The 144,179-nt window shown below is 36.3% G+C and overlaps 1 long non-coding RNA gene across 5 annotated transcripts; it reads right to left on the minus strand.

Annotated features, from left to right (window-relative positions):
- Positions 1–19,008: 19,008 nt before the first annotated feature.
- On the minus strand, positions 19,009–117,631 carry LOC129143542 (uncharacterized). 5 transcript variants are annotated; one of them, XR_010155832.1, is made up of 6 exons: positions 117,453–117,631; positions 108,985–109,080; positions 108,348–108,429; positions 91,672–94,220; positions 72,430–72,603; positions 70,653–71,899 (listed from the first exon to the last, which is right to left on the minus strand). It is a non-coding gene; the product is annotated as an uncharacterized LOC129143542 (long non-coding RNA). The 5 variants fall into 5 exon arrangements; XR_008547136.2 differs by lacking the exon at positions 117,453–117,631 and having other exon boundaries at positions 108,985–109,162; XR_008547134.1 differs by lacking the exons at positions 70,653–71,899; positions 72,430–72,603; positions 91,672–94,220; positions 117,453–117,631 and adding an exon at positions 19,009–22,954 and having other exon boundaries at positions 108,985–109,162.
- Positions 117,632–144,179: the final 26,548 nt, after the last annotated feature.

The raw sequence follows: 144,179 nt of genomic DNA on the forward strand, positions 1-144,179 counted from the left end.
ACATTGAATAAAGCTTTTGATTTTGCTGAGCCTAAGTTTCCTATGCACAAAATGGATATGAACATCTCTATTTGTAGGGATTTTATAAAGATTTAATTAGATAATTAATCAAAACAGTTGTTCTCAACCTAATTAGAATCACCTTGGGAACTTTAGCAAGTAATGTTGGCTGGGTCCCTTCCCTAGAGATTCTGGATGTAATTGATCTGGAATATAACCTGGGCTTTCAACTTTTCAAAAGCTACACATATTATTGTAATGTTAAGCTAAAGTTGAGAAACACTGATCTAAACATATAGTCTAGTTTATTGCATAGTATATAGAAAGCATGACAAAATTGTTACTAGAAAGATGATGAGGAGGATAATGATGATGATGATGATGATGATGAAAAAGGTGATAAATTTCAGCTATAAATTTCTGGCATTGAAGTTGGCCTAGTGTGATTATTCTTCCACAGAACTCAAGAGAAAAAGAAGTGATCTGGTTTGAATCTGTGTCCCCACCCAAATCTCAAGTTCAATTGTAATCCCCTGTATTGGAATTTAGGCCTGGTGAGAGGTGATTAGATCATGGGGGTGGATCCTTCATTGAATGGTTGAGCACCATCCTTTTGGTGCTGTTCTCCTGATAGAGTTCTTATGAGATCTGGTTGTTTTCATGTGTAGCACCTTCCCCTTCTCTTTCTTCCTACTGTTCCAGCCATTTGAAGATGCCTGCTCTGGCTTTGCCTTCTGCCATGATTAAAAGCTCCCTGAGGCCTCCCCAAAAGCAGATGCTGCTATGCTTCCCATACAGCCTGTGGAATCATGAATCAATTAAACCTCTTTACTTATAGACTACCCAGTTTCATGTATTTTTATATAACAATGTGAGAATGGACTAATATAAGAAGTCACTTAATATGGAGATTGCCAGAAACTTCATAGTAATACATGTGTACTATTTTAATAGCTTTTAATTTCCAATCCTCTACAACCTATGAAATAAATATTACAATGTTTTTCAGAGTGAAAAACACTCATAGAGTTTAATTGTTTTACAAAAGATGATAGCTTAGGGAGCTAAACCAGAATGCAAATTTTAATCTATTTATCCCAAATTCAGTACTATTTCTATTATGTCACAGTTGTCCACAGTGGACAAAAGTAAACAGTTCAGCTTCTTCATAAACAGAATTTAGAAAAAATTTTCTAAGTCTGGAAAATACTCCAGAAATCACATGATGACTAGAGCAAAGGGTAAAATTGCTTCAGCCACTAAAGATCTCAGTGGGATATGAGTAGTTTGAAGCTAAAGACTATTTTTTATTTGTCATTATATCCCTAGTGACTTGCATAGTACTTGGCACTTAATAGGAGCTCAATAAATGTTTGTTGAGTGGATACTCCAAGGCTCTAAAATAAACCATTTTTAGCAATTTAATGAAAGTTTTTAAAAAAGGTGTTAATATCTGAAAATAAAAACTCTAAATTCTTACTTTCAGTGAAAATTAATGACCATAAGGATTTATTCCAAGTATATCAATCCAGGAAAGTACTTGGACCAGAAAACAGAAGTTACCATGCACCCTCTGTCTGTACATATATACACATACATATGCATATATATATAAACTAATTCAAAGAATATTATTTAATATATACAGACGTTACCTATATACTGATTTTTAAATTGCTTTACAAATTTTGTATTTTATCAGCAGAATAAGTCTATGATGCTTTCCTTCAGTTTCAACTAAGATTGATTGAAATTGGATACGTTAAGTATTTTTTTAACTTTGAATACCATAAGATTACCTAAGATTTTGCTTACAAATAGAAAGTAAAAATCATTACTACTGCTAACAAAGATGAAGTATAAAAATGTGAGATGGCTAAGATTAGAAAAAAACTTTTAATGAAAATGTAAGTAAGAAACATTATTCAGAAAATAATTTTCTATCTAATATAAATTATTAATAATGGTTCTTTGGCATATTATTGAGTCACCATAATATTAAATGTATAGTACAAGAGCTTACTGTGTAAATATTAAAATGTATAACATATATCACAATAATTATATATCATTGAGCTAGTGTCATTCTTTTATTTATCTTTTAGCTAGTGTTACTGATACAAAGAATTTAGGTGATGGCCATGTATGTCACTTTAAGATAGAAGAATGTACACATCATTTCCTGGTGAATAGTAAAATAAGAATTCAGATAGTTTTGAAATCATATTTCAGAATATAGTAATACTGTTTTCTGAGGGACATGGGCAGGGCAGGGGATATCATGTTTTATCCTCCACTTAGAGACAGGCATTTAGTAGTAACATGGAAAGTTCACATGATATCCCACAATTTAAAAGGTCACATGATTTCAAAATCTCTGGCCCTTAGGGTACTCAGGTAAGGCTTCATGTAAAAGCAGGATTAAGCTTGACTTGAAGGCAGTAAATAATTTAATTGGGAAACGAAAATGGGTTGGAAATTCCAAGCAGTAGAAAAACGTGCTCAAAAGTAACTCTGTTATAAGTTATAGAGAGAAACCACAAAGAGGTCTATTTAAGTAAAGAGTGGAAGATAGGCTTGGAAGTATTAGAACCAGAAAGGATTTTGAACAGAAACTTCAAAAGATTCAATTTTATCCCAATTGCTAATTAACAACCTGTATCACAGGGGATAGACTAAGTTATGAAGAGGTTTAAAACAAAAATGTTAGTTCCTTAAAATAAAAAGTTTTTGGCAGGTTCTTGCTACATGTTCATCTCAGATTGGTGAGGGGCCTGCTTCATGTTGTCCTCAATCAGGGATGCAGCCTGAACCATCAAAAACGTTTCCACCATCTAAAATGTCACCATGGAAGGGGGACAGGGAAGAGATATGCATACACAGGCTCTGCTGTGGTTTGAATGTTTTTGTTTCTCCCTAAATTGATGTTGAAACTTAATCCTCAATATGACAGCATTAAGAGGTGAAGCCTTTTGGGAGGTGATTAGGCCATGGCAGCTCCATCTTCATGAAGGGATCAGGGCTTGCAGGGGCTAGTCCATTCCCCTATTTTGCCATTCTGCCTTGCCCCATGTGAGGACACAAAGTTCACCCTTCCACCACATAAAGATATAGCAAGAAGTTCCTCCTCAGATATCAGACTTGCTGGTGCCTTGATCTTGGACTTTCCAGCCTCCAGAACTGTTTGAAAATATTTTCTGTTATTTATAAACTAACCAGTCTATGTTATATTGTTATAGTAACACCAAAGGTCTAAGGCTTTTCAAGGCTACTATCTAGAAGTGATATCTATTCTACTCACATTTCATTGACTAAAGCAAATTACATTATTATATCTAATTTCACAGAAGTAGGGAAAAGTAACCATACCATGTACCCAGAGGAAGGAGAACTGGAAATACTGATGGAGAGCACTAATGATCACTTAGAATGTCTGATGCTTTTGGTCAGGTACATATTATGTAATTAAAAATTTGTTCTGGAAAAACATTTGGTTGTAGAATGCAAAATAAAAGAAAGGGACACATCTGGAGATAGGGAAGCCTATTATTACAACTACCTAAGTGTAGCAATAAAAATCCAAACTGGGGAAAAGAAAGGAAGCGCCACAGTGAGAGATATTATGGAGGAATAAATGTGAAAAATCTGTTAATTGACAGGCATAAAGGAAAATAAAATTTTGAAGAAGATTAAGATATTTCAAGCCTAGATAAAAGATGTTTCTTTTTAAAATAAAGTTCAAGGAAGCCGCTTTGGGGAAAAGATGGTTTAGTTTCATACGTAAGTACTGTCAGATGGAAGAATAAGAACGAAGGAAGATTGGGCTGCTGGAGAATTTGAGGTGTAATGTGGTCTCATTGGAAGTGTCAGCTGATCCTGTGTGAAGTTCTGAATACCAGATGACTTTTCAGAGTGGTCCTGCTTTAGGGTGAGAAGGCTGGCCCTTTAAACCTGTGAGGGGGATGCCCATGGTCAAAGTGGCTGTCCTGGCTGAGACAATTCCTGAAGAGGGCTAACTGTTGGTGCACATCACAGCATCTGCTGCAATTACAGGTGCCTGCATTTAACATATGTGAAGATGAGAGAAAACTTCAGAAAAAGATGTTCAGAATACCTAAAGGAAATATAAATATTTTGTGAGGTAAACTATTTTCTTAGGATTGGTATTCCCATAGGTTAACCTTTCACTGATCTGAGCTGACCCTATGTATAATTCACAAGCATGATATTCCTTGGGGAAAAATCATAGACCATGGCCTCCATGTCAAGCAGCTTGAAAAGTACATGGGGATTCAAGCTATCAGACCTCTTGTTATCTTACTAGCTCATTCAGGTTTCACCTCTGAGATTTTAATCAAGCACCTGTGCTATGTGGAGAATAGCAAGCTGGTCATAGCAAAATCTGGAGTAGACAGTTTCATTTCTTGTGTGATTTAATTAGCATCTGGCATTTCACATTAATTGGAAGTTCAGACAATGAGGCATTGTTTAAAGCAGTGAGAAATCTTTGGTATAATTATTCAAATATTAGGTGTACTTATCATTGCACAAAGGTGGAGATCAAAAACACAAAGGCAAGAATTGTTTAAAGATTAAGGGAGAAGAAGTACAGCCTGGTGGCTATATTTCATAATAATGTATTGCATATTTAAGGTTTGCTAAGAGAGTAGATCTTAAGTATTTTCACCACACACAAAAAAGATAACTCTGTGAAATGATAGATTTATTAATTAGCTTGATTGCGCTAACAATTTCTCAATGCATATGTATATCAAAACACCACATTACACACCTTAAATATATTTTTTATTTTTCAATTATACCTCAATAAAGCTGGAAAATACAATAAAGAGAGAAGGATGTGTTAGGTAATTGCCATATTAGGAGACATAAATCTAAACAAAAAAGAAGAAAAGGGGGGTGGAGCCAAGATGGCCAAATAGGAACAGTTCCAGTCTGCAGCTCCCAGCATGTGTGACGCAGAAGACAGGTGATTTCTGCATTTCCAACTGAGGTACCGGGTTCATCTCACTGGGGAGTGCCAGACAGTGGGTGCAGGACAGTGGGTGCAGCGCACTGTGCATGAGCCAAAGCAGGGCGAGACATCGCCTCACCCGGGAAGCACAAGGGGTCAGGGAATTCCCTTTCCTAGTCAAAGAAAGGGGTGACAGACGGCACCTGGAAAATCAGGTCACTCCCACCCTAATACTGCGCTCTTCCAACGGGCTTAACAAACGGCACACCAGGAGATTATATCCCGCACATGGCTCGGAGGGTCCTACGCCCAGGGAGCCTCGCTCATTGCTAGCACAGCAGTCTGAGATCAAACTGCAAGGCGGCAGCGAGGCTGTGGGAGGGGTGCCCGCCATTGCCCAGGCTTGAGCAGGTAAACAAAGCAGCCAGGAAGCTCGAACTGGATGGAGCCCACCACAGCTCGAGGAGGCCTGCCTGCCTCTGTAGGCTCCACCTCTGGGGGCAGGGCACAGACAAACAAAAGACAGCAATAACCTCTGCAGACTTAAATGTCCCTGTCTGACAGCTTTGAGGAGAGTTGTGGTTCTCCCAGCACGCAGCTTGAGATCTGAGAACGGGCAGACTGCCTCCTCAAGTGGGTCCCTGACCCCCAAGTCACCTAACTGGGAGGCACCCCCCATTAGGGGTGGACTGACACCTCACACGGCCAGGTACTCCTCTGAGACAAAACTTCCAGAGGAACGATCAGGCAGCAGCATTTGCGGTTCACCAGTATCCGCTGTTCTGCAGCCACCGCTGCTGATACCCAGGCAAACAGGGTCTGGATTGGACCTCCAGTAAACTCCAACAGACCTGCAGCTGAGGGTTCTGACCGTTAGAAGGAAAACTAACAAACAGAAAGGACATCCACAGCAGAAACCCATCTGTATGTCACCATCATCAAAGACCAAAGGTAGATAAAACCACGAAGATGGGGAAAAAACAGAGCAGAAAAACCGGAAACTCTAAAATTCAGAGCACCTCTCCTCCTCCAAAGGAATGCAGCTCCTCACCAGCAACGGAACAAAGCTGGATGGAGAATGACTTTGACGAGTTGAGAGAGGAAGGCTTCAGAAGCTCAAACTACTCCGAGCTAAAGGAGGAAGTTCGAACCGATGGCAAAGAAGTTAAAAACTTTGAAAAAAAATTACAATAAGGGATAACTAGAATAACCAATGCAGAGGGGTCCTTAAAGGACCACATGGAGCTGAAAACCACGGCACGAGAACTACGTGACAAATGCACAAGCCTCAGTAACCGATGCGATCAACTGGAAGAAAGGGTATCAGCGATGGAAGATGAAATGAATTAAATGAAGCATGAAGAGAAGTTTAGAGAAAAAAGAATAAAAAGAAACAAACAAAGCCTCCAAGAAATATGGGACTATGTGAAAAGACTAAATCTACATCTAATTGGTGTACCTGAAAGTGACGGGGAGAATGGAACCAAGTTGGAAAACACTCTGCAGGATATTATGCAGGAGAACTTCCCCAATCTAGCAAGACAGGCCAACATTCAAATTAAGGAAATACAGAGAACGCCACAAAGATACTCCTCGAGAAGAGCAACTCCAAGACACATAATTGTCAGATTCACCAAAGTTGAAATGAAGGAAAAAATGTTAAGGGCACCAGAGAGAAAGGTCGGGTTACCCACAAAGGGAAGCCCATCAGACTAACAGCTGATCTCTTGGCAGAAACTCTACAAGCCAGAAGAGAGTGGGGGCCAATATTCAAGATTCTTAAAGAAAAGAATTTTCAACCCAGAATTTCATACCCAGCCAAACTAAGCTTCATAAGTGAAGGAGAAGTAAAATCCTTTACAGACAAGCAAATGCTGAGAGATTTTGTCACCACCAGGCCTGCCCTAAAAGAGCTCCTGAAGGAAACACTAAACATGGAAAGGAACAACTGGTACCAGCCACTACAAAAACATGCCAAATTGTAAAGACCATCAAGGCTAGGAAGAAACTGCATCAACTAACGAGCAAAATAACCAGCTAACATCATAATGACAGGATCAAATTCTCACATAACAATACTAACCTTAAATGTAAATGGGCTAAATGCTCCAATTAAATGGCACAGACTGGCAAACTGGATAAAGAGTCAAGACCCATCAGTGTGCTGTATTCAGGAAACCCATCTCACATGCAGAGACACACATAGGCTCAAAATAAAGGGATGGAGGAAGATATACCAAGCAAATGCAAAACAAAAAAAGGCAGAGGTTGCAATCCTAGTCTCGGATAAAACAGACTTTAAACCAACAAAGATCAAAAGAGACAAAGAAGGCCGTTACATAATGGTAAAGAGATCAATTCAACAAGAAGAGCTAACTATCCTAAATATATATGCACCCAATACAGGAGCACCCAGATTCATAAAGAAAGTCCTTAGTGACCTACAAAGAGACTTAGACTCCCACACAATAATAATGGGAGACTTTAACACCCCACTGTCAACATTAGACAGATCAATGAGACAGAAAGTTAACAAGGATATCCAGGAATTGAACTCAGCTCTGCACCAAGCAGACCTAATAGACATTTACAGAACTCTCCACCCCAAATCAACAGAATATACATTCTTCTTAGCACCACATCACACTTACTCCAAAATTGACCATGTAGTTGCAAGTAAAGCACTCCTCAGCAAATGTAAAAGAACAATAATTATAACAAACTGTCTCTCAGACCACAGTGCAATCAAACTAGAACTCAGGATTAAGAAACTCACTCAAAACCACTCAACTACATGGAAACTGAACAACCTGCTCCTGAATGACTACTGGGTACATGACGAAATGAAGGCAGAAATAAAGATGTTCTTTGAAACCAACGAGAACAAACACGCAACATACCAGAATCTCTGGGACACATTCAAAGCAGTGTGTAGATGGAAATTTATAACACTAAATGTCCACAAGAGAAAGCAGGAAAGATCCAAAATTGACACCCTAACATCACAATTAAAAGAACTAGAGAAGCAAGAGCAAACACATTCAAAAGCTAGCAGAAGGCAAGAAATAACTAAGATCAGAGCAGAACTGAAGGAAATAGAGACACAAAAAACCCTTCAAAAAATCAATGAATGCAGGAGCTGGTTTTTTGAAAAGATCAACAAAATTGATAGACCGCTAGCAAGACTAATAAAGAAGAAAAGCGAGAAGAATCAAATAGACGTGCAATAAAAAATGACAAAGGGGATATCATCACTGATCCCACAGAAATACAAACTACCATCAGAGAATACTATAAACACCTCTACACAAATAAACTAGAAAATCTAGAAGAAATGGATAAATTCCTCGACATATGCACTCTCCCAAGACTACACCAGGAAGAAGTTGAATCTCTGAATAGATCAATAACAGGCTCTGAAATTGAGGCAATAATTAATAGCTTACCAACCAAAAAAAGTCCAAGACCAGATGGATTCACAGCCAAATTCTACCAGAGGTACAAGGAGGAGCTGGTACTATTCCTTCTGAAACTATTCCAATCAATAGAAAAAGAGGGAATCATCCCTAACTCATTTTATGAGGCCAGCATCACCCTGATACCACAGCCTGGCAGAGACACAACAAAAAAAGAGAATTTTAGACCAATATCCTTGATGAACATTGATGCAAAAATCCTCAATAAAATACTGGCAAACCAAATCCAGCAACACATCAAAAAGCTTATCCACCATTATCAAGTGGGCTTCATCCCTGGGATGCAAGGCTGGTTCAACATACGAAAATCAATAAACGTAATCCAGCATATAAACAGAACCAAAGACAAAAACCACATGATTATCTCAATAGATGCAGAAAAGGCCTTTGACAAAGTTCAACAACCCTTCATGCTAAAAACTCTCAATAAATTAGGTATTGATGGGACATATCTCAAAATAATAAGAACTATCTATGACAAACCCACAGCCAATATCATACTGAATGGACAAAAACTGGAAGCATTCCCTTTGAAAACTGGCACAAGACAGGGATGCCCTCTCTCACCACTCCTATTCAACACAGTGTTGGAAGTTCTGGCCAGGGCAATCAGGCAGGAGAGGGAAATAAAGGGCATTCGATTAGGAAAAGAGGAAGTCAAATTGTCCGTTTGCAGATGACATGATTGTATATTTAGAAAACCCCATCGTCTCAGCCCAAAATCTCCTTAAGCTGATAAGCAACTTCAGCAATGTCTCAGGATACAAAATCAATGTACAAAAATCACAAGCATTCATATACACCAATAACAGACAAACAGAGAGCCAAATCATGAGTGAACTCCCATTCACAATTGCTTCAAAGAGAATAAAATACTTAGGAATCCAACTTACAAGGGAAGTGAAGGACCTCTTCAAGGAGAACTACAAACCACTGCTCAATGAAATAAAAGAGGATACAAACAAATGGAAGAACATTCCATGCTCATGGGTAGGAAGAATCAGTATCGCGAAAATGGCCATACTGCCCAGGGTAATTTATAGATTCAATGCCATCCCCATCAAGCTAACCAATGACTTTCTTCACAGAATTGGAAAAAAATACTTTAAAGTTCATATGGAATCAAAAAAGAGCCTGCATCGCCAAGTCAATCCTAAGCCAAAAGAACAAAGCTGGAGGCATCAAGCTACCTGACTTCAAACTATACTACAAGGCTACAGTAACCAAAACAGCATGGTACTGGTACCAAAACAGAGATATAGATCAATGGAACAGAACAGAGCCCTCAGAAATAATGCCGCATATCTACAACTATCTGATCTTTGACAAACCTGAGAAAAACAAGCAATGGGGAAAGGATTCCCTATTTAATAAATGGTGCTGGGAAAACTGGCTAGCCATATGTAGAAAGCTGAAACTGGATCCCTTCCTTACACCTTATACAAAAATTAATTCAAGATGGATTAAAGACTTACATGTTAGACCTAAAGCCATAAAAACCCTAGAAGAAAACCTAGGCAATACCATTCAGGACATAGGCATGGGCAAGGACTTCATGTCTAAAACGCCGAAAGCAATGGCAACAAAAGCCAAAATTGACAAATGGGATCTAATTAAACTAAAGAGCTTCTGCACAGCAAAAGAAACTACCATCAGAGTGAACAGGCAACCTGCAAAATGGGAGAAAATTTTCGCATCCTACTCATCTGACAAAGGGCTAATATCCAGAATCTACAATGAACTCAAATTTACAAGATAAAAACGACCCCATCAAAAAGTGGGCGAAGGATATGAACAGACACTTCTCAAAAGAAGACATTTATGCAGCCAAAAAACATGAAAAAACGCTCATCATCACTGGCCATCAGAGAAATGCAAATCAAAACCACAATGAGATACCATCTCACACCATTTAGAATGGAGACCATTAAAAAGTCAGGAAACAACAGGTGCTGGAGAGGATGTGGAGAAATAGGAACACTTTTACACTGTTGGTGGCACTGTAAACTAGTTCAACCATTGTGGAAGTCAGTGTGGCGATTCCTCAGGGATCTAGAACTAGAAATACCATTTGACCCAGCCATCCCATTACTGGGTATATACCCAAAGGATTATAAATCATGCTGCTATAAAGACACATGCACACATGTTTATTGTGGCACTGTTCACAATAGCAAAGACTTGGAACCAACCCAAATGTCCAACAATGATAGACTGGATTAAGAAAACTTGACACATATACACCATGGAATACTATGCAGCCATAAAAAATGATGAGTTCATGTCCTTTGTAGGGACATGGATGAAGCTGGAAATCATCATTCTCAGCAAACTATTGCAAGGACAAAAAACCAAACACCGCATGTTCTCACTCACAGGTGGGAATTGAACAATGAGAACACATGGACACAGGAAGGGGAACATCACATACCGGGGCCTGTTGTGGGGTGGGGGAAGGGGGAGGGATAGCATTAGGAGATATACCTAATGCTAAATGACGAGTTAATGGGTGCAGCACACCAACATGGCACATGTATACCTATGTAACAAAGCTGCACATTGTGCACCTGTACCCTAAAACTTAAAGTATAATAACAAAAAAAGAAGAAAAATGTTATTCCAAATAATATCAAACCAGCTTGTATTATTTGTTTCTATTTCTATAAAATTTTGTTTATATGCATGTATCAAAGTAAGAAAAACATATAGGAATATCTCCTGGCATACAGGGTTATCCATGATGTATGAAGTGAAGAAAAGCAAAAGCAAGCTGAAAGGAAATGTGTATATTATTCTACTATATGAAAATAAAATAACCAATCAACCAACCCAAAACTCCATTTTCTTTTTTTACTTATATGCCTTGTATTCATTTGTGTGAGTGTAGAAGAGTAAACTTGGTAATCTTATGAAAATGGGGGTGAAAAGGATGTGATAATTGGAATTTTAATCACATTGTTGTATGTTATTTCACCAGTTACAACACAGAAGTATATATTTTCTAATTTGAAAAAATCCTATAAAGAAATTCATGTAGATTTAAAAAAGATAGAATGATGCATGAAGCCTATTCTGAAAGCTGAATTTTAGAACAACTTTCTGAAAGCAAACCGGACAGCCATTTAGAAGAACCAAACACCTTGAAGGAGTTTGACATCCGGAAAGAAACAAGCATATATGGTACAGGAATAAATAAGGGTTCTTTTGTCTACAGCAAGGAAGTCAGTCTTGCTCTAAGGTAGCAATCTGAGCTAATCAGCCTGTCTATTCATATGGGGCCATTCAGAATAGATAGATTTGTTTTACCAAAAATGGTGAAATGAAAAGAGGAAATAAAGATTGATTTTATGAATTGCCAGGGTTAGTTTTGTTAGAATTTGTTTTAGATGTTGCCTTATCAAGTTATTTGGTTCAGTAAGTGTTGCTCCATAAGAGTTGCTTAAAATTTTTTGAAACAGTGTAAGGTTATTACAAAAATATAAAGCAGAAGCTTTTTCAGATTGGGAGCTATGACAGCAGAGGAAAATCATAATTGGAAGCAGAGAAAGGAAAGATACTGGATTAACTGTTGATTTACAGTAGACTAAATGATCCTAGAAGTCACTATTAAAATTCCACAAGTGGATCCCATTCTGGAAGTGGGAAAACTGAGCATTATAAAGGTGTCTGAATAATGAATTATAGCAAAATTGTAAAATAGAATAAATTAAAATCAAATAGGACACATACATAAAGATGCCACTAAATTTCTCTCAGTGTTCAGAAAATTTAAACTTTGTAATAATATTTTTAAATGTCCCCAGATGTTAGCTTTTATAGCTTACAGATTAATTGAAAGTTTTCTTTCAAAAATGAATTGTGCTTAATCATGTCCCTTAGAGCTTTCTGCATCAAAAATATCTACTAAATTCAGTGCTATCTTATTTATCTGGCTCCTACATAGCCAGGCCTCTAGTTTTTCTGGATGGATTTAGTGTACAAGTAAACCTATTTTCTTAAAAATGAGGCCAATACATAAGAAGAAAATTCTATTAGGGAAAAGCACCTATAATCTTAGCTGAATGATCTAAAAAAAATTACATCCACTTTTCATGAAATGAAAACCACAGGACTTCATACATTCTTTCTTTGTAGAGGACAACTTGGTGTATCTGAAAGCATGTTCTGTCTGTACAGTATATAAAAACAACTCAGAACAGCCTGGGCAACTCAGCCAAGGCGAGAAGAGATCCCACTGTGCAAACTTAACTCCTGTGCAGACAATTCCAAGATTATTTATTGCACCTTGGTGTTAAAGGGAATGAAAGCGACTAATTGTGCATAATCATTTTCAAATGTCTTCCACATCAAATATATCCACTAAATTCAGCACTACATGATTTTTTCTCGCTACCAACCTACCCAAGTGTCTAGATTATGTGGATTGATTGTGGGTGTAACCTTCTGAGTCCCGCACTGGGCCAAACACTATGCTAGGCACCTTCACACACAACATATAATTCAGTAGATAGCACAGTCCTCCCCCATAGGCTTCCGTCTCCCAATTTTATAGATGAACAAGCTGAAGGCAACAAATATTAAGCAACTTGTCCAAGGTCATACAATTGTTTAGTGACTAGATTAGGTTTTGAGTCTTAGTAAGTGTGCTTCCAATGCCCAGATTATTTCTACTGTATAATGCTGTCTCTAGGAGGTTATAATTCAAGGTGCCTCTTCTTTTTTGCATTAAAAAGATCAAAATGATTAGGCTGATCTCTTAGCTTTCTTTTATTCCTACTCAGGAGAAGGATGGACTAATGAGCTAGAGTGACCAGTTAATGAAACCACTGGTGATTTAATGAAGACACCGCTGAGACATTTTACAGAATGACCAAATTCACCATATTTCATTACATTTAAAAAACTCTATAAATATGCATGTGTACATAATTTTACATAATTATATAAATGGAATCCCCCTTCTCATCAGCCACTACCAGACACTCATCTTCACCTAGAAACCTCCTCCACGTTCACTCTACAACACTTGGACATTTGTTGTTGGTTTTTGAGCTACAACATTTTTTTTTATATTCCTCTCTGTTTTCCTTCTCACCTTCCCCTCAGGGAACAATGTCTATGTAAATAATCTACTACATATCCATTTATAGTTTTTCATATTCATATCATTATATGAAACATACATCTATGAATATTCATATCCAACATTAGTTATAATATCTATAAGAAATTATGTTCTTTTATAAATATTGGATCATATCATGCCTACTTTTCTTCATTCTACATTTTTTAATCAATAATACCTAGGACATGACTGGGCATGGTGGTTGATGCCTGTAATCTCAGCACTTTGGGAAGATGAGGTGGGAGGATGGCTGGAGGCCAGAAGTTTGAGACCAGCCTGAGCAACATAGCACGACTGTTTCTGTGAAAAATAAAAATTAGACAGGCATGGTGGCACGCGCATGTAGTCCTAGCTATTAAGGAGGCTAAAGTGGGGGTATCACTTGAGTCCAGAAGACCGAGGCTGCAGTGAGCCATGATCACACCACTGTACTCCAACCTGGGTGACAGAGGGATCCTGTCTCCAAACAAAACAAAATAATAATAAAAAATTGATAATAATATTTAGGGCAAACCCCTCTAAGTCAACTAGTATACTCTCTGAGTCATTATTTTTAGTGTTTTTATTATACTTACCAATGCAGCAACAAATATTCATGTATGTATATTTTTATTTGCTGATGTTTTTATTTCTATGAAAGAGATTCCCAGGAGTTCTAACCTGGAATATAGTATATGTAGTCTTGATTTTAACCAGCATTATCAAATATTTTACAAGAAGGCTGTAATTATTCACATTACCAGATAACATTTATGAAGAATATCCTTTTCTCTCAATATTCCTGGCAGCACTAGTTAAGTTTTGATGGGAATAAAATGATATAACACTGTTACTTTAATTTAAATATCCCTTGCTACTATAATATTTGGACATTTTTGACAAGGTTTATTCACATAGATTTAGTTTTTGTTTATTTTCTATGAAATTGTTTATTTTCTTATTTTATAAGTTTTAAAATATGGTTCGTAACCCTTTGTTCAAAAAAGATACGTGGAGCTGTTTTTTTGTGTGTGGTTTTATTACAAAAGCCTGTCATTTATTTACTATTTGGGGTGTCTGGCTGAAGTTTTAAATTCAATTTAGTCAAATAAGTCTATCTTTCCTTTTAAAAATGTTTGTATCTTCTGCCTTGGTTAAAACTTTCTCCTGATCCTATATTGTCAATATTATCACTTACATGTCTTCTAAGATAATTGTTGCCTTATTTTTCTCTACTTTGATACTTAATTTAATCAAGCATTTAAGAATTATATAGAAATTTTCTAGATAGATAACAATTTGCTGCTATCATTTATTAAATTCATCATCCTTTCCTGCTTAATTGAAATGTTCACCTTTGTTGTACATTAAATTCATAAACATTCTGGTGATGAGAATGCAGGAAAACACTACCCTGAAATATGATACCTCAGAAATTGAGAAAACAGCAGAAGTAGGAAGGCCGCTCTCATCTTCCCCTCGCCTTCCACACTGAAGCAAGCCAGAAAACCTAGGAAGGTCACTTTATGATCTTTTCCCTCCCTTCTCTCCAAAGACTCTCTTATGACAAGTGTCCTTTCTGATACCTGGAGAAGAGAAATGTCATACAGAGATGTCAAGAATCTGGACAAACTTTTGTTACTCCCAGTGTATTACCATCAGATCACACTCCCTTTTGTTCACACTTCTACACAACTGCCTGCTCTTCATCAAACTGAGCATAAAAATATGCCTTTTCTCTGTTTCTTTGGGTCTTCATTTCTGATGTCTCCAATGTCGCATGAAACTTACATTAAATAAATTTGTATACTTTTCATATCTATCCTTTATAATAGGGGTCTCAACCATGAACCTAGCAATGGGTGAGGAAGGAAATCTTTTCTCTCCTACACTGGCATCCCTTCCTGGAAACTTTACATCTTATAATTTAGAATTCCATATTATCCAAGAAGCACAAGTGGCACCAATTTTTTAATAAAAACTTTATTGCTTATCAAATGTAAATTGAGTATAAGATGGAATAAGAACTTTGAAAATACAAGAGTGTGGTAATTCCTATCCCAAAGGGACTTATCAGTTATTAGAGGGTAATAGGATGATACAGGATGTACACAAAAAGTGTTAATTAACAATGCCATGCAACAATACCATGTGAGATCTATGAGGTCTATTATGACAAGACAAAACTATGGGAGAAGCAGTTGATGATATGTGGTTTCATATCAGAAGGAATAAAAACAGCGTAGCCTGCAATGTGCAGAAAAAACTTTGGTGGAAGGGGGCAGACATAGCCCTTAAAATGAGACTAGATCATTAACACCAAAATTTAGAAGCTCTGAATATTTCAGCATCCAGAATTTCCAAATTTTGTTTATATAGAAAAAAAATATTTTGTTGATGACACCACACACAATAACTGATATCAACTACCAATGAAAAATGCACAATTTAAAAATAATATGCAACAATGATTGCTTAATTTTTCACATTTTGATCTTAAATATATTTTTCATACTTTTTTGAATTATGATATTGCCTTAAAATTCTATTTTATAACATTTAAAAACAATCAACTAAGGTAAGTGTAGGCATCTCTTTGAATAGTGAGATCCAGGTAGTTTCTATCCATTAATTCATGTAAAATTCCTGTAATATATGAAAATAGGAGACAGGACCCAAGTTTTGTATTTGTGTTTGTTTCTCTTTGCTTGTGATGTGTGAAGACTGCTGCCAATTGGTAGTAGGGGTACTCCATCATTACACCATTAATAGATCTCTCCAGAACAAGGTTTCATTACTGTGGATATTGGATAAGGCTGTGCCAGAAGGCTTTCAATACCCTAAGGATAAGATGTGCTAAGTCCCCAAATTAGGTGCAGCCGTCTTTGGGCAAGAATTTGAGGTTTGCAGGGATGTTTATGCTGGGATTTGAGGAACCTTGATCAAGATATTTCCCTAGGGTGACAAATCCATAATTGCACTTATCAGCTTTAGGCTGCCTTGATTAATGCAACCTTCTGTGATTTATCACCCAGAATATTTTTAAACAGGTGCTCTCTCTTCATTGTAATAGACTGGAGTTTTTCAGAAGTGACAACACAGGCTTGTTTTATTTATTTGTTTTGTGAAATTCAATGAGAATGCATTACAAGCAAAAATACCTAGTCATTTTGTAGAGACCTGAGGTTAGTGTAGTTAGTTTTTTAGAGGCCTGGGGTTAGAGGGTTAGTTGATGTCAGCCTGTCATGATTTCTACCTGACTTTCTTGACCCTTTAAAAAGAAATTGCTGCTTTTTTAAATGGTACTCCCTACCTCCAGACACCTAACACACAGTGTACTGTCTTGGATCCCAAATATTGCTATCCTTGGAGAATCTCGAAACTAGCTGCCTAGTATATAAGAATCAAATATAGCATACCAAAGAGCCTTGACAGAAAAATCACACACACACACACACACACACACACACACACACACACACACACACAACATTGGCCATACTTGATGAGAACTTTAAACTATGGAAAAATATGTTAGAAATCTAAAGTTAACTTCTGCAAGTGGTATACAGCCATGCACACCAATTTTACAATTTTAGCGTTTAGAGTAGTCTGGACCCAGCTGGAGTAACAAATTCTTTTCACTACTTTATAGTTGTGCCAAACATATTTCTATAGGGCAGCAGTACATCACAGTGGATCAGAAAGTAGTCCCTGAGTGTCAACATCCTGGAATGTAAACCTGGCCTCACCATTTATTAGCTGTATGATCTTGGAAAAATTAATTAACCTCTCTGTGCCCAAATCGTCTCATTTGTGAAGTGGAGTTGATAACTACCTACTTCACAGGACTATTCTGAGGATTAAATCAAATAAAATATGTGGAAAGCTTTGCTATTTTAATTTAAAAAAAAACACTATTTAACCTATCAAGGGACTACAGATTGTCTTAAGAGCACCTTCTATTTTCCTAAAATCAATTAAAGATCAGCTTACTTTGGTTCTTATCTATTTATTAAAACACATGAGATGGACAATACTTACCAGTACTTTGATGATCCCACAAACTGGGAGTAAATAAAATTTTTATTTTCAAACATCTGGTCTGTTTAACCCAGGCTGCTGTCTCATTAGGTTTCTCACTATGAAAGAGTAAGTTTAGAATGGGCTGGAAATTCACTATTTGAAAAATCTATATACCTCAACTTGTGTTTCCTTCCAGGAAACAGAAAAAAAAAGAGAGAGAGAGAGAGAGAATAAAGATAATGGGTGAGTAACACACGAAGCAAAATCCAAGACTTTCAGAAAGCCCTGTGAGCTAAGCAAAGATGAAATTATTTTCTGGTTGTGAGGAAAGAATGTGAGTGCTTAAAGGCTCAAGTTGCCCACAAATTCCTGGGATAGTGTGCAATCTACTTTGCTTAATTCTGTAGAACTGTTATTCCCAAACCCAGCAGCATGTCAGAATCTTTTTGAAGAGTGTCTTTAAAAAGTACAGCTTCTTGAACTCTGTCCAGGCCAACAGAATCAGTATCTCCAAGGATATAGCCCTGAAATACATGTTTTTAAAAAGTTTTTATAGTAGTTCTTATACACCACTATATTTGATAATCAAGAACCAGAGATTTTTTTTATTATACTTTAAGTTCTAGGGTACATGTGCATAACGTGCAGGTTAGTTACATATGTATACATGTGCCATGTTGGTGTGCTGCACCCATTAACTCGTCATTTGCATTAGGTATATCTCCTAATGCTATCCCTCCCCATTCCCCCCACCCCACGACAGGCCTCAGTATGTGATGTTCCCCATCCTATGTCCAAGTGTTCTCATTGTTCAATTCTCACCTATGAGTGAGAACATGCGGTCTTTGGTTTTCTGTCCTTGCGATAGTTTGCTCAGAATGATGTTTCCAGCTTCATCCATGTCCCTACAAAGGACATGAACTCATCCTTTTTTATGGTTGCATAGTATTCCATGGTGTATATATGCCACATTTTCTTAATCCAGTCTATCATTGATGGACATTTGGGTTGGTTCCAAGCCTTTGCTATTGTGAATAGCAAATAAACATACATGTGCATGTGTCTTTATAGCAGCATGATTTATAATCCTTTGGGTATATACCCAGTAATGGGATGACTGGGCCAAATGGTATTTCTATTTCTAGATCCTTGAGGAATCACCACACTGTCTTCCACAATGGTTGAACTAGTTTACAGTCCCACCAACAGTGTGAAAGTAAGAACCAGAGATTTTTTAAATAAACTTTTGTTTTTACATTGGAATAAGTTTGGATGACACTACCGAGTTCTCGTATACCTTGACTCATTTGCCCCTAATATTAACATTTCATATAATAATCATGGCACATATGTCAAAACCAGAAAATTAACACTGGCAAATTACTAATGTCTTTTTCATATTCCTGAATCCAATACAGGATGCTGTAACACTTTTAATCATCATGCCTCCTTAGTCTCCTCTGGCCTGTGGCAGTTTCTCAGGTTTTCAAAACTTTGAGAACTTTGAAGCATGTCTTCAGTGTAGAATTTCCTCTTTTTCAGACTGAGGTTGTGGGTTTTAGAGGCAAAGTGCCCTTCTCTTGCATCCTATTAGAGAGTACCTGATACCAACATAACATCACTGGTGGTATTAGCCTCCATCATTTGATTAAGGCAGTGTCTACCAGATCACTCCACTGTTAAGTTACTATTTTTCCATTCTCATACTCTGTTCATTAGAAATAAGTCTTTAAATCTAGTCAAGGGTTGGCTGTATGCGTGTTGAAGGGGTGGTATGGAGAGATGAATCAAGCTCCACTTCCTGGAGGAAGGAGTATAAGTGAAGGTTTATGATCAAAGTAGTACTTTCAGAAAACTGGGTTAACTAGGTACACTGGGGGAAGGAGACTATTGGCTGGGAAATCAGTTGCAAAATTCAAACCAGAGGAAATGAGGACCTGAACAAAAGCAAAGGCATTGGTGAAAAGGAACATATATCTAAAATATATTGTGGAAGTGAAAGAAACCATGGTTACTGATTAGACATGTGGGAGAGAGAGAAAAATATATATTTTCCAGATATATTGAGGTTTTGATCCTGAGTAACTTAGAAGAGGGTAATGCAATAAAGAACAGAGAAAGAGGATACCTTTGGTTGGGACATACAGAATTCAAAGGCTTGTGGGCATCAAGGTAGACATGTTGAACAAGCAGTTAGAAATTGAATCGCAAAACAATTTACCTCCTTGTGAATTATGCTATCTTCCAGGACCCATTATACAGGCTGCCTTTCCAGCTCTCCAATCATACTTCCAAGAAAACTGCTCACTCTCAGAACCAAGGTTCAAGTTGTACATTGGGATTTGGGTAGAGGTAAGAGGAAACACCCTCAAATAGATTTGGATCATTCCAGATGTCCTATAAATGAAGTTTGACATTTGCTCAAGTATCACCACCTCACTGTAAAAGCAACGAATCTACCTTCATTGTGAAGATTTGGGGACTAGAATTAATTAGTACAGTAACCTTATGGATAGAACCTTCAGAGTTTTTCATTATCTATGTGAAGAGATAATTCTAAATTATTTGAGATCTAGTATCTGTCAGCTTGGGAACTGGTGTCTAGTCCCAAGACTAGACAAAGGAAACCCGTATTAGTATTTTTATTTTCCATTTCAAATAAAAAGGGTATGTGTTAAAAAAAACTGAGCTGGTTCAAGCTGTAAAGCATTTCTTAATTATAGTTTGGTAATGCCTGAAAGCCAGAGGACTCCCAGACAAAAAAGAAAAAAGTATGTTGATTAAATATTTTCCCCTTTTGAGGGTAGATAGAAGGAATAAAAGGAATTTCAAAGTCTCAGGTTGTTAGGAACCTGCAAAGGGGATTTCTTTTTTTCTATTCCTTCACCTTGGCAAGGTGATAAGGCAGATGAGGAGAAGTAGGAGGCACAGGGTCATGAAAATGGACCCAAGGTGATGGGGCTCTGTTCTCTTGTAAATGGCCATCCTTCCAGGACAGCCTTTCTCACAGGCTGCTTCAGCATCTACTGACTGATCTCTGAAATTCGTTTCTCTCATTTCACCTTCATACCTCAGAGTTTGTAATCCATTCCTTTTGTGCTGTTAATGATAAACCACTTGTAAAGACCAGTTTAATTTCTAAAGAGGTGAAAATATTAATTACACAGACTTGAAGAAATTTTTTTAAATTTTTTCCCTCTCATTTTTTTTTTTTGTTGTTTAAAACAAACCTTTTTCACTTCTTCCTCTCTTTTCCTCATTTATCATCTTATTTCTTATTTACAGTTTACTTGTTTGTGTTAGTGGCAGGATGATATTAATTTCAAAACCCTTGGAGACATACTTTGTTGAATCTGAAAGTTAAAGGTGGCTTTGTGCTTAGCTTTTTCCTAGCAAGATCTAATATTAAAATGTAACTTGCTATTACAAAACTTTTCGTGTAAATTATGTGCTTTAAAAAGAAATGAGAAAGACTTCCTGAGAAAATGGTCTTTATCATGCTATATCCTATGAGCATCCTGTGGCCACTGAACACTCACATTCTCTTACTCTTACCAACCTATATCACTGTTTCCCATTCATTATTATGCTCTCACCTTCACTCTGCTCAATATTGCTTTCTTGTCCAATCACCAACAAACACTTATCTTTGCCTAGAAACCTCTTCCACATTTGGTTTTCAACACTTAGAACTTCACATTTTATGTTTTTCTCCTACCTCTCATTTTTATTTTTACTTACATTTCACCTTTTCCCTCCCCCTTTCTGGGATGATTATTAAAGCATGACTCTGCCCTTACTCAGCTGTTGAGCATAACCTAACACCCACTTTTCCTAAAACATTTAGTAGTGATTTAAAAAGAATAAAACAATAGGAAAAGAGATTGTCTGAGGATACATAGTTCTTTCAGTCTAGACCTGTGATTATCAACCATTTTGCAGTCATGGGCTGCTTTGAGAATCTGCTTAAAACTAGGAACATTTCTCCAGAAAGATTCACACAATTGCATAACACATACTGCTGTAGTCTGTTTTGTGTTGCTGTGAAAGAATACCAAAGACTGCATAATTTATAAACAATAGAGTTTATTTTGTTCACAGCTCTAGAGGCTGGAAAGTCCAAGAGCAGGGTGCTGGCATCTCTTGAGAGCCTTCATGCTGTGTCATCGCATGACTTAAGTCAGAAGGGCAAGAGAGGCAAGAGCAAGAGATAGAGAAGGCCAAATTCACTTTTATAACAACCCATTCTCACAATAACAAACCTACTCCTGTGATAATGACATTAATCCATTCATAAGGGCAGAGTCCTTCTGGCCTAATCACCTCTTAACAGTCCCATCTCTCAATATCATCACAATGGCAATTACATTTCAACATTAGTTTTGGAAGGGACTTTCAAGTCATAGCACATATCAGTCTAGGTACACGGATTCCCTGAAACAAGGTGAGTCACTGCTTTTCCAAGTAAGCTAAATTATATCTTATATGAAAATGGTCAATTAGAAATCATTGTCCCTGAACAGCATTATTTGGGTGATTCCAGAACTGTTTCTAAGGAACTGTTCCCTAATGTTAAGTCCGCAAAGCATAATGGGATACACTTCAAGAAGCACATCCAAGAAATTCATTATTTTATTAAAGGAAGAGATATTATTCAGCAGTTTGTTCTCTGATTCACATCACACTCAGCTTCAGAAATCTCTCTGTTTTACTACCAGGAAGCCTGTGCCAGGCACACTCCCACTTCCAGATTCTCCTACCTGACCTTGTCTTCTTTAGAGATGTTTAGGGTTGACACTCACCTCCTCCAGGTGTTTCCTCAACTACAACCTCATAGTTTCTAATATTCCAGTAAAGGTGCTCATCCAAAGGCTCCCCTTCTTTCTCATGTGACTCTGTGATGTTTGTTTCTAAAACATCTCTACCAAAGTGCCCATACTTGTAGAGACAGTGAGTGTATGGTGCAGGGGAGGAAAAATTTCTCCTCTACCTTGTTAGGGTTTCTGGCTGGGCCTAAAAATTAAACTGATATCAACAAATGAAGAGGAGAAAGCATACACATTTTATTCAGTAAAATTTTACATGTACATGTGCGTTCTAAGGATATATTAAAAACTGAAAGAAACAGAGCCAAACACTTACATACAGGGTTGAACAAAGAGTAGTAAATTACAAAAATGTAACAAGACAAAGGAGTTTGGGCTAAGACAGTTAATAGTGAAAAAGTAACTAGTAACTAGAAAGATAAAGGTTAATTTAAAAAGGTTTGTTTGTATACATTTTTCTTGGTCTCCACTCCCCATCTCTGGAGATGAACATGTCTTAGTTTCTCCAAGTGCAGGGAAGACATCTTTCACATGGAAGTTTTATTTCCTGCTTTCGGGAAGAAAAGAAGGAAGATCAGAGTGCCCTTTTGCATCTACTGTTTTTGAAATTCTTTTAATTCAAAATAATCAATATGCCAGAGTGGCACGTTTTGGAGTGGCATGTTCTGAGTTCTTTCAATGTCAACAGGGCTTTTAAAACTTCTGTTTTCGTGTAAAAATACACATGAAGTTGGTTTTCTACTCCATTTGATATAAAGATATTATTTTTAAATTACTTGCCATTGAGGGAAACAGATTGTCCATGAACATACGCTATGTAGATCTAGGACTTGCAATATTGGCTGAGCACTAGAGAAGAAGCCTAGGGTGTATGAATTCCGTGGAGATTGAGAAGCTCAGCAATAGAATATTCATTGCTTAGTCTAACTCTTGTTTTGTAAAGTATCTCTACTTGAACATTTTTTTGAAAAAGTTTTTTTGCCTGAAAAAATGCTTCTAGGTCCAGCACCAATTTTGCCTCTTCCATGATCATGACCTATTCTCTAATTCCCATAACAGGAATTAATTGCAACTTCTCCCGAAAAAGAAGTCAATTATATTCACAGAGATCATAAAATGTAAAAGAACTGACTGAGAAATGCGAAGTAAATGGACAGATATTTTTAGAATCCCTATAACGTGCCAGTATGTTCATAAATTATTTTATTTAATGTTGCATTAATTCCATGAGATTTCTACTGTTATTCTCAAATGAAGACACATAAGCCAGATGTTGAATAACCTGCCCTAACACACTGCCAGAAAGTGGCAAAGATAGTTAGAAATTTTTGTTTGTTTAGTTTTAAAATCCGTAATTTTTATTGCATCTAGTTTAGTTTTCTGGCCTCTATAGCAATTGCCTCTCAAAAATGGAGACAAACAAATGAACCTACTTAATTCTCAAAATAGAAATGCTAATGAGTACTGATAATGACTTTGTATTTTAGTATGTTTTTTCAATGAAGAAATTACTTTGTAAGACAGTATTTATTATTTACAACAAGTTTTCTTGACACTGTTTTTCATCCATCAAGAAGCGGCATATCACTGAATAAAACGGTAGAATAGAGGACGCTTTTGGTTTACAACTTTTATATACAGACCCCTGGGAAGTTACAGAGGTATTGCCAGAGTACCTAAATCTATATGTGCATTTTGAATTGTTTGCAAGTTGAATAATGTATCTCATGGAAACATTAATTTGCATCTAGTCTTTAGAATGTATAAAGAGAATATTCCCAGTTAAGAAATATTTTACCGAATTCAGTCATTTTTTACACTTTATTTTTTAACTAAATGAATACTTATATACCTGAAAGCACAGAGATAATCAATGATTTTATTTTATTTTAGAAAGTGGTTTTAGTGCTGATAAAGATTGAGAACTCCTAGAATTTCTTTTTTAAAGAAAAATTGCTCCATGTGGTTTTCGGAAGTAAACTAAATTTACTTTTGCACTGCACTGCACTTTATGTCTCTCTGGAAACATTTTGAAGTACATGGTGGATTTAATCCCATTAATCTTTGGAAATATGATGAGTGGTTCCGTTTCTGATTTTTCATAATCAGCTGGCCTAGCTATAAGATATTATTGCCTTATAGGGACATCTGCTGGTAGATAAATAAAGATCGGGAACAATAAAATACTGTCTTCTCAGTATTTCCCAGGGCATCCCTCTGAGACTGCAGGCTTGTGTGCATCTGCTTCAGATAGTGCATGGCTGTTCAAGTTCTGAATATTGTATCATTTCACAGTCCAATCCTGCTGAGGTCACATAAAACTTGCCTTCATTATATATATGCTTTGTTACCACAACAGATTCACACAGGTATTAACTTAAAAAAAAAAAAAAACTGACCACATATTATCCTGGAAACCTCAGGCTTTCTGGAAGCTTATGTAGTCTGGGGCAGATGGCATGAGAATTGCCGCACTTGGAGTACACAGACTCCCCACAATAAGTCGTCACGTGCTCTGTTACCTGCCTTGGCTTTTTCAGATACGCATTATCATCTGATACATGCAAAAAAAAAAAAAAAAAAAAAAAGCCGCTCTTTCTGTTCCCAAATTCCAAAAACAAAAGTAAAATAAATTTAATCATGTTACCAACTTCTTAACCTTAAGGCCTTTTTTTCACAAGGAAAAATATCCTAATAACTTTATCATTAAGTTGAAATGCTCCTCTTTCACTCAGCTACACAAGATTTTTCAGTAAGAATTAGCTGCACTAATTAATTACTACCTATTACTTCAAAAATAATTACTTGGTGAAAGTAAAGCAACTGGTAGTACTATTTCTACTAACCTTAACCATCACCAGAAGGATGAAATAATTGATTTTCTTTTGGTGTTTTATTGAACAAAGATTACCTTCATACTCTGTCTTTGGAAAAGCAGCACTGTATTAAATCACATATTGTAGACTTAAAATTAAATTGCCCATAAACGTCAATATTGCCAACAGTACAGAGTGGTAACTTATTCATGCCACTTCTTTAAACTCACCACACATTAATGTGCTAATGTGATGGAAAATAAAGAATCATCATGTGCCTTCCAAATGCTGCTTTCCCTATTGTTTATATATGTATTTTGTAAGTGACTAGAAGACTGTTTCATCAGCTAAGGGATGCCTTGCCAAAAGAAATGACATAATCATTAACTAATTACAACTAAATAATAGCATCACACATTTTGACAGGTTAACACACATTCTATTACAAGTTGGAAACTTGAGAAAGAGAATAATAAAGCTACTACTCTTGCAAAATCCTCAAATGCCAATAGGGAAAATAAACTCTTTAAGGATTTTCACCAACCATGTGTTTTTCTTTTTCTTCTTGCCCTCATTGTACAAAAGCAAACAATGTGAAGTTGAGTTAACATTCTAAACTAATTCAGTAATCAATTAACTTATTTTTACCAATTTTATCCAATTATAAATCAGAGTCTACCCACATTCACAGTTCAAACATGCTGAAATCATCATTTTGGGCCCTTTTCCCCTTTATCAGTGAAGCAGCAAGATACATGTGGGCTCAGATATAAAAAGAATGAGGAAAACCAGGAGAGGAAAATTGGCATTTTCAGATGTAATCTAGTTCTTTAAAAATCCAAAAGCAAAACACAAAGACGTGCCTGAAATGGCATATTACCAGAATTGTCTCTGAAGAGCTTCTCAGTTTAACTGAAAAAAAAATTTTTTAGAAGGATTAATAAAAAATTAAATCATCTATTTTATAATTTCTTACAAAATGACTCCAATACTATAAGTAGAGTGTCTCATTGTTCTCAATCACCCCCTACATATTACACCAAAATTCTTCAGAAAAGAAAAAAAAATAGAGAGTGCTTTCTAAGCCCTGTCCTTTAGAAAGTAAATAAGATGACAATTAAAGAATTGTTCTCCACCCTTGTAGGCACTGAAGTATATATAAGTAAGTACTACAGACTGTTAAACCCCATACAATGTGACCAGAGAATCATTACATGTCAAGTGGCATGCATTTAAGTATAGAATATCTAGTTGTTGGGTTTTTTCTTTTAGTTTACTTATTGTAGCTTGTAAAAAATTTTCCCTTAATTCTACTGTTATAAAATTTCACTAGCAAAGACATAAAGTTGGCCAGTTTGCTACTGCTAGGGTAATGAGTAAAGAGAGTTGGCATATCAAACTAAACACTGGGCAAACACAAAACATTGGAAATCAATTACAATATAATATAAGAAGTAAGTCATTTAAGATATTTTGTCCTTAAGACTTGATATGGAATGATAAAAATTTTAAATGACTATATATTTTCCTTGTGGGAGAAAACTGAATGATTACTTAGCATACAACAAAAGAGAATCTAAAAGGAAGGAATGTTAACATAAGAAGATGAAATGAGATCCATATATTAAAGGATGATATTAGTATTGCAAACCCCCAAAAAATTGTAGAAAAAATTAAATTACTTACCTTTCTAGTTCAGTACAAATGTCCTACAGCTAATTATCATGAAATATTGCCTGGAAATTAACCAGTCATGTTGTGTTTCTATCTCCAGATTTACAATTAGTAATGCTATTAATGTGGTTCCTGTGCTTAGCGTTACTAATTATATTGCTATGAACTAATGGTGTTAAAAATAGCAATAGCCATCAACTACCAATTAATGCTTAATGAGAGCATATAAACCCTGGCATTGTAATGAATTTCAAAATTATTGTTGCTTGTATTCCTTTTGCAATCGTGCAAAAATGGGTGTAACCAGTAACCACTGAAGTAGGGCATTGACTGAAAGCATAGTTACCACATCATTGCAGGAAAATCAAGAGAAGAAATAAATGGCTCCTTCAAGTAATATATATGTGTCCTTTTAATCTTACAATTCAACACACAGATTTTTGGAAAGATTCTTTTCTAGTTATGCATATAAAAACACAACTGAAGCATGATTTGTAAAGATGTTTCAAACCTATGAATAAAATAGGACTTTTTTAAAAAACTTTGGAAGATTAGTTTCTATAAAAGAACCAGTCAGCAAATCATTTTTCCTAGAATTTACATAGGATATAATATCTCAGAAGTTCAGACATAAGATAGGGATATTAGCTAGGTTAAGCTGGGTTATGCTACAGTAACAAATACCCACCAATGGCTTAACATTCAAAAATTTATTTCTTGCTTATGCTATATGTCCAGCATTGTCACTTAGGGACTAATGCTCACTAGTTACTCAGGAACCCAGGCTGAAAGAGATTCCATCTTGTCATGTGTTTTCATTACCTGCAGAGGGAACTGGGAAAATTGTCTTCTGTCTATTATTTCTATCCAAAAGTGACTTATATTACTTTAGATGACATTTCATTGGGAAAAAAAAAACAAGTCATATGCTTGTGTCTAATTTCAAACTGATGGAGAATGACAGCAAGAAAGAGAAAAACTAGAAAACCAAGAAACAACTATATATGTTTTAGTACTTTGGCACTGTTTTAATGACCAAAGCAAGAAGACTTTCTCTAAAATGGAAAACTTCACTGGGGAACTGTCTGGTGGTAAGGGAATATTGAATAAACACCAATACATCTCTCTGAGTCTCTGGAAATATGTTATTTGACCTTGTCACTAAAAAAGCCATTTCCTACAATGGGCTATGGGTATTTTCCTAGTAGTACACAGAACTGTGGTATTTATCTTTTCAACTTCAAAAATGTACTTTAATATTTTATCTTGACAGCAGCCTTTTCATCCCTTGGTCCCAGTCAAAACTATAGTGAATTTCAGGAATAGTAAAGAGTAGAAGTCACCATAGAATGAGGTAAACAAAGGAGGAGCTTAGCCAATAAAGTGGCTAATGATGTGAGCATATTATGTGTATGTGTTGGTGTATTGTCAAACCAGTACAAAAATATAATTAAGAAATCCACACTAATTATGCCAATTAGACACTAAAGAAGTGTTATAAATAAGACTATACCACCCCAAAATATGACAGTGACGTAGTTCACGAGATGGCACCCCAGAATATACCCAAAATATAAGTTTTGGTATATTGACTATTTTGAGATTGAGGCATTTTGAAAAACAGCAAATGAAAGGAGAATCTTTCTTTGAACTCCCTTTGCCTACCTAAAGACAAATCTCCCAAAATAAACTCCATTGTTATAAACCATCTCCCCATGAGTTTCATCAACTAGGAAGATGGACTCTTATTACAGGAGCAGAAACTAGAAGTTGACAACACCCTGACAAACTTTGTCTGAATCTATCATTATCTCCCATCTATTCTTCCTAAGGACCCATTCATCTTTCCTAAAAATCATTTATTCTCCCCTAAGTAACCAACATTTCTCTTCCCTTTCCCTATTAAGATGGTTTGTAACTCTCACATCTCATGGTTTTGTGGGGTATTAGTTTTTTCTTATAATTACCTTGTGGACATATTAAAAATTAATAAAGTTGTATGCTTTTTCTCTTGTTAATCTTCCTGTTCTCAGTTTTTCTTTGTTTTGTTTTGTTTTGTTTGTACACCCAGCTACCAACCCTAGGATGATAAAGTCTTTATTTCCCTGCAGAAGATTTAAAAAAGACACTAAAGAAGACTCTCAAGACTTAACCACAATTCTTACAAATCTACACTTTACTGAAGGAGAAGGATAAAATATAGCATCAGCATTTTAGTAAGAATATGCATCCCAGCCAAAGGCTGTCTTACAGCAAGGGGTCCAGAGTGGTCTGATGCAGGCTCCAATTGTCCTCCTTTTTGCGAGGCCATACTGGATGCACTTTCTCACTTGCATCAGTGACATCCAACATGTGCATGGAACACCTAGAAAACAGGGGCTCAAAATAAAGTCTTGGTTGAGTCTTCTCATACTCTGCTGATCTAAAGGGTCATCACTGTTATGTGACTTGCCATAATGGTGGAGTCCACTGGCATCACACCTGAACAGGGTATAAACTGTCAATCTTGCTGTTACTAATAGCCTATACTGACAAGCTGGAACAAACTGTCCTGAAAGTTGTCTGATAAGTATGGTTATACAATTATACTATTATGTTTTTTTCATCCCAAGGCCAAGGCTCAGCATCATTAAGTTATATCTCTTACAAAGCAGCTTAGGACAATCCCAAAATAGAAGTAGCACTCATAGCACAGCATCCAAATAGGTTTCACAAACTGCTAAGCATATGAACTTAGAAGGACACTTATAGTATTAATAGAGCAATTCAAAATACTGGGGTTTAAGGATGAGCATACTTCTTGGCAAGGGACATATCTGCATTGTCTGAAGTTATTTCCAAACTGCATCCCACCCCCCCGCCCCACTTCAGTGTCCTCCAAAACTTAAAGACTGTCGTTGTGCTGAGGCACCGAAACTGAGGCTGGTATGTTTTAGGAGTACTTGCTATTCTAGTTACTATTCTGTGTGTAACATATTGCCTCACAACTTAGAAACTTAAAACAACTATTTTATTAGACTTGCTGAATTTATGCTTCAAGAATCTGGAAAGAGTTCATCATGATGGAGTATCTACTCTGCTATGTCTGGGGCCTCAGCTGGAAGGACTTGAAGGCTAGGGGCTGGAATCTTCTCAAAGACTCCATCAGTCACATGTCTGATGGTTGATGCTGGTTGCCAGAAAAGACTTCAGCTGTGCTCAGCCAGAACACCTACACACAACATCAACATCCACCAGCACCTCTCTCTGGGGTCACGTCACAGCAGGTAGCCAAATATTTCTTACATGGTGCCTCAGGGCTCCAAAATTGAGTGCACAAAGAGAGAGGAAGTAGAAATGTCAGTTTTTGTTTTTGTTTTTTTTCCAAAGTTCTGGAAACTACTCCAGCATAACTTCCACTATGCTCCATTGGTCAAGCAGTCACAGGGCCCAAATTCCAGAGATGGTTCAGGATATAGATCCCACATCTCAATAGGGGGAGTATCAAAGAATTTGGGGGCTATGTTATAAAACTGTGACATCTGCCTACAATAAAATGATTTCATGTTTGGCTTCCAATCTTCAACTTATATTCTGTTTTGCCAGATACCTAGTATAAAACCAGAATTCTTGCTTTTTTGGAAGTTTACAATTAGAATTCACCGAAGCAGCCTTTTAAAAAAAATCTATTGAGTAGTAAGACTGGGCAGTCAACAGAGGGTACACTTATAGTGGCAAATTCCACTACAGGTTCTTGACAAAAGTTACTGAAAACTGATGCAACAAGATTGGAAACCTATTTTTGTAGTTCATAGGCAACCGTAACTACTGAAAACTATTATATAATTTATGTAAATTATCTTCTAGAGAAAGAACACAAAAGTTCAGTGATCATGAATTATATTCACCTATCTAATAGAGCACTCACGAACAAGGCTCAAAAAGATGATAGATACTCATTTTGTGATTAAGTTTATTAAAAGGAGCAAAAAAGTATCAGTGCTCATTATATTTTGTTAATGTATATGATCAAATGAATGGGTCCCATCATAAAATTTGCTAAAATAAAAATATTTTTATTTAATGTAGCTAAAGCTAGAGGTTAAAGCCTTTGATTACATTTTCAAAAATTTGCTGGCACTGAAATTTTTAACAGTTGGGAAAGAAGACATGGTAGTTTGAAAGAGAATGATAACATATGTATTGATTCCATCATTGTAAGCCATATATATCTAACTTGCTATAAAAGTCCATTTCAATTGAAGAATATAAAATAACAAATCTGATCGCCTTTATATCCAAAAGAACTTTAGTTTGAATTTCAACATTAAAAGTATATATCCAATATGATTACACTAATTGATATTCTGGACAAACTCCATTGAAAATAAGCACAGGAAATGATAATTGCATTTCTTTTGGTTCTTACATAGAACTAGCTTTAAAATGGATATTTGAGTTATTTTCCCCAAATAATATTTTCATGTGGAAGTCTTATTCCATATCCTGAATAAGATGAGAGTTTCTTGAGCATGATATTTGTCTCCTCATTCACTTCTAGGATTTAGTCCAATGAACTGAATGGTTAGGAGTTGTTCCCTTTATTTCCCCACATGTTTTGTTCATTATTTCCAACTTTTGGCAGTTGGTTGATGGGTTGATGAATTATTCTGCCCAGATAGGAATCTCTGCTTTGTAGACAAGGGTATATGTATAGCTTGCCTAGAGGTGTGTCTGTTTTTATTTTTTCTTAAATTTAATTGTGAATTATTCAAGACAAAAGAAAATGACATACTCTTATACAAAATATTGATAATTACACAATGGTATGCTAATTAGCTATGTGCCTTTAACTTAAAATAAAACACTGAATCTTGAAAATGAGAGAAAAAATCTACATAAGCAAACAAAAATATAAAAATCATCAGAGGAAACTTCACAAAGCAATGTATAGGATCTATTTTTCAAAGCTGTAAAATTTTATTAAAGAGCATAATCATGTTTCTTGAGAAGATTATATGTGTGTGTATATATATATATATATATTCCAAACAAAATTATATTGGAGTTGATAGAATTATATTAAAGCTCACATTGAAAAATAAAAGTACAGACAAATAAAAGACAGTTTTTGAAGACATACCTTACCAAATACCAAAACCTACCATGAGGCTATTGTAATAAAATAATAGTTATAAGCACCTAAATAGAAAAATAAACCACTAGAACAGATTCAAAGATCTCCAAACAGAAAAGAATGTTTAGAAAAACACTAAATAACATAGATGCTATTCTATTTCAAATTTGATATTGTTGTATATTAATATAAAATTAAAAATTAGAACCTCTACCAGAAACTATAAAAATAACTCCAAATAGAATAAAGTTCTAAACCTTAGAGAACAATTTAGAAAAATACTAGGAAATAATTTGATCTTAGAGTAAAGAGAATCTTCTTAAAGCAAATAATGAAACTCAATAAAATGAATCTCAAATAATGAAAAATGATCATAAAAAAGAAATGTATATAACTGCATAAGAATTAAACCACATATTACAACAAACTATAAGTAAAAATATCTGCAACACAAATGATAAAAGGTTAATATCTATAAGTTATTCAATGCCTACATACTGATAAGGAAACAATTCACAGAAGAAATACACATGGACAATAAGCATGAAATAAGGTACTCAACCTCACTAGTAGTCAGGAACAAAACAGATTTGAACAACACAAAGTACAAAGAAACACTGAATTAACAAAAATTAAAAGAACTATGATAACCAGTATTAGTGACTATAACTGGTAGGGGTTTAAATTCTTAAAACCTTTTTATAAATAATCTAGCATCATAAATGAAAGCAAGACATATACACATTAATTGTCCCAGCAGTATCACTTGTGGAAATCTACTCTGCAGAAATAAAAGTGCTGCCAGTATGTAAAGATACATGGAGGCAGGTGCTTATTGGAGCTTTCTTGGAACATCACAAATATTGGAAAATAACAATGACAAAGGCCATTATGTCCACTTATAGGAGAATGGTGAAATAGCTTCCAGGATGTCCACACTATGAAATATTATGTAGTTATATGAAAGAAAGAGCTCTGTATATTGACTGGCAAGGGCATCCATGATATATTAAATTAAAAAGTCAGCTTCACACTAGTTTTTCTACTGGAATCCTGTATCTGTTTAACCAGAGCGAGAGAAAGAGAGAGACAGAGAGGAGAGAGAGAGAGAGAGAGAGAGGTAAAATATGTAAGGATGAAGTTTGTATAAAAAGGATATGGAAAGATAGCATTAGGGTTAGTTATATTTGAGGGGTGGAAATTGGGGCTAACAGAACAGGAGGGAATAATTACAATTTTTTCATTATCTCTTGGTTATTTGTAATTTAAAAAAACTCAAAGGAGACAGATGGCCTTGAATTCGTTTTTAAAAGCAGGTCCCCACTTTGCCTATAAAGATACACATAACCTGAAAGTGAAGGGGCAGAAAAAGATATTTCATGCAACTGGAAACCAAAAAAGAGCAGGAGTAGCTATACTTGTATCAGATAAAATGAACTACATAGCAAAAACTGTAAAAAAGACACAAAGGAGGTCACTATATAGGGATAAAGGGATCAATTCAGCAAGAAAATATAATAATTATAAATATCTATGCACCCAATACTGGAACTCCCAAGTGTATAAAGCAAACATTGGTAGATCTAAAGGGGGAGATAGACAGCAATACTATAATAGTAGGGGACTTTAACACCCCACTTGCAGTAATAGATGATCCAAACAGAAAAACAACAAAGACACATTGGAGTTTACACACTAGACCTGATAGACCTTACTGATGTTTACAAAACATTTCATCCCACTGCTACAGAATTCACATTTTCTTCATCAGCACGTGAAAGAAGGATTCTCCAGGATTATCTCCAGATAATCTCTTAGGCCGCAAAAAAAGTCTGAACAAATTCAAAAAAGTAGCAATCATGTTAAGTATCTTTTATGCCCACAGTGAAATGAAACTAGAAATCCATAACAAAAGGAACCTCAAAAACTTGACAAACACATGAAAATTAATAACATGCTCCTGAGTGATCAATGGGTCAATTAAGAAAAGAAGGGCATTTAAAAATTTCTTGAAACAAATGAAAATGGAGAAAAAACTTAACAAAATCTATGGAATACAGCAAAAACAGTACAAAGAGGGAAGTTTATAGCAATAAATGCCTACATCAAAAAAGTAGAAAAACTTCAAATAAACCTAACAACATATCTCAAGAAACTAGAAAAGGAAGAACAAACCAAACCACAAATTAGTAGGGAAAAAGAAGAAATAAAGATCAGAGCAGAAATAAATGAAATCAAGAAAAAAAAAAAAAAACACTACAGACCGAAGGTCAACTGAATAAAAAGTTGTTTTATTGAAGACTTAAACAAAATCCACAAACCATTAGGTAAACTAACCAAGGAAAAAGAAGAGACAATTCAAGTAAATAAAATCAGAAATGAAAAAGGCGATATAACAACTGAGACCACAAAAATACAAATAATCATTGGAGACTATGATGAAAAACTATATGCAACAAATTGAAAAACCTAGTTGAAATGGATACATTCGTGGACACATACAACCAAGATTGAACCATAAAAAAAAAGAAAACCTCAACAAACTAATAAGTAACAAGATTGAAGCTATAATAGAACACCTTCTATCAAAGAGAAACCCAGCACCTAATGGTTTCACTGATAAATTCTACCAAACATTTAAAGAATTGATACCAATTGTACTCAAACTCCTAAACTGAAGAAATGGCCCAGGTGTGGTGGCTCATGCCTGTAATCTCAGCACTTTGGGAGGCTGAGGCAGGCAGATCACCTGAGGTCAGGAGTTCGAGACCAGCCTGGCCAACACGGTGAAACCCTGTTTCTACTAAAAATACAAAAATTAGCCAGGCGTGGTGGTGGGGGCCTGTAATCCCAGCTACTCAGGAGGCTGAGGCAGGAGAATCACTTGAACCCAGGAGGCAGAGGTATCATGAGCCAAAATCGCGCCACTGCACTCTAGCCTGAGTGAGAGTGAGACCCCGTCTTAAAAAAAAAAAAAAAAAGAAGAAGAAATGGGAATACTTTCAAACTCATTCTATAAGGTCAGCATTACCCTGATACCAAAGTCAGACAAAGACGAAAACAGGAAACTATAGGCCAATATCATAAATGAACACAGATGCAAAAAAAATCTTCAACAAAATACTAGCAAATCAAATTCAACAACACATTAAAAAGACTATTCATCATGATCAAGTGGGATTCATCCCAGGGAGGCAAGGATGTTCAACATACACAAATTAGCATAGCACATTAACAAAACTCAGAACAAAAATTATGACTATTTAAATAGATGCCAAAGAAAGTATTTGATAACATTTAACATCCCTTCATGATAAAAACTCTAAAAATACTTGGGTATAAAAGGAACATAACTCAAAATAATAAAGGCCATATATGACAAACCCATGGCTAACATTGTACTGAAGAGGGAAAAATTGAAGACCTTTCGTCTAAGATCTGGAGCAACATAAGGATGCCAAACTTCATTGCTTTTGTTCAACATACTATTATGATAAATGCATTCAGCAAAGTTGCAGTATACAAAATTAATATATGAAAATCAGTAGTATTTATATATAAAAAGAGAACAAACTGAAAAACAAATCAAGAAAGCGGAGTTCATTTAACCAAAGAAGTGAAAGATCTATCAAAGGAAAACTAAAACACTGACAGAAGTTGAAGAGGACATACAAAAAAAAGAAAAGATATTCCATGTTCATAGATTGGAGGAATTAATATTGTTAAAATGATAATACTCCTGAAAGCAATTTACATCATCAAAATAGATATTCCAAGCTAAGTGATAAAAAATTTCATCTAAATTCAGGAAAATTTCAGAGACCTGAGGCCTGAGCAAGTTGAGGGCAGCTCCTGAAAAATTGATCTCAGTTTCACACAGTGATAAATAAATGACAGAAATGTTGCTAAGGTTGCTTGGCTCTTGTACCTGGTGGCAGGCAAGCATGTTGCCAGCGTCCCTCTGCACTGGGAGGATTTCTCAGGAGGCCGTAACATCTGTAAAAGTGGAACAGGGAGCACTTCTAGCGCATGACAGCTTCCTCATTCCACACAGGTGGCTTCATGAACAGCTGACTGTGCTTGTGGGAAACTTTGAGACCTATAAGGCAGCTCCTCCCTCTGGGAGCATGCTGAGCTATCAACTGCTCTACTTATCTCTGCAAAGATATCTGCATCTTATATTATTTAAAAAATTGTATGTCTTTCGAAAGCATCTGTTGGTGCCTTTCTGTCAATCACAATACTGCCTTATTGTGACTATCATGCATTTATAAAGTGAACTTCTAAGAAAATATAAACAACATGGCTTTTAAAAATTTCCAACTTTTATTTTAAGTTCAGGGGTACATGTGCAGGATGTGCAGGTTTGTTACATAGTTAATCATGTAAACCTGGCTTCTTTTCTAAAGCTGACCTAATTTTTTAAAAATTGTTTGCTTTCTAACTGACAAAATTCTTGTTTTCACATGCATAATCCAGTAAAATTATATTTACAACGAGGATAATATTCAAAATATTTAACAGCTAGTGTGTGTTTGGCATGGACTCGTCAGAACAGATGCCATCCATAAACAACTAGTACTGGTAGATAGCAATAAAACACCAGTCTTGTTTTCAACTCTCTGTGAGTAACTAGTACAAAATAAAAAATAGAAAAGGGATCAATAAGTCACTGGCATATCTAAACTTCTCTGACAGATTTTTAAATGACCAAAAGGCATTCTTAAAATAAATAACATTGTGCGAAGGAACTTGTCTCCTCCCTGAGAGTTTTTCATACAAATAGAATTTACAGCGATAATACACTGGCAAGCAGCTGGTAGAAATATAGTAGCATTGATGCACTTAAAATTAAGAATTCCAACATTAGCAAGCCTATTTATTTGTCTGCTTATACATTTATTTATACCTCACTTTGTTTTATGTAAACTTTGAAAAGGCCTTATGATATAATGAATAAGAAGTTCACCGACTGCACTTAACAATTCTAGAAAATATATTGAGTAAAAGATGGCATAGCTTGGTACAAGTATATTTGAGTTATACTCAGAAATATACGCTATAAGTACAACACGGTTAAATGATTTAATTGTACTTATTAGTGCGCCTGTAAAGTTAATTCAAATGATGCTCAGCAAAGGCAATAAACATATAAAAAAATTCTATAACTTTCCCCATTCAGCTAAGCCATACCCTTTATTTTTGTCTATATTATTTTGCTGTACATCTATACAAAATTTTGAGCCTAAATTCATTTGAGTTTAATTTTTCAAAAGTAGTAAATAATATGATTTATTATGTTTTAATTTACATCTGTGCTTTCCCCAAAGGTAAAGGTAAAAGATCCAGTTTGATCTCTGTACTTATACAATCCTCAGCCTCTATTTATCATATAAACACTGGTGCTAATTAAAATAATGGATTCTTTTAGTAACACATTCCAGCTAAACCCAGAATCACAGAATAATAATTTTTACCATATAGGGGAGAGATTTCATCAAACAATGAGTATGTCTATATAGTTAGGCATTTTTACTGTATTTCTTTATATTTTGCATATTAGACATATTTTAAATCCCATGAGTCCTGCAGTAAATTTTATACATTGTAAATATTTTGTCCTTGACTGATTCTCAACTTTATCTAATACATTTTTATATTTGTAGTTCATTTTTGTTTTAATGTTGTTTCTTCATGTCTAAAACTATGACTTCTAATCAACCTATTGATATTTTTATTTCTATATTATTTTGCAATTCATTGTAATTCATCACAGAACTTGACATATTTATTAACTATAAATGGGTTGTGGCCAAATTAAGTCATTAAATATGCCGTGTGACTTTCCCTAAAATATGCATGGCTCTTCTAATTAAAACAAATATTTATTTATGAAATTACGTAGGTTGTCTAACTCCTTGAACATTAGGAGATATAAAAGATACACACCATTATATTGAATAACTCTGGCATGACAACTGTTTCAATTTAACCTTTGGATTTAAAGCTCTATTTTCATTATAATCCATATGTAGGGATGTGTCAGCAAATTTTCACGATCAAAGAGAATATTGTGTATACTATATTTGCATTGCACATTTATCTTTCCAATGGGTCTTGCATAAACGAGGAATAATAACATCAATAAACAAAACCTATACATAATAATATAAAATATTCATCTTTGCCAATAGTTTCAATCTCTATTCCACCAAATCATCCCAAAATTTGTTAATCAGCAGCAAAATGGACAGACACAAAGTTCACACCCTTGCCTTGTCCATGCTCTAGAGGAAGTGTTAATGAGCATAAAATTAGCCAAAAGTTGGCAGCAGTTAGATGAAAGAGAAGCAGGAGGTCTGTGGATAATTCACAAACTAATCACCTTCTGAGTAGTTGGAAATAGGCCACCATCATTTTAAACTTAGTTACAGTCCAGTATGCATTTTTCCCGTGAGCACCTTTGTTGCACATTGCATAATATCTATTTCCATTTCTGCCATGACTACAAACTAAACTTGAACGATTTTATAATGATTTAAAGAAAAGCCTATAAAAATTCAAAAGCACACTCCTAGAGCACCTTCTGTGTGCTCGGATATATCCAAGGCTCAAGGAATACTGGGATGAACAAGATACATTTTCTTTCTTCATGGCACTTAAATTCCAGTGGAGAAGACCTACAATAAATAAGTAAATGGTGCCTTGCAAATTATTCTATCGCTGAGCAATATTATTGGAAATAGGAGTTATGGAAGGCATATTGAGTCGGCTGAGGAGAAAGTGGGCGATGTCTAAAAAGAGTCAATACACTACTCATTCTAGAAGCTCAAAGTTTAGAAGAATAGGAAGAGGCTTCTTGTTCTAAGCCTGTGTCCAGGCAATATTTTCTCTACAATTTCTTTCAAATAAGTTGCTTTCCTGATTGCAACTATTCCCACTCATCCATCTTTGCTTTTCTAAAATGCCATTTAAATATGCAACTGCCCTGCTCCAAAATCTATTACAAAAAGAATCAGTTATTTAATGTGCATGACTTCCAAAATCTGTTTCCAGCCCACAGCCCTAATCATCTTAATCTATAAAACATACACCTGGCTCATCAGACAAGCATACTCATCTGCCATGTTCATTCACACACGAGGCTTCTATCGCTTAACCCTGCCCTTAACCCAACATGGTTTAGGAAATCCAGCATGAGTGCTACCTCCAGCTTTCTCTAAAATGGTGACACAACAGAAAAAAGATAAGCTTTGGAGTTAAATTCCCAGGTGAAAAGTCCCTGGGCCTCCCTGAAATCTAGTTTCCTTGTCTGCAGAATGAAATGAAATAATCAATACTGTCTCAAGAATATGGTAAAGAGAATACTGAACCCATACTAACCTTGCTTTATTTTAATTTCTCTTTCATTTATTGACATAATGCTATTTTTATCTTTGTTTTATCTAATAATATTGATGACATTTGTTAATTCTGTCACTCAAGCAAAATTGCAGTCCTATGAGGACATACACTGTATTTCTCTCTTCTGTGTTCCTTGCTACAGTGCTGGACATACTGAAAATGCTCAGAAATATGTACTACCAATTGATGAATGAGATACATGATTGCCAATAAGTTAAAAGAAATAATTGAATAATTAATGTTTTTGATGTAGTACAAAGGTGCTTCAAAGCATAACTGGTTAGCAATGAAATCCAGCTTTGTCAAATAATAAAAAAAGAGAAATAATGTGAATAAGGTAGAAATATTTTACCAAAAATTTTAATATTTCCTAAAATTTAATTTTGGGACATTCAGAAAGAAGAAAAGTATTTACATAAGAAAGATAGAAGGCTGGGTGCAGTGTCTCACGCCTGTAATCCCAGCACTTTGGGAGGCCCAGGCGGGCGGATCACAAGGTCAAGAGTTCGAGACCAGCCTGACCAATATGGTGAAACCCCATCTCTACTAAAAATACAAAATAAATAAATAAATAAATAAGCCGGGCGTGGTGGCATATGCCTGTAATCCCAGCTACTCGGGAGGCTGAGGCAGGAGAAACGCTAGAACCTGGGAGGCGGAGACTGCAGAGAGCTGAGATCACACCACTGCACTCCAGCCTGGGCAACAGAGCGAGACTGTCAAAGAAAGAAAGGAAAGAAAGAAAGAAAGAGAGAGAGAGAGAGAGGGAGAGAGAGAGAGAAAGAAAGAAAGAAGAAAGAAAGGAGAAATACGTTCAAAACAATAAAGATTAGCTATTTTGACATGAAGCTATACTGAATCTATTCTCAAATTCTCACATTTAACCTCAGAAATGTAGATTACATATGCTTGAAAATAATGTTTTTTTTTCTACAAAGCAAGGTCATCATCTCTACAACTGAAAAAAAAGGTAACAAAACTTTGTGTTTACACATAGAAAAAAACTAAAGGGAAAAAGTGCATTTTTAAAAATGCAGAATTTTCTAACTTTTAAAAGGTAAGTAATACGTGTTTCACATTAAATAAAATATTAAACATCCATATTTAAAGTAAAAGTTAGCATGATATTGCTTCCTATCCCCATTCTGCTGGGATAATACAAATGTGTTTCCCATTTCATATTTCATAATTAAGCACAAAACACCATCTAATGAAGTTTTTAGGATATCTTATTCAAATAGTGATTCAGAGAATCCTGTAGATGAATAAAAATACATGATCAGAAATGCCTGCACAGCAACAAAAACTCAACTACATAATTAGGGGATCTGTTTTGTGTCTAGCTCAAATTACATATTATTTGATAAATATGTGTTTATCTGGTTATGAGACAAAATTCTCCTTCCTTTATGTTTGAATCCACATCTCTGATAATCAAAAAAGTATATACTTGATATACTTGAATTCATGAGAAACATACTCACTGAGTTCTAGTAACATTTTCCACCAAACTCTTAACACATTCATAATGGTTTATTTAAAATAAGTATTTATTAAAAATGTAATAAAACATGATGGTTATCATTGTCTGACTTGCAAGTAACAGGACCTAAATTCGAATTCTGGCTTTTTCATTTGCCAGCTTTACAGTATTACTTTAAAGAAGTTACTTAACCTCTCCAAGGCTTACTTTTATCATTTATAAAATAAGGTTAATGATAACAACCACAGAGATCTTGAAAGAATTAAGTGTTCAATATATATTAATAACTGTTAAAACTAACTGCTTCCTGGCCCCAAAACTGAAAACCTTAAGGATGTATTATATAGAGAGTTTGCCTGTGTATCTCCCTCAGTACTTGGCTAAGTGACTGACATATAATATAGATATAATATTTTATGAGTAAATTAAATGAAAATAATTTGGGAGTTGAATGCAAAATATTTCTATATGCCTATACACTTGCAGGGTACCATCCAGAAAAGTTTTTCAGGATGTCATATTATTGTAAGCCATTGGTCAGGATGGAGGGAGAGAAGGACTTAACGAGATAAGGGGTTCCTCTGTGACTTTACTTTTGACATTTGAACAAGATAGTGCTGAAATTTAAATCTACTCACATAGATTTCAAGTTCACTTACATATATACTTAAAAACTCTCCTATGTTGTTCAAATAATTAAATTTATTGCTTTTCAGAATTTATGCAGAATTGTGAGGCAAAACTTAAAAAATTATATGAGAATAAAGGACAGAAGGTGAGTATAGGAAGGAAGCAAAACTATCTCAATAATTTAGGTTATAAAAAATTCTCATGTGAATGAGTTACAGAATTCTCAAGCTTTATTTGAGATAAGACACAAAACATGAAGCTGAGAATTGTAATTATTTCCTACAACAAAAAGTAGAAATAATTTAACACATAATGTTCTAATAATTTGACATTTATTCATTGAATATATATTTTTCTAAGGTATTTTTTAGGTCCATCTTGTCCATACAGTAGACACTAGACACATGAGACTATTTAAATTTAAATTTAAATTTAAATTTATATTAATTAATATTTAAAAATCACGCTAGGCACGGTGGCTCATACCTGTAATCCCACCACTTTGTGAGGCCAAGGCGGTCAGATCACTTGAGGCTAGGAGTTCAAGACCGGTCTGGCCAACATGGGGAAATCCTGTCTCTATTAAAAATACAAAAATTAGCCAGACGTGGTGGTGCATGCCTGTAGTTCCAGATACCCAGGAAGCTGAGAGATGAGAATCGCTTGAACTTGAGCATGGGAGGCAGAGGTTGCCATGGATCTGCAGTCTGGGAGTCGAGATCACACCACCGCACTCCCACCTGGGTGACAGAGCAAGACTGTGTCTCAAAAAAAATAAAATTAAAATTTGTCCCTCAGTCACACTAGCCACATTTCAATTGCTCTATAGCCACATGTGACCAGTGATTACCATATTGGATAGTTCAGAAAACATTTTTATCATCACAGAAAGTTTCATAGGACAATAACTCTTCTAGATAGTTTGGGGCCACAAAAAAGGCTGAGGGCAGTACATTATAGCCAAAGAGCTGAAGATATGCTAGAGGAGATGAAACATGAGCAAAAACCATTTTAATACAAAACAAGTTTTAATTTTACAAATCAAGTGCCACAAGAACACTAGTGACCACAGAAGACTGTTCGTTAAGATTTGAGTTTAATTTTGAAGAATGAACAAGATATTTACATTTGTTGCATGGCTTTAAATTTCTCTTTATGTAAAAGATAAAATTTCTAGGGCAGCAATTATAGGAAAGTGAAGATTTTTAATGCTATTCGACTAATGTTTCTTCTTACTTTATAAATGTTGTGTCTTTACTAGAAAAATCTAAGGGGATTTTACTTTCATCTTAAGATTTTTAGATCTTTCATCATTCCTTCACAATTATTTGTTGAAGACTCCAGAAATAATGCACTTCTAAATTATTTTAAATTCAAAATTGCTTCATTGAGATTTGGTACTTAACCTAGTTCATGTTAAGAAGCAATGAATATGATGTGTTAAATGCAAAAACAATGTGGTATCAGTGCTATGAATTTAGTTTATAAATTCCTTCCTGAGATAAAAGCATTCATATTAAAAATACAAAAAAGTATTTTTTGTTTTGTCCGATTCATCACCTCTCTACATCATTTTCTCTATATTCCTAGGAACACAAACACAGACACTACATAAGGCTTAGAGCGTAAAATGGTAGGAAGCTATGACACTTGCCTGTTGTACTCAAGAGCATTACTGACAGGCTCTCACTTAATACTATGGAAAGAACCTCCCTTAGGTGTCCCAAGGAGGTGTAATAACTTACTAACACAAGGTGGTGCTCTGTTCTTATGAAACAGCCTGTCTTTGCTTTGGTTCTAGGAAGCAGAGGTCAAACATTCTTATAGCTTGACCATTTTTCTTGAAGGTTTTAAAAACTGTTAATGTCTCATTCTCACTTGAAAACCTCATCCAACCCATTTAAAAATCATTCTTAGAAAGCTGTCCTAATCATAATTCCAACCACTCAGGGAGGATCCAATTTATCTCATTGTTCTCAACAGTAATTTTGATGGCAGTAGGCCTTGGATCTCTCACTGATTGCTTCTTTTCATTTTTCTCTGTTTGTGATCCTTTTGATCAGATAGTTCTTAACACTTTTCTTGGGGTTGTCTCAAGCCTATTGTTTCTGTGAACTGATCAGACTTTTTCCAGACAAAACTGCCAGATTGACCTCCAAATAAATGATTAGAACAACTTTGACTCTCCTTCAGCTAACCAGTCTATTATTATTTATTTATTTCATTTTGCTTCCTATGTATGAACATATATAATATAACATATCGTTGTATATTTATATTAATATGTTTACCTATTGGTAAATCTCTAATTTCATCCTTCCTGTAGAAAAACCTTGACAATGTAATATGAAAATGTGACATGCAGTTAACCACATTTAAATAATCCTCCTTATGACTGAACAGGAAACAGGCCAATGCCATATTCCATTTAATGCTATTTTTAAGGGAAGAATAACTATAGCTTCAAATATGGATATATATGTACACATATATGTGCATCTACATATAACACAAAAATATACAAATTATAAATATCTACAAATATTCCTGGAAAGAGCTAAAGGCAGGATTCTAGCATTACATAATTTTACATATGCCAAATCCTCTAATCAAATGGAATCTGATTCTTTATGCTGCCAGGTAGTTATATATTTCTTTCTAATACTTCTCAAGGAAACTTTCCATAGCTGTCTTAAATTTCTCAAGGACATTGATCTCAAAATAATCTCAACCTCTATTCTTCTATTCTGAATCTTATGAAAGCATTTATCTTGTTTATAAATAGCTAAAAACCTCTTAAGAAATCAGACTGGAAGAGGTTGCATATATTTCAAACATTTTAAAATCACAAAACAAAACCAGTAAGTCAAGAAAATAGACAAGAAAAGATTCCATTTGTTTTAAAGTGTGTTCTAAAATCATATCACTAATGAAAGTCTGCTGATGTCATGACAATGTCATAGCTTCAGCTCTTCAAAGAACATGTTGTCTGGTTACTATAGCATTGCTATATTTGGATTAATTAGAAACGGAAACGTGGATAGCATTAGCTTTGAAATTAAATGAGCCCCCTAACGGGGAAGCTAATTACTGAATTCATTCTGAAGATCTGTTTTACTCGTGAAAATTTAGGTTATTAAATTGAACAATATGTACTCAGGACTAGAAATGGAAATCAGGGCATCCTCGGACAGAGCACAGGGGAACCAGTGGCTCTTATGGAGCCAGACCTGATATTAGTCTTTTGTTAGAGAGGATTATTATTGTTAATATTGTCACCTTTATGACAAAGGTTCTAATATGAAGAGTACTTGGAATTCTTAAAAAGCTTCCATTAGTCCATTCAGTACCCTACTCTGACTTCCATTAATGTATCTTCCCTACTGTGTGATTAGGAAGCTCCACCGGAAGCCATAATCTGGATGCATTGGGGAAGATTTAGGGAGGAAATTTTCCATAAGCTTGAAAGACAAAATGGCATTTATCTGGGTTTCAAATGTTTCTTCTCCTTGAGGTTTCGTTTTCTGAATTAAAGTTTGAAGTGAACATACTATATATTCACAGTATTGTGCTTTTCAAATGTCCCCCTCACACACACATACATACAAACACAGCAAAGATAGCAGGAGGCAGGTTATGGTCAGAGAAAATTCAGCTCCCTTTGTTATGCTATTTAAGTAATCATTAAGTACATTACTAATATCCATGGCCATTTTTAAAACCAAGTAGCAATAACTAGTTTATCTCACTAAAGTGCCCAGATCCTTAGGAACCAGAAAGAAGCTTTTCAGCATCACATCCAATATGCCCCTAATACTTAGTAAAGGCTGATATGATGATGCAGATCTTTTGATCACTTTTGGGATGAAGATCCAATTTATGTTACTAAATCCCGATTCAATAAGGCAGTGCAGAAGATGCTGACCTAGCAGGGTCTTTATAACTGAAAGCCAGTGTTTGGTTTTATTGACAGAACTTTGTGCTAAAGACATGGAGTTTCCCAGCTACTTCAGGGTCATCCCAGTTACCTGTTCTCTCTCCACCTCCCACAGACTATATTGTGATAATCTCTAGAATTATCCCCAAAAGGAAGAAATAAAACATCTGCTTGGTGTATTCCTTATCAATCTTTATTCTATACTTCTCTTTCTGGATTCCCCATGATTCAGAGCACCTCCAGCCTTATTCCAGCTGTGTGGTGCAAAGGACCCAGGCATTGTTTTAAAAATTCTTGAATCATAATGAACTAATAAGGTCCTCAATATAGCATATTTCTCCCATCGTTTAGGTGAGTTAAATTATTTGTAAGTTATGAAAGCCATGCATCTTTCTTGTTTTACTCCAAACATCATATTGGCATTTCATAATAGAAAAATTGAAAGTTGGCTATGTGGTAATATACTTTTTATCATAGACTTGTGTAATACTGTATTAATATACAACAAGTCCAAAATATAACATCTTTATTTTGTCTAAGAAATAAGTCTAGAGAAATGAGTGATTTATTTTTATAGAAACTGCATCCAAGAACTGCAGAGGTTTCAGCCCCAGCAACAAGAAAACAAGAACCTTATCAAGATATGGGTGCTGTAATGGGCTAGATTTTTCTTAAAAAAGAAAGAAAAAAGGAATAGGGAAGGTGTACGCAGTCTTGCAAATGAGGCAAGAACTGTTCTACAGAGTCAGGAGAGAGTCGAAATAAAGATGCTTGATGCTGAGTTGCAGAATCATTAGACTGTTACTTACTCCTTATCTTCTTTCTGCCTGTGAATAATTTCAATGACCAGTACGTAGTAATGACATTGCATATGTATACATGATAATATATTATGCAATAATTTAAAATATGTTGGAAGTGTTGTGCCATTGGAAGAATTGCTGAAGGGGTAATGTTATAAAAAAGGCTTAGTGCAAGAAAATAAGATAGGTGATATAATATCAACTATATGAAACGTTTAGATAAGAAACAAAACTAGAAGAAAATAGGTCAAAATGTTAAGAGAGGTTAGGATTTTAGGTAGTAACTTAAGGCCCTATATGTCTGGCCACCTGTAATTCTCTGAGATCATCTTTTATTATTGCTTCACTCCCCATCCCCCACAACAGTATCCTGCTCCAGCCACAGTACTGTTATTATTATTATTATTATTATTATTAAGTTCTGGGGTACATGTGCAAAACGTGCAATTTTGTTCCATAGGTATACACGTGCCATGGTGGTTTGCTGCACCCATCAACCTGTCATCTACATTAGGTATTTCTCCTAATGTTATCCCTCCCACAGCTCCCCACCATCTGACAGGCCCCGGTGTGTGATGTTCCCCTCCCTATGTCCACGTGTTCTCATTGTTCAACTCCCACTTATAAGTGAGAAGATGTGGTGCTTGGTTTACTGTTCTTGTAATAGTTTGCTGAGAATGATGGTTTCCAGCTTCATCCATGTCCCTGCAAAAGACATGAACTCATTCTTTTTTATGGCTGCATAGTATTCCATGGTGTATATGTGCCATGTTTTCTTTATCCAATCTATTATTAATGAGCATTTGGGTTGGTTCCAAGTCTTTGCTATTATGAATAGTGCCACAATAAATGCTATATAAAATTACATCCACACTTTATTTTTCTCCATAGCTGTTAACATTACCTGACATAACTTACCAACGTAGGGATTGCTTTTTGCTAGTATTTCCCAAGAAAACAGAATGATTGCTTAGAAAGGGAGAGAAGAGGAAGCTGAGGGTGTATGTTAGAAAGTGATGGAATTTAGGCTAATAAGAAAGGAAAGAAGAATATTTGGGAGAGGCAGAGATGTCAGGCAGAACAATCATTGGATTATACATCACAAAAATTTTGAGGATCAGGGAACCAGGATAAATAAGCCTGGAAAAATAAGAAGTACTAGTCAAGAATGTTGTTTGTTTTGTTTTGTTTTGTTTGCTTTGGAAGTGAGAATTGTGGAGGGATTGCAACTACTGTCTGGTGTCATTTCCTTACCTTTATAGACACCCTGCCTAATGGGTTTTGGACTGAATTATTCAGGAGGGGAAAAGAAAAAAAGGGGTAGAGGATATTCCACTCTTACTATTTTGATGTATATAATTAGCAGGCTCTGTCTAGATAAGTATGCACCTATAGTAACTTCCTTTTGAAAAAATAAAAATCAGATCTAATGGAACATTTGCAAACTGCTTTTCTTGCACTCAGTAATGTGTCATGGACATTATTTCATGTTAAAAAATATATATTTTTAAAACTATATAATATTTCACTACTTGTAGAGACCATAATATAGTTAACCAGTAACTGATTGTTGAACATTCAAATTGTTTTTCTCAGACTTTAATAGACAAAGTAAAATCTGTATATACTTGATTTCTATTTTGCATACTTGTTGCTATGGGTTTGAATATATTACCTCCAAAATCAGGTGTTGCCAATGTGAAAGTATTAAGAGGTAGAGTCTGTAAGAGGTGACTAGGTCATGAGGGTTCGTCCCTCATGAATGGGATTAAGACCCTTTTAAAGGATCTTTGCAGAGTGCTTGGTAGCTTACCCTTCCACCTTCCACCAGATGAGGACACAATGTTTCTTCCATCTGGAGAACTCAACTCTCACCAGTCGAACCTGCCACCATCTTGATCTTACACTTCCCAGCATCCAGAACTGTGAGAAATTAATTTTTGTTTTTTATAAACTACCCAGTTTGTGACAGTCTGTTATAATAGCACAAAACAGACTAAGACACATGTTTACATCCTTTGGGTAAACTTTTAGGAGTGGAATTATATGGCAAAAGACCATTAGATTTTAAATGTTGATATTAATTTATTGAACAATCATTTATTAAGAATTTGCAATGTTTCTCAGGCACTATTGTAGTCTTTTTGAATATGGCAATAATCAAAACAGAAAAGAATGGCAGCTTTTATGAAGCTAATGTACTGGTACAAATATAGTTGAGATGATTCAATCAACTTATATTTCCACCAACACTGTATCAAAGTATCCATTTCCTCTTATCTTCACTAACTTCACTGGCTATTTCAAAACTTTAATACTTTTGGCTAATCAATTTTTTTCTTATTTTAATTGTTTCAATAATTTGCACTATTTGATTACTAGAAAAGTTAGACATGTGATAGGCTTATTAGTCATTGTATTTCTACTTCTACATTACATTTTTGTGCTGTTTGCTCTTTTTTTCCCTATTTGGTTATTTTTTCCTTATTTGATTTACAAAAGGTTTTCAAATGAAAAGAAATATAAACTTCTTAGTAGAGAATAATTGTTCAGGCTGCCGAAAAAATAAATACCCTTTCTAATATGAGAGAATTCCACGCTGCCTCCCACTCAGGAAGCCAAATAAGACATGCCATTTTCTCTCTCCAACCTAGTATAGCAAGTACATTGGAGTCAAATGCCCTAAGGATGGCCAATCAGATGCTTCTGTGGGGGATACTGAATCTAGAGGAGGTAATTCAATACAGAGAGTCTTTTAGAAATAATTTGAGATACCTGTGGTAAAGTAAAAAGCCCCAAAGCCTCCCCATGAACTCTTAGTGAAAATATGCCATTTTGGTACAGTGCCTTTGCTGTACTTGTTCCATCTTGCTTCTAATTAAACTTGCTTCTCAAGCCTTCCTGTTGGTTCTGTGAGCAACTCCCAAAACAACCTTTAGGCTAATGTTAACCAGTAATTTTCTGTTGTTTTGTAACTAGCAACATTATTAGAATAGGTGTTTCATAAATATATATTTCCAGCATAATTTTTCTAATATTTTGTAGTGTATTTGCCAAACACAATGTATTAATTTGTACTTAATCAAGTATATCAATATTTTACTCTGTGTATTCTACCATTGACATGTGCTTAGAGGGCTTCTGAATATCAAAATTATAAAAATATCCATCTATTATATTTTCTAGTATTTATATTACATCATTAATATATGTGGAATTTATGCTTATACAAGGCATAAGAGCTTTATTTGTTTTCTTTATTTTGGTTCTCAAATATGTATCCAATTGCCTCTCACTTTTTTTTTTTTTTTGTATAACCAGAACCTTGCTCAGTGATTCAAAAACTACTCTTGTCAGATATTTAATTCTTCTGCTAATTTGTAGAGACTTTGTTCTTTTTAATTGATCTGTCCATTCTTGGATTCTCATTACAGTTTCAATCAATCTAGTTTAAATGACACTTTCATATTTGATAAGGTTAGTCCCCTTCATTACACATCTTTTTCAGAATTTGGCTGGATATTTTTGTCCACTTATTTTTCGGGATATATTTTATAAATTTTTCAATTAAAAGCCCTTTGTAATTTTGATTGCTGTTATACAAAATACACAGGCTAATTGGGAAAAATTCGTCAACGAAATATTTCTAGCCAAGACCATGTGATATTTCTTACTTACTTACCATTTTTTATGATCACCAGTATTTTGTTTTTATGTATGCTTTGCATAGTTCTTGGTAAGTTTATGTGCTTTATATCTTTATTTAATTGTATTTTAAAAGTGATTATTATTCATTTTCAAGGGAGTTATTGTTTTTGTTTATTTTTGGCAGTTTATTTACTAATTTTAATTCTAGTAGTTTGGTTTTCTCAGTATGTAATCATGTAATACATAAATCATTATAATTTAATATCATTTGTTCAACTTTTATCTTATTTTCTTGTGTGATAGGTCATGTCCAAGGTTTTATTTGTTATTTTTCTTTTGTTTTATTTAACATTAAACTTAATGCTTTTTTAGAGGAAAGTCACTACTAATTTTAAACATAATGTAGACTCATATTGTTAATAACATTAATTAAGAAATTGGTGGAAAGTCATTTACAGTTGTGGGAATGGGGTAATTTTGTCTCTGTTTGCCTTTTCCCTACATTTGCTGAAACTTTTGCAACAGGGGTCCACCCAGCCTAAAAAAGGGTGAAGAAAAGACTTCATGACCATCGGAAGTCCAACTCCAATTTCAGGTGACTTTCCTGCATTGGAGTAAGGCAGCCATTTTGGCAACACATTTGATAGAACAAAAGGTTTGCCATACAAGGCTTTCAATTGGTGTTTCTCCCCTTTTCTGTTATTGGTCCACTGTTGTAAAAGGTAGTTTCAAATGATTATTTTACATTCCTCCAAAGTCACACCAAATTCTGTGAGATTTTGGAATGTCTCCTTTCTGAAAAACTACACCCAACATGTACATAATACTGTATATCAATTGACCATTTTTCTTTACAAGGTTTGTACAATGCTAACAAAAAAATATGGAACTTTTACCTAAACCATATGTTGGAAAACTGAGTCAGGGTATATGTTACTTTACCATAGGTGACACAACAAAACTGATAACTGCTAATTTCCAAGGCATATCTTGCAGAGCATGCATTTTACAAAGTACATATAGAGATTAAGTCTCAGTAAGACTCAATCTGTCATTCATTCTGAGGCAAATTGCTCTCCAATCATTAACCTGTGAAATCAAACATATTATGTGCTTCCAAAATATAATGATGGAACTGCCATAAGATGGACATTCCCATTCTGAAAGGGAGATAGGAAAGAAAAAAGGAAGGACAGGTCCCCAGTCAAGTCCAAAATTTAACAGGGCATACAACATTAAATCTTAAGGCTTTTGAATAATCTTCTTTGGCTCAGTGTTCTGCCCTCCAGATCTGCTGGGCCAGAGATCCTGCCTTCTGGACACACTAGGACTGAGATTCTGCTCCTGAATCTTTGCCTGGCAAAGGTTGGCTCTAGGTGGTCCTGCTTTCATAAATTTGCTGGACACAGCCCATATTGTAGTCTCATGGGTTGGAGTGCTTGTGGTTCTCCACAGTGGAATTCACATGCCACACAGGTGGCTCCACCAGTCAAGGGTCACAAAGGAGGCACTGCCTCTAAGGCTCTGTTGGGTATTGCCTTGATGGAGGATCTCTGTTGCAGTTTCCTGCCTGGACCTTGTGGCTTTCCAAAACATCCTTTGAAATCTAGGTGGAGGTAACTATGCCACCATAGCTTTGCTGGGCACAATGCTCACTTTACTAGGGTTTGTCAGGGCTGCACCTGGGACAGCAAAAAACAAAGCAATGGAGTAAGAATAGCAGAGTCCTTGATTTGTGCTATCATTGGGCAATGGCAGCTCCTTCTTTGAAATTTTTCTCACCCCAGGCCTTAGCACTCTAGGCCTCTGATTGTGGGAGCAGCCTAGATGATCCCTGAAATGTCTTGGGGGTCATTCTTCCATTTTTTTTGACAATGGGTCCTGGCTGCTGTTTAGATGGCTAAATAAACTCCCTATCATCTTGGTGAATAGTGCCTGGCTCCAGTTGAGATGGTCCATCCATACAATCCATAGTCATCTCTTATCATTTGGCCAAATACTTGCTCTCTCCCAAACAGGCTTTCTCATTTTTTTTTTCCAATATGGACAGGCTGAGAATTTTCTAAAATTTTAAGGTTTATTTTTGTTTTGATTAATAATTCCATCTTTAAATAACTTCTCTCACCTCACTTTTAATGATACAGGCAGTCAAGCGGGACCAAGCTGCACCTTCAACACTTTGCTTAGATATTTACTCAGCCAAATACCCACTTGCACACTCACAGATTCTACTTTCCAAAAAAATACTAGAACATGAACATGATTCTTCCAAGTTCTTTGTCACTTTATAACAAGGATGTCCTCTCTTTCAGTGTCCAATAACATGTTCCTCATTTCCATCTGAGAGCTCATCAGAATGGCCTTTACAAATCATACTTCTGCAACGTTCTTCCATTCATAACCACTTAGGTATTTTCTAAGAAGATTGAGGCTATCTCTATAACTGTACTGCTCTCCTTCTGAGCCCTCACCACAATCACTCCTTATGTTTTATTCATAACAATGTAGGCTTTTTCTAGCATTCACTTCAACTATTCCAACCTCTGCCAATTACCCAGTTCCTAAGCTGCGTCCACATTTTTAGATAGTTGTTATAATAACACCCCCACTTCTCAGTACCAACTTTTTGTCTTAGTCCACTCAGGCTGCTACAACAAAATGTCATAAACTGGCCTATAAACAATAAAAAAATTATTTCTAACAGTTCTGGAGGCTGGGAAATTCAAGACCAAGGAACCAGCAGATTTGGTGTCTGATGAGTGCCCACTTTCTGATTTATAAATGGCATCTTCTTCCTGTGTTCTCACAGTTGGAAGAGGCAAGGGGTCTCACTTAGGCCTCTTTTATAAGGGCATTAATCCCATTCATGAAGATTACTAATAAGCAAAAGGAGTAGTCCAGTTTCTGGTCTCTGTTCACTCTCTGTCTACTCTCCTGAAGCAATTCAGCCACTCTAACAGCAGCTGTGAAGTGATGTCAATGGCCCATTGTTGTTATGCATCATTTTCTACAAAGGTAGTTAACTTTGAGGGCTCTGGAGATAATGTGGCTGGCACAGATACACATACGTGATTTTATTCCAGTTTGCCTCTTTTCTCTTCATCTTTACCATTAAGATTGACAATAAATCTAAGGAAACTGATATACAGCAATGTGTGAAGGCAATGTATGGCAAAAAGTATTATTTGTTTGTATATTTGTTTTCCTTCCACAAGAGGAGTAGATCAAAAAATTAACAACTTCAGGGAAACAATGAGACATGGTCAGATCCTCTGTCTTCCAACTCTAGCACTAGACATGAGATGCTATTTATCTAGAGCAGAAGAAGGAGCTTCCATCTTTTTTATGAGTTCTCCTAATCAGGGAATTTATTGAGATTTGAGGGAATTTCCCCAGCTAATTTCTCACAACAGTGCTCTGATATCTTGAAAAGAAGTTGAGTATCAGTTCCAAGAGTCATGCTGAATTTGGTATGACTATCTGGAAAAAAAATGTCTTGAAGTTTAACAGGAAATAGTTGCTACTATTCTCTATTTCATTGCTGGTGGCTATTTTATTCCCCCAGTTCCTTATTTCTTATTCATTTTGGACAGATCCTAGGAGTGAGGAAAGGCAACATCTTTGGCTCCATCGTTTTGAAAAGTTTTTCTTTCATACATACTTGTTTTGTTCTTCATTTTGTTTATTTAACAAAGTTAGTTTCTAGGAACTAATCTGTGGCCAAGAAAGCAAATATTAAATGAGCTCTCTCTTCTCTTGGTAATGAGGAAAATATCTAGATATTTCATGATAGATAATTACAACTAAGAGTGATGAGGTCATTTGAATCCATAGTATCATAAACTACAGGTTTTTGTTTTTGTTTTTTAGAGATAATGGACATTGTACAAGGATGTAATCAGCCTTTTTATTGAAAATCAATTTTACTTCTCTACTTCTAAAGATTGTGTGGTAGGAGCTCTGAAAAATTGAGTATTATTTTCAATGAGGAAACCTGGTGAGGAAATTGTTCTGCTGTGAATGGCAACAAATTAAAACCACAAATTAACATGAATCCACAGGAAATATTGAATATCATTTTAACTTTGTCATTTAACCAGAGGTACTCCAAGTTACACTGCATTTACAACAGTAAAAACAGAACTATAACTACCGCCATACTTACTATGTTTTTAATACTGGAAACTTAAAAATTGAGAAATTTGCCTTAGTAATATTTCCTCAGAAGATGAGCTACTTGGATGTTTACATAAACTCATTTTTAAAAAATGTTCATGTATTGAAATACAACTTCACTTTTAAAGAAACAATTCTTCATGGAATATCAAATTTATACACTGTTGTTTGAAATATTAACCTTTTACATTTGTGTAGTTTCCACATCCTATTTATCAAACACACACACAAACAAACACTGCTATTATTTCACTATGTAAATCACCACTTATTTTTGCAATAATATACATTAAATTACTAAGACACATCTCCCATTTTCTTAATCTATCTACGACTATGAACAAAAATATTCTGGCACAAAATTTTAATGTGTTTTGTAGCCATACATGACATAACATAACATAGATTTTCTTTTAAACTAAGGCTTTTTGGTTGTTTGTTTTCTAACCTAAAAGCAAATGAGTGCTAGCATATTTAATAAAAAATGCTACATAACAGTGTATCTTGCTCAGACACAGTGGCTCATGCCTGTAATCCCAGCACTTTGGGAGGCCAAGGCAGGAGGATCACTTGAGCCCAGGAGTTCAAGACCAGCCAGGGAAAAACAGAGAGACACCAACTCTACAAAAAAAAAAATCTAAAAATTTAGCCAGGTGTGGTGGTGCATGCCTGTAGCCTCAGCTACTCAGGAGGCTGAGGTTGGAGGATCACTTGAGCCAGGAAGTTCAAGGCTACAGTGAGCCATGATTATGCCACTGCACTCCAGCCTGGGCAGCAGAATGAGACCCTGAAAAAAAAGAAAAAGAAAGAAAGAAAGAAAAAGAAAATAGAAAAGAGAAAAACAGAATATCTTATACGATGGCAAGACTCAAGACTGTCAATGCAATCTATTTCTCCAAACTTGCTACACTTTCACACCTCTAAATATATCTATTAGCTATGTAACATAGCTAATATATAATATAGATAATGATTTGTTTTCACTTTTACTTCAGTTTTCACTATGCATATGGCAAAGAGACAAAACTTTATGTCTACCCTCTTAGGGTGTCTGTCTGGGCCTGAAAATTAAACTAACTAAAATAGATTACCTAGAGAAAAGCACATAGAAGTTTACCTGTAGCTGGGAATCCCCACAGAAAAGTAAAGACCCGAAGAAACAGCAAAAACTAAATGCTTCTATGCTAGGTTGAACAAACAGTACCAATTGTTAAAAAGTAACTGAAATGAATGAGGAAGCTGAAGAAAGGTAAGAGTTATTTTAACAAGGTTTGTTTGTATAAATTTTTCTCAGCCTCAATCTCCCATCTCTGGTGACAAGACAGTACAGAGAGGTACCTCCTAGAACAATAGACCATCTTTCACATGGTAGCTTTCTCCTTTCTTTGGTGATAAGAGTGTTTCTTTTCTCCTGGGACATACAGGGCAGAATGTCAGTATATGCTATTTTTCAAATGTCTTTAGCTCAAAATAATTATTATGGCAAAGTGGCATATTTAGGGGTGGCATATTCTGCCACCATTCTCATATAACAAAAGATTTTATCATTACTGTCTCCAGCATTTGTTTTTACACTTCCATTATTGAAGTTATTTTATTTTATTTTATTTTATTGAGATGGAGTCTTGCTTTATTGCCCATACTGGAGTGAAGTGGTGTGATCTCAGCTCACTGCAACCTCCACTTCTGGGTTCAAGCAATTCTCCTGCCTCAGCCTCCTGAGTAGCTGGGACTACAGGCACCTGCCACCATGCCTGGCTAATTTTTGTATTTTTAGTAGAGGCAGGGTTTCACCATGTTGGCCAGGCTGGTCTCGACCTCCTGACCTTGTGATCCGCCCACCTTGGCCTCCCAAAGTGCTGGGATTACAGGTGTGAGCCACCACACCAGGCCCAAAGTTAATTGTTTAAATAAGAGGTTCTCTTTTAAATATAGGACTTGGATAAAGGCAAGTGGTTAGTTTTTCACAAATCTTACATTTCACATAAGGAAGCTGTATTAGTCCATTGTCACACTATGAAGAAATACTCAAGATTGGGTAATTTATAAAGGAAAGAGGTTTAATTGACTCACAATTCAGCATGGCTGGGGAGGCCTCAGGAAACTTACAATCATGGCAGAAGGCAAAGGAAAAATAGGTACCTTCTTCACAGGATGGCTGGATGGAGTGAGTGCAAGCAGGGGAAATGCCAGACACTTATAAAACCATCAGATCTCCTGAGACTCATTCACTATCATTAGAACAGCATGGGAGAACCACCCCCAACACCGATCCAATTACCTCCACCTGGTGCCACCCTTGACACATGGGGATAATGGGGATTACAATTCAAGATGAGATTTTGGGCAGGGACACAGCCAAACCATGTTAGAAGCCATGTTAACACTTTTGACCTAGGTAGAGGCCTTCATTAAAATAAATGTATAACAACAGAAGTGTTCACAAAACACAGTTAATGATTTTATCATTTGATTTTTTTTGTTTTTTTTTGTTGTTGTTGTTGTTTTGCTGTAGATATGAGTTCTTTATTTGTAAAACAAAATTCTTAACTTGGAAACCATATTTTACTCTTTAAAAATCCAGAATATCCAGCATAGTGTCAGACATATAGTAGGCACTCCTCAAAATATAATAAATAAAATTTTAGTAAATCTAGAATACAAATATGAAGAACTGTTGTCTCCCTTATTAGAATATGGGCTTCTCAAAAACAATGGCCTTGATTTCCATTTTGTCTTGTCTATAAATATTAAAGTGTTCATTTCCAATAAATAACTGGATAAAGTTCAAAGGAAATGATTTTCTAATTATATTTAGGTATATTTTAAATTAAAATCTTTAAAAGCAAAAGTCAAATAGAAAAATCAAAGGTATACATAGTAAAAAACTAAAATCCCGATATAATACAATTTAAATAGCTCAGAGAGTTTTGTAGACATTTCCAAAGTTTTGCATTCATTTATTCATTAAGAAAATTACTTACTGAGTTGCTCTTATAAATTAAGAATTGAAAGATGAAGGACAAATTCCCTGAACTTAAATGGCCTACAATGTAGTGCAGGTAAATTCATAAAACATAATTTATACAAAAAAGCTAAATTCATGATACATTGAGACCTTGGTGACAGTTGCCTATGAGTCTGACTTGTTGGGGAGGTGGAAGTCAGAAAAGCCTTCAGAGAAGAGATGAATAATACATGAGTTAAGATTTACCAGCAAAACTGAGCTTCTGGGAGCAGGAATCCTTCTTTTATTTACTTCTGATAATTATATCTAATACAATGTTGAGCACACAACATTGTATTGTGTGCACCAAATAAATATTAATTAAATAAAACTGTAATGAATCTACAACACATATTTAGAAAGAAAATACAGATATAAGCCTATAGACAGATATATTAGAACAACAGAGAGATCTAAAATAAGAGCAACTTTAGTGAAAAGACGAAAAATGGCTTCATTTTGGAAGCCATATATATGGCATTGGACATAGAATAGGAAGACAGAAAAAAGAGCTTATGCCATTACAAAGGTGAGTGACAGAGCATGGCTTCTTTGAAAGGTACATGAAACTCAATCTTTTGAGAGTTCAAAATATATATAGGAAGAAGTTGATGCCAAACAGAGGTGAGTGACAGATGAAGAAGATCTTTAAAGAAAGTGAATGGAAAGGAGAAAAGACTAGAATGAGGAAGACTGGAAACAAGGTACTAAAATGGTCTAGACAATTGACGATGTGTTTCTAAGTGAAGATGGTGGTGGCAAAGGGTCAGAAGAGAAGCAATAAATTCTTATGGGTAGGATCAACATGACCTGGTGATTGACTGGATGTAATAAATAGGGAAGAATAAGTCTCATATTATCCCCAGGTTTCTCATTAAAGTAACCAGGTGTGGTTACTAACTGAGATTGAGAGTGTGAGAGAAATGTCACGTTTGAGAAGGATGGTGCTAAATTTATTTTAAATTTGTTAAACTTGAAGCAAGTTCCAGTTACAGAATTCCAACTATTGGTTGGATATATAGATTTAGAGTTAAAGATAGAAATCTAAGATGGAGACAAAAATTGGGTGTCATGGGAATTTATGTAGTCATTGACACCCTAGAGAAAGTTGAGCTTGATTAAAGTGAAAAAGAGACTAAAAAGAAAAACAGGGCTGAAGAGAAATCCTGCGTAACATGAGCCTTTTATGGGCTACAGAAGAAGATGAACTAATGAATCAAATTGAGAAGCAACAGCCAGAAAAATAGAAAGAAAAACTAGAGGTGTGGTGTAACGGAATCCTCAGTAATATTGTAAAAGAAAGATAGTAATGACAATTACCACGGGAAGTAGGGAAAGATGAAGATGGTGGGCTGTGTGGCAAGTAGGACATTATAGTTAACCATAATCTCAGCTTCTGTGAAAAAAGGAGAAACGGCTACATTTTTGGGCACTAAAGATTAAACAGAAACTGAGGAAGTAAACAGACAATACACAGTGACCTTTTTTTTTCTATAATCTTAACAGTAAAGGAAAAGTTAAATCCTGGACAAATTATTCAGTACAACCTAGGTACAACACTGATGATGACTTTCTCCTTGTCAAAAAAATAAACCGCATAATTTCATGGATGCACAAGCTGTAAGTGTGTTGTAGACCATTATTTGTGGCATATTCATAAAAATTATATAAAATATATGTAGATCAACCAAATGAAAGTTTACATTTTAAAGTTATATAATACATAATATACAATGCAAAGTTAGATAAATAATATAAAACTGCATCTCCTTGTCTAAAGCTCTCACACAATACATTTATTTCTAATTGATTTCATGCCTTAGAGTAAGGGAGTAAAAAAACAGTCACCATTACTATTAAAGTAAAATAGAAATAAAGGTCTAACATATTACCTTTAGTATATTAGATATTAGATATTTAGGAAAGTTCAAATAAGCAATTTTGAGAATTCAAGACAAATCTGGATTTTTCCTCTGTTTTTAACTTAAGTTTTCCAAACATGTCACTGGGGTGGCTTCATGTTTAGGATTTTTACATTGAGGATAATGTTATACAATTAAAACTAAACATTTAAATTATATGTTAATATTCACTTATTTGGATGTTGATGGGCTAAGGGATTTCTATTTACAAAAAAAAGCAACCCTTACATTTGTTAAACTGCATCTGGAAAATATGATTTTGCCAATATTAGAACCCATCTGACCTTTTTGAACTGGCTTTAAATCTTTGGGGAATTTCATTTGTTTATCCTCAGAATAATATGACTTCCTGTGTTAAGAAGAGAGCTTCTAAACAGCCAAAAGTCTTCTTGGATATCAGGTAGTTAGTTTCATAAGCAATATTTCAGAGGCTGTCCATGAATTAATTATAAACACATGAATTTTATTTTCTCCAATGGATAAACTGTTTTCTGTTTTGTTTTAATAGAAAATATTAGCAAAATACAGTTCAAATTTTGCTATACATAACAATCTGAATTAAAGTTGTAGAAACAGAACATATGTATCTTCTCTCTACTTGAAAATAGAATGTAATTTGTACTGAATACTTGGGGTGTGCTGTAACTTCAATCATGTGTTAGGACTACCCAGTGTTCTTATAGCACCAAATATTTAGTGAATTCTCTAGGCTTGTGGCATTTGAGGATTTAACTCTGAGTTTCTACTTTTTTTACTAACCTGAAAGATCAATGACATGCTGTAATTATTAGTTTTTCTAAGGTACAAATACAAGTCAAGAAACAAATTCCTTGTATCTACATTTCAATGTAACTTTGTGGTTTTTCTACCCATCTTGTGTTAGTAGCATTCATTTATTAACATTCATTAACATTAGTCTTTTGACAAAAATGTCCATGAGAAAAGATAGAAGTGTCAGTTAAAAAAAAGAAAAGAAAAGAAATAATTAAATTGTTTATGAGAAAACACACAGGAAACACATGACTTAACAAAAAGAAATGGAAAAGCTGGGAACTTCTACAAAAACTTCCACATTTGCAAATTTGGAAACAGATGTTCTTAGAAAGAGCTGCTCTTGAAAGCCTGTGGTCTTAAATTCAGTATCTTCACTGCAAATAACTAAATGATGCTGGACTTATAAAACAGAAGAGATGAATTTTTAAAAGATTGCCATTTAAAATTGTTTCACTTACTAGTAGATAATAACACTAAAAAAATAGCTACTATTTGTTAGATGCTTACTGTGTGCCCACTGTGTTAGTACTTCATGCAGTCCATTAAATAACCCAACAAGATAGCCTATAATTTTCCTCATTATACACCCAGGAAGACTGAGGCTCAAAGAAGTTTTATAACCTCCTGAGGAAACCAAGTTATGATTATACAAGCTCATCAGCAAGCTCTGTTGGACTTTAGTTTGCTTTTTTGAGTGTTACTATGAAAATACATATTTCAGACATGGGCTATTGATTGCCTCTGGTAAGCTCATTTATTAGATTCTATGCAAAATATATATATAAGGTGGATGGAGGGCTTAATATTGTAGGTTAAGTGAGTGGGCTCTGGAAACATGAGTGCCTGAGCTCAAACCCTGGAAAGGCCTCTTACTAGTTAGCTCATTTCAGACATGTTACTTATAATCTATGGTCCCAGTTTTCTCATTTGTAAGATGTGTATAATAATAATACCTACCTAAGAGAATAGGTATGTATAAAGCACTTAAAGCAGTGCATGACACTTAGGGCTAAATTATGTTGGCTATTATTCCAGTAAGCATACCTCCATCGCTATCATAACTGCCTTTTGTTATCTAACTATTTATGTTATGTTTTTCCTCCCTCTCCCCAGAATTTAGTCAATTCAGTAAGACATAATAACCAACAAGCTGATAACTATCCTGTTAGGTCAAGGACATTATAGAGAAAAATATGCTTTTAAAAGTTTCAAGTATAGTTCTGACTACTTATTTCCCACAATTTTTTTTACTATTCATGGTAATATTTATTTTGGAAATTCATTGTGGAATTATATATGCAAATAAGCTTTAAGAAAATATGACAGTTATTTTTTGCGAATGTAATATGATATATGATATTCAACCTGAAAAGAGCTAGAAACAAATCTTCAAGTTCCACAAAAGAAGAGTTACTCAAAATGATACAGTCTGAATTAAGCAATCTGAATTCTTTTAAAAATGGCATTTAACTAGCAGACAGAAAGACAAGAAAGCTGAATCAACTTAGAAACTTCCTAGATTTTGCAGCAATGGTGGTGTGATCCTTCAAGTAAAGGGAGATCAGTTTGATGCCATTTCGAGCTCATTGTGCATTGGAGCATAAAAGGAAGAGGTGGGTGGGAGCAAAGCTGAGCTAGAAGTCAACTGGAATGAGACACAGCAGGAGACGAATGGAGCAGTCAGACAGATGGGTGGATGAAAAGACTGGAGCACACAGGAAGGTGTTCAGTGATGACGCAGCTAAGAAGGTGGAAAAGGTTATGATATGACCCAATTACCACAAATAACCAAAAAAATAATACCTATAAGGATACGATGCAAAGAAAAGATTAAAGCCTCATTCGAAATGTTTTCTGGAATTCCTTTTGCGGTTCTGCTCAGATTAAGTTATCTAACTATAATGTACTCAATTTATCTGACAACTATTACATTTTCTTATTTTATTATACATTCAGTACCCTAAATATATAATAACTGTTATTCCAAGGTACTTATGACTCCATGTTTAAGACTTCTGTTTTAAGATTTTGTAATAAAAGGAGAATGCCAATTGATGAAAACATAGTCTTAAAAAATAATAATTACATAACTAAACCTCCCTATCCAGTTCATATATTTATTGTTGCACTTATAATTTATTACTTTTTTGTAAGTGTGTTTCCCATACTAGACAATGAGATTTCTTGAGGGAAAATATATTTTATTATTTGGAATATGTAGCACGGGACCTGACATGGAGCAGCATTCAAAATATTGGGTAGAAGGAAAAAGGAAGAAAGAAGGGAAGGACAGGGAAGCAAGGAAATAAAGGGAAGCAAGGAAATAAAGGAAATCAGGTACGTATAAACAAGAGAAAATAAATGGTGCTATCACAACTTGCTTCTGCATTCTATCTTAAGCAATAATTTTGTGGGGTAGGGTTCCATTGGATTTAGTGTTCCATGAGGGGTCAAATAAGAAAAATAGTGTCTTGCATATATATAGCACTTTATAATTTATTCTTTCATATTCATTATTTGTTTGATCTTCACAGTAACTTCATGAGACAGATTTTTTTTCTGTCAAATATTTTTTACTATTTATGGTAATATTTATTTTGGAAATTCATTATGGAATTATATATGCAAATAAGCTTTAAGTAAACCTGACAGTTATTTTGTGTGAATGTAATATGATATGATATTCAACCTGAGAAGAGCTAGAAACAAATCTTACAAAAGAACCTGAGACCCAGAGTATTTAAATGACTTTCCCAAGTGTATTTAGATAATAAATAGCAGAGCTTGAATCAAACTAAACATTTTCAAGTCCATAAATTTCTTAGGAATATAGTTTAAGTTACATTTTATTAAATCAATTGCACACAGTAATTGTGCACAATTCCTCAAGAAGAGGCTCAAAGTTTGTTTTGTATATACCAAGGAACAACAACAATAACAACAATAATATAACTAACATATATTGACTGCTTCCTACTTGGAGACACTGTTCTAAGAGTTGATGTGTGTTCATCTATTTAATCTTTATAACAACCCTATTTTTAAAAGTACTATTATTATGCTTATTTTATATATGAGAAAAATGAGGCGCTGAAAACTGAAGTAACTTATCCAAATTCACACAGTAATGGTAAAGCTAAGATCTAGCCATTATTATCTTCTAATAAAATATCTGTCCTTATTACAGTATAAAGTATGCACTTAAAATATGAGAAATTATAGTTAAGTCATAATGTCTTCCTGGAAACTTTATACCAGTCTCTGAAGCCAATTAGTTGTATTTTTTGGCAAAGTACTAACCCTGTTTTTTCTGCTTCTTTCCCATGAAATAAGGCTATATATGCAGAGATGCCCATCTACCCCTGAGATCTAAAAATCTAAGATGAAAACGAGCACACAGTCTTGGCAGCATTGGGGTAACAGACTATGAAAGAAGAAATCAGATTGGAAAATTCAGTATATCAATGAAGAAAATAATCACTCAAGGAGAGGAATAAACAGCAAAACAATCTATATATTTAATTATAGATACAATTGTTTCAATGCTGATTATTCATCCTTATATAACTGTCTACAGCTATTTTGGGTTGTCTTCATCCATTTTGTGTTGCCATTGCAGAATACGTGAAACTGGGTAATTTGTAAAGAAAAGAGATTTTTTAACTTATGGGTTCTGCAGGATGGGAAGTTCAAGAAACATGACACCAGCATCTGCTTGGTTTCTGTTGAGGACTTTCATGCTTATATCACAACATGGCAGAAGGTTAAAGGGGGAGTAGACATGTGCAAATAGGCAAAACCTGAGGGGCATCTTGGCTTTATAACAACCCACTCTTGGAGGACTAATTCATTCTTGAGAGAACTAATCTGGTCTTGCCAGAGAAAAAATTCACTCACTGCCTACTGTGAGAATTGCACTAAGCCATCCATGAGAGTGGAGCCCCATCACTCAAACACCTCCCATTAGGCTCTACAGCTTACAGATTATACCTCCTAACATTGCCACAGTGGGAAACAAATTTCAAGATGAGATTTGGTGGGGACAGACCATATCTAAACAAAGAGTAAACAAGGGTAAACAACTTTTGAGAACATACTTGTGATCCTTTATTTCAACCCAGAATGATGCCAGAATTTTGGAGATGGGGCTCAAAGCAAATCAGTAAGTTACAATTCTCAAGTTTCACAGGGAAGTGGGAGTGAGAGACACATCATGGAGGCCCACGCGACTCTCAGTTACACTGGGTGAATTGTCTTCATTGAATTCCCGCACCATGCAGACTCATTTAACGGTAGTTCTTCCAAAGCTGCTTTTCTGCTTTGCTTTTGGAATACTACATTATCTAAATTTTCATCTACCCTTTCAATTCCTATGCTTCTTGTGTTGATTTCTCTTTTCTGACTTCTCAGATTTTTAATCTCATTTTTAAACATGAGAATTCTCTGAGGTCTATTTCTTGACCCTTTGTCCTCTTTTTAACTATCCCTTGGGAAACTTGCACAATCTAAATGACTAACTAGAACTTATGAGATTATGAGCCAGATCTCTCCCTGCTTATGAGCCCATTTCAATTAGATGTCTCAGCATCATTGTAAGTTAAAATGCATAAAATCCAAAACAATAAATTTTTCTCAAACCAATGTTATATCTGAAATGGTTATTTCAATGACTTTAATGACTTGCAATAACTTCAATGACCTTAGCTTCTTTCTGTTCTTTCCACAAGCTAGTGCTTTAATTTTTTAAGAATAAACTTAACAGATGAAATGATAAAGACATAATTTTTATGTTGTGTTATACTCTTGATCGAAATATTTCCAAATCTTTTGAATGAAGAGCTTTGAAGAAAAACCTGATCTTACTTTATCCAAAAATTCTTTTAAAAATAAGGGTTTAAAAATTACTAAAGAAAACGAGTAATTGGAGAAGCAATTTGTACTTTCTCTCCTGAGTTAATCTCCATTTTCTCTATATCCATGATGACAGTAAAATATAATTAAGAAGAATACATGTTCTATTGATCAAAAACCACTTTTGGAAAATAATGAAATTACACATCAATTGCGCTTGCTCTCTCTCTCCCTCTCTCTCTCTCTCTCTCTCTGGCTAGCTTATCCCAACTGTTGTGTCACATGTTTTCAAAGTTACTATGATTATTTAACAATGTTGCAGCTAAAATGATGGACATAAAATCAACACTATAAAATATAGTCCCAGCTACTCAGGAGGCTGAGGTGAGAGGTTCACTTGAGCCCAGGAGAATGAGGCTGCAGTGAGCCATGATAGTGCCACTCCACTCCAGCCTGGGTTACAGAGTAAGACCCTATCTCAATCAGTCAATAAAATAGTTTGAATAGTGTTTATTTTCTCAATTCTTGTTAAATAGCTGACATCAGATTGAGCTCTGAAACCCAAAACTCCTGGAGTAGTGAAGCGCTCTCCTTGATGGGAATCAGATATTAGTTCTTGATACGCCACAAGCAATCTGGATGACTTAAAAAAATACTAAATTCAACGAGTTTCAGTGTTCTTACCTGAAAATTGGGGTATTGGGCCAAATGACTCATACACTTACTAATTCTAATTATTAATTCTAATTCTAAGATGTTCTGCTTCTTCAGCTTGTTCTCAGACCTTGTTCTCTGTTCTCTCACTCAAGCAGAACAGAGTACCAATAAAATAGGTAAAAGTTGATTTGAAAAGCATTTTTAAAAGCTTCAAATTGGAATTATAAATATAAAGGTATTTGGTGTCCCTCCAGAAGAGAATTTAGAAAGATCGTGTAAAATACACTGTTATCTTTAGACTTGTGAGATTGGTCCCAGCTACTTTTAGAACTGTTCTTGAGTACTCAGTAGGGGGAAAGTACTTTTGTATATTTTAAAGTTTGTCATCAACTTCAGGATATATTCAGTTATGGTGTCATGTCTCATTTCAAGTGGAAAAACAAAGGTAAAAAGCCTAGTGGCACAATAGCATTTAAAAGCTGATAATAGTGTTTCTGCCTGATTTGGTGTAATTACCCAGATTGAACATGCTCAGCTTCAGAATTATAGGCAACCATTAATTATCTGTTCCCTATCCCAAAGTGTATATATACTTTTCCTGAGCTTTTAGGGTTAGAAGTCAAAAGGAAATACAGCAGTTGGTTTTATTTAAACTTTAGTTTGTGGTATATTTTACAAGACTTTTGAGAGAAAAGCAATTTGTAATACAGGACTACTAACTTGCCTAGTGTTGGATAAAAGAAATATATATGCCAGCTTAACTCACTAACTATATGGACTTCAACAATGTCTGCAAACGAGAATTTTTATAACATCACACTATAATACAACACTTATATTCACTCTACCTGTAAATAAAGCCAATTTCTATAAAAATCGGGGGCCTTAAGCAAGTGGTACAGGAAGAATATTTCCTCCATTCTGACTTGCCCACGGATATAAGATATTGAAAGAAAGACATAAAGGAATAAAAAATGAGAAGTTCTGCTGTATGAATTCAACACTTTTTGGCATTTTCTCCAAAGACTACAGTAAAGATTTAAATTATTGTTTAATTATTGTAAATACAAGACTCATATTTCATTAAATGCAAGAATGAGCCAAGACATGTTAATTTGACTTTATGCAAATGCAAAATTTTGAAGTTCCATTAATTTGCATCATTGTGAATTTTTCGTGATGGTATATCCAAAGTAAAGTGCATCCTCTTTTTATTACCGTAAACTTAGCATCTCCAAGTACGGTCGTGCGGGTTGTGCTCTGCACAAAGTTACCTTTCTAAGGAAACATGATTAGGATCTTAACTGAACCTGAGTTTACGTCTTCAATCTATGGAGCTGTGGCATGAAACTTGCATTCTGTCCCATACAACTTTGCAAGAAAAAACTTTTTCTAACTTCTTCGCCCAGAGAAGAAGCCTTTCTCTAACATGCTCTAAAGAATTGCAGGTGAAAACAAAGGGTCTTGATTCTTTTTTTTTTCCTCTAACATAATTATCTACTATTTTTGTTAAATGATATACTGTATTAAAAAGGGATAGTGTTCTCATTTGTCTTTGTTTTCCCACCATCTAACCCAGTGTCAGTCTCTGACTAGATCTGAATGGCTACATATATTTGCTGAATTAGTAGATTCTGGAGATAATGGAATAAGGTACTTGAGTTCAAATCCAAGACTTTGTGCAACTGCAGGGCCTGCCATGTACATGAAATGCTATGGAAATACCATTTGCACCACCTGGAGTTGTGCAACAGTGTTGTACCGCTTTCCATGGACTCCTAATTTGATAATGGTAGGCTATGGTATTTTTAAGAATGATTATAGCAATTAATAAGTAGTAACGAATTTTAAATGCACAATATGTCACAATACCTTGCTTATTCTTCACAGTAAGCAAGTAAAAATTTAAATCACTATTTTTAGATGAATTCACTGAACCTCAGAGGGTTAAAATTACTTCTTGCTTAACATCACATAACCAGTATTTTTTGTGCCAAAATTCAAACACAAGTTAGTCTGATACCAAGGCATATGAACTTATAAGTTATATTCTTTTATATAAATAGTTGAAAGAATGTCATGATTTTATAGAACTGCAGACTTCTATAAATGATTGAGTCCTAAGGAAACATATTTGCCATAACAATTACTCTGTGAGACCAGTAAGACATACGAATAATCTTTGGGTTAGTAAAATGTTGTGTTATCTTAAATTGTGACACATAAAAATACATATCAACATATTTTGACTCTGACTTTGGTGAAATCACAAAGTTCTGTAATATTTATTTAAGCTAGTGTTTAACATGAAGGAAAACAAACAAAACAAATGACCACCTAAGGCCTATCTGATTTTAGCTTAAAGGATATTCATTTAGGTAAAGATACCAAAGGGGGAGAAAAACGCAAGGCATCCTGAAATTATTTTTATTAAAATAATTTCTACATTTTAAAAATACTCTTTCACATTATGCCATTTGATTTCATCTTGTAATAGGTAAAAAGACTCTGAGAAGACTAGTTATCACTAAAGGTGATGGTGCTGGTAAAAGGAAACTGATACCATGGCTTGTACACTGATCTGACTCTATATTAAGAACACTATTTCATCAGGAATATTTTTGGATGCTACTGACTATTGAGAACACTGAGCAAATGAAATAGGTTTTCTAAAATGGATTGTTTTATAATAGCAAAGAAATTTACTAAGAACTGGGGAATTTTACCTACTTAGATTTGGCTGGAAATCTTATACTGATGAAAGCAAAGCAATTGTTATGAAGTTATCTTGCTAACTTTTTATGTCCGATGAGAGAGTAGAATTAACAAAGGTTACTACTGCTCTAGACTTAGATGATTATTATATCAAAAAATTTATTGATGAAACTAAAGCAGTAGGAAGCTCAGGAGAAAAGTATCTTGGCACATTCATCCAGGGAGGCAGTTCTAGACCTGGTCTCACATGCATTTTAGACTTAAGAGAAACTGATTTCCAGAAGTTTAGGGGACAAGAAAAATTATTGCTATTATCAAATATACTGAGAGGCAAGATATTTTCCTTAAAATGTAACAGCTATGTATCAGCCTAATAAGGATAAACCACAGGGAAAGAAGACATCTAAAGTACGGCTCCTCCAGGATGATGACTTGAGTCAAGGATGTATAGGTGAGTGGAACACATAAAAGGATCATGGGAAACCTTCACAGATTTTTGATAGAAATGTTGAAATGTGGAGAAAGCAGAGGTGTGAATGAGTCTTAGGACAAAGAACAACATAAAGGGTATTTGCAAATATGTTAAAAGTTGGAACAATGAAGAAAAGTAAATAGCCCCAGTGTTAGGAGAAGGCAAAGTAATATCATACTTCTATTGTGCAGGAATGTATACCCACAGACAGAATTCAGCTATTTCTGTGAGTGATAGAAAATAAGCATTACTTTTAAATCCTCTTTTGCTCTTGGCTTCTTCATTAAGAAGAATGTTCTTAAAACCAAAACTGGTAGTCAAATGGGTTAATAACAGACAGAATTTCAAGTAAGGCTAATGAATCAGGGAAGTAACCTGATATGAACACAAGTTTTAGGTTTGAATATTGATACTTCTACTTATGAGCTGTGAGATCTTCAGGAACTCATTGGATCTCTCTATGCAACAGCTTCCTTTTCATCAAAATAAAGTGTCACCCCCATGATGCTGTGAGGAAAAAAATGAGCTTCCAGTAGGCAAACACCTGACATGTAGTCCTTGTGCACATGCAGCACTCAATTACTTTAACTGTTGTTATTATGAAACATGGAGTCCTAGAAAACAAAATTGTATCTAATTAATTTTTATATCTCCATTCCCAACTTAAGATCCAAATACTTAGGGCTTAAATAAATATTTGATAAACAAATAAACAAACAAAAATCAAAATAATGCCAGAGCATTGGACTGTTTTAAATGAATTCAAGATCTTGGGTTCTGATTAATTTTACCTCAAGAGTCAAAACCTTAAGATATTATTATAGAATCAACTATTAGTTATTACTGAAGAATTGTGACAAATATGACAAATTCCAGAAATACAGAATAAGGGAATATTCCAATTTTTAACATGAGAGGATCAAATCCAGAAACTACTGACTAGCAATTTAGAGACTGATTCATAACATAGCTCTAGAGTGAAGCATTGAATACAAGGTCTGTGAGCACCTAGTACAGGAAATCTGTTTTCTAAAGTAAACCAAACACTTGGAGCAAGCAGAAGAAACACTGTACAACTGAATTTTAGCCAAAAAAAAAAAAAGTCTATGGGTGCTTACACAATAAACAAACATGGTTCATTATTGGTCTTATCAGAAGGGAGTTCTCAAATGCTCCCATACTACTTCTGATTCTCTACCTCTCCCCACCCTCAGCTCAAAAAAGCTTTATCAATGATTAGAGCTATACAAAGATAGACACCATGTGCATGAGAGATGTCAATCGCTTTTCCTATCAGGTTCAGTCCCATTGTGATGGAATTTTCCACATCATATATATAAAATCTCACTTTCCCTGGCCATGCTCTTATGAAACTCAAAAATCAAGAAGCACCTAAGAGATATAGAGGGTACTCTTGTTTTCAAAATTTGTTTCTTTTCTATCAATTTTCAACTACAAGACATAACTAAGAAGCTGCCACAAAAAAGTGTTCAAAGTGGGGGAATTATTCTCAAACTATGTCTGTCGAAAATAGTCATCACGTTTTGGGAATACTTAGGCCACAATCATGTGTTGTGGTTGAACTGTTAGTGTTATTTTGTTCTATTTTTAATTGAAACCCATTTCTAGTACTAAGGGTACATGAACATTTGGCAGAATGAGAGCAATTTCCTGAATTATGCAGTTGGCTGGAACTGAGTAAAAACTCTTCTTCAGAGAGTGTAGGTGCTCTTCATTTTGTCAAGCAAGCTGTCTTTTCTAACCTGATCTTATTAATCTCCAAAGTAAGTTAAAAACCAGAAGAAAGAGGTTATGAGGAGACTAATTTCAGTTTGTTACAAAGAAGAGTTAACATTAAAAGTGTTCAAAATTTGGCTAGGCACGGTGGCTCATGCCTGTAATTCCAGCACTTTGGGAAGCCGAGGTGGGCAGATCGTGAGCTCAGGAGTTCAAGACCAGTGTGGTCAACATGGTGAAACCCCATCTCTACTAAAAATACAAAAATTAGCTGGGCATGGTGGCACGTGCCTGTAGTCCCAGCTACTTGGGAGGCTGAAGCAGGAGAATTGCTTGAACCAAGGAGGTGGAGGTTGCAGTGAGCCGAGATCACACCACTGCACTCCAGCTTGGGCAATAGAGCAAGACTCCATGTCAAAAAAAAAAAAAAAAAAAACAAAATTTATAGGGACTTCCTGGTTCAACACATGGGGCTTGAGCCCATGTTTACCTTCATTCTTCCAAAGTGCCATGGAAATAACTATTTTTGTGTAAAAATAAATATTTATGGATTATGTTGTAAGATAGTAGGCTCCCTGCTAAGCAGTTTTTTAAAGAAAGATTAGCAAATTGTCAATATACTGTAGAAATTGTTTCAGAATCAGATAAAAGACTAAATTGGATGACCCACATTTCTTCAAAATAAAAATTAAATAATTTGTACAATTAAAAATGATTTTATATTCCAATCAATCCACCTATAAATATGTATTAAATATATATGCTATGTGCATTGCAATAGGTATTAGAGTGATATATTATTCTCCACTAAAGTTGCCCATCTCTCACCCTATTAATATTATTAATATTCCATTTAACCAAATAATTACTTTAGCCAATAAAATATGAGTATAAGGGATATGTGCCACTTTCGAGCAGGCAGAAGTTTTGAAACAGCCAGCTTGTATATAGTTCCCTCTGTGTGTGTGTGTGTGTGTGTGTGTGTGTGTGTGTCTTTGTTTTGTTTTGTTTTGGTTTAGTTTGCTTTGTTTTCTTTATACCTCTCCCACAAGAGTAGCAATATCCCAATTAGAGGCAAAGTCAGCATGGGCACTGGAGTGAAGAAAACACATGAATGCCCTGCAACAGGAACAAAAAATAAACCTTTTATACTATAAGCAACTGAAATCTGGGGGTTGTTTATTAGTCACATAGCTAATTGTATCCTGATTGATACAAATGGAAAACATTGAAGGAATTAAGAAGAATAAAAATTGAGAAGCCAATGTAATCAATATATTTTCTAAATGGATATGGATATGGATATTGAAGATACTGAGGTCTTCAAAGGATTAGTGGGCATAAAAAAGGTCAGCAAAGATCAGCAATGAGGAGTGGTTGAAGATGATTTAGGCAAATAACATGAGTTTCAAAGGATCACTGGCTTTACCAGTAGAGTAAAAGCAGCATTGACTATGTCAGTTATGATTAGGTTTGGTGGTCAGGGACAAAAAATCCAATAACAGATCGATATTTATTTATCTCTTAAATAGGAGTCTAAACATAAGCATTCCAAATGAGTTAGAATACTCAACTTATCAAAGATCAAGGCTTCTTTCTTCCTGTTGCTGTGCCATTTGTGGCCTCCATTCCCCAAGTCACAGCTATTACAGCTCCACCATCACATCCACCTTCAAGCCAATAGAAAGGAGGGATGGGAGGAAGGGTCAGTTATCTTCCTTTAAAGACACTTCAGGAAGTTAAATACCCTATTTCTGCTAACACCTCATTAGGTACTTAACTCAGTCTCATGCCACCCAATTGTAAGGAATTCTGAGAAATAGCTTTACTCAAGACAACTATGACTCAGATAAAGTGGGCATTCTATTAACATAGAAAGAAAAGAGAATGAATGACCAGGTTCAACCAGCAACTTTTAGACGTGGACCAAAACTACAGACCAGAATATAATATGGTTTGGGAGAATGACAGCCTTCCGGCCATTGGTAGAAGCTGCGATGAAGGTGATTTCCTCAAGGAGGAGCCAGTGTCAAGAAGGATCAGTGAGGTAATTGAGGATGAGTAGGCATCTAACAAAGAACAGAAGTTTTAACAAAGAACAGAAGTTTTACAAAGAGCATATTTGCAATTTTGAGAGGCCAGAGAAAACAGAAGTGGACTGACAAAATTAAAGAGAAAATGGATGATCTAAGGGACTTACATGTTTAGTAATGGTTGGAGAAAATAGGGCCATGGTTGGGTTAGCTGGCTGCCAGTATGTCAAGATGAAAAGAACTCTTAGCTTCAGCTCATCAGGACTTGGCTTCATCTTGGGAAGACACTGATAATATAAGAGCTTGTGCATATTTGACAGCATCTCTGCAAGGTGGAGCTGCTGGAAGAGAAGGAATAGAGAAATCTGGGACAGCAGAGACAGCCCAGTTTATGCTGCTAATAGAGACATACTTGAGTCTGGGTAATTTATAAGGAAAGAGGTTTAATTGATTCACAGTTCCACGTGGCTGGGAGGCCTCACAATCATGGCAGAGGGTGAAGGGGGAGCAAGACATGTCTTACATGGCAGCAGGCAAGAGGGTGTGGGCAGGGGAACTGCCCTTTTATAAAACCATAAGATCTTGTGAGACACTCACTATCATGTGAACAGCACAGGAAAAAAAACTTGCCCCTATGATTCAATTACCTCCCACTGGGTTCTGCTCACAATACATGGGGATTATTACAGTTCAGTGTGAGATTTGGGAGGGGACACAGAGATAAACCATATTATTCTGTCCCTGGACCCTACCAAATCTCATGTCCCTTTCACATTTCAAAACACAATCCTGCCTTCCCAGCAGTCCCCTAAAGTCTTAACTCATTTCAGCATTAACTCAAAAGTTTGTGGTCCAAAGTCTTATCTGAAACAAGGCAAGTCGCTTCTGCCCATAAGCCTGTAAAATCAAAAGCAAATTAGTTACATCCTAGATACAATGAGGGTACAAGGATTGGGTAAATACACCCATTCCAGAAATTGGCCAAAATGAAGCGGCTATGGGCATGATGCAAGTCTGAAATCCAGTGGGGCAGTCAAATCTTAAAGCTCCAAAACAATCTACTTTGACTCCATGTCTCACATCCAGGTCACGCTGATGAATGAGGTGGGTTCCCATGGTCTTGTGGTCTTGGGCAGCTCTGACCCTGTGGCTACTTTCACAGGCTGATATTGAGTGTCTACAGCTTTTCCAGGTGCATGGTATAAGCTGTCAGTGGATCTACCATTCTGGGGTCTGGAGGACAGTGGCCCTCTTCTCACAGCTCCACTAGGCAGTGCCCCAGTGGGGACTCTATGTGGGGGTTCCTACCTCACATTTTCCTTCTGTACTGCCCTAGCAGAGGTTCTCCAGGAGGGCTCCACCCCTTAAGCACACCTCTGCCTGGACATCCATGCATTACCATACATCCTCTGAAATCTAGGTGGAGGTTCCCAAACCCCAATTCTTTTCTTTTCTTTTCTTTTCTTTTTTTTTGAGACAGAGTCTCACTCTGTCACCCAGGCTGGAGTACAGTGGCACGATCTCAGCTCACTGCAAGCTCCGCCTCCTGGGTTCATGCCATTCTCCTGACCTCGTGATCTGCCTGCCTCAGCCTCCCAAAGTGCTGGAATTACAGGCATGAGCCACCACGCCTGGCCCCAAACCCCAATTCTTGACTTCCGTGCACCTGCAGGCTCAACATCACATGGAAGCTGCCAAGGCTTGGAGCTTTCACCCTTTGAAGACATGGCCCAAGCTGTACCTTGGCCCTTTAAGCCAGAGCACCAAATCCCAAGACTGCCCAAAGGAGCAAGGCCATTCTCCTCCTAGGCCTCCAGGACTGTGATGGGAGGGGCCTCTGTGAAGCCCTCTGACATGCCCTGGAGATATTTTCCCCATTGTCTTGGTGATTAACATTTGGCTCCTTGTTACTTATGTAAATGTATGCAGTCAGCTCGTATTTCTCCTCAGAAAAATGGGTTTTTCTTTTCTACCGCATAACCAGGCTGCAAATTTTCTGAAATTTTATGCTTTCTTCCCTTTTATACATAAGCTCCAATTTCAAACCATATCTTTGTGAATACATAAAGCTGAATGCTTTTAATACCCCCCAAGTCACCTCTTGAATGTTTTGTTGCTTAGAAATTTCTTCTGCCAGATACCCTAAGTCATTTTTCTCAAGTTCAAAGTTTCACAGATCTCTAGGGCAGGGGCAAAATGCTGCCAGCCTGTTTGCTAAAACATAGCAAGAGTCACCTTTATTCCAGTCCCAACAAGTTCCTCATCTCAATCTGAGATGAGCAGCATTTGGTCAAAGCCATTTAAAAAGTCTCTAGGAAGTTCCAAACTTTCCCGCACCTTCCTGTCTTCTTCCAAGCCCTCCAAACTGTTCCAACCTCTGCCTATTATCTGGTTCCACAGTGGCTTCCAAATTTTCAGTTATTTTTACAGCAATGCCCCATTTCCCATTACCAATTTGCTCTATTAGTCTGTTCTTTCCTTCTTTCTTTCCTTCTTTCTTTTCTTTTTCTTTTCTTTTTTTTTTCTTTTTTTTCGTTTGTTTGTTTTTTGAGATGGAGTTTCATTCTTGTCACCCAGGCTGGGTGCAATGGTGCAATCTCGGCTCACTGGAACTTCTGCTTCCTGGGCTCAAGCAATTCTCCTGCCTCAGCCTCCCAAGTGGCTGGGATTACAGGCACCCGCCACTAGGCCTGGCTAATTTTTGTATTTTTAGTAGAGACAGGGTTTCACCATGTTGGCCAGGCTGGTCTCGAACCCTGACCTCAGGTGATTCACCTGCCTTGGCCTCCTAAAGTGCTGGGATTACAGGTGTGAGCCACTGTGCCCAGCCCCAGTCTGTTCTCACACTGCTAATAAAGACATAACTGAGACTGGGTAATTTATACAGGAAAGAGGTTTAATTGACTCACAGTTCCACATAGCTGGGGAGGCCTCACAATCATGATGGAAGGCAAAGGGGAAGCAAGACATGTCTTACGTGGCAGCAGGCAAGGGGGTGTGCAGGGCAACTGCGCTTTTATAAAACCATCAAATTTCATGAGTCTTATTCACTATCACAAGATTACATGGGAAAACCCACCCCCATAATTCAATTACCTCCCACTGAGTCCCTCCCACAACATGTGGGGATTATTACAAGTCGTGGTGAGATTTGGGTGGGGACACAGAGCCAAACCATATCAGAGGGTAAAAAGGAATGTTTCAGGAAATTTTGATGAAATTGATAATTTCCAACAGAATCTGCGAACTCTAGCCCCTAATTCTCAAATGTTTGGATAGAGAAAAGGTACTGGCTTTTCTCCCTGTTAGCAAGAACATTCTGTGTCAAGATGGGAAAAAAGTAGCATTCATCGTGCAGCACCTGTGATGGTGATTTATAAACAGATCCAGGCTGAATCATGTGGGTGCCTGCCCCAAGGAGGTTAACACTTTGCTGCCTCTTTTAACAAATGTTGTGTGAATAGTTTTAAATATTTATTTAGAGAGAAAACTAAGTCTTATGTGAGGAAGAAAATGAGAGCTACTGTTGATAGAATTTAAACCCCACTTCTAGCTTGCTCTTTGCTCTTTTGTTACTCTGCTCTTTGGAAAACTTGTGCCTTTCGCTGAAGAACACTAAAGCCCTACAGGTAAAAAATAAAATAAAGTAAATTACATAAATTAAAAAAACATGCTCCTGAGAAGGCAGTTAGTTAGTCATCTTTTATCACTTGAACATACTCATTGAGGTCTCACTGCCTACACCAAGGACATATGAAAAATCCTTTCAAACAGAATGCAATGGTCTTCCTAAGAGTAGATCAGGAAAATACTTTTTTTTTTTCCATTCTGCTGCATTTCCAGTGATATCTGAACACCCCTGATGGACTGGCATCTTAGGGTTTTCCATTAAAACAGGCTGCTGATTTGCCTCTGAATTTAGAGTTCAACTTGGATCCTGGAAACACAAAGAAGAATAACACACAGCCTCGCCCTCAGGGAACTCACAGGTATTCCAAAATAGACTTTGAGACGTTTATGCCCCCACAGAAATGAAGGAATACACAAACTTACTTTTGTTGTCTGTTTTGTGAACAACCTGAATTTTCCTGCCCTTTAAAAACTATTGTTCTTTAAGCTAATGCTTTATAATAATTATTGATAGACATCATGCTAAATTCTATAAGGACAGTTTTATTATTTGACCCCATTTAATAATTTAATAATTTGCTCATCCATGTTCAGGCTCAGTACATTTTTCCTTCTCTGAATTTCCATACAATAGCCTTTGCTCCTTTTCTAGGCAAAAAGAAAGAATCCTATTTTCCTCTTTAGAATATTATTATTCAGGTTTTGCATCAACTACTGTGATTTTTGATCATCCCCTTAACTCTCAATAGCAGCTTGTATCTGGAAGGTCACTTATGAGCCTCTACAGATCCCAAAGAGAAATTTATCTATTTGGAAAACAGAGTTTTTCAACATGAGTAAAATGACATTAGTAACAATCTTCCAGGAACTATTGTATCACTCTGAAAGATGGCACTTGTAGAGTTCAGGTCCAGGAAAATTTTGCTAAATACTCAAAGGCAACTTTCCTAGAATGAACTCATGTATTTAAAAAAATGTGAAACGGAGATAATACCATCTCTAGCTTATTTGGTGAGACAGAGAAAAAAGCTTGTTTATAGTTATAAGGAGTTGGAACTAATTCTATTTCTTTGTTTCTAGTTTGCCATATCCTGTCTAATTGTTAGGGTATGTGTACCCTTCTAAATACACTGTTTGCTTTGAATAAGATCTGAGTGAGAAAGAGTTTCAGTTCACAGCCTGTGGAATCTATTTGCATCTCCAAAGAAATAGTTGTTTACTATTCTGTTGTCATTTGTTCAGAGCACAACACAGAAGTGAGTTCCCATCAATATTCATGGTCCTTGTAGCCTCCAAAGTCTCCCTGTGTGATTGTGCTCCATTTAGCTCTAAATCTGTACTCCCATATAGGTTTAAACAAGAGATCTAGGGAAATTTTGAAGTCTTTTGTTCTCAGTCACAATAATATTTAAATAGTCCACTGAGTATGCAAGTATTGCCGATTCCTTTATTGCTTTGTTATAGTCTACCACAAAAAGATCCACCTTAGGGAAACATAACGCTTTTCTGTTTTTGTTTTTTGTTTTTTCATTTCTGATTGTGAAGAGTCTTTACCTCTTCCTTTACTAGCTTAGTTATTATTCAATTTTGTTTTTTAAATGCATATAGTGGCAGGCATATATAATTATTTTCAAGGATGAGTTATAGCCTCCACTCCTACCCTCACCCCAGTGTTCTTACACTTACTCAACAGGTAAACCTGAACTTACCTTGATTCTTCTTACTAAACACCACAAAAGTTTTGGTATGTGTCAGGCCTCTGAGCCCAAGCCAAGCCATCACATTCCCTGTGACTTGCACATATATGCCCAGATGGCCTGAAGTAACTGAAGAATCACAAAAGAAGTGAATATGCCTTGCCCCACCTTAACTGATGACATTCCACCACAAAAGAAGTGTAAATGGCCGGACCTTGCCTTAACTGATGACATTACCTTGTGAAAGTCTTTTTCCTGGCTCGTCCTGGCTCAAAAACACCCCCACTGAGCATCTTGTGACCCCCACTCCTGCCTGCCAGAGAACAACCCCCCTTTGACTGTAATTTTCCTTTACCTACCCAAATCCTATAAAACGGCCCCACCCCATCTCCCTTCGCTGACTCTCTTTTCAGACTCAGCCCGCCTGCACCCAGGTGAAATAAACAACCATGTTGCTCACACAAAGCCTGTTTGGTGGTCTCTTCACACAGACACGCATGAAATTTGGTGCCGTGACTCGGATTGGGGGACCTCCCTTGGGAGATCAATCCCCTGTCCTCCTGCTCTTTGCTCCGTGAGAAAGGTCCACCTACAACCTCAGGTCCTCAGACTGACCAGCCCAAGGAACATCTCACCAATTTTAAATCAGGTAAGCGGCCTCTTCTTACTCTCTTCTCCAACCTCTCTCACTGTCCCTCAACCACTTTCTCCTTTCCACTCTTCAATCTCTCCCTTCTCTTAATTTCAATTCCTTTCATTTTCTGGTAGAGACAAAGGAGACATGTTTTATCTGTGGACCCAAAACTCCGGCGCCAGTCACGGACTGGGAAGGCAGCCTTCCCTTGGTGTTTAATCATTGCAGGGACGCCTCTCTGATTATTCAGCCACGTTTCAAAGGTGTCAGACCATGCAGGGACGCCTGCCTTGGTCCTTCACCCTTAGCGGAAAGTCCCACTTTTCTGGGAAAGGGGCAAGTACCCCACCCCCTTCTCTCCTTGTCTCTACCCCTTCTCTGCTTTTCTGGGGGAGAGGCAAGTACCCCTCAACCCCTTCTCCTTCACCCTTAGCGGCAAGTCCCACTTTTCTGGGGGAGGAGCAAGTACCCCTCAACCCCTTCTCCTTCACTCTTAGTGGCAAGTCCCGCTTTTCTAGAGGAGGGGCAAGTACCCCAACCTCCTATCTCTGTGCCCCAATCCCTTATTTCCATGCCCCAACCTCATATCTCTGTGCCCCAATCTCTTATTTCCATGCCCCGACCACTTATTTCCATGCCCCAACCCTTATTTCTGCACCCCATCCCTTATTTCCATGCCCTGACCTCTTATCTCTGCACCCCAACCCCTTTTCCCACTTTTCTGGAAGAACCCCCAAACCCCTTCCCTCAATTTCTCTACTCTCTCTTTTCTCTAGGCTTAGCTTCCTTCACTATAGGCAACCTTCCACCCTCCATTCCTCCTTCTACTCCCTTGGCCTGTGTTCTCAAAAACTTAAAACCTCTTCAACTCACACCTAACCTAAAACTAAAATGCCTTATTTTCTTCTGCAATGCCACTTGACCGCAATACAAACTCGACAATAGTTCCAAATAGCCAGAAAATGGCACTTTGAATGTTTCCATCCTGCAAGATCTAAATAATTCTTGTCATAAAATAGGCAAACGGTCTGAGGTGCCTGACGTCCAGGCATTCTTTTACACATCAGTCCCTTCCTAGTCTCTGTGCCCAGTGCAACTCGTCCCATATCTTCCTTCTTTCCCTCCCGCCTGTCCCCTCAGTCCCAACCCCAAGCATCGCTGAGTCTTTCTAATCTTCCTTTTCTACAAACCCATCTGACCTCTCCCCTCCTCCCCAGGCTGCTCCTCGCCAGGCTGAGCTAGGTCCCAATTCTTCCTCAGCCTCTGCTCCCCCACCCTATAATCTTTTTATCACCTCCCCTCCTAACACCTGGTCCGGCTTACAGTTTCCTTCTGTGACTAGCCCTCCCCCTCCTGCCCAGCAATTTACTCTTAAAAAGGTGGCTGGAGCTAAAGGCATAGTCAAGGTTAATGCTCCTTTTTCTTTATCCCAAATCAGATAGCGTTTAGGCTCTTTTTCATCAAATATAAAAATCCAGTCCAGTTCATGACTTGTTTGGCAGCAACCCTGAGACACTTTACAGCCCTATACCCTAAAAGGTCAAAAGGCCGTCTTATTCTCAAAATACATTTTATTACCCAATCTGCTCCCAACATTAAATAAAACTCCAAAAATTAAATTCCGGCCCTCAAACCCCACAACAGGATTTAATTAACCTCGCCTTCAAGGTGTACAATAATAGAAAAAAGTTGCAGTTCCTTGCCTCCACTGTGAGACAAACCCCAGCCACATCTCCAGCACACAAGAACTTCTAAATGCCTGAACTGCAGCGGCCAGGCATTCCTCCAGAACCTCCTCCCCCAGGAGCTTGCTACATGTGCCAGAAATCTGGCCACCAGGCCAAGGAATGCCCGCAGCCCGGGATTCCTCCTAAGCCACGTCCCTTCTGTGTGGGACCCCACTGAAAATCGGACTGTTCAACTCACCTGGCAGCCACTCCCAGAGCCCCTGGAACTCTGGCCCAAGGATCTCTGACTCCTTCCCAGATCTTCTTGGCTTAGCGGCTGAAGACTGACACTGCCCGATTGCCTCGGAAGCCCCTTAGACCATCACGGATGCCGAGCATCAGGTAACTCTCACAGTGGAAGGTAAGTCCGTCCCCTTCTTAATCAATACGGAGGCTACCCACTCCACATTACCTTCTTTTCAAGGGCCTGTTTCCCTTGCCTCCATAACTGTTGTGGGGATTGACGGCCAGGCTTCTAAACCTTTTAAAACTCCCCAACTCTGGTGCCAACTTAGATAATACTCTTTTAAGCACTCCTTTTTAGTTATCCCCACCTGCCCAGTTCCCTTATTAGGCTGAGACACTTTAACTAAATTATCTCTTTCCCTGACTAGTCCTGGACTACAGCTGTATCTCATTGCCGCCCTTCTTCCCAATCCAAAGCCTCCTTTGCATCCTCCTCTTGTATCCCCCCACCTTAACCCACAAGTATAAGATACCTCTACTCCCTCCTTGGCGACCGATCATGCACCCCTTAGCATCTCATTAAAACCTAATCACCCTTACCCCACTCAATGCCAATATCCCATCTGACAGCACGCTTTAAAAAGATTAAAGCCTGTTATCACTCACCTACTACAGTATGGCCTTTTAAAGCCTATAAACTCTCCTTACAATTCCCCCATTTTACCTGTCCTAAAACCAGACAAGCCTTACACGTTAGTTCAGGATCTGCGCATTATCAACCAAATTGTTTTGCTTATCCACTCCGTGGTGCCAAACCCATATACTCTCATATCCTCAATACCTGCCTCTACAACCCATTATTCTGTTCTAGATCTCAAACGTGCTTTCTTTACTATTCCTTTGCACCCTTAATCCCAGCCTCTCTTTGCTTTCACTTGGACTGACCCTGACACCCATCAAGCTCAGCAAATTACCTAGGCTGTACTGCTGCAAAGCTTCACAGCCAGCCCCCATTACTTCAGTCAAGCCCAAATTTCTTCCTCATCTGTTACCTATCTCAGCATAATTCTCATAAAAACACACGTGCTCTCCCTGCCAATCATGTCCGACTGATCTCTCAAACCCAAGCACCTTCTACAAAACAACAACTCCTTTCCTTCCTAGGCATGGTTAGCGCGGTCAGCATTCTTACACAAGAGCCAGGACCACACCCTGTAGCCTTTCTGTCCAAACAACTGGACCTTACTGTTTTAGCCTAGCCCTCATGTCTGCGTGCAGCGGCTGCCACTGCTTTAATACTTTTAGAGGCCCTCAAAATCACAAACTATGCTCAACTCACTCTCTACAGTTCTCATAACTTCCAAAATCTATTTTCTTCCTCATACCTGATGCATATACTTTCTGCTGCCCAGCTCCTTCAGCTATACTCACTCTGTTGAGTCTCCCATAATTACCGTTGTTCCTGGCCCAGACTTCAATCCGGCCTCCCACATTATTCCTGATACCACACCTGACCCCCATGACTGTATCTCTCTGATCCACCTGACGTTCACCCCATTTCCCCAAATTTCCTTCTTTCCTGTTCCTCACCCTGATCAAGCTTGATTTATTGATGGTGGTTCCACCAGGCCTAATCACCACACACCAGCAAAGGCAGGTTATGCTATAGTACAAGCCACTAGCCCGCCTCTTAGAACCTCTCATTTCCTTTCCATTGTGGAAATCTATCCTCAAGGAAATCACTTCTCAGTGTTCCATCTGCTATTCTACTACTCCTCAGGGATTATTCAGGCCCCCTCCCTTCCCTACACATCAAGCTTGAGGATTTGCCCCACCCAGGACTGGCAAATTAGCTTTACTCAACATGCCCTGAGTCAGATTACTAAAATACATCTTAGTCTAGGTAGATACTTTCACTGGATAGGTAGAGGCCTTTCCTACAGGGTCTGAGAAGGCCACCGCAGTCATTTCTTCCGTTCTGTCAGACATAATTCCTCAGTTTAGCCTTCCCACCTCAATATAGTCTGATAACAGACCAGCCTTTATTAGTCAAATCAGCCAAGCAGTTTTTCAGGCTCTTAGTATTCAGTGAAACCTTTATATTCCTTATGGTCCTCCGTCTTCAAGAAAAGTAGAACGGACTAAAGGTCTTTTAAAAACACACCTCACCAAGCTCAGCCACCAACTTAAAAAGCACTGGACAATACTTTTACCACTTTCCCTTCTCAGAATTCAGGCCTGTCTTTGGAATGCTATAGGGTACAGCCCATTTAAGCTCCTGTATAGACGCTCCTTTTTATTAGGCTCCAGTCTCATTCCAGACACCAGACCAACTTGGACTGTGCCCCAAAAACTTGTCATCCCTACTATCTTCTGTCTAGTCATATTCCTACTCACCGTTCTCAACTACTCATACATACCCTGCTCTTGTTTACACTGCTGGTTTACACTGTTTCTCCAAGCCATCACAGCTGATATCTCCTGGTGCTATCCCCAAACTGCCACTCTTAACTCTTGAAGTAAATAAATAATCTTTACTGGCAGGACTATGCTGAATCTCCTTAGGCACTCTCTAATCAGATATCCTGAGTTGTCCCAATTCTTAGACCTTTTATACCTGTTTTTCTCCTTCTGTCATTCCATTTAGTTTCTCAATTCATCCAAAACCATATCTAGGCCATCACCAATCATTCTATATGACAAATGTTTCTTCTAACATCCCCACAATATCACCCCTTATCACAAGACCTCCCTTCAGCTTAATCTCTCCCACTCTAGGTTCCCATGCTGCCCCTAATCCTGCTTGAAGCAGCCCTGAGAAACATCACCCATTCTCTCTCCATACCACCCCCCAAAAATTTTCACTGCCCCAACACTTCAACACTATTTTGTTTTATTTTTCTTATTAATATAAGAAGGCAGGAATGTCAAGCCTCTGAGCCCAAGCCAAGCCATCATATCCCCTGTGACTTGCACATATACGCCCAGATGGCCTGAAGTAACTGAAGAATCACAAAAGAAGTGAATATGCCTTGTCCCACCTTAACTGATGACATTCCACCACAAAAGAAGTGTAAATGGCTGGTCCTTGCCTTAACTGATGACATCATTACCTTGTGAAAGTCTTTTTCCTGGCTCATCCTGGCTCAAAAAGCACCCCCACTGAGCACCTTGCGACCCCCACTCCTGCCCGCCAGAGAACAACCCCCCTTTGACGGTAATTTTCCTTTACCTACCCAAATCCTATAAAACGGCCCCACCCCTATCTCCCTTCGCTGATTCTCTTTTCGGAGTCAGCCCGCCTGCACCCAGGTGAAATAAACAGCCATGTTGCTCACATAAAGCCTCTTTGGTGGTCTCTTCACACGGACGTGCATGGAAGTATGCCTATAATTATTAAGTGAAAATATATAATGAGTTGTGATTGCTGCTAGCAGTGAATCTGTACAGCTCTGCAGTAAACTTGATCCTTGCCTCCTCAGAGGCAAGAATTCGGCTGAAGGGCAGAAGTAGGTTTAAGGCAGAGGGAGAGACCAAGGCAAGTTTTAGAGCAGGAATGAAAGTTTATCAAAAACTTTTAGACCAGGAACGAAAAGACGTAAAGTACACTTGGAAGAAGGCCAAGCAGGGGACTTGAGAGATCCAAGTGCCCTGTTCAGCTCTTGACTTGGGATTTTACACATTAGCATGGTGCCAGGGTTTGCAGGGGGTTTTTTTCTCCCTTGATTCTTCCCTTGAAGCAGGCTGTCCACATGCGTAGTAGCCTGCCAGCACTTAGGAGGGGCCACATGCACAGTATGTTTACTGAAGTTGTGCACATGCTTACTTGAAGCATTTCTTCCTTATCAGTCAACATTTCCTAGAGGTAGATCGTATACCACTTAAACGCCACCATTTTGCCTCTTAGTGCGCATGCTTGAGTCCACTTGCCCACTCCTGAGATCTTATTGGGACGCTACTGATCACCAGCTTCAGGTATTTTCTAGCTATTAGAGACTGCCTTTCCCTGGCTCTGGCTGCAACCAATTATGATTTTAAAGCGACAGTTTAACAACTGATTGACCATCACCTGATAGTTGCCTGACATTCCTTGTTGTGGAGCCCTTCTCCTACTCTGCTCATGTTTGCATAACTACCTTCTCTAACATGGCAGCCATAAGAATGGAGATAAAACACCTTTTAGGGTATATGTCAGGTCAATCAGAAGTAAGAATTCCTCTAAAAATTACATTCTATATATGTACTTTATTTTGAAGTACATATTCAGCAAACTGTAAACGTGCATCCAACAGGTAAAAATTTGTTCTTCTCCTCTAATGAGAGGAATAGTTATTAAAATTTTGCTTTCTTTCCCTTCATTGTGTAATTATTTTAAAATGTGTGTATATACCGACAATAATTTTTATTTAAATAGTTATTAAAATTTCTAATCCCCCTAGATATTTATAGGCAACATTTTATTTGGAAAATGATGTAATACACCATAGTTAAAACTAAAGAAAATGGACTTAAAATTTAATGGAATAATATAAAGAAGTAATGAGGCTAGATACTAACTGAGGTTCTGGAATATACTTAGAGGGGCTTTTTTTAAAAGGGATTTGTGCCATTTGCCTAGAATGCTTTAGGACATTTAAGCCTAACAATATATGGAAAAAAACAAGTAAATAAGATAGACATAAATTAAAAAGTACCTAATATAATCTTTTCAATATATATTTAAGATTCTGGCTCCAGTTCAGATAAAAGTAAGCATATGTCACCCTGTTTCTCCTGTTGAGTACAACGAATGACTAAAACAGATATATTGAGCAGCTATCTGAAGACTCTGAAACGTTAAATGGTAGCAGGTAGAATGAAATAAGGAAATGAGTACTCAAAGTAAGACCAATTTAAGGGGGAGTTTCTTGTTTTTTGCCTCTGGTATCTCCCACGGTGGAATGAAATGCATCATAAAGTTCAAAATTCTGGGCTGAATGTAGGCAGAAAGCTGTAAGAGAAGACCTCAATTTCCAGTCCCAGTCAGGAAAAGGAGTCCTTGGGGTCAGTTCCTGGGGAAAGTATAAAAATTTGACTGTGTTGCTTTTTGTTTTTTCCATCCCAGACCCAGGAAAATCTATGGCAGTACTGTTACAGAGGTGAAAACAATAACAGTGGTAGCTGGGCAGACACTTAAAACTCTGAGGGAAAGCAACCCTTCCCTCTGACAAGAGGGACCGTGGTCCTAAGAATGTGATGGATATCCCAATTCTTTCTTTCTCTATATACCCTGCTACTTGGCTTCAGTGGCAGACACAGTTGTGGAATGTTCACAGCAGAGAGGGAAAACTGAAGCCCTTTCTTTCTAGACTGAAGAGCAGAATCAGGGCCTTTCAGAACCAAAAAGTGTCACAAAGGCTGTAAAGAGGAGAGAATTCAAGACAGTAATTCCATAAAGTTGTGTCTGAATTGTGGGTCTCCCCTACAAGCTACATAAGCATGAATAAAAGCCTAACTAAAGACTCTTGAGAACTGATAGGCCATCCCCAAGGTCTCAGACTGTGGCTTCTGAATGGCACACACATGGGAGACAGCCAAACAACACTGCAAACTCTGAAAATGGAACCCATTTAGAACCATCGCTTACAGAAAGTGGTTTGGTACTTTTAGCTTAAATCTCCAAGTCTATGAACTTCTCTCTCTCTCTCTTTTCAATAATCTCCATAAGAGTTAAATAAGACCCAGAGTCTCATAACGCAGTATATTAAGTATCCAAAATGCAATCCAAAACTAGTCAGCATAAGTAGAAGCAGGAATCAACAGATGCCAATCCTGTCATGATCCAGATGTTGGAATTAACTGATAAAGACTTTAAAGAAGCTATTATAGTCAAGCTTCAAGAAGTAAAGGTGAGGCCGGGCGCGGTAGCTCACGCCTGTAATCCCAGGACTTTGGGAGGCCAAGGCGGGCAGGTCACGGGGTCAGGAGATGGAAATCATCCTGGCTAACACGGTGAAATCCCGTCTCTACTAAAAATATAAAAAATTAGCCGGGCATTGTGGCAGGTACCTGTGGTCCCAGCTACTCGGGAGGCTGACGCAGGAGAATGGCGTGCACCCAGGAGAATGGCGTGAACCCAGGAGAATGGCGTGAACCCAGGAGGCGGAGCTTGCAGTGACCAAGATCGCACCACTGCACTTCAGCCTGGGCGACAGAGCAAGACTCCATCTCAAAAAAGAAAAAAATAAATAAAATAAAATAAAATAAAAATAAAATAAAGTAAAAAGAAGCAAAGGCGAATTTTTTTAAAGTGATGAAAATACAGAATGTATTTGCCAGGAAATAAATGATATTACAAAATAGGAATTTTAAAACAGAAAGGTAAAAAACTAAAACAAAAATTTCCTGGAAAGACCCAATAGCAGCGTAAAGAAGACAGAAAGTCAGTGAACTGAAGAAGTTTAGTAGAAATTATCCACTCAGAATTATAAAAAGAAAAAAAAGATTGAAAAAATTAAACAGAAGTTCATGGATCTGTCAGACAGCAACAACTGGTGTAATATTTGTTTAGTCGTAGTGCCAGAAGAAAGAAGAAAACAAAGTGTAGGGGAAAAAGTGAAGAAATTATGGCTGAAAACATAACTGAATTTGGTTATGTACATAAACTTGCAGAAGCTCAGCTAACCTCAGCTAAAACAAACACAAATAAATCCATGCCCAGAAATATCACAATCAAATTTCTGAAAATTAACAACAAAGAAACCTTAAACGAAGCCAGAAAGAAATGACATATTATTTATAGGAGACAATGATTTAAATATCAGTGGACTTCTCATTAGAAACCATGGAGTCCAAGGGTCCTGGGATGATATTTTTAAAGTAAAAGAACTATCAATATTCAGAGAAAATAATATTTAAGAATAAAGGTGAGATAAGCACATTCTCAGATACAGGAGGCCTAAGATAATTTGCTACCAGTATATCTGCTCTAAAAAAATGGTAAAGGAATATCTTGAGAGAGAAGAAAAATGATACTAGAGGGAAAGTGATAACTTTAAGAATGAAAGAACCACAGAAATGGTAACTATCTGTGTAGATAGACTATTTTTATTCTCCTAAGTTCTTTAAAATATATGATGGTTGAAAGCAAAAAATTATAACCTTACCAGTATTAAAAGGTAAGTTTCTCGACATGGTAAAGAGGCACTTATGAAAAATCTACAGCTAACATCACACTCAGCGTTGAGAGACCTAAAGACTTCCCCCTTAAAATGTAGAACAAGGCAAGGATGTCTGCTTTCAACACTGCTATTGAACATTGTATTGGAAATTTTAGCCAGAGCAATTAGACAAAAAGTAAAAGGCATTCAAATTGGAAAAAAAGAAGTAAAATTATGTCTATTCACGGAAGTGACCGTATATAGGGGAAATCCCAAAAGAATCCACAGAAATTACAAGAGCTAATAAATAAATCCCTCAAAGTCACAAAATACAAGATCAACACACAGAAATCAGTAGTTTCTATACACCATCCATGAAAAACCTGAAAAGTAAATTAAGAAAGCAATTCATTTACAATAGCATTTAAAAGAATAAAACACCTAACAATAAATTGAACCACGGAGGTGAAAGACTTGTACACTGAAAACTGCAGAGCATTGCTAAAGGAATAAATGGAAAGATAGCCTATGTTCACGAACTGAAAAACTTAATGTTGTTAAGATTTCAATACTACTCAAAGGAATCTACAGATTAAATGAAATTCCTATCAAAATTTCAGCAGCCTTTATTTACAGAAATAGAAAAATTGATTCTCAAATTAATATGGAATGTAAATGGTCTATATTACAATGCAAGTGGTACATACACACAATAATTAAAACAGTGCACTATTGGCATACACATATAAATATAGAAATATAGACAAATTGAATAGAATTGAGAGTCCAAAAATAAATCCATGCATGTATTACCAACTGAATTTGACAAGGGTGCAGATTTCTTTCCATTGGGGAAGAATTGTCTCTTCAACAGGTGATACTGAAGCAACTGAATGTCTACATTCAAAACAATGAAGTTATTTGAAGTTATTTTAATGAAATTCTACTCGACGTTATATACAAAAATTAATTTTAAATGAATGAATAACCTAAACATGGAGGTAAATCTTCATGAATTTGGATTTGACAATTGATTCTTAGATATGACAATAAAAATAATCAACAAAAGAAACACATAGATAAGTTGGACTTCATCAAAATTAGAAAATTTTGTGTCTCAAAGGAAATTATCAAGAAAGTGAAAAGACAACAAACAGAATGAGAGAAAATTTTTGCAAACAATATATCTCGTAATAGCTTATTATCCAGAATATATAAAGAACAACAACTCAACAACAAATAAACAATCCAATCCAAGGATTGGCAAAAGACTTGAATAGGCATTTCTCCAAAGATATATAAATGGCCAATAAAGCATTGAAAAGATGGTCAACTTCATTAGTCATTAAAGAAATGCCAAAAAACCACAATGAAATACCATTTCATATCGCTGGCATGGTTATCATAAAAACAACTGGAAAATAACAAATATAATATATAAGAAATGTCTACAATTTAATAATAAAAGACACAGTTTGTTGTTGTTGTTGTTGTTTTGAGACAGAGTCTCGTTCTTGTTTCCCAGGCTGGAGTGCAATGGCGCAATCTCAGCTCACTGCAACCTCCATCTCCCGGGTTCAAGCGATTCTTCTGCCTCAGCCTCCCAAGTAGCTGGGATTACAGGCACACACCACCACACCCAGCTAATTTTTTGTATTTTTAGTAGAGATGGGGTTTCACCACGTTGGCCAGGCTGGCCTCGAACCCCTGACCTCAGGTGATCCACCCACCTCAGCTTCCGAAAGTGCTGGGATTACAGGCATGAGCCACAGCGCCTGGCCCGACAACACAAATTTTTACATGGACAAAGGACTTTAGACACTTCTCCAAAGAATATATACAAATGGCCAATGAGTATATGAAAAGATGCTCAACATCGTTAGTCATACGGATATGCAAATCAAAGCTGCAAATGGATATCACCTCATCCCCAGTGAATGGTGATCATTAAAAATACTTACAAGTATTGGACAAGATATGGAGACATCAGAACCTTCATACCTTGCTAGTGGAAATGCCAAATTGTGCAGCTGCTTTGACAAACAGTTTAGTCATTCCTCAAAATGTTAAACATAAAGTCACCATATGACCCAGAGAGTTTACTCCCAGGTAATTAAATGAAAACATAGATTCTTACAAAAAGTCAAAAACTGGAAACAACTAAAATGTTAATCAACTGATTTATATATAAATAAAATTTAGAATATCTATACACTGTGCATAATTTGGAAATAAAAAGAAATGAAGTACTGATACATGCTACCACATAACTGACCCTTGAAAGCATTTTGCTAAGTAAAAGGATCAAATCACAAAAACCACATATTTTTTTGTCCCATTTATTTGAAATTCAGTATAAGCAAATCCATATAGACCCAAAGTCAATAAAGGTTTGCTTAGGAGTGAGGGTGGGAGTGGGGAGAGGAGATGAGAATTGATTGCTTAAGGCTGATGGTATAGGGTTTCTTTTAAAAGGGATGAAAAGTTTCTAAATATTTATTCTCCTGTTTAAATAAATACTTAATTTTAAAAAAATTTAAAATGCAATTTCAACTTTTATTTTAGATTCAGGGGATACATGTGCAGGTTTGTCACATAGGTATATTGTGTGATGCTGAGATTTGGGATATGAGTATTTCTGTCACCCAGGTAGTAAGCATAGTACCCAATGGTTAGGTTTTCAAACCTTGCCCTCCTCTTTCCCTCCCCATCTAGTAGTCCCTAGTGTCTACTGTTGCCATCTTTATGTCCACGAGTACCCAATGTTTAGCTCTCACATATAAGAGAGAACATGCAGTATTTGTCTTTCTGTTCCTGCATTAATTCATGATGTTGAGTATTTTTTCATATGTTTGTTGGCTGCATGTATGTCTTCTTTTGAGAAGTGTTCACATCCTTTGCCCACTATTCAACAGGGTTTTTGGGTTTTGCTTGTTTAATTACTTAAGTTCCTTATAGATTCTGGGTATCACACCTTTGTTGGATGACTACTTTGTGAATATTTTCTCCCATTCTATACATTGTGTTTACTCTGTTGATAGTTTCTTTTGTTGTGCAGAAGCTCTTTAGTTTAATTAGGTCTCACGTATCAATTTTTAGTTTTGTTGCATTTGCTTTTGAGAACTTAGTCATAAATTATTTCCCAAGCCCAGTGTTCACGATGGTGTTTCCTAGGTTTTCTTCTAGGATTCCTATAGTTTGAAGTCTTAGATTTAAATATTTTATCCATTTTGAGTTAATTTTTATATATGATGAAATATAGGGGTCCAATTTCATCCTTCTTCATATGACTACCCAGCTATCCTACCACCATTTATTGAATAGGGAGTCTTTTTGCCATTCCTTATTTTTGGTGACTTTGTTGAAGACCAAACAGCTGTAGGTGTGTGACCTTATTTCTGGATTCTCTATTCTGTTTCACTAGTCTATGTGTCTGTTTTTGTACTAGTATCCTGCTGTTTTGGTTGCTGTAGCCTTAAAGTATAGTTTGACGTTGGATAATGTGATGCCTCTGTCTTTGTTCTTTTGCTAAGGATTGCTTTGGCTATTCAAGCACATGTTTGGTTTCATATGAATTTTAGAATAGTTGTTTTTTAATACTGTGAAAAAAATAATATTGGCAGTTTGGTAGGAATAGTGTTGAATCTATAGATTGCTTTGGACAGCATGGCCATTTTCACAATTTGGATTCTTCCAATCCATGAACATGGAATGATTTTCAACTTGTTTGTGTGATTTATGATGTATTTCAGTAGTGTTTTGTAGTTTTTCTTGCAGAGATCTTTCACCTTCTTAGTTATATATATATATATATATATATATATATATATATATATATATATATATAACTAAGTTTTATATATATATATATATATTCCTAGGTATTTTATTTTTCTGGTGGCTATTGTAGATGGGGTGAGTTCTTGATTTGGCTCTCAGCTTGAACATTATTGGTGTATAGAAATGCTACTGATTTTTGACATTGGTTTTGTATCCTAAAACTTTACTGAAGTTGTCTATTAGTTCCAGGAACCTTTTGGTGGAGTCTTTAGGATTTTCTAGGTATAGAACCATATCGTCCACGAAGAGAGATAGTTTGACTTCTTCTTTTCCTATTTTGATACCATTTGTTTTTTCTCTTGCCTGATTTTTCTGGCTAGGACTCCCAAAATGTTCTAAAATTAGGTTGTGGTGATAGCTACACAGCTAAGTGAATAATCTCAAAACTTTACATTGGGGGCTGGGCTGGTGGTTCATGCCTATAATCCCAGTGCATTGAGAGGCCAAGGCAGGAGGATCATATCAGACTGGGAGTTTGAGACTAGCCTGAGCAACATAGCAAAACTCCATCTCCACAAAAAGTTTTTTAAAAAATAGCCTGCATGGTGGCACATACCTGTAGTCCTAGCTACTTGAGAGGCTGAGGCATGAGGATCACTTAGGCCCAGGAATTTGAGGCTGCAGTAATCTTGATCATACCACTACACTCTAGGCTGTGTGACAGAGTGAGGACCCTATCTCTAAAAAAAAAAAAAAAAAGAAAAAAAAAGAACAGAAACAAAACAGATACATCCTTTCTTGCTGAACTGAAATGTTAACTTTTGTACTACACTAAATTCATAAATACTCTAGTGACGGAGTACAGGGAAATGCTACCCGAATATATGATGCCTTGGAAACAGAAAACAGCAGAAGCAGGAAGACCACTCTCACCTTCCCTATCTCCAAAAACAAAACAATGAAAACTTAAATCGTACACTGTAAATGGGTGAGTTTTATGTTAATTATATCTTAATAAAACTTTTTAAAACAAAACTGTTAGTCTACTCTTAGAATAAACTAAGTGAATTCTGTCTCTTGAAAGCTTTAAAACTATCAGCCTCTACATTATGCCCTTTACTCGGAATTTCTAATTCTAACAAAGCCTGCTTACTTTCAGAATAACCCCAAATTCTAAATTATACAAGTCAAAATTGATGGGTTGGTAGTAAAATATATCCCTGCTAATTTTAAAATTAACATAGAATCTTTAATACTGAAGTCACAGACAGTGAACATGAAACTAGTATTTAACAAAAAAAGTCTTAAGTGATGTTTCAAATGGTCATATCGACATTGTAACCAGACAACAAGTATTTTGCAGTGAAAGTGCTCATGTAAAAATTACTTGTGATGCAGACTTCCAGGAAGAGAAAAAATATAAAGAAACCTAGAATACAGAATAAAAGTCTAACATCATGGACCATTCTGGCCCATTACCATAGAGTAGACACCCAATATATGCAGATGACTGGCTTTGGAGATAGATTTAAACTCATAAATGACACAGCCTTTCTTTGATTCAACAGGCCACATCAGCATGTATCATTCTTACAGAATGTTAGTGAATAAAAGAAATATCGACCATACAATGACAATGTTTATAGATTTTTTTTTAAAAAAACTACTTACCCCATTAAAGATTATAGAACCTACAAAATTCAAAGAGCTGGTTTAGAGTAGAATCAAGGGCTCCGGAATACTTGTCTATTTTCTTTCAACCAGTCTCATGTTGCCTAATTTGTTAAGTCCACTGGGTAAAAAACAAATGTAACTAAACCTTAGTATAACTTTAGAATTGACCCTGTCAGCTATTTTTTCATTGTGTGCAGCTGCTTAAATGGATTGTCTTCAGCAAAAAGCAATGTAAGTAATTGCATAGCATAAAAGTAAATGTTAAATTATAATTAAATTATTCTGCAAGCCTATCACACTAAGTTTATGGCCATTTCATCATACTGCAGCAGCACACAGAACAACAATTAGAGAGAAAGAAACGTTTTAAATTGAGATCTCAACTTTCTGAGGACTTGTCTCCTTGAAGGCATCTCCTAACATTATGTCATTACTTTTCATTTTAGTTTTTCAACTGTCAGCTTTTCTTTCATACATACATTTATTGCAAACCTTTTTCCTTGAGCAGATAGCCAAACACTGGAAGATTCCAAATTAAATGCTTCTTAGTTTGACTTAGCACAGAAAGGTCCTGATTTATTATTCAAGATTTACCAAGTGCTTCTCCTTGTCTCAGAGTTTTGCAATCATTTATTAGCTTTTCCTAAGGACTATCCCGTGAAGGTCATTTTTTGCATGTTTATTTGACAGACCTTAATGGAGAAAATTATTTTGACTGAGGTTGGAGAATAAGGTTAGTTCAAAGTTCGCAATAAAAAGCCAAGGTCATGTTTAGCACACTTAGTTTCACTTTAGTTCATCCATCTGATCTTTAACACAGAAGCACAAACTATTCATTTTGAAAATCCCTTGTTCTCCCAGCTGTTCTCAGAGCAGCAATTTTCCACAGGGGTCATCACTGCTCACACAGTGTCTTTTACTTAATCTGTATAAATCTCTACAAGATACAAGAACTCTTTAAGTACAAGTCTTAACAAAATTGTGACAGTCATATCAATTATCTAGAAAGTATTCATGTGGGTGTACACACATGTATACAAGTAAAGGGGAATAATTTATTCAAAATGTATTCTTTCAACAATAATTTTGGGAAGTCTACTATGTGTCTGGTACAATACTAGGTTCTGAGGATACCAATGCAAATAAGACATAGTTCTCACCTTTTTTTTTTTTTTTTTTTTTGAGACAGAGTCTCGCTCTGTTGCCCAGGCTGGAGTGCAGTGGCGTGATCTCGGCTCACTGCAACCTCCGCTTCCCAGGTTCATGCCATTCTCCTGCCTCAGCCTCCTGAGTAGCTGGGACTACAGGTGCCCGCCACCACGCCCGGCTAATTTTTTGTATTTTTTAGTAGAGATGGGGTTTCACCGTGTTAGCCAGAATGGTCTCGATCTCCTGACCTCGTGATCCGCCCACCTCGGCCTCCCAAACTGCTGGAATTATAGGCGTGAGCCACTGCGCCCAGCCAGTTCTTGCCTTTAAGAAACTAAAAACCTACAGTAGAAACAAAAGAAAGAACAGAAAAAACAGCAAGCAGAAAATTTTATGTATATGTATGTATGATACACACACACACACACACACACACACATATATATACACACACCCCATACACAACAACAATGAGAAATCTTAGTGACGTTAAAATGTCCAGGGTGTTTACGGGACTTCCAATAAAATAATGGCCCAGAAACTGGTGATATCTTTGAGAAGAAAAGGACATATTGGTCAAAGCTTTAGATTGGCGTATTTTGTGGGTAAAACGTGTGAGATGCGAGCAGCTGACAGTCCATTTCTCCACATAGATCTCTTCTCTTCTTACTGGGCACTGAGACTCTGAAAACGATACAGAATATAAAAAAAAAAAAAAATTGGCATGCACTAATGAATGTCCACCTGAATGTTAACATAACTAAGAAGATTCTGTCTCATCTTCCCATTGTCATCATTGACTGCAGGATAATCAGTGACTACATCCTTCATAATCCCAAATATTATGAAGAAAATGATACAAATAAGTACTAGCAATATAGTATGTATAAACTGTTTAGCACAATGCCAAGCACAGAGTAACTGCTTAATAAATGTTACCTATTTTTAGTTGTTATTTCTATCTCAACTAATTGTGTAAGTAGCTCTTTTCAAATGCACTGGCGCTGCCATCTTGATAGAATCAGTAAAGGGGAAATAAAGGAGAAAAACCATGATAACAATATTGGCATTCATGTTTTAATTGGAAAAATAATAAGATAGAATCAATTATATTTTACCTTTTTGTGCTATTCATTGTACTAGGCGTATATATTATTTACTTCTTACATCGAGGAAGGTAGGTAGACAACTTCATTTTACAGCTAAGAAAAGTAAGGGTCAAAGAAGTTTAAATAGTATCACAAGTCGATATAGCTAGTGAAAGGGGCAACAAAATTGGATAATTTCTCCAAACTCCAATTTGTTTCTACAAAATCTCTTTTCAAATTCAGAAAATAGTAAAACCATGGTTTAATTCATGCTATATGCCAGACTCTATGGATAAGGTATACAGAGGGAACAGTGACTCTTCAGATGTGGTCCATGGACTTCCATGGCTAAAAACGCAAAGGGAGATGGAAAAAATGGAGGCAATTGTAAAGCAAAAAACCAAAGTACTGTGGGAGCACACAATAGGAGCTTTAAGCCCTTGGAAAGAGTGCTATCAAAGCTGAGACATGAAACATGAGTATAAATTAGCATTGATAACGTGCAAGGAGCTGAGTGATGTAGGTATAGAGAGTAGTCTGCGTGATGCTCCGAGACAAAACTGGGAAGCATGAATTTGAGAGTAAGACTCTCCACCACAGGATGGGACTGTGATGTAGACAGAGGTCCAGGTCACGCAGAGACATTGAGAGTCTCTCAGAATGACCTGAGGATCATACAAAGCAATGGCTTCATTCCAACTTAGGATATGGAGCCTAGGACACATTTTAAGTAAGAGAGTAGAGTAATCAGAATTATATTTTAGAAGTAATATTTTTAGTAAAAGAATAAATTAGAAGAAAATTGGCAGTCACATTTTGTTTTCATTAAATTGGCTTTTAAAAAAAGCTATTAGGCTCATATAAATAATTAGTAGGTGAACATACCTACAAGTGAGAAACAGGCCGATGTGAAAACTGCTATGACTTATGCCATCTTCGAAGCTAAACAGGCTTGGCCTGACAAGATGTTCTGGTGAAGCTAACTGTGGAAGGCCATCTGTTTAGTGATCATTGATAAGGTTTTAAAGAATAAAATGCATTTAGCACTCAGTTGGAATTCCATGACAGGTTGCTTGCCACGGTTTCTACTTGTAAAGAGAGATTTACAACAGGGAAGGCAGTTCAGGTAGTTGAGACACAGCAATTTACTAAAACATCCTAAAGCTGGTTCTGTTCCAAAACAAGGGAAAAAGCCATTTTTTATAATTCCAGACTTTTATTTCTGTTTCCAACTCCTAACACCTTACCTTTGGCAGATGATTTTGTTTCCTAATTCACAGAGATACAAGAGCAATTCTACCATATGAATCTCTTTAACTTCCCTCTATCACACATAAACATTCTATTCCCCTCTCCAGCTATTTATTAGGTTTATTACATTTGAAGTAAAAGATAATCCTACCCGTTGGCCAGGTCTAATAATCATTTGCCTTTATTCTCCTTCCATCCCCTCACTTTTGGATTGGGGCCTCACTAAACAATTTTCCCCTCTTTCTTCTATCTTCTGACCCTCCCCCTTTCCCTGATCTCTTTCCAAAGCCTATTAATATACTCAGGTCTTATTCATAATAAAAAGAAAAAAAGGTTTCTTTCATAAAGATGGAAATGTTGGCTGGAGTTTTATTTTAGAGTACTTATAATTGCACCAGGATTGAGAGAAGACAGGGAAGGTGATGAAGAGGAAGGGAGAAATTTGCTTCCGTTATCTCATATCTTTTTCCTATTACTCTCTCTTTTGCCTTCCTTCTTTTAAACATCTTAGCTATGGTCTGAACTTGCAATTATCATTGCCCCATGCCCCACCATTCCAATTCGTTCCACTGAAACCTAGACTCAAACCTTTTCATAGTTACTTCTCTTGCAAAGATGAGGCATACCTCCTTCTTGAAGCTGTCTATTTGCATCAAAGTAGATAAATTGGACTTAACCAAAATTAAAAACTTTTATGGATCAAAGGATACTATTAACAGAATACAAAGACAAACCACAGAATAGAAGTAAATATTAGCAATCATATATCTGATAAGAAATTAATATCTTGACTATATAAAGAACTCTAACTCAACAACAACAAAACAAAACAAAATTTTAAAAATGAGCAAACAACATGGGTAGACGTTTCTCTAAAGAAGATAAACAAATGGCCAATAAGTACATGAAAAGATGCTTAGCATCTCTAATCAGGGAAATAAAAATAAAAATTATAAGACACTGCTTTACAAATATTAGAATAGCAACTACTTAAAAACTAGAAAATAACAAGTGTTGGTGAGTATGTGGAGAAATTAGAACCCTTGTGCACCATGCTGGTGAAAATGTACAATAGTGCAGCCACTGTGGAGAACAGTATGACATTTGCTCAAAATATTAAACATATGATTTACCAATTTCACTTCTGGGTATATGTCTAAAAGGACTAAAAGCAGGAGCTTGAAGAGATATTTGTACGTGCAGTTCATAACAGTTTTATTCACAACAGCCAAAAGGTGAAAGCAATCCAAGTGTCCATTGATGAATAAAAGGATAAATAAAATGTTATATAAACATACAATAGAATATTTTCCAGATCAAAAAAAAAAGGAAATTGTGACACATGCTACAACATGGATGAACCTTGAAGACATTATGTTAAGTGAAAAAAGCCAGTCATGAAAAAAAAAAAAAAAACAAAGATTGTTCAATTCTACTTATACAAGGTACTAGAGTAGTCAAATTAACAGAAACAGAAAGTAGAATGGTGGTGGCCAAGGGCTGGGGAGAGGAAGGAACTGAGAATCAGGGTTGAATGCATACAGTGTTTCATTTTGGGAAGATGAAAAAGTTGTGGAGATGGATGGCAGTGATGGTTGCACAATAATGTGAATGTACTTAACAATATTGAACTGTACACTTAAAATTGGTCAATATAGTAAATTTTATGTTATGTATATCTTAGCACAATAAAAAATATTTTATTGCTTTCTTCCATTGTGCATGGTATCTTATTTTGTTTTATGGGCTTTTTTCTTTGTAAAGGTAAATGCTGATATTTATAAGATCTTATTTTTTATTTTAAATTATCATTTAAAAATTTTTTGTGGGTACATGGTAGGTGTATATATTTATGGGTACACGAGATATTTTGATACAGGCTTTCAATGTGAAATAAGCACATCATGGAAAATGGGGTATCCATCTCCTCAAGTATTTATCCATTGAGTTGTAAATAATCCAATTATATTCTTTAAGTTATTTTAAAATGTGCAATTAAGTTATTATTGACAATAGCCACCCTGTTGTGTTATCAAATAGTAGATCTTCCTCATTCTTTCTATTTATTTTCGGTAACTATTAGCCATCTGTACTTCCCCCACTACCATCAATAACCTTCCTAGCCTCTGGTAGCCACCATTCTACCCTCTATGTCCAAGAGTTCAATTGTTTTAATTTTTAGATTCCACATATAAGTGTGACCATACAATGTTTGTCTTTCTGTACCTGGCTTATTTCACTTAACATAATGATCTCCAGTTCCATCCATGTTGTTGCAAATGACTGGATCTCATTCCTTTTTATGGCTGAATAGTACTCCATTGTATGTACTACATTTTCTTTATCCATTCCTCTGTTGATGGACACTTAGGTTGCTTCCAAATCTTAGCTATTGTAAACAGTGCTGCAACAAACATAGGAGTGCAGATATCTCTTAGATACACTTATTTCCTTTCTTTTGGATATATACCCAGCAGTGGGATTGATGGATCATATGGCAGCTCAATTTTTAGCTTTCTGAGGAATCTCCAAACTGTTCTCCATAGAGGGTGCACTAATTTAAATTCCCACCAATAGTGCACAAGGGTTCCCTTTTCTCCACATACTCACCAGCATTTGTTATTGCCTGTCTTTGGATATAAGACATTTTAACTGGGGTGGGATGATATCTCATTGTAGTTTTGATGATCAGTGATGTTGAGCACCTTTTCATATGCCTGCTTGAAATTCGTATGTCTTCTTTTGAGAAATGTCTGTTTAGATCTTTTGCCCATTTTTAAATGAGATTAATAGATTGTTTCCTACAGAGTTGTTTGACTTCCTTATATATGCTGGTTATTAATCCTTTGTCAGATGGGTAATCTGCAAATATTTTCTCCCATTTTGTGGGTTTTCTCTTCATGTTGATTGTATATTTTGCTGTGCAGAAGCTTTTTAACTTGATATGATCCCATTTATCCAGTTTTGCTTTGGTTGCCTGTGCTTGTGAGATATTACTCAAGAATTTTTTCCCCAGACCATGTTGTGAAGATTTTCCTCAATGTTTTCTTGTAGTAGTTTCATAATTTGAGATCTTAGATTTAAGTTTCTAATTCTTTTTTTAGGTTTTTTTTTTTTCATGATACTTTAAGTTATGGGATACATGTGCAGAACATGTAGGTTTGTTACATAGGTATACACATGCAGTGGTGGTTTGCTGCACCCATCAACCCATCATCTACTTTAGGTATTTCTCCTAATGCTATCTCTCCCCTAGCTCCCCCTGCTTGACAGGCCCTGGTGTGTGATGTTCCCCTCCCTGTGTCCATGTGTTCTCATTGTTCAACTCCCTTTTATGAGTGAGAACATGAGGTGTTTTGTTTTCTGTTGTTGTGTTAGTTTGCTGAGAATGGATGAGTTCATGTCCTTTGCAGGGACATGGATGAAGCTGGTAAGTATCATTCTCTAATTCATTTTGATTTGATTTTTGTATATGGTGAGCAATAAGCATCTATTTTTATTCTTCTGCACATGGATTTTCAGTTTTGCCAACACCATTTATTGAACAGACTGTGTTTTTCCTACCATCATTTATTGCAGAGACTATACATTCTTGGCACCTTTGTTGAAAATGAGTTCACTGTAGGTGTATGGACTTGTTTCTGGGTTCTCTATTCTGTTCCATTGGTCTATGTGTCTGTTTTTATAACTATGATATTGGAAGAAAAGTTTCATTAGCTTACCAATGATTGTGCATAAACACAATTTATACCTTTTTCACAATCACTGGGTGATAATCAAACTAGAGGCTAGCAAAATATTGAGTTCCTAGTACTATCTGTGGTGAAAAATAGTTCTAACAACATGTATTGTAAGACTAAAATTGTACTGTAAAGGCCATAAATGATATTGCAACTACTGTACTTATCTATTACTGAGTTTCTGTCAGCATATTAAGGAAGTGTTCATTGGAAATAACTAGAGTGGAAATACGTTTTGTTTAGCTGCCTGCATCAGAAGATAAGCAATATAACCCTAATTTTTCCGTGTAACTCTTTGATGACTGTTATTTTATACAAATAAAGAGACATCCCTGTCACCAAAGAAATGATAGCTTAATAATGGTAATAAAATACATGGCTTCTTTATTTTTAAAAAATATGCCAAAAAATGACATATTGTCTAGAAATGCATCCATAAGAACTAAACATATAAAGACATGCCTAGAAGGATGACCGTCAAACTCAACATACTCAGAAGGAGTTTGATTGGTGTGGGCAAGCAAAATACTTCCACAAAAAAGTAATTATTTATTATGTCATAATTTATAGTAGATATATGTTTATTATTCTTTATCTTTTTGTCACAAATCTTTGATAATTAAAAAAAGAATAAAATCCCATGTTTAAATTCTTTTCCTTTGCAATTGTGACCTCACTTCTTGCTTCTTGGGTCATTAAGGGAAATCTAAAGTCAATCTAAGTCTTTTTCTTTTAGGAAGATCTGCTCTATTCACAAGCTTTCGGAATACTCTTGATATAGTTGATGTTAATTATAATATGTCTAGATGTAAATGTTTCCTTGTTTATCCTATTTGTCATACTAGGAATCTCTTCAATATGATTTATTTATTTTGCTCTAGTTCTGAAAAATTGTGCATGATTATGTATTCAACACTTTCCTCTCCATCTTTTGTATCCTAATATTTAGATTTTGATGTTTCTAGTACTAAATTTTATACACCTTAACTTTTAAAATTTATCTTTTAATTCCTGCTAATTCTTTTCACAAGAGTTTGTTGACATAATACTCTCATTTATTCATTTTCAGGTATAATTAGTCATTTTTAATGTTTTAATTATTTTCTTTCTACATCCAAGTTTTCTACTTTGTGTTTCTTTAAAATGGCTTGCATTTCCCTCATTTTGTTATTATTCTGTAGTATTAGAGGATAGTGTTTTTATTTTTAATTCTTGATTTGATACTTTAATTAAGTCTGGTTCATCTAGTCTGACTTGCCTATTTTATTGACCCTCCTATTTCATGATTCTGCCTCACAAAAGTCTGACACCATTTGCCAGCACATCTTCCCTGGGCATATGCAATATCTTGCTGGTAATGTGTATAAGGTAGAGCATGTGCTGCTCTTGGCCTGGTTAAAGGTGGGAGAGATATACCACGGGGCAGAGGCTGAGGAGCCATCATCTGCCCCCGACCCAACAGATGGCACTGGTTTTCAGGGAACCCTCTGCTGTGACACAGCTCTCTCCCAGAGCCTGCCTTCATTGTTTGGTTATTTACAGCTGGGTGAGGGTGGTGGCAGGAGAGGAGGGGATGAGGGGTTCTTCAGAAGCTGGCCTTCCAGTCTGTGTGGTCTTAAGCCTCTCTGATGTCACCCTACTGACCCCAGTGGCCCTACACAGTCACAGCTGCTTTTCTATCAAAAATGAGGAGGAAGTGAGCATCTATGCAAGCCAGTGTGGCACTATGAGAAAGGAGCACAATTGAAAGCTCTTCCCCTAAGTAGTTTCTATGCTGTGCATGCAAACCTTTTCAGTCCTGCCAGCTATTTCTCTCCATACAAGCACAAAACCACCTCTCTCTGCCCAGCGTTTTCTAACAGTCTTGATTTAGTTCTTCAGACCCACACTTTTTGTCATTTAACTCCTGTGTCTTTTCTGGGGTTGAACTGGGAGAAGGAATAAAGTAAGCAGCAGCAAAGTCTGATAGAGATTCAAACATGGCCAAGCAAGATTACTTGGACATGGCATTGTCTGCATTCAGTTTATTTTGCTAAAACTCACAAACAAGCAATGCAAATAATTCATGCAAGTAGAAAAGGGGACACAGCTCCACAAGGCCTCCCTAGTCTCTCACAGAGGGTACTTGAGGTCTAGTCAGCGAAACAGTGAAGGGAGTGCCAATTCACCAGAGCAGCCCAGAGCAAGGGCTCACTGGCTTTCACCATTACCTCCAACAAGGTTCTACCTACATATAAAAGGTCCCTTGCTATACCTGTGATGTCTCCCTGCTTCATAGGGCCAGTAGTAATCTGTAGCCTGTGATCTGTTTCTCTAGTGGCAGTAACCCTAATTATTTATTTCATTTTTCATATTTCTGTTTTATTTACCAACCACTCAAGGTCAGAAGTCCTATTCATTATTTCTGTATCTTTAATAGTTTGCATTCTGTAGCACTCAGTGAGCATTCATTTTTGTTATTGTTTTGTTGTTTATGAGCAAATGGAGGAGAGTGTCATGAGTTAACATGGTAAGTGTTAAATAGTTGAAATCTCAATTAAAAAATGAGATGTCTATCTGTGAAGCAGTCACTTCTGAGGTATCAGTCTTCACAGGAATTTTACTCTAGAGTTTGGAAGTAGGGGTGTTCTGCAAAGCCAAAAGGAGAATCCAGAAGTCATAAGAAACTTAGAAGCATGAGGGAAATCAATAACAGAAAGTATAGACGAGTTGTCAGGGTTCTGTACAGAAATTTAAGGGAAAAGCAGAGTCGAGTTTGTTCAGGTCAATGAAGAGAATTGTAGGACCTCAGTAGATTTACTCTAGGAAACAAACAAACACAAAACATTAAAAAAAAAAAAAAAAAAAACTGCCAAAGCAACATCTGAAGTGACTCCTAACCTCTCTTTTATCAGGGCTGAGCCTAGGTAACCACTCAGTGGCAGACCTCTCATCTAAAAAAGGTGAGAGCAGACCCTAAAACATCAAAGTAATTATTGATAAGAAAGCGTGCTTTGATGTATTGCCCTCTTTCCAACCATTTCCACTATGAGCCTCCAGAGGTTTGAGATGATGAAGCAATAATGTCTGGGGGAGAGGTTAGCACAATTTCTCCCCTAATTGCAAGGTAGATAAGAAAATATTTAATATTTCCCATGCAGTGTTAGAAAGTTTTCCAGTCTCTAAAAGTCTATATCTACATTCAAATTTAATGAGGCTATTAACTAAAGTTGCTTCATGTTTGAGAGTTGTTTATAAAGCACATATAAAAGATAAACTAAATGACGGGTATATACAATCAAGTAAAGGGTCATTACCCTCATTTGAACAACCAATATACAGCAATTAATGGGGATTTCTCAGTTTAGAAATATTTTTAAAGAGCAGGACTAAATTACTAAGGGAAAAATGAAAAGTTAATTAGTTACTTCTGACTTGTGCTGGGCTTGATTGTTATGCAATCTTTTGAGGTCATCTTTAGAAACAAGATATTCATGTGTCCAAGGTGCTAAGCCCATCCGCTTGTTCTTGAGGTTCTAATTAACTTCCATGCTGGTTTGATTAACACTGGCATTTGCTTTTCTCTAGAAGAAAGCAGCTTCTGTATAAAAGAGCATAACTGACTCACTTTTGGTTAGAAGGCTTGATAATTACAGAATTTTTTTATGTGATAACATTTTTTTTTGCATGGACTTTGTAATACATGACTTTTGTAACTTATATTGAGTTATTACATAAATGCACATTTTTAAAACTTTCTTCTTAAAAGGCCAAAGGGGAACTTTTACTATGTTTTTGTGAAAGAAGGCATGAAAAACAACATAAAATAAGTAATTTCATTTGCCTCTGCTTGTTATAATTGTAATATTAAAATAACCAGCATATTTTATTTTTGGTGTCTACTTGAATAGCCTATGCAACATAGTCACAGTGATTTCTCAATTCCTTAACTTATCTTCAGGGTCCTACCATCTCCATTCCAGCCACCTGTTCTAATAGTTCTTCCCTGGAAATTTCATCTTATCATGCTCTTCTGCCAATACCACTAGATCAACCTCTCTACTTTATGACCACAGTGACCATCTTTCCTTACAGCGAGAATGGCATAATTAGTGTTTCTAGTGGTTCTTAGAGTGAGTTGGAGAGGAAAGAAGATCATTCAAGAGGCCATTTTAGTAACAGAAAATAAAATAAATAAATAAACCAAAGTGGTAGTGATGAGAAGGTGAGAAATGGGAGTAAGAAATATTGTGTATGTAGAAGAGACAGAAATTGGTTGAAGAGCAAATGTGGAAATTGGAAGAAATGAGTGTTCTAGTTTTCTACTGCTGCATAACAAATTACCATAAATTTAGTGGCTTAAAACAACACATATTTATTATCTCAAAGTTTCTGTAGGTCACAAGTTTGGGCATAGCTTCATTGGGTACTCTGCTCAAGGTTTCACAAAGCTGTAATCAAAATGGTGGTTGGGATGTATTCTCATCTGGAAGCTCAACTAGGGAAGTATTCACTTCCAAGCTTCCTCAGGTTGTTGGTAGGATTCATTTCTGTTTGGCTGTAAAATTCATGGCAGCTTACTTCTCCAAAGCCAGAAAGGGAGACAGTATCTGCTATTTCCTGTGTCTTATTTTGGAAAAGGCTTACAGCCTCTTTTAAAGGGCTCACATGATTAAGTCAGGCCAACCCAGGATAATCTCCCTTTTTATTAACTAAAAATCAACTGACTAAAGACCTTAGTTACATCTAAGCTTTCCCTTCACCTTTGCTATATTCTACTGGCTATAAGTGAGTTACAAGTTTCACTTGCATGAAAAAGGAGATTACAAAATGTTGTGCATTTCACAGGGCGGGAATCACAGGCATCATTTTAGAATTCTGCCTATACAGAAAGAGAAAAACCCACAGATCTAAATACTTATCCTGGCTGAATGAGGACATGGAGGTACTAGAGAAATGAGACAAAAAATTAACATAAACAGGCTTGGGAGAACAGATGTTTATACTTTCATTAAGATGATAAAAACATAAGAAGAGTTGCCCAGAGAAACTGAAAATAAGATGGAACGAAAGGTGGAGGTCCTAATTCAAAATATTGATTTACCCATAGAGGGTACATTTTAAGTTATCATATTAATATCTCATTAAAGAACAGAATAAAGAACAGAAAGAAATTTGGGGGCAGGAGGCAGGGAATAGAAATCAGCAAAGAAAAGAGTATAGTAATTAGAGATTCAAAGTAGATTAGATATCATGCTGTGTTTGAATAAAAATGACTAAAATATAGGAGAAAATTTAAGTAAGCATGCAGATACATAGCATGCAGGCCAGTGGGTTTTAGACTTATGTGTGCTTTTCTTAGGAAAGCTTCTTAAAGAAGGTATACAGATTAGGAATACAAACATAAAACTTTTTGTTCATAGATGACATGATCTACGTATAAAATTCAAAACAACAAAAAACTGGAGCTAGTAAGTGATTATAGCAAGGTTGCAGAATACAAGGTTAGTATACAAAAGTAAATTACTTTCCTATAAATCAGCAATGCATAAGTGAAATTTGAAAATAAAAATACACCATTTTTATTAGCATGCTAAAAATGAAATACTTAGGTATAAATCTAACATAATATAAACAAAACTTATATGAGAAAAACTACAAACTCTGATAAAATAAATCAAGGAAGAGCTAAATAAGTGGAGAGATATTCCATGTTCACAGATAGGAAAACCCAGTATTGTCAATATATCAGTTTTTACCAACTTAATCTATAAATTCAGTGCAATCTTAATGAAATTCCAGTTGGTTATGGTTGAAGAATATCATACAAATATGAGTAAAATGGCTATATTAGTCATTTACAAGCACATTTTCAATGTGTTATGTGTGATTTTTATAATTATTTTATCCTACTCTATTGGCTTTGATCATAGTAACTGAAATTTTACATCTATTGACTCTTAAAGTAAAAATTGTTTGCATTTTGTATGTACTTGTCTATTATTTTCAATTCTCAAGTAAAATTCATGATTATTATATTTTAATAAAATATCATTTGACAGTGGGTTGAGAAATAAAAACTGGTCCTTCACCTCACAGATAGTTTCAGAAACCCTGCTCCAGAATACAAATAAGGACTTATAGGAGAGGCTAAAAGATGGAGGGAATAGAGAAGTTTAGAGACAGGGAATCAGGTGAAATTGAAAAATGGGGTCAAGAAAGACTAAAGGGAAAGGGAACAGTTGGAAGGGAAGAAGGGTAAAGTCACAAAGTAGAACCTTAGAGTTCATTTTCCATCTCATCATTTCCAAGTAATTTCAAGATTCAAGATATTGCCATACGTAAGGGACAATATGGGAAGGTGATAAAGGAGGCCATTGATGTTGAAGTTGAAGCTAGTTTGGTAGATGATAGCAGTATGGACAATAAAGTGTCTAAGGAATAATCCCTGCAAATCATAAAAATAAAATAATAAATTAAATGAAGAATATAAAGAGAACTTGAAGCTAGCATATCATGTCAAAAATGGGGAAAGAAAAGCAACCACCAGATATCATCAACTTCAAGGGAGGAGAGATTGTTAGATGGTGGTTGTAGAATAATGGTGTGGAAGAGGCATCAAGAAATAAGGACGAGGCATCTCCTTACATGCACCTTGAGTTGGCAGAAGTAGAAAAGAATTTACTTCCAGCGGAAGGTCATCTTATAGAAATGGAACCTCCAGGAGAAAGTTGTGCTTACATTTCAGGGAATTGAAGCACCATTAGAAAAAAAGATTCAGGTAAAAGAAGTTTGTTCTAGAAGTAATGCTTCCACCTCACACAGGGAAGGGGGCAAGGAAAAGTCCAAAGTTTATAAAGTAGGCATGTTGGGGAAGGTTGGGCAAGTGGCATCAGCATAAATTTCATGGATACTCAAGGATAATTTCCTTAAGCAAATAGGTGAACTGTATGAATAAAAATACTGGCATTCAGGGGAGGTGAGAAATCATGGGAAGATTTACTGAAGGGAGAGGTGAGTAGCCAGAATTTTATTTTAGTGAATTTTATGCCAGTAGAAGTAACAATGATGGCCCTCTATCCAGATGTGACCAATGTAATCAGGGGTCCTTGTCAGAGGGATGCAGGAGGAGTCAGAGTCTGAGAAAGAGACTCTGATGAAAACAGAAGTCAGAGTGATGTAGTTGCTTGTTTTGAAGATTCCTTAAAAACCAAGGAATACAAACAAGTGGCCTCTAGAATATGGAAAAGGAAAGAAAAAGGATTCTCTTTTAAAGCCTCTAGAAGAAATGCAATCCCATCAACACTTTGTTTTAACACTGTGAAACTCATTTCAGACTGATCATCTCCAGGACTCTAAGATAATGTATATTGTTTTAAGCCATTAAATTTGTAGTAATTTGTTACAGAAGCAATAGAAAACTAGTACATGCCATTACATTTTAATTTAAAATTTTAATTACAATGATAAAACCACAACCTCCACTTATGCACACACACAAATCACATACACACACATGCACAAATATACACACAACACCTACACACTCAATCATAGAAGACTGCAAAATCCTGCACTGCAACCAAGATGTGAGCCGGTGTAAAAATTATGCCATCTTGCCTACTTTTTTTTCTGAATTTTCAAGTTTTATATAAAGTTGGCAGATTAAAACATTCATTTCTATATAATTAACTAAAAATTATATTCAATGAATGAATGCAAAATAAATACAATCCATCTCCTAATCCATCTTAAGGTTAAAGTGTAAGATACTTAAAATGATCATTTAAAAGAAAAACCCTCCAATAATTTCAATGTAACAACACAAAAATGCGTAAGGACATGACTCTTAAAAAGAGATAGAAATCATTACTGAGAACTTTTAAACCTCTTAGAAGTTTATTGATTTTAAAAATTAGCAGGAACATTACTACTAAGAGATACACCCAAGAGACTTTGCACAAACATCTGTTTTTACCAGCTTTGGTGTTCAGCAATAAAACCTTCCATTGTCCCAAGGCAAGGCCCTAGGAAATGCCCACCAACAGTTCCAACAGTCATTATGTATGTACTGTGTTCTCATCTCTGCCCTAAGGAAGTTAGACAGCAACCCAGTATTTTTTTTTTATTTACATACTTATTAAAGTCACACAGGTAAAACGTTTCCGAATGTGTTTTCAGAACACGTTTTATTTTAGTGCTTTCAAATGTTTTGAGGATAATTGTTAGGGGAATGAAAAAAATATAGGAGCTCAGTCTGAGAATAAAAATCTGTTTTGGCATTTTAATGTCTAAAGACTCGGGAACTGCCAAATGTTTGCTAATCAAGAAGCAGTAGAAATTCACAATCAGTCCCCAAAATATAAAACAATTCTATTCACTGTAAAAATATGTTTACTGCATTTACTTACCGGCTGTTTAGCACAAATGTTTTTTGTCCCAAAGTGGAAAAGCTGGCAATCCTTTAATTTCCAAAGTGCTCATAGAGTGCAGCTGTAGATATACAAGGCATTTGTTAATGGCATATCAAGGTATCATTTGCTTCCCCTTTTGTCAGATACCGCCTTTATTTGAAGTCAACAGAAGCCCTTTCTCTTTTCCCTCTGGCACCATTTGTGGTTATTGTGTTTTCAGAGAATGCACACAGCATCAAGATATGGACTGATTTTGTTTTGAACCCATTCAGATGCAATGCTAACATTTTTTGGTAACTTTATATTTTTTGCTCTCTAATGTTCCATAGTCTTCAAAAATAGCCCAGAGAATTGCATTTGGGATTCATCGACATTAAAGTATCTGCTACCCAGAGTAAAATTCCAACAATAACAAGTTTATAACAACTCAAAGAGCATACCTTGTACTTGAAGGAATTTCATCATCCTTTTTAAAGGCATTTTCTTTAATTGAACCATAGTCTCACCTCTCTTATTGGATTCCAAATTTCCTTTTTAAGTATGAATATTTAGGAGTCAGTGGACTAGCCCTTGCTGATGTAATCTCAGCCTCAGTGAATACATATTCATTGGAGAAAAAGATTATCTTACTTACATGTATAGGAGCCATGATTCCAGGAATCAGTAAAATAATTCTATTGCCCATAAAACCGAATCAAGATTACAGCCGCTTTGACTCCTCCTTTGGAACCTTTGGAAAAGGTTTAGTGTGTTGAAAAGAGAGAGAAAAGGAAAATTAGTGAAAAGAGCAAATATTTTGTGCTGTCTCAACATTCAATAAATTCCACTGTGTGCACAATTGCTTTAGAAGGAAGGAAATGACAAAGGTATTTAAAAGATTAAGCCTAGAAATGTACTTGTGGGTGGTATGACCTTGATCGTATAAATCAGGAACATCACCATATTATCTGAGGTTCAGCTTGCCAGCACAGCAGGTGCTGGCTAAAGAGTTGCTCAAGGTTTCTTCAAATGAGAGGACATCACTCAGAAACCCAACCTTTTTTAGCTTCTACCAATTTGACACCCTTTCACTTACATGTTGCTACCACCTCTTCTTAAGACTTCAAAGAAACCACTAAAATAACCACTATAGAAGTCTTAGGGATCATTACCTAGAGTATCAGATTCATCCAAAAGAGTTCATAGATATGATTAGTAATATTCTTCTGAGTAAAACAAAAAGTTCAAAAGGATGTTTGATGAACAGGTATTTAGGGTACTTATTTTTAAGGCCACTTTAAACTTCAGAGTAACTCTCTGAGGGAAATAAAACTTCTATTAAAGCTTTAATTAAGTTTAAAAAGAGCTCTAACAGAAAAATGTAAAAGCCACACTGCTGCTGCTGACTCTAGGCATCGAGACCTATCAAAGAGTATTTAAGAAGCAGAAGTGGGCTGGGGCTTTCAGAGATGTATTGATTTAAATTTGTGCATCCATATTGTATTTTCCAGCCACTGTGTTCATGCAAATCTACAGACTAGAACACTCAGGAACATTAAGCATGCTATGACTATTTATTCCCATCACTTTATTTTTTATAAGCCTAGAAGCTTTATCATCCCTTCAGGTCCTGGTTATGAGTGATGATGAAGCATATCATTGTCAGTGCTGTCAGATCAAGAAGAAAGTTTCAAAACTAATAGAGTATATGTTTACATGGTTCGAGGAACATACACCACGCAGAAAACACATATAAAAACACATACAAAACCCACCTAATCTTCTGGTCTCATTATTCCCCCAAGTTTTTCTTAAAGACAATCAACACAACAAATTTTGAAAGATTGATGACATATCAAAGAATCAAATTTGAACATAATCCAAACCCAGAGTCCACAGTGTGTGTTTGTGTATGTGAAGGCAGAAGAGGGGAGGTGGAGGAAAACAGGGAGAGGTGGGATGTGAACTCTTGTTGTGAGAAGAGCTAGGCACCTGATATACTCTTTCATGTAGCCTTCCACTGACGGATCAAATGAGAAACTGTTTTGCTCTGTTTCTGAACTGATTGACATTTTAATTATTCTACAGCTGGAAGTGTTAATCACACCAGAGAATGAGGGGATAATTCCCAGCTGGTAAAATTTCACACAATAGCTTGGCATGCACCAACATGCAGATAGTTTAAATTATTTGTTGAAGAAAAAAATCAATATTTAAAACCTCTTCACAAATTAAACCAGCAACAATACAGGTATACTTCAAAATCCTTACTTATGATTTGCACTTCCTATTTTTGACTCTCAGAGAGTCAAAACACCTTATGAATCTGAGAAATTCACAAATTTAAATGCTACTGATCTGAAAACTGTGAGATGATTAAAAGAAATTAAGATAATTGAATTTGGTTTTGTTTGTAAAATGTAAACTTTATTGCTGTTCAAATTCTGTTGCATTATTTTTAATATAAGCCTCTCTCTTAGAAGGTCCATGTTGTTTGGTAATGATTAAAAATCTTAAAAGATGTGCTTAACTCAGAGAAATATTTGTGTTAGTTCTTCACATACTTATCTGATCATAAGAATAACACAGAGTATTATTTCAGACTGTCTTTAGAGTTTCTGATTTGATAGCTCCAGATTTGATAGCTCCAGAATAAACCCTAGGAATCTGAATTATCAGAAATGATTCTGGGTGGGTGATGCTTAAAATCAGACAAGTATGGAAAACACTGAAATGCATATTCTGAATTTTAAATTAAATTTCATTTAGTTCTATTGGTATATATAGCAAATACCTATTTTTCCCAAGTACTGAAACATAAAGATAACTACCAAAATTTCTGCCTGTTAGCTCAGGTGGTTAAAAACTAAACTTGATATTTTTTCATAAAACAAATTCTCTTAAATATTCTAGTTTTAAAAAAACAAAAATAAATGGGACTTAATTAAGTTGAAAAGCTTCTGAACAGCAAAATAAATAATTATTAGAGTAAACAGACAGACTAAAGAATGAGAGAAAATATTTGTAAACTCTGCATCCGACAAAAGGACTAGTATCCTTTGAATCTACAAGGAACTCAGACAAATCAGCAAGAAAAAAACAAATAAGGCCATTAAAATGCAGGCAAATTACATAAATAGGCAGCTCTCAAAAGAAGATATACAAATGGCCAACAAGCATGGAAAAATCACTAATTATCAGGGAAACGCAAATTAAAACCACAATGAGATATCACCTTACCCTAGGCAGAATGGCCATTATTAAAAAGTCAAAAAACAATAGGTGTTGGTGTGGATGTAGTGAAAAGGGAATGCCTATATGCTGCTGGTGGGAATTTAAAGTAGTACAGCCTCTATGAAAAACAGCATGGAAATCAGTATGGAAAGAACAGAAAGTAGATCCGGCATTTGATCCAGCAATCTCACTAGCGGATATCTACCCAAAAGAAAATAAGTTATATCAAAGAGATACCTGCATCCACATGTTTATTGTAGCACAATTCACAATTGCAAAGATATGGAATCAATCTGAGTGCCCATCAACTGATGAGTGGATAAAGAAAATGTGGTATATACACACCATGGAGTATCAATTGGCCATAGAAAGGAACAAAATAATATCTTTTGCATCAATTTGGGTGGAACTGGAAGCCATTATTCTAAAGGAAGTAACTCAGGAATGGAAAACCAAATACTACACGCTCTCATTTATAAGGGGGAGCGAAGCTATGGATACAAAAAAGCATATAGAGTGGTATATTGGACATTGGGGGGGATGGGCATAGGGTGAGAGGGAGGTGAGGAATAAAAACTACATGTTAGGTACAATGTATGCTAGTCAGGTGACAAGTGCACTAAAATTGTAGACTTCACCACAATACAATTCACACATGTAACCAAAAACCACCTGTACCCCTAAAGCTATTGAAATAAAAATAAATAAATATTCTAGTTTTGATAGTTAATAGAACTTTTGACAATCAAATGTTTTTTTAGTTTTTAACTTTGTTGTAAATCTTGAGAATGTGGATGTGCTTTCTTTTTAATAAAATCAGCCTCCAATGTTCAACAGAAAACACATTCTAAGAGAAATACTGCCACCTTAGATATTAACATTTTGTCTTCAAAGTAAGTTTTTCTCTATTTTTCATTAATGTGTATGAAGGAGTCAAACTTCAAAAGTTATGATAAACACGTTTTTAATCCATGTGAAATACACAGACATACGTGTACGTCTGTATTTCTGATTAATTAGGGAAGGTCTTCAGGAAAGAGATGCACTGTCAAAAGTTTGATTCCCTATAGGGAATGTGTTACTATGTGCTAAGTTTCATTCTAGCACATAGTAAAAAAGCAAAGTTGAGACAGCCATCATTATCATTATAATTACCATTTTATAAATGAAGAGACTGAAGTTTACTGAAAATAAATAATTCAAGGCTACATATTTTAAGTAGTAGATCTTGGACTTGAACAGAGTAAGTCTGACAAAACAAAAAACAAAACAAAAAAAAACCCAAACACAAAAAACCTGTGTTCTACTGCTACTTTATCTTTAATCTTTCTCCTAAGTATACTGATAAAATACAAACATTATTAAGTTGGTATCTGATATAGTTTGGATATTTGTTCCCTCCAAATCTCATGGTGAAATGTAATCCCCAGTGTTGGAGGCGTGGCCTGTGGGAGGTGTCTGGGTCAGAGGAGTGGATCCCTCCTGAATGGTGTGGTGCCCTCCCTACGGTAGTAAGTGAGTTCTTGCTCTGTTAATTCATGTGAGAGCTGGTTGTTTGAAGGAGTCTGGCTCCTCCCGCTGCTCTCTGTCCCTCTCTCACCGTGTGTTGCACTGGCTCCCCCTTCACCTTCTGCCATACTTGTAAACTTCCTGAGTCCCTCACCAGGAGCAGAGGCTGGCACCATGCTTCCTGTACAGTCTGCAGAACCGTGAGCCAAAATAAAACTTCTTCTCTTTATAAATTACCCAGCCCCAAGTATTCCTTTATAGCAATGCAAGAACAAACTAAAACAATTTCCTTCATAATCTCTTAATTTTTTTTCCAGTTTGGGGGTAAAGTTTTAGAAAATTAACAGCTCTGTGTTTGATGAGCTGTGAAGCCCTAGTGTGGCAGAGGTTGTCTGGGACATAGAGCAAGCTACTGCTGCTGCTACCTTTAAACTTAAGAACAGAAGGAAAGATTAGTGTGCCATTAGCTAGAACTGACTTTCAGAACTAACAAAAGGCTTAGAAAGATATTCTCAAGAGTCTTAGAGCTGTAACATAAATAAATTTGGCTAGAATATTTTCAGAAATCTCTTAACCAAACTGAGGAAACAGAGACTAGGTTGGTGGCAGTCCTCTTACTTGAAACCAATCACCTTCTCATTCCACCACCATTTTCTTTTTCCCATCGCTTTCTGTCAGCTTTTAGTAATAACAGGGAAGAAATGGCTTCTTGTACTTAATTTTAAAATGAAAAAGTTATATATATATATATCTAATGATGTATCTATATCTAATGATGTATATATATCTAATGATATATATATCTAATGATGTATATATCTAATGATGTATATATCTAATAATATATATAATGATGATATATATATCTAGATATATATATCTAATGATATATATATCTAGATATATATATCTAATGATGTATATATATCTATGTTAGATATATCAAATTAGATATATATATCATTAGATATATATATATATCATTCTGTCTCTAAGACCTGTGTTTCATTTAATACAGAAAAAAAAAGGCCAGTCCTCTATGAGTGTTGTACATTCTGCATTGTTTTGAAGAAAACATGCAAACTGACTCTGCTCCAAGGTTGTGAAGCTCTTAGGCCCTTGGGTTGCTGATTTACAAGTTGATGTCCACATGCTGTATCTTTTTATGTCTCCATTTATAATGCAGTTATGCAGGCAAGTTAAGCTATAAGGACATCATCATTGATGTTGCAATTTGTGTATATGTTTTCTACCTCATTACATTCTCATCTTTCTAGCCCAAAGCCATGGGATTCTGGCCTAGGCTATAGCTTACTCTCATAACATAATGAAAAATGCAAAATCATCACAGAGAAAGCTGATGGTTAAAATCTTTACCCCCAGTCAGTTGATTTATTGGTGTATATGGCTTTAGAGTCAAATAAAAATTTGTCCAAGGCAAATTCAGGTAATTTTCTTTTTAGTATTTCCAGAATTCCCACCTGAGAGAGCAGGTAATTTTCAAAAGCAGAAATTTTAGCATCCTGTCAGTAAACATTTCTGTTTTAAAACAAAACCATATAAACAACACACAGAATAATAGTATGGGCTGTTTCTCTACAAAATCATAAAGTTTTAGATTATCTAGTAAATGGATACATTTGTAATTGATGCTACTTTCCCACTTCTGTAGTTTATAACTTAACAAGACAATTCTGCCCTCTCAATACTATATTGTCATGAGGAAATGTCTTCTGTGATTCTAGACATTAATGATTGTTTTGGAATTTTCCCTGATCAACTGATTAATCCCCACCCCGACTCAGCGCCTCAGACACAGAGTGAGGCCAAGAAATATCTGTTGGCTGAAAATACCCAATTCATTTAACTGAATTAACTGTTACTTAAAATAAAAAAATCACTGGGAAAAGTCCACAGCAGGAAAGAACAATTAAGAAATTAAGAGATTCACTAATTGTCCTTGCCTACTACTATTTACAAAGCTATTCGTTTGTTTAAACACAAATATCTATCTATCTATCTATCTATCTATCTATCTATCTATCATCTATCTATCTCTATCTTTAAAGAAAGGTAATCTTGCAAAACATTTATGGAGCCTGGATTCTTTACATGAATTGAAAAAAGTTGAGTTTTTATAATTTGAAAACTAAAAAACAACTCTCTTTTTACATGTACAAATGTTAGTGTTAATAGACATAAAGATAACTTCATTTTATAATCTCTTGTAAGAAAATATTTTTCTCATCTGGCTATAAGTGACAAATGTTTATCCTAAGGCTTTAACCTCGTAGTTCCTACTTCCAACTACAGCACTTGCTTATAATATATTCACACTATGCAAAATTTATATATTAACTAAAACTTATATAGAAATTATCATATACATCAATGTTAAAATTCTAACACACCTGAAGAGATAAGTTTATCTGTCCATTGTCTGCCTCAAAATAAGAGTAATTGAGGAAGGAGAGAAGTAAAAAAAAAAATTGGGGGAGATGAAAAGCTATACATCACAGGACTCAACCTCAAAGCTATGTAACTTTGATGCACACATAGATTACAGTAAATAGAGTGTGGGTTAAATAAATAATAGAATATGTTCACAAAATAGTAACATTGGCAATGTCCACCAAAACTAAGGCTGTTGAGGCAGAAATAATTTGATAATGGTTTATTGGAAGGCAAATGTGAGGATTGACCTAGGAAAACACACCAACAAAATTGGGAGTGTTCTGGAGTCTGTGACAAGTTGGAAGGCGTTTATAAGAAAGCTTGGAAGGGAGGGGGGACTCCTCATATGGGAGTTGTCCATTATTATTGATGGGTACAATACAGAGGTTACAATCCTTGGAAACAGATTGCAACATACAGGCTAGAATGTCTACGTGCAAGACAGTCAGTAAAACTTTATAATTCAGAAATAAATCAGTGTCCTTTTCAGTGTCAGTAGGTTATGCATTTATCAGTACGTCAACAATTTGAAAGCTCACGATAAGATTCTTTACTCATGGACAGGATGTTGCCATGAATCACAAGACCTTCCCAAGGTGGGTTAATTTGGAAGCCTGTTTACTTTTAAAGTAAACTGTGAGATTTGAACTGTAGGTTATCAGCAAAAAAGAAACCAATGGCAAAAAATAAATCAAATCTAATCTATTTATCTGAGGTTGACCCCTTCACAAAAGAAGGAAAGAGAAAAATAAAGAATGCTTTGCAGAATGATTCTTCATGAAAAACACTTTTCTCTCTCTCTCTCTTTTTTTCTTTTCTGTTTTTCCCATCCTGGGTTTTTCCAACTAGTTTAGATAGGAATCAAAGTTAAAGAGAACACTAGTTGGCTGGAAATAAAACACCTGTGATGACTTTACAGCCAGTATCAACCCCTGATAGCCTGGTGTCCTGTGTGATATCAAGGTCATAGTAGCCGATCAAAAACATTTGCAAAATTAAAAATGCAATCTGTATCATGGTCCGGAATAATCTATTACCGAAAAATTTAGCCTTTTAGCAAGGTTATCAGAGAAACAACATTATTGGCACTGAAGTGTCATCTATCCAGAAATCCTGTCAAGTTTATTTTAACATAATTTCACCAGTGTTTCTTTGTAAGAGAAAAATTTGGTATACGTGCCTAATTTATTTGTTCTTTGATAATCAGGGGCATTTTATGAAGGTCGCAAAGGCCCAAAAGGGGCTTTATAAACACTTGTTTACGAACTATGTAAAGCCTTAAAAAAAGTTTTTCTTATGCTAAACAGTTTTACCGTACGATTTTTTTTTCCTAAAAGGGATTTGAGCTCTGAACTGAACGCTTTTTTCTTTTTCTATTTATGACACAAAATAAAGATACCCACAGGCCATGAGTCTGACAATACTTAATAAATGGATCTGAGATAAAGTCATAATTGAAAGGTAGTATCATTCTTTTTTGTAACTCTTGGATCAAGTTGCTGCTTTGTATAATTATGACATACTCAATCTCATAATGCATGAGTTAATGTACTCTTAAAATATTGTGTTACAAAGAAATAATTACATAGGCAGCAATCATTGTAAATTGAATCAATTCCTAATGTTAAGGGAAAAAATTAGGGATCAGATGACTGAAATGCCAATATTTATGATTATACTGCTTGAATTTTTTCATCTTGGACCATGTGCAAATGAAATACAAATCATAAGCAAGATAGATGCAAGTCAAGTACTTCATGTTCTGGACAGAGGGTAACACATCTCCTGGAATTGATGTTAATAATAAACAAAGAGGAATTCTGCCATCAACATCTGGCAAAAGTGATGACAGAAAAAGAGCTACCCAGGGATATGTTTTCTATCCAAGGGAGAGTTTTAGGAAGGGGCTGGGAAGCATGTGCTCACATTTCTCAAAAGTAGGTTGTGTTTGTGATTGCTTGAACGCCAATAGGAATGGACCGGTTACCAGCAGATGAGAGAACTTCAGATTGGAAGGAATTGCTGAGATGTTGCCCAAGACCCAGTTTCCACGAATGAAGTATAAATCGGGGAACTGATTCATCACAAGTCAAGAATTGCATTTTCTAGAAATAAAACAAAAGGTCAGAGTAAAACCAGAGAAACGTGGATTCAAGGTTCAGTCTCCCTGAGAACTCAGCTACAAATAGTTAAACTCCTTTATACCTTCGATTTGTCCCAGATTCCAGAGTAGAAATGACCTCATAGGCAGGGTGGGTGTGAGGAGATGAATGGGGACAAATCAGGGTGCAGATTCAGAGTGTAGGGCAGAAGACTACTTATTAACTTCACCCTCAACTCCTTTCTTCTTCTCCTTTGAATTTTGAACCAGTGACTAGTAATTGGTACTTCATTTAGAGCATGTCTTAACTCTAAAGCTAATAGCACTTAAAATGCCAAGGAGCAACTTGGTATGAGTGTGCCTAGCCCCTTTAAAAGGAAAAAAAAATGTTGCAGGCTCCTAAGACTTCACCCACATGCCCTAATTCTGGGCGTGGGAGGATGACTTGATAGATGACTAAATAAATGCTAATATTGTGATGCTATTACTTCTGAATGGTTTATCAGAATTTTAGCACCCTTAGGAAATAAAAAATAAAATAACGTTTTTAAAAAAAATATGGGGAGAGAGTAAAAAATATGGATCCTTGGAATGGGGAGTTGGGGATGATTAAGGGGTATGAAAAAAATAGAAAGAGTGAATAAGATCTACTATTTGATAGCACAATAGGGTGACTATAGTCAATAATAACTTAAATGTACATTTTAATGATTTAAAGGGTATAATTAGATTGTAACTCAGGGGATAAATGCTTGAGGGGGTAGATACTCCATTCTTCATGATGTGCTTATTTCATATTGCATGCCTGTATCAAACTATCTTATGTACCCCATAAAGATGTACACCTACTATATACCCACGAATTTTTTTTTTAAAAATCTGGATTCTTCATTTAGTAAATACTTCTTGAGGGCCTAGCATTGTGCTGGGCACTGAAATAGCATGGTAAGCTAATGAGTCATGGTTCCTGACTTCAAGAAACTTGCAATCTAGCAAGGTAAGTAAACAAAGAGGCAATTGCAAGTATTATGACAGAGAAAAGGGCAAAGTTCTAGAGAAGCACACATCTAGGGACCTTCTCTGAATTACTAACATACACTGAAATAGAAATTTTATGACTTTAAAAGGAGTGCTTTTTTTTAGAGATGTTGTTTTTTCCATATATTTTATCAGAAAATTTCAAATGCAGATTGAAAAAAACAAATACATGTTAAGTATCCCTTATCCAAAAAGCTTGGGACAAGAAGTGTTTTGGAGTTTTTCAAATTTTGGAATATTTGCATATACATAATGAAATATCTTGGGGATAGAACCCAAGTCACAACACAAAATTTATTTATGTTTCATATACACCTTGTACACCTAACCTGAAGATAATTTTCTACAATATTTTAAAACAGATTTGAGCATGAAACAAAGTTTGTGTACATTGACTCATCAGGAAGCAAAAGTGTCACTATCTCAGCCACTCATGTAGATAATCTAAAGATTTTTTTCTGGCATTACCATCACTCCTCACTCTGAATTTATGTGCTATTAATAAGCAATCATTTTCTTACACTTATTCACACATAGGTATTTAACTGTAAAAAAGAGGACACACCATTAATACAGTGAAAAAATAATGTGTTTGAGGTAACCAAACAGCACAGTGTCATCACCAGAATGCCTATATCAGCTGTCAAACAACATCCACAAGCAATGGCAGACTTTCAGTCTCTACCTGCAATCCTCTGTTTAGATTAGAAGGTTACTATACATCGTATTGTGTTTTGAGATAGGCGAGAAGAAGAATCAGAAGGACTTGAGGAACCAGAAAGTGGCCCTCTAAAGATGAAGAAGCATCCTATTGGATGGCTTCTTAAAATGTTTCTTCCAGAATGTCATCTGCTTCATTAACAACTTGTTTTAATTTTTCATTTTTTTGTCTTAGAATTATTTATTTGATTTTATAACTTACGTGATTTCTTGTTCTGTGATGAATGCATACTGCCCTAGTCCTTCAATAAGCCCATCACACATTTTCACCATGCCATCTCTAGGTAATTTTTCTGCAGTGTTAACAATGTCAGTCATCTTCATCATCACTGTTATCACGATCACTAGTCTGTTGTGTGCCTGCATTTTGATTGCAACCGATCATGTGAGGTCAACTGTATTATTTCCACTTGTGGCATCAAATGGGCACTCAAAAGTTTTGGATTTTGAAGCATTTCAGATTTCAAATTTTTGGATTAGGAATGCTTAACCTGTACAGGATTTTGAAATATTAAGAAGTAATTTCTTTCTCAATCCTAAAAACACTTTCTCTCTCTAAAATACAATCGATTATTTTCTTAGGTTTTTAATTTAAGGGATTGCTCTAGGAAAGTCATTATAATATTTAACAAACATTTTTAGTAATAAATTTTTTAAATATCTGTTTTTACTCTTTTCCAAATGGTCTTTTTCATGAATATGAAAACAATGTACTCGGGGGATGTATTTCATGTAAATTTTTATGTCCAAAAACTGAATTCAATTTTTTATTGACATTAAACACAACAACATCTGCAAGTCATTAAAAGGAAATTCCTTTGGAAAACACTATAATTTGACTCTACTGAATGATTTTTCACTTGGAATAAATTCATTCATAGTTTCATGATATTCCAAAAGCAGTTATGACCTAGATTAACAAAAATAAATTTTATTTTTGTTAATATATTAGACATCAGGTTTTACAAACTACTTTTTCAATAATCAGTGTGTTCCTGATAATGTCTTTGGACATTGAATTTTATATTACAATAATTATTTTATTAGTTATAAAAAGTATCATTCTTTTAAAAGGACACTTCAAAATAGTAAAAGAATTCTTTGAAAAAATCACCCCTTATGTCACCGGCTATAAAATAATTCTACATAATACCATCTAATCATTTTCCACAATGAAAAATATTTTACACAGTTATACAGTGTTTTTAAAATGAGCACACACAACAAATCCTGTTTCTCACATATTTCAATACTAATTTCAGAGATGTAAAGATAAATATATGTGTATGTAAATGTCTATATATGTATGTAAATGTCTATATATACACATTTACATACATATAAAAATGCCCTCAGAATATGTTAGAAGTCACTTATCTGAAAGTCTAATATTTAGGTGGCCTGTATAGAATTGATATGCTTTAAAAATATAAAATGTAAATATTTAAAAATTTGGTCAACTTTTTTTGTCTTTTTTCCTTATCAAGAAAATAGTACTAAAAGAAATAAATTGTCTTAGTGAATGCTTCTCTTTTTTGATCTCATTAATATAAGGATAATGATCCTGCTTATACAGATGCTCCTTGACTTAACGTAACATTTCATCTCCATAAACATTGTAAGTTGAAAATATCATAACTTAAAAGTGCCTTTAATACACCTAAACTACTTAACCTTGTAGCTTAGCCTAGGCTACCTTGAATGTGCTCAGACACCTTAAATTAGGTTACAGTTGGGCAAAACCATCTGGCAACACAGGACACTACAGAGTACCAGTTGATTACCCTCGTGATGGCATGGCTGACTGGGAGCTGCAGCATCACAAGAGAGCGTCTTACCACTTTCTATTGAATGTGTATGGTTTTTGCACCATCATAAAGTCAAAAAGTCAAGTCAAACCATTGTAAATTGGGGACCGTCTGTACATCAGTTTTTTTGTTTTTTTTTTTAATTTATATATTTATTTATTTTTTATTATACTTTAAGTTTTAGGGTACATGTGCACATTGTGCAGGTTAGTTACATATGTATACATGTGCCATGCTGGTGCGCTGCACCCACTAACTCGTCATCTAGCATTAGGTATATCTCCCAATGCTATCCCTCCCCCCTCCCCCCTCCCCACCACAGTCCCCAGAGTGTGATATTCCCCTTCCTGTGTCCATGTGATCTCATTGTTCAATTCCCACCTATGAGTGAGAATATGCGGTGTTTGGTTTTTTGTTCTTGCGATAGTTTACTGAGAATGATGGTTTCCAGTTTCATCCATGTCCCTACAAAGGACATGAACTCATCATTTTTTATGGCTGCATAGTATTCCATGGTGTATATGTGCCACATTTTCTTAATCCAGTCTATCATTGTTGGACATTTGGGTTGGTTCCAAGTCTTTGCTATTGTGAATAATGCCACAATAAACATACGTGTGCATGTGTCTTTATAGCAGCATGATTTACAGTCATTTGGGTATATACCCAGTAATGGGATGGCTGGGTCAAATGGTATTTCTAGTTCTAGATCCCTGAGGAATCGCCACACTGACTTCCACAATGGTTGAACTAGTTTACAGTCCCACCAACAGTGTAAAAGTGTTCCTATTTCTCCACATCCTCTCCAGCACCTGTTGTTTCCTGACTTTTGAATGATTGCCATTCTAACTGGTGTGAGATGATATCTCATAGTGGTTTTGATTTGCATTTCTCTGACGGCCAGTGATGATGAGCATTTTTTCATGTGTTTTTTGGCTGCATAAATGTCTTCTTTTGAGAAGTGTCTGTTCATGTCCCTCGCCCACTTTTTGATGGGGTTGTTTGTTTTTTTCTTGTAAATTTGTTTGAGTTCATTGTAGATTCTGGATATTAGCCCTTTGTCAGATGAGTAGGATGCGAAAATTTTCTCCCATGTTGTAGGTTGCCTGTTCACTCTGATGGTAGTTTCTTTTGCTGTGCAGAAGCTCTTTAGTTTAATTAGATCCCATTTGTCAATTTTGGCTTTTGTTGCCATTGCTTTTGGTGTTTTGGACATGAAGTCCTTGCCCACGCCTATGTCCTGAATGGTAATGCCTAGGTTTTCTTCTAGGGTTTTTATGGTTTTAGGTCTAACGTTTAAATCTTTAATCCATCTTGAATTGATTTTTGTATAAGGTGTAAGGAAGGGATCCAGTTTCAGCTTTCTACATATGGCTAGCCAGTTTTCCCAGCACCATTTATTAAATAGGGAATCCTTTCCCCATTGCTTGTTTTTCTCAGGTTTGTCAAAGATCAGATAGTTGTAGGTAAGTGGCGTTATTTCTGAGGGCTCTGTTCTGTTCCATTGATCTATATCTCTGTTTTGGTACCAGTACCATGCTGTTTTGGTTACTGTAGCCTTGTAGTATAGTTTGAAGTCAGGTAGTGTGATGCCTCCAGCTTTGTTCTTTTGGCTTAGGATTGACTTGGCGATGCGGGCTCTCTTTTGGTTCCATATGAACTTTAAAGTAGTTTTTTCCAATTCTGTGAAGAAAGTCATTGGTAGCTTGATGGAGATGGCACTGAATCTGTAAATTACCTTGGGCAGTATGGCCATTTTCACGATATTGATTCTTCCTACCCATGAGCATGGAATGTTCTTCCATTTGTTTGTATCCTCTTTTATTTCCTTGAGCAGTGGTTTGTAGTTCTCTTTGAAGAGGTCCTTCACATCCCTTGTAAGTTGGATTCCTAGGTATTTTATTCTCTTTGAAGCAATTGTGAATGGGAGTTCACTCATGATTTGGCTCTCTGTTTGTCTGTTGTTGGTGTATAGGAATGCTTGTGATTTTTGTACATTGATTTTGTATCCTGAGACTTTGCTGAAGTTGCTTATCAGCTTAAGGAGATTTTGGGCTGAGACAATGGGGTTTTCTAGATAAACAATCATGTCGTCTGCAAACAGGGACAATTTGACTTCCTCTTTTCCTAATTGAATACCCTTTATTTCCTTCTCCTGCCTAATTGCCCTGGCCAGAACTTCCAACACTATGTTGAATAGGAGCGGTGAGAGAGGGCATCCCTGTCTTGTGCCAGTTTTCAAAGGGAATGCTTCCAGTTTTTGCCCATTCAGTATGATATTGGCTCTGGGTTTGTCATAGATAGCTCTTATTATTTTGAAATACGTCCCATCAATACCTAATTTATTGAGAGTTTTTAGCATGAAGGGTTGTTGAATTTTGTCAAAGGCTTTTTCTGCATCTATTGAGATAATCATGTGGTTTTTGTCTTTGGCTCTGTTTATATGCTGGATTACATTTATTGATTTGCGTATATTGAACCAGCCTTGCATCCCAGGGATGAAGCCCACTTGATCATGGTGGATAAGATTTTTGATGTGCTGCTGGATTCGGTTTGCCAGTATTTTATTGAGGATTTTTGCATCAATGTTCATCAAGGATATTGGTCTAAAATTCTCTTTTTTGGTTATGTCTCTGCCCGGCTTTGGTATCAGAATGATGCTGGCCTCATAAAATGAGTTAGGGAGGATTCCCTCTTTTTCTATTGATTGGAATAGTTTCAGAAGGAATGGTACCAGTTCCTCCTTGTACCTCTGGTAGAATTCGGCTGTGAATCCATCTGGTCCTGGACTCTTTTTGGTTGGTAAACTATTGATTATTGCCACAATTTCAGCTCCTGTTATTGGTCTATTCAGAGATTCAACTTCTTCCTGGTTTAGTCTTGGGAGAGTGTATGTGTCGAGGAATGTATCCATTTCTTCTAGATTTTCTAGTTTATTTGCGTAGAGGTGTTTGTAGTATTCTCTGATGGTAGTTTGTATTTCTGTAGGATCAGTGGTGATATCCCCTTTATCATTTTTTATTGTGTCTATTTGATTCTTCTCTCTTTTTTTCTTTATTAGTCTTGCTAGTGGTCTATCAATTTTGTTGATCCTTTCAAAGAACCAGCTCCTGGATTCATTGATTTTTTGAAGGGTTTTTTGTGTCTCTATTTCCTTCAGTTCTGCTCGGATTTTAGTTATTTCTTGCCTTCTGCTAGCTTTTGAATGTGTTTGCTCTTGCTTTTCTAGTTCTTTCAATTGTGATGTTAGGGTGTCAATTTTGGATCTTTCCTGCTTTCTCTTGTGGGCATTTAGTGCTATAAATTTCCCTCTACACACTGCTTTGAATGTGTCCCAGAGATTCTAGTATGTTGTGTCTTTGTTCTCGTTGGTTTCAAAGAACATCTTTATTTCTGCCTTCATTTCATTATGTACCCAGTAGTCATTCAAGAGCAGGTTGTTCAGTTTCCATGTAGTTGAGCGGCTTTGAGTGAGATTCTTAATCCTGAGTTCTAGTTTGATTGCACTGTGGTCTGAGAGATAGTTTGTTATAATTTCTGTTCTTTTACATTTGCTGAGGAGAGCTTTACTTCCAAGTATGTGGTCGATTTTGGAATAGGTGTGGTGTGGTGCTGAAAAAAATGTATATTCTGTTGATTTGGGGTGGAGAGTTCTGTAGATGTCTATTAGGTCCGCTTGGTGCAGAGCTGAGTTCAATTCCTGGGTATCCTTGTGGACTTTGTGTCTCGTTGATCTGTCTAATGTTGACAGTGGGGTGTTAAAGTCTCCCACTATTAATGTGTGGGAGTCTAAGTCTCTTTGTAGGTCACTCAGGACTTGCTTTATGAATCTGGGTGCTCCTGTATTGGGTGCATATATATTTAGGATAGTTAGCTCCTCTTGTTGAATTGATCCCTTTACCATTATGTAATGGCCTTCTTTGTCTCTTTTGATCTTTGTTGGTTTAAAGTCCGTTTTATCAGAGACTAGGATTGCAACCCCTGCCTTTTTTTGTTTTCCATTTGCTTGGTAGATCTTCCTCCATCCTTTTATTTTGAGCCTATGTGTGTCTCTGCACGTGAGATGGGTTTCCTGAATACAGCACACTGATGGGTCTTGACTCTTTATCCAACTTGCCAGTCTGTGTCTTTTAATTGGAGAATTTAGTCAATTTACATTTAAAGTTAATATTGTTATGTGTGAATTTGATCCTGTCATTATGATGTTAGCTGGTGATTTTGCTTGTTAGTTGATGCAGTTTCTTCCTAGTCTCGATGGTCTTTACATTTTGTCATGATTTTGCAGCGGCTGGTACCGGTTGTTCCTTTCCATGTTTAGTGCTTCCTTCAGGAGCTCTTTTAGGGCAGGCCTGGTGGTGACAAAATCGGTCAGCATTTGCTTGTCTGTAAAGTATTTTATTTCTCCTTCACTTATGAAGCTTAGTTTGGCTGGATATGAAATTCTGGGTTGAAAATTCTTTTCTTTAAGAATGTTGAATATTGGCCCCCACTCTCTTCTGGCTTGTAGGGTTTCTGCCGAGAGATCCGCTGTTAGTCTGATGGGCTTCCCTTTGAGGGTAACCCGACCTTTCTCTCTGGCTGCCCTTAACATTTTTTCCTTCATTTCAACTTTGGTGAATCTGACAATTATGTGTCTTGGAGTTGCTCTTCTCGAGGAGTATCTTTGTGGCATTCTCTGTATTTCCTGAATCTGAACGTTGGCCTGCCTTGCTAGATTGGGGAAGTTCTCCTGGATAGTATCCTGCAGAGTGTTTTCCAACTTGGTTCCATTCTCCGCATCACTTTCAGGTACACCAATCAGACGTAGATTTGGTCTTTTCACATAGTCCCATATTTCTTGGAGGCTTTGCTCATTTCTTTTTATTCTTTTTTCTCTAAACTTCCCTTCTCGCTTCATTTCATTCATTTCATCTTCCATTGCTGATACCCTTTCTTCCAGTTGATCGCATCGGCTCCTGAGGCTTCTGCATTCTTCACGTAGTTCTCGAGCCTTGGTTTTCAGCTCCATCAGCTCCTTTAAGCACTTCTCTGTATTGGTTATTCTAGTTATACATTCGTCTAAATTTTTTTCAAAGTTTTCAACTTCTTCGCCTTTGGTTTGAATATCCTCCTGTAGCTCAGAGTAATTTGATCCTCTGAAGCCTTCTTCTCTCAGCTCGTCAAAATCATTCTCCATCCAGCTTTGTTCCGTTGCTGGTGAGGAACTGCGTTCCTTTGGAGGAGGAGAGGCGCTCTGCGTTTTAGAGTTTCCAGTTTTTCTGTTCTGTTTTTTCCCCATCTTTGTGGTTTTATCTACTTTGGTCTTTGATGCTGGTGATGTACAGATGGGTTTTCGGTGTGGATGTCCTTTCTGTTTCTTAGTTTTCCTTCTAACAGACAGGACCCTCAGCTGCAGGTCTGTTGGAATACCCTGCCGTGTGAGGTGTCAGTGTGCCCCTGCTGGGGGGTGCCTCCCAGTTAGGCTGCTCGGGGGTCAGGGGTCAGGGACCCACTTGAGGAGGCAGTCTGCCCGTTCTCAGATCTCCAGCTGCGTGCTGGGAGAACCACTGCTCTCTTCAAAGCTGTCAGACAGGGACATTTAAGTCTGCAGAGGTTACTGCTGTCTTTTTGTTTGTCTGTGCCCTGCCCCCAGAGGTGGAGCCTACAGAGGCAGGCAGGCCTCCTTGAGCTGTGGTGGGCTCCACCCAGTTCGAGCTTCCTGGCTGCTTCGTTTACCTAAGCAAGCCTGGGCAATGGCGGGCGCCCCTCCCCCAGCCTCGCTGCCGCCTTGCAGTTTGATCTCAGACTGCTGTGCTAGCAATCAGCAAGATTCCCTGGGCGTAGGACCCTCCGAGCCAGGTGTGGGATATAGTCTCGTGGTGCGCCGTTTTTTAAGCCGGTCTGAAAAACGCAATATTCGGGTGGGAGTGACCCGATTTTCCAGGTGCGTCCGTCACCCCTTTCTTTGACTTGGAAAGGGAACTCCCTGACCCCTTGCGCTTCCCAGGTGAGGCAATGCCTCGCCCTGCTTCGGCTCGCGCACGGTGCGCGCACCCACTGGCCTGCGCCCACTGTCTGGCACTCCCTAGTGAGATGAACCCGGTACCTCAGATGGAAATGCAGAAATCACCCGTCTTCTGCGTGGCTCACGCTGGGAGTTGTAGACCGGAGCTGTTCCTATTCGGCCATCTTGGCTCCTCCTAGTCTGTACATCAGTTTTTTATCCCTTTGATTTGTATACTAAATAGATGCAAGCGTAAAAAGAATAAGAAGATTTAAGGAGAAAATTATCTTCCTTTTCTACAACAGCAGAAATATGTGTTACTTCAGGATATCATTCAGTTGTTCTATAAGAAATTGCTGAACTTTAGGAAGCAAAAACAAATAATCTAAACCAAGATCTTGTTTGCTTGTACAGTACTCAGATATTCTGAAGTCTTTCTTGAAATCTTTCTTTGTAATCTTTGACTGGTACCCATTTCATTGATCAGTCAAAAGATAATATGCATTTTAACTTTGGGCTAATAAATGTGGGGTTGGACTAAGCCAAAAGAGAGATGTTCCCATATACTCTATCAGAATTTGATCTCAAGGTAATACAAACATGGACACCCCATCAATGGAAAGATACATTATTATATTTTTAAATAATTAGAGTCCTTTTTAACCATATTTTGAAGCGTTGATAGTTGTAGATGTGGGGAAGGGGACCATTGTTCCTTCTCCAATCCTAAACAGCAAATACAGAAAAAAATTATGTATATGATATATGCAATTTATATACATATAATTACATGTAGATAAATAGTGACCAACACACAATATATCATTTTTATCATTTCTGTGACATAATTATATTCATATAAATTTTATATTTATATATAATATATATCATCCATATCTATCTATATACCATCAATTATGAAAAATAAACTTTTTTATAATTCTTCTATCATGGACCAACAGTGACCACTTTCTTTTTTTAAGTTTTCTTTCTTACTTAAAGCTTCTAGAAAGAAGAGTTATTGGGCACCCTCTTTTCTCTTCATTTTTCAAAGGAAAAAAGAACAAAAGTGTTTTTATGAAAAGTGAGTTGTGTTTTATTTTAGCTAACCAAGGATGGCAGATTTTCATAACAACACTACCATCTGCTGGAATTTAAGAGTATTGTTGCTAACATTTTGGAAGCCTTGGGTTGCATTTTTACAACTATTGGCCTAAAGTGGTTTTTATTATATACTTTTTAACAGCACTACGTGACTATTTCCAAAGGGAAGTTTACTGGTAGGTGCAATCTCCACCTCCTTACAAGTCACACAAACACTTCTACACTGCTGATGGGAATGTAAACTAGTACAACCATTATGGAAAACAGTGTGGAGATTCCTTAAAGAACTAAAAATTAAATTGGACTTCACCTTTCTCTGGTGCCTCCTTGATTAGCTTAATAATCAACATTCTGAATTCTTTTTCTGGCAATTCAGGGATTTCTTCTTGGTTTGGATCCATTGCTGGTGAGCTAGTGTGATTTTTGGGGGGTGTTAAAGAATCTTGTTTTGTCATATTACCAGATTTGTTTTTCTGGTTTCTTCTCATTTGGGTAGGCTATGTCAGAGGGAAGGTCTGGGGCTCAAGGCTGCTGTTCAGATTCTTTTGTCCCACGGGGTGCTCACTTAATATAATACTCTTGCCCTTTTCCTAGGGACGTGGATTCCTGAGAACTGAACTGTAGTGATTGTTATTTCTCTTCTGGATCTAGCCACCCCGCAGGGCTACCAGGCCGTGGGCTGGTACTGGGGGGTGTCTGCTCAGAGTCCCATTATGTGAACCATCTTCAGGTCTCTCAGCCATAGATACCAGCACCTGCTCCAGTGGAGGTTGCAGGGGAGTGAAATGGACTTTGGTACCAATACTATTGACACTATTTCCCAAGATTGAGAAAGAAGGAATCCTCCCTAATTCATTCTATGAAGCCAGTATCACCCTAATGCCAAAACCAGGAAAGGACATAACAAAAAAAGAAAACTACAGACCAATATCCCCCATAAACACAGATGCAAAAATCCTTAACAAAATACTATCTAACCAAATCCAACAGCATATCAAAAAGATAATCTACCACAATCAAGTGAGTTTCATATCATGCAGGGACAGTTTAACATACACAAGTAAATAAACATGATACACCACATAAACAGAATCGAAAACAAAAATCACATGATCATTTCCAGATACATAGAAAAGGCATTTGACAAAATCCAGCATCCCTTTATGATTAAAACCTTCAGCAAAATCGGCATACAAGGAACATACCACAATGTAATACAAGCCATCTATGACAAACCCACAGCCAACATCATACTGAATGGGGAAAAGTTGAAAGCATTCCTTCTGAGGACTGGAACAACATAAGGATGCCCACTCTCACCACTTCTATTCAACATAGTACTAGACGTCCTTGACAGAGCAATCAGACAAGAGAAAGAAAAAAGGGCATCCAAATTGGTAAAGAAGAAGTCAAACTGTTGCTGTTTGCTGATGATACAATCATGTACCTAGAAAACCCTAAAGTCTCCTCCAAAAAGCTCCTAGAACTGATAAATGAATTCAACAAAGTTTCAGGATACAAAATTAATGTACACAAATCAGTAGCTCTGCTATACACCAATAGCAACCAAGCTGAGAATCAAATCAAGAACTCAACTCCGTTTACAATAGCTGCAATAAAATAAAATAAAATACTTAGGAATATACAACCAAGGAGTTGAAAGACCTCTACAAGGAAAACTACAAAACACTGCTGAAAGAAATCACAGATGACACAAACAAATGGAAACACATCCCATGCTCATGGATAGGTAGGATCAGTATTGTGAAAATGAACATACTGCCAAAAGCAACCTACAAATTCAATGCAATTCCAACCAAAATACCACCATCATTGTTCACAGAACTAGAAAAAACAATCCTAAAATCCATATGGAACCAACAACAACAAAAAAAACCTGCATAACCAAAGCAAGACTAAGCAAAACAAACAAATCTGGAGGCATTACATTACCTGACTTCAAACTATACTACAAGGCCAAAGTAATGAAAACAGCATGATAGTGGTATAAAAATAGGCACATAGACCAATCAAACACAATAAATAACCCAGAAATAAACCCAAATACCTACAGTCAACTGATCTTCAACAAATAGTGCTGGAATAATTGGCAAGCCACATGTCAAAGAATGAAACTGGATCCTCATCTCTCACCTTATACAAAAATCAACTCAAGTTGGATCAAGGGCTTCAATCTAAGACCTGAAACTATAAAAATTCTAGAAGATAACATTGGAAAAACCCTTCTTGACATTGCCTCAGGAAAGACTTCATGACCAAGAACCCAAAAGCAAATGCAACAAAAACAAAGATAAATAGATGGGACTTAATTAAACTAAACAGCTTCTGCACAGCAAAAGGAACAGTCAGCAGAGTAAACAGACAACCTACAGAGTGGGAGAAAAAATCATCACAATCTATAAATCTGACAAAGGACTAATATCCGGAATCTACAATGAACTCAAACAAATCAGCAAGAAAAAAACACACAGTCCCATCAAAAAGTGGGCTAAGAACATGAATAGACAATTCTCAAAAGAAGGTATACAAAGGGCCAACAAACGTGAAAAATGCTCACTATCACTAATGATCAGGGAAATGCAAATCAAAACTGCAATGCAATACCACCTTACTCCTGCAAGAATGGCCATAATAAAAAAAAATTAATAAAATAGATGTTGGCATGGATGCAGTGAAAAGGGAACACTTCCACACTGCTGGTGGGAATGTAAACTAGTACAACCATTATGGAAAACAGTGTGGAGGTTCCTTACAGAACTAGAAGTAGAACTACCATTTGATTCAGCAATCCCACTACTAGGTATCTCCCTAAAGGAAAAGAAGTCATCATGCAAAAAAGATACTTGCACACACATGTTTATAGCAGCACAATTCACAATTGCAAAACTATGGAACCAGCTGAAATCCTCATCAATCAACGATTGGATAAAGAAATTGTGGCATATATATGCAATGGAATACTATTCAGTAATAAAAAGGAACAAATTAACAGCATTTGCAGCAACCTGGATGGAACTAGAGACTATTATTCTAAGTAAAGTGACTCAGGAATGGAAAACCAAACATTGTATGTTCTCACTCATAAGTGGGAGCTAAGCTATGAGGGTGCAAAGGCATAAGAATGATACGATGGGCCAGGCGCGGTGGCTCATGCCTGTAATCCCAACACTTTGGGAGCCCAAGGTGGGCAGATCATGAGGTCAAGAGATCGAGACCATCCTGGCCAGCATGGTGAAACCCCATCTCTACTAAAAGTACAAAAAGTTAGCTGGGCGTGGTGGTGCGTGCCTGTAGATCCAGCTATTTGGGAGGCTAAGGCAAGAGAATTGCTTGAACTCAGGAGGCAGAGGTTGCAGTGAGCCGAGATGGCACCACTGCACACCAGCCTGGCAACAGAGTAAGACTCTGTCTCAAAAGAAAAAAAGAATGATACAATGGACTTTGGGGACTCAGGAGAAAGGGTGGGAGGCGGGTGAGGGATAAAAGACTACAAATTGGGTTTAGTGTATACTGCTCAGGTGATGGGTGCACCAAAATCTCACAAATCACCACTAAAGAATTTGCTCATGTAACCAAATAACACCTGTTCCCCAAAAACCTAGGGAAATAAAAAAATAAACTAAAAGTTTAACTTTAACTTCTTTTTCCTTTAACTAATTTTTTGGGTTCCTACCCCTATTTATAAATATACAAAATGACTCACTCATTCAACAAATAGCAGTTAATAGTCAATAACTGTTGGCTGCATACTAAGAAATATGCTACATATTAAAGACATACAGTTAAATAAAATATTAGTCTCTAGGTCTTAGCCTATCAGGAGACCTAGACCAAAATAAAGAGTTGCATTACAACATGGGAAGTGCCATCATCCAGCTCTGGTCAGAGATAGAGGCTCCAACAATGAGCCTTTTCTCTCTGTCAGTCTGGGTGTACCCTGGGTGTAAATATTGGGGATGGTGGCATTTTCTGAGGAAAAGATGCATATCTTGAGTCTTGACATTTGAGTTGGAATTATTCAGACAGGTAAGAACAAATAAATTTTTAAGAGTCTGGCAAGTAAGATTTGGAAAAAGCCTTCCACACCACAATCACTTGTGTTTATTCATAACTTCACTTTTTCATTCTTTCATTCATTTGGCAGATGTTTCTGAACAACATCAGAAGGAAGGCCAGGAAAAAAGATTCTAAGATTATAAAATAAATAACTGCAATGCATATGATAACTGTGATAAAAATTCGTACAATAAGAACATTCACTCATTTATTCAACTACGACTCAGGAAATATCCAGGCACAGGAGACAAGATGACATCATCCATGCCTTCAAGGAACAGGAAAAACACAAATCGGAATAGTCACGTAGTAATAATCTCATCTAACTCTGCACAAAGGGGAAACATTGAAATGTCTGTCATGCCAGGCTCTACTCCTTGGAGAAATGGTTAGCTGCAAAGATTTTGTAAAACCAGTTTGCATTCGCTAGCTAAATAAGTTAGAATGATTGAAGGTTATCATTATATTGGTGCAACAGTAATTGTGGTTTTTGCCTTTAAAAAAAAAAAGTCAAAAACCGCAATTACTTTTGCACCAACCTAATAGCTTGAGAGCTATAGTCATACAGATAGAAACTAAGTCCAATTTCCACACTAGTTGTGTAACTGTGGGAAAGTTCATTGATCTCCTGGTTTCAGTTTTCTATATTGTCAAAAGGGGATGATAATGGTTCCTGCCTCATTTGGTTATTGTGAGCTTAAATTAACTAAAGTGCTTAGCACAGTACCTGGCTCAGCAGGTTCTTGGTACATGTTGGCTATTTCTCCCCTCTTTCCTCTTCATTTTCTTCTTACCTTAATGACTCAGCTAGACAAGACTCTGACCAGAGAGAAAGCATATGCAAAAGTACAGGAGTGTGAATTAATCCATCATGGGCTTGATGAGAGCACTGCAAGTGATTAGATATCTAACCAGTCAGTCATTCTGTTAGTCTGTAAGTGTCAATATTGATGCCCGTCTGTAGATATTGAATGCCTATTTTGTTTCAAGCACAACCTCAGGTGCCCTGATGTATTCTAGGGGCTGTTGCTGAAAAATGTGCTGGATACAGAGAACCAAATCCACGAGTAGCCAATTTTGCCTCGTTAGGAGTTTGCTGAGAAAGCTGTCATAGGAAAACTCAAGTTTGAGTCATTTAATAGAAGAGTTGAGAGCTCGCTTTTGTCTGTTCTGAGGAATGGAAGGCATCCCAGGCACCTTAGTTCAAAGGTGTGAAACAAAGCCTGTGTGCATGGATCTTAAAGAACCTTTGAATTAATATAGAAGAAAACTCTATCCTTTGGCTTAGATGTGAAGAGCAGTAAGACGTCAATATCAAGTGGTAAAGAAGACAAACTCTGGAAGTCTAAAAGTCACTTAACAGGATACCAAAATGGGATATCCTGCCTGTAGATAGCCATTTTCTGTTACAGGAGAAAACCTGCATTAGATGGATTTTGAAACACCAAGGATCAAATTGGATCTTCTGAAAGAAAACAACGACATATAGAAATTTTAATAAGCAGTATCACACTGCTAGTATGTCATTATCTTCACCAACCCTAGGGTTCTTTCACAGGCAGGTTACATAAAGTATGCAGAAATGTTGAATCACATTTTAAATCTTATTTCTCAATATATCACCTAAGATGTCTTCATAATAAGTGTATTTAATTCTACATAAAAAAATATGAAGAAAGGCCTCAATAAGCCATTACATGTATCTCTGTGAACACTACCCTTTTATGAGAATATTTTATTCTAGGCAGCAGTCACGTTCCTCAAAAACAATAAGAAAACATAAATGTAAATTCTGATTTGTATCCCATACATAAAACAATAATTCTTCATAATAATCTGTCTTAATTCATGGACCAATAAAGATTACATTCTAAAAAAGATTACTCAAACCTCACTTTAGAAGAAAGATTAAAAATAATTGAGACAAAAACTGAAAAGGCATTTAAAATGGAAAAATGGGGTGTTTTTATCAAACAGTTTTCTTTTAAGCATGTGTCTGCACTTCAAGCTTCTTCCATCTCACCAGCAATCCTTGGCCCCTTTTTCTTTTCTGACTCTGCAAGTTGGAATTTCTGTCAGTTTGTGACTGAGTACTGATTGTCATTGTTAGGTTTAAGAGCAAGGAAGTGGGAAGGTGGCAGCCTCATTGTGGTGGTGGCTGACTTGAACTCTGGAGAAGAGGAAGGCTTGAATCACCCCCAGCTTTGAAATCACCCCACTCAACTTTTATCATTCTAACAACAGAAGTTAAAGGAAGTTTGCCATTCTCCACCCCTTTTCTTCACTGTGGTGTGGCAAATGTTAGAGGCATCTGAGACAAAATTCAGACCAGTAATAAATTAACTAGGCTCTTCCTACAAAGAAAAATAACACAATAAATAGGAAATAAATGTCTGAAAGGGTTTTCTCAAGCAGCAGAAATCAAAAAAGGCAGAATGCACAAAAGAAGAACATAAAGAAGAGAGATGCAAAGAAAACATGGGGGCACCATGGAGGGGCCTGTGAAATAGAGTCTTAAAACATATACAAAGACCAAAGAAAGAGTTAGTGATGTGAAGGACTGGGGGTCAGGGGAAGAACCAAATCAGAAAGGAAAAGTATAAAATTCAAAGACAGAAAGGGGACATTAAAAGGTACTGAGCTGTCACGTGAGGCCACAGCACCAGAAGGCCCTGTCTTTTTGCCAAGACTTCGAAAACATAAAAAGCTCCACATATGTTGTCATTAGGCATTGAAATAAAGTTCCAAAAGCCTTTAAGATATACATACTTTTAAATATCATGATAAATTATGCATCTATGACACAGATTGGGATGCCCTGGCCTTCAAGTAATCAATAATTCAAAAGCTATGAACATGAACCTAATCCAAATGGCAGGTTCAAAATTGGATTGTAAAAGGATTTGTGCCATTGACAAGAAGGGTGTGCCCAGCAAACTATTTCCCTCTCATCATAAAGAAAAAGGAGTAGCTTAAGCATGCACTTGTATATGCAACACTGGAATATTTCAGCTGAATGTCTTGTGTAAATAGTCAGATGAATTATTCATGGATTTTTCAAAACTTTGTCTTTTTTAATTGTAAATATTCTATCAAGGCTCTAGATCCACTAGCTACATAATGACATCTCAGATGAGTTCCATTTCTTGGAGCAATGACCGTATGAATGTTGAGCCAGCTCACTGAAGGGAGCAAGAGTTTTAAGCCTGGCAATATCCATATATGACCAGACATTTTTTTCCTAATATGCTAATGTGTCAATATAAAGAAAATATGATGACATCTAGTAGTTACTTTGTCATTTCTATTTTACTCAAAATATTTCCTTCCAGTCTTAAACAGAGTTAAACTATTGCCAAGTGATGTACAAGGCAATTGCTACATTTATGTGAGATGTTCTACAGACTTTAAATCTGACATTTGAAATTGCTCCTAATTGAAGAGCTGCAAGTTGTACTTTAAATAATAAAGCTTTTACTCGCACAGTCAAACTCCTTTCTTGGAAAGCTAGCAAAAGGAAGATACTTTTCTTCCCCAAAATTAATGTTGCTATCTGTTGAGATAATAGCATTCAAACTTAATTGTAGGATCAGTTTATTAACTAATAGGAGTCCTATCTTTAAGGAACTTCTTCGGATACTCTCTAAAATCAAAGCGTAGTCAGTATTCTTACTTCAAAATCATAGATGTAGATACTCTCTAAAGATACTCTCAGATACTCTCTAAAATCAAAGCATAGTCAGTATTCTTATTTCAAAATCATAGATGTAGACTAGCAGGGACAATAATTTGTGAATTAAACCAGTCTCTCTTCCCCTACTTTCCTAAACATAAATCTCTCAGCTTAACTGCTTAAGTGCAGGTATGATGATTTTCTTTGTATCTCAATTTCCCGCAGTTAAAATTCCATTTAACGAGGGCATTTTAGCTGCTCCATATTATACTGCTGCAATTGCATTACAGAAATTATGTACTAAGGATGCAGTGATTAAAATTGATATTTGACTTAATTACAGGGTACAGTACATGAATATTTGAATGTAACTTAATGGAAAACAAGATGCTTTATTTGTAGTGATTTTCAAAGCTTTTATCCTTGCAGAAAGCTCCCTTGTCAGTAGCTGTTGGGCCAAATCTCAAGCTGCTGACTCTCTTCAGAAGGAATAAAGAAGAATATGCATAAATATGAAGCTAATGATGTAGTTATCCTGCTAAAATACTGCACAATTATAATATATTATCTTCTAAATAGTGCCTTTCTCAATCAATTGTCCTAATTCTATTATACCTCACTGAAGTAAATATTTAAATAGCCAGATGACAAATTTTCATAGTACCATACATCAAACAGCAAATATATTACATGAAATACGTCAAAATTTTGACTAATAAAGAAAGAATTAGAAGGGCTATGACTGCAAGAAGGGAAAGTATGTAGTCATAACTTATATATAATTTAGTTAATAAGTCTACCTAAAGTCAATCTATCTTCAATGAGAAAGGAACTGGGAATACAATTATTTATTTATTTATCTATTTATTTATTTATTTTTACAAAGTCACATTTCAAAGCAATGTTTTAAATTTAAAATATAATATTTTAAAATCTAGTTAAAGGTTTATATTTCAGATAATCACTTCAAATATATGCCTCTAAATGATTCACTCTTTTAAACAACTAAATCATATTAACAGTTTTTGGTTTACAGTTTCAAATTCTGCTCTTTCACTAAATATATACCCATCTAGTTACCCTAAGTTTTGGAGCACACAACAATAATAAATACATCTTAAGTAAATTTGAACATGAATTTATATACCTATGCCCAAAGCATTTGATTTAAATTGAGACTATAACTCACAAATTTAAAAGACTAGAATTAGCTCTAACATCATGGGGAGGGAATATGAAAACAGAAAGAGGAAGGGCAAATTCATTAAATAGGGGTTGCAATTCATATGAAATATACAATTTCCATAAGTCACTTATCTAGCAACTTCACTGTATGAAGACATCTGAAAAATCATCTGAAGAACCTAAACAGGTATTACAAAGTTGAGTGACACTTGTTAATGACTTACTTGCTCTTATCTTGTGCAGAGCTTATTCATCTGGTCCCTTAGGCATGTATATTAGAAGAGGTAGATATGAGTAAATAGGAGAAGACCAGTGGTATGATCGTGGATTCAGCATCAAGAAAACTAATTTTACCCCATAGATACTTTATATTACTTCATAGGATTGCTGAAGATTAAGTTAACCAACATATGTAAAGCACTTGGAACAGTTGGCAGAATATATTAAACACTCGATAAGTATTATTCATAACAAGCCTAAGAGTCTCGAAGTACTGGAATTCGAAGCAAGTAGCCCTGTACATCCTGGTAATCCAAAGGGGATTAGATAGCCTCAAGAATGAAATGCTAGCCTTTACATTACTTCATGTAATCCATGTGATTTTATAGTTTACAAAAGCTCCCTGCCATTGCAGCTTTTGTAAACTATAAAACCCTTGCAAAGGAAATATTCAGCAGTCAGATTGCCTGATCTGACTGCTGAGTATTTTTGCACTGGTGAGGTAAAGCTCAAAGCCAAAATGGGCAATGCATGCTTTTTTTCATTTGTGTTTCCCAGAAGCAGACTCTGAGTTGAGAATTCAAGTGGAAAAAGTTTATTTATTAGGGAGGTGAGCTAAGCAAATGCCAGTCAGGTTATGGAGAACTGAGATAGGAATTTGAGGGCAGCCAATGAAGAAAGTGTTGTTAAGTTAGTTTACCACTATCAGTAACTAGAGATTGATCATGTTACAGATTGAATGTAAAACAAATTCCACAGACTCAACCCACTTGAGAGGGGATAAAGCTGAGATATTTGTGCACAAACTTCCATCACCCTTAGCTGAGGGATCCCTCAGGGGATTTGAATTATCCACCACTTCAAGCTGCTGTACAAGACAAGTTGTGGTATAAGAGAAAGCCCTCACCCAGTTAAAAGTCACAGGCCATTTTACACTGCAATGATATGGGAGGAGCACAGACAACACCTGTTATAGTCAACTATTTCTTCAGATCTACCTGTGACCCAAGTCAAGTTCACTCCATCCATCCTGGCAAAGCCTCTTCAAAATGGTAACCAGATACAATTTTGGAAAAAAAAAATGGTGGAGGGAGATTAGTCCTGTCTATTGCAGTTGATCTTGAGACCACAACTGATATTCATCATCTCTCTCCTCTATTACCCATTCTAGTTTCCTTTCACTTTCAACCAAAGTTTCTGCCAAACTAAATTGCTTGTCTATTGGGATAATCCAGGCAGAGGAGTCTGCACTGCAGGTATCCTGTTAGGTTATGACGGCTATAATTGCCTATTCACAGTTATCAATGAGCATGGAAGCACTAAGATGTGACCTATGACCTAATGCATCTCTAGGTTCTAGACATATCCCTCTCTGCCCACATCATGTAATATGTAGCAATGATATTTCCTCATGGTACTCATGGCATGTATTTATTACTGTATAATTATACCAATTATAATAGTAAAGAAACTTTTCTTTACCTGCTTGTCTAGTGGCATGACAACCCTTAAAGAAGTGGGCAGTGGTTAGCTTAGATTTAGAGAAACCTTAGCAGCATAATCCCCTTTGACAACAAGGCCCCTAGTCCAGCACAAATTCACCAAGTGGGCCATGGGGAGTAATAATGGAGAAGGCACTCCAACGTTCACCTTTTGGTTCCTAGATGTATGTTTTACTGATGAGGGAAAGAGCATATTAATTCCCATCGGGTCTAAGCAACATTTTATTAGCCTGGAAACATTTAGGTGCTGTAACTGGTGAGATCAATGGAGCTCTTGAACATGCGCCATTGTTATACTTTATTTGCTATAAAGTGGATCATTTGATCTAAGATAATATATGTGATGCTGTGATAATAAGTGATAATAAGTCAAACACACTGAAACCTCAGATATTGGTGATGGCGAAGGCAGTATGGTATGAAAGGCCAGCCTAATTAGAATATTAATGCCAGTCAGGACAATTGCTGTCCTTCTAGGATGGAAAAAATAGAATGCTATCAATGTGAGGACAGGTAGTTTGTTGGTCTCTTCAGAGAAGACTAAATTGAGAGCATAGTGCAAGTCTGCTTACAAGTCTCTGCTGCTGACAGGTTGAACACTCAGGAGTAACAGTAGCCATATTAGGCTTGGTGAGAAACATCTCATGCCTTTGAGACCATGCATAATCTCCATTTCTGCTACTCCATGTGTGAGTCCCTATACTATCATTTAAGTAACTGAAAAACAAGTCTGGCTGATATCCACTGGCTGAGTCATTTTATCCAGGTGGCTATTCTGTGGTTGATACATTTGTAGGCATTAATCAGAGACACATTCCTGCAGGTTCTTCCACATGCTTTTTCTTCAGATTGATCCCCATCTTTCAATGTTGCTTCTTCCAAACCTTTGACCACCAGCCCAGCTATTCATCATTGCCAATGTGCTCATGTATATCATTAACCGAACCTCTCCTTTTTCATAAAGTTTACTACCAGGTGTACTGCTTTAAGGTCTGCCCACTTGGAGGAATGTATTCTCTACTATCTTTCAGAGCCACTTTTGATTTGGGCTAGAATGTAGCAGAAGTCCATTTCTGGCTTTCATCAACATAGTCAACCCATCTGAGAGATATAGGCTTGGGTGTTTTGTTTGGTTTTGATTCTTTATCTATCATTTAGTTTCAGGTATCCCCTAACAAGGCCATAGCTGTAAGTGAAAGAAAAGGCACTGGTGCAACAGGGACATGTAACATGGGGCTCTGGTCCCCTGTTGTGTCACTTGTTTATGGACTTCAGACCCTCTTGAGCCCCATCCTGAATATACCATTTCCATTGTACAATGGATTGTTGCCGTTACTTCCTGATATTATGATTTGGTGGATATAATATATTCATTTTGTGATGGGCACTTCTGGTTGCATAATTACTTAATGTTCCATGGTCAGGAGCTTCCTGCCCTAGGGTCAGGGAACAATGGCATTATAGAAGTTGTTTTTCAAGCTCTGAATATTTTTCTCTGCTGCAGATTGGATGGCCTTGCTCCAGAACCTAAGGAGTGAAATGGATACCAGCAGTATATTTGTCATCATGCAGAGGGATAAGTGGTTGAGTTAAAGATATCCATGAACTCGTGGCAGTGATCAATGGCTTGGCTGGTAGTCAAAAGTCTGGAAGAAGGGTTCTATGACTCTTACATTGGGGCTTAGAGAAACTCCACATAGCTCCCGCCGGATCACATGATCCAAACAATGTTGCAGCTTAAACCTGCTATAAACTCTTCTGTTCTGGACCTCACTCAAAACTAGCAGTTTTCTGAGTAACTCAATAAATAAGATGGATCAGTATAACCAAAGTGCTTTCTTCCAAATTCAGAGAGCTACCAAATATGACATCTCTTTCTTAGTAACAGGAAATGCAGAATGTAATGTTTCAACCTTTACATTAGAGGATATGTCTCAGCATGACCCAGATCATCTGATCTCCTAAGCCTTACTCAAAGGGGTAGACCTCTTGATTTTTATTGCGTTTCTCTCCAACATTGTGAACAAATATCCAGATTACTTACAAGTTCCTGGTTACCAGATCTGATTAACACAATGTCACCAATATACTGGACCAGTAAAATACCCTATACAATTTCTCTATAACCAAGGTCTCTTCAGACCATGCTGTAACAGAGAACAGGAGAATCAACACAGTCTGAAGCAAGATTATAAATGTGTGCTGCTGTTCATTCTCAGTGAATGTGAACTGATTCTAAAGTGAATGTTTAAGGGTTTTAAAAGCATGCATTTACAGGATAAATAAGTGCATATACATGGCAGAGTCTGCATTGATTTGTCTAGTAAATAATCATCTTTTAAATAGCAGCTATAATTGGGGTTATCATTTGGTTAAGTTTATAATAGGCTACCATCATCTGCCATAAGTTATCTGGATCCATTTTTTTTTTGGAGACTATACTGATTCACCAAGAAGAGATATGATAAAGACCACCAGCTCTGCATCCATGAGATCATTGAGGCTGCCACTAAACCCTGCCATTCCACTCACCATGCACTCAGGATTGTTTATGACATGCTGCTTTCATTTGGGGTGAGACACTTTCAAGAGCTTCTAGTTGGCCTTTCCTATAATTATGGTTCTTACTCCACAGGTCAGGTAAATAATGCATGAGTTTTGCCCACCTGCTAAGTATATCCATCTTAATTAGGCCCTCAAGTGATAGTAAAATGACCATAGCAGGAGGCCATAGACCCATATTGGGTGCATTGTGAAACAGACTTGGATCTTTATCACAGAGCCCTCATACTACCTCACTCTTACAAGGGTTCCATGATGGCATTTTGAATCTACAGGTGTGAGTTTGGACCCTAAATTCAACAGCTCTTTAAAAATCTAGATATTTCCCTTTCTCCAGTAAATATCCCTAAATACAGTTACGGAAAAATTGAGGAATCCTGCTGTGCCACTACGGAAGAACTGGCTTTCTCTTCAAATGGTGGGCTTTGTATCACAGAACTGACTCTGGTCTGGAAATTGGTCAATGGATTACAATTTTTCCAATGCAGCATTTTGCTCAATCACTGTATTTGTTATCTATTGCTGCATGAAATATCAACCTCAATCCTGGGGGCTTAAAACAACCAACCCTTATTATCTCATAGTAATTGTGCCAGAAATCTAGGAGCAGCTTAACTAGGTAGTTCTGGCTCAAGGTCTTTCAGGATATTGCAGTCAAGACATTGGCCAAAGATGCAGAAAGTCACACTGAAATACAAATAAGTGATAACATTCAACTATACCTACCTTTAAGAAATAGTTATCTAACTAAAATAACTTTTTGTCATGCTTTCAAGCAAAATGCCATTGAAAACTGGAAAATTTCAAGTGGTCAATGCAGGAGAATTTGGTAATAGAAGGTAATTCAGTTGGGACCAAAGGATCTACTTCCAAGCTCACCCACATGGTTTTTGGCAGCCGTTCGGTCCTCACTGACTGTTCACAGCATCACTCATCACTTCGCAGTGCATCTACCACAGGTGTGGACTTTGCATGGTCTTCAGCAAGTCCTGAAGGCTATTAATCTCTAGCAAGAGGAATTTCTCTGACTGCTAAAACCTTCTCTGACAAATTATAGTGTCCACTATAAGCTCATCCACTAATGACATCTCAGGTCACAGGGCCCTAGTCCTACTTACGTGCCTCTTGACTTTATATAGGGAGTTGGCGGGACTATGAATTCACCTTTCTTTGTAATTCTACCATGGTAACAATCAAAGATCTTCAGCAAAGTCTGCTCTTCAGCTACAAGGGATGCCATGCCCCAAGTAAACTGTCTGACTTGAGCTTGCCATTTTCTTTCCTCAAACATTGATGGCACCTAACAATAGTCAATCAATTCCACAGTCGTTAGTCACAGCGCCCCACGTCACTCAAATACTGAATATACTGCATAAGCCAATTTATCTCCTTTCTCCTGTACTCCATCTCAGTCACTACAGGTGAGCAGTTTAATAATAGTCACCACTATAATTAGTAGTTTTGATGTTTTAACCACAGGATTCATCACCGTCTCTTTGCACTAACATTAGGTCCCTTTTTGTCATTTGGCTTGCAAGTATTTAATTCTAAACTCCCATTCTAAGTATCTGCTACCTTGAACCCCTTATATAACAAAATATCTTAGTTTGGATTTTGCCATAGTAGATTCTGTAACAAGGAATCTGGTGGAAGTAGTTTATTTTGGAATGGGCCTCAGGAAACACTAGTAGTAAATGGGAACTAGAGATAAGGAAGGAAAGGCAACAAACGAAGTGGCTGTTATCAAGTCAGTTACCACTGAGGGAGCCACTGTAATTTAATACCCCTGAAAGACCTTGCTATAGTTTGAAGGTTTGTCACCTTCAAAACTCATGTTGAGATTTAATTGCCATTGTGATGGTATTGAGAGGTGGGACTTTTAAAATGTGTTTAGGTCATGAGGGCTCTACCCTCACAAATATACTAATGCTATTATATGGGAATAGATTGGTTATCACAGGAATGGGTTTGCACCCTTTTGCTCTCTCTCTCGCCATCTCTTTCTCTTCCACCATGTGATACCTACCACCATATTGTGATTTAGCAAGAAAAGGCCCTTTGTCAAATGCTGGCACCTTAATATTAGACTTCCAAGCCTTCAGAACTATGAACCAATACATTTCTGTTCAGCAGAAATTATTCAGTATTGGGTATTCTGTTATAGCAGCAGAATACAGGCTAAGACAGATTCTGAGATCCAATGTGGAGCAAGCAGCTCTGAATTATAGTAATCAGTGGTCAAAAGAACCAAAGTATTAAACATTTTCCATCACTTATACATTAAAGGATGTTTCTGGGAATTATTAAATCTCTGGGACTTTGGGCTTGATGTGCTAGTGAGTAGAGGAGACTCTAGAAGCCACAGAAAGTTATTACGCAGTTAGAGCTCTGCTTGTAAAGTACTATAATGCTAAGATGCTAAAAGGATTAAGGCAAGATTCCAACAGCATGTGCTACTTATTTTGTATTTAAGAAAGAAACACTTTGCACACACCAGAGGTATGCATTCTAAATGGGCTAGAAAATGTTTAAAGATGCAGATGTGCATGAAATTAGATATTGATCTATTTATCCCTGCTTAGTTGTGCTTTGCTTTGTTATTCAAATAGAAGTATATTAAATATCTGCACTACTGAGTGGAGAAGGTTTATAAAGCAATACTTTATAATAATTTTTAATTT

This window comes from Pan troglodytes, chromosome 2 (assembly GCF_028858775.2).
Source record: "Pan troglodytes isolate AG18354 chromosome 2, NHGRI_mPanTro3-v2.0_pri, whole genome shotgun sequence".
Taxonomy (NCBI): domain Eukaryota; kingdom Metazoa; phylum Chordata; class Mammalia; order Primates; family Hominidae; genus Pan; species Pan troglodytes.